The sequence below is a fragment of the Hermetia illucens genome, chromosome 1 (assembly GCF_905115235.1).
Source record: "Hermetia illucens chromosome 1, iHerIll2.2.curated.20191125, whole genome shotgun sequence".
In the NCBI taxonomy this organism is placed as follows: domain Eukaryota; kingdom Metazoa; phylum Arthropoda; class Insecta; order Diptera; family Stratiomyidae; genus Hermetia; species Hermetia illucens.
In genome coordinates this window covers 203,935,150-204,057,550 of record NC_051849.1, presented here as the reverse complement: position 1 = coordinate 204,057,550, position 122,401 = coordinate 203,935,150, and the positions used below count along the sequence as shown (strand labels likewise).

At 42.8% G+C, this 122,401-nt stretch overlaps 2 protein-coding genes across 2 annotated transcripts; one reads left to right on the top strand and one right to left on the bottom strand.

The window, feature by feature from the left end:
* Positions 1-2,747: 2,747 nt before the first annotated feature.
* LOC119646226 lies at positions 2,748-91,414 on the bottom strand. The gene is made up of 3 exons (XM_038046614.1): positions 90,996-91,414; positions 34,308-34,502; positions 2,748-3,349 (listed from the first exon to the last, which is right to left on the bottom strand). The coding sequence occupies exons 1-3, from the start codon at positions 91,051-91,053 to the stop codon at positions 3,135-3,137; spliced, it is 468 nt and encodes a 155-aa protein (XP_037902542.1). The 5' UTR covers positions 91,054-91,414; the 3' UTR covers positions 2,748-3,134.
* A 25,057-nt stretch (positions 91,415-116,471) lies between these two features.
* Positions 116,472-117,972, top strand: LOC119646399 (glyoxylate reductase/hydroxypyruvate reductase-like). The gene is made up of 4 exons (XM_038046844.1): positions 116,472-116,947; positions 117,115-117,446; positions 117,584-117,709; positions 117,774-117,972. Exons 1-4 carry the CDS (start codon positions 116,559-116,561, stop codon positions 117,932-117,934), a joined length of 1,008 nt encoding a protein of 335 aa, XP_037902772.1. The 5' UTR covers positions 116,472-116,558; the 3' UTR covers positions 117,935-117,972.
* Positions 117,973-122,401: the final 4,429 nt, after the last annotated feature.

Here is a 122,401-nt window from a genome sequence, read left to right as displayed (position 1 = left end):
AGCCCATGTTCGATCTGGAGGAAGATTGCCCAGTGGTCGCTGTGAGTATAATGTTCACTGGCAAACCATGCCGTTCTCCTCGCAATGGGGTACTCACATATGTCAGATCGACTATTGAGCCCGACCCTGCCCCACGAACAGTGAAAACATTTCCCGTTTTGGCAAGCACCAAGTCTAGCTCCGCGAAAGCCTCGAGCAGGATACGGCCCCCGATGTTCCTAGTGCGACTGCCTCAATCCACGGCCCACGCGTTGAAATCACCTGCTATGATCTTGGGGTTTCGACTTCTTGCATCCGAGACTAGCATACCTAGCATTCCTTCGAATTCTGCAATCATGCTTGGTGGAGCATAGCAACTATATATGTAGATGCCAGCTATTTTGCCCTAACGAATCCAACTTCTGGAAATTCGATCACTTCTTGAATGGCTTGATTTCCACATGCCTATACTGCCGCCTTGCTAGTTACGGGCTCGACTATTTCAACAAGGAAGAGAGTCTTCTGAAGACGACCTCTGACCAGATCGTCTAGCGACAATAGTGACCGAAGAAAATGTACAAAAGGTCGAAAAATTAATACTGGCCGATCAAAGAATTAAATTGTGACAGATAGTGGAGGAAATTCTAAGTGAAAGGTCGGAATCGAAGATTGTGGGTACCATTTTCTGGAAGAACGAGCAAATTTTACTAATTAATTATATGCTGAAAGGGACCACAATTAAAATTTACTGGGTCGGGCATGTGAAGCAGTCGTACAGAAGAGACGTGGCAAGTTGGCAAGGGGAGTGTTGTTTGTGCAAGACAGCACTCCCAGTCACATTACTCAGGTTGCGAGGGCTACTTTAAAGTCTACGGGATTCACAGAAAATGATCACCCACCCTACAGTCCAGACCTGGTCCCCGGCGACTTTTTAAAGAAGGAGTTACCAGGACGAAAAATTTCTGACGACAACGAAATGAAGGCGGCCGTAGAACACCATTTTGAAATGAAGTCTAAGGAATTTGACAGTGGCATAAAGGCATTACATGTAGGATATGAAAAGTGTATTTCACTAGAAGGGGATAACATACCACGAACTTATCAGAAGGCCCTCGCAGAATGATGTTACTAATTACATGCGTCCGGGTAGTTCCCTTTCCCACCAAATTTCGTAACAACATGAGTAGCCGTTTCCGAGGGAAGTGTGTGTGACAGACATACAATGCGTGTGCAGACATACAATGACCTAAAAGATCTAGACGTCAGCAAGACCCGAAGGACCCAGAAGGGGACAAGGAGGATCTCATGTTTGAGCTAAAAAATTCAGCTTGATCTAAATTGATGGTTTTTGCGACCAAGTTAAGAATTCACTTGGAGAGCATTTCACATTATGGTCCCAAAATTATGAGATTTGTATACAATGCAAGAAGCTCGGAAAAGTCACTTCCAAGGGAGAACTCTGCATTGCCTGGAAAGAATAGTTTAAGCTCGAGAAATTTTGAGAATACTCCATTGGTAGTCGGAGAAAGGTTTAAGGTAGTACCTAAACGGCCGCTATGTTGTCGCTGGAAAAATTGGAACCCAATGGGTTTTTTTTCCATCTAAGAGTTCATTAGAGAGGTGCCCCAAGTGCCTCGTGTTTGGGCCATATTGCCAAGAAGTACAATACGGGCCTAATATGCATGCTATGCGACGGAAATGGAGAACATGGTCTGTCACACAATGCATCGCCAAAGCTTTTGACTCATGCATGCCTAGCAAATGTACATTTTCAATTACCCAATTACTGATGGTAAAATGAGCAGCCCCCGAACAGCTGATCACCGAGTTCAGCGGTTCGAATGGTTTAGAGGGCAGTATGTAGGCCGATCAGTTACAAAAAGAGGAAGTATATATGTAAGGAAGGTTGCAAAAATTTCAAACTCGCAATCCTGCATACCAACAGGGAATGTTTCAAGGAGTTTCGCGGCGGATGTGATCCCATTGGGCACCGTTTATAGAATTTTAATGGTGTGAGTCAAAAGCCGGTCATTCCCACAGATCACGTGCCCTACTCTCTTATTGAAAACAATCCAGGATCTATTCCGCCAGCAGAAAAGGGGCGTTAATAACTGTAAGGGTATATGAAGGTGACGACAATTCTTTCAGTCATTATAGATCAGCTATTGGAGATCTACAGCAGAATAGTCGACGATTCCTGGCATGGACAGAATTTTGGATAGGGCCTTTAAGTTCGCTGTAAAATCTATCTACGCTGAGTTGTTCGGAGTGTGCATATTCGTGAGGATATCTCCTGCATTATGGAAGTGGTAGAAGGTGGTGCTGTTACCTAAAGCTGACAGACCTCCAGGTCTGCCATCCTTCTATGGGTTTATATGTCTTCTAAACCCTATTGAAAAAATGTAAGAGTGGGTAAACAACAATAAATTGCTCCTGGTTATTGAGAGCTAAGGAGATCTTTCTGGTAGGCAGTATGGGTTTCGTAAACCGAGATCAACCGGAAATGCTTCCGGCAATATACAAACCGGAGCTCAGCATTTAACAGCTACGAGTAAATGGCGCTACGGTCACTAGTTTTCAAGAAGGTTGAACCCCTAAAATACCGCCATCCAATCTTTGGATACGGCCTTGGTCTCAAGTTCAGGTGGGCTTTCTCGATTCTCCAGATATTGTATGTCTTCCTTAAGTACGAAAGTTTCCCAAGTTCAGGTATGCCTATATTTTCGTCTGATAATTTTCGCTCTTTCCGAATAATGAAAAACTGGCGATTATCCTATTGTTAAATTATTACTGAATGGTATCTTTATTATTAAAATTAAAAAGGTACATTAATCATTACAATTATGTTGTATTTTCAATATGCATCAAAACTTCAAAGTTGTTATCCTTCGTAAACTTTAACTCTAATTTAAACTTTCTTCTGCATTTTACATTACAGTTACAAACAAAGTTGTTACCAACAAATTCACTTAGAAACTAATATCAAACTTTATAATGTAAAACATCTTTAATTTCCACTTCTATCTTTTGTTTTTCGTGTGGTGTTTCCTCATTCTATTGAATTTCCAAATTATTGACAGACACAAATGTGTTCGAATTGTTGCGGTTGCCTTTCAGGAATTATAAAAATAAATTAAAAGTAACATTAGAATTGTTTATGCGGTAAGTAATCGAGCGATGGCAACAGGGATGAGAATGAGAGCAGCCATTGGTCCATACTGGGCGGCACCGTTGCACTCGTCGGTCAAACATGTTTCGCAGAAGAGAGTTTCAACGTATGATGGATTTGGTGGTGAAGTCATGCATTTCTTTGGGGTGTCATTGGAGTCGATCCATGTGCAGGAGCGCGATACAACGGTCTTGTCGTTTACTGAAATGGAGAAATGAAATTGATGAGTATTGACAAAATTTATTTATATTTCCAAGTTAATTTTTGGTATTTGAACTAAATATAAACCGGATTTTCACCTTTTTGAGATTTTCTGGCAGCTAAATTGTCAGAAAATCGATTTAAGGCAAATTTTCCTGTCTACTTGTCAAACGAATGAATCTTTTACCTCGGCATTTAGTGAAAGTATCTAAATTTGTGAGTTTCACACGTGCAGTCAATTGCGTAATTTTGAATCTAAGGTTTGGGGAAACGCCCCATCTACATATGTGACAGGAAAATATGGTATAGACACGTGGAACATCAAAGCCAAAGTGACAATCAGTATTTTTTGAATATACAATAATCTTGCTGTCAACTTCCAAACATAAGGGTTCAAGGGTTCAGGTTCAAGGGTTCAAGGGTTCAATAAATATCATCGTGCCAAAGAAATTGGAAGGAACGTGATGAGGCCTCTCACGAATCTGGGTCTTAAAAGTCAAACAAAGTCTTTCCTTAAAAAAATTCATTACAAAATGTTATGCCAGTTTAACCCAAATGTAAAATTAATTGGAAAACAATGCTGTAAGCGCTCATCATCCATGCACTGTACCTCTATATTGTGCACCTTATTTCCCACTATTAAAAAAGCCACCGAGAGGATAGTAGGAGGATGAAAGTGGTCTTTTGCTGTGCCTTCGCCTCTCCCGACAAAAAGCTATTGCTCTTGTTCGATTTCTCGTCCGTGATAAAGTGCTGTTGCCAAAGTGCCTGCAACATCAACGAAAACAAGTCGCAGTCTGGGGCGACGCCGCGGAGTATGGCGGGTGGGACAATAGTTCCCAGCCAAGGGTGGAAGTGGTATTTTCGACCAAAAATGGTTGAGTAGTCTGGGGCTATGTCCCGCCCGTTCCGGTTTTTTGCAGTGAGCGCATGCTTCAAGCTGACGGGTTGCTACTGGTGGTGTTAGCCGCAATTTGTCGTGTTGAGTTCCACCAGCTCCTACTGCATCACCACTGCTGGTTTCACCAAATGCACAGCATCGAATTCTGGTCGAAGCAACTGAGTCTTGGCGCCATTGTGGACAGTTCATTAGAAGAACCTACAAATTCTTACGCTCCGAGTTCTTGAAGTGGGTCGATTTTCTTCTTCTGCATTCTTCCAGCGTGCCTTTGTTGGTGTTATATTATGAAACTGTAGAGCTCCATAAGTTAATGTGATACGGACCTTTGCAATTGGAGGGTTAAAGCTTTGCCCACCGTTTTCCTGGAAATTGTCTTTCCCTGTATACATGGTGAAAAATGAGTCTTTTGTTTTGCTTTTGTCAAGCATTAATTGACTATGTCTAGAAAGGTAGATATTCAGTGAGGTGATATGCCTGGCTTTCCCCAATATTCCACTTTCAATGGGTCTTCTGAATTCAACTGTCCGGTAAAGACAAGTTATTCGCTGACCCCCCGGATCTTCGAGGTCAACACCTCAATCGTAGTCTATTTTTTGGTAATATATTATATATATACTCCGGCCGCTTTTTGTAAGGAATTTTCTCGCTGGGTGTATTATCTTGCGCACCCCGGCATTCGGACAACGAACTGACTAGTCCCAAGAAAATATTTCAGGCCGTCCGTGAACAAGGACATTAGCCTTTGGGTCAGAGAGTGTATCGCGTGCCAGAAGTATAAGGTCATTAGGCACGCTAGGAAGAAAGTAGGAGTATTCCCTGGATCGACAGAGCGCTTCCATACCATACATCTCGACATTATAGGTCCTTTGGGAGACTACAAGCATCGCCTCGTGATCATTGATCACTTTATGTGCTGAGAAAATTCCACTGGAGGACATTAAAACCTAGTTATGTGCTGAGGCCCTCTGTCGAAACTTGATTCGGTGCTTTGGTGTCCCAGCCTGTATTATTACAGATCGAGGAATTCAGTTGGAATCTGTTCTACTCCTGGAGTTCGGAAAGCTCCTTAGTATCAACCGTTGCGGACAACGGCATACCAGCACTGAAGAAGGACACAAATCTGTAATAAGATCGGAAATTTTTTCTTTTAATACATAGTTTTACTTAACTGCGCATCGTCCGCAGTCTAAAGAGATGCTGGAACGATAGCATCGGACACTGGAGCCCGTCATTATGACACAAGGTGATTCGTATTGGGCGCAGGTCTTTCCTTTTGTTTTAGTTGCTTTCGTACAACCGCTCACAAAGGGTTTTCTGCTAACCCTGGTGGTTTGGTGTACGGGGGGAACCTACGACTCCCCGGTGACCCGGTCATCGGCAAGATAATTGAATTTAGAGAGACCGACCGTCTTCAAATTGCAACCGCTTTCGTTATCTCGTAAAGCGCAGCGAGTGGTCCGCACCCGTAGAGAGCTCGAAATTTGTAGCCTTGGTGAGGACAGATACCACCCGCAAGTGGTTGCATACGAGGGCCCATATAAGGTTCTTGAACGTGTAAAGCATTCGTTCAGACTGGACGTTGGAGGCTCGCCTTAGACAGGTTGACGCCTTTCTTCCACGCGTACTGGAAGAAGGTATGGCTGTTGCGTCCGTTTCGTCCACCAGCAGCCACTAGGGTCAAGTAACTTCGACACAGGTTCCTTTGTCGAAACTTCTTGGTCTCAGCTGGATGTGGTATTCTGTGGAGCTTCACATCTCTGCGCATCCGGAGGAGATGCCGACAACTAAGACTGCGTACAGCGTGCTCGTTAGACGCGTCGAAGGCTAAAAAAGGGAAGTCGACGGGGAAGTGTGCCCAGTTGAGGAGGATCTTTCATTTTCATCAGACCGCCCGGCACGCAACCATTCAGAATTAATAAAGAAAATGAACAAACATGAACATGAGAGAGAGTTCTGTGCTCGATACTCGTTGTCTTTAAACACTCAACGAAATACAATAAAATGTTTGCGAGACTACAAATATCGAAGGGCATACTTCAGTTGGAATTATTAAAGTGGTCGTAAATATCACACAATCATTGCGGAAATAATGCACCTCGCCCGCTGTATCGGGTTAAAAAATTGGGTGGACTGATTAGTGCGTCGTTCTTGCAACTTCATCCGCAATTGTTTGGTCTGCACACAATTTCTAGCACTGCCTGCTGCACAGCTAGCCCCTGAACCTATTCCACAAAACCTCCAATCTTCTCTCGCTAGCATGCACTTTCAACGAACAACTCTTAGCACCGATTCTCTCTTCGGTAGTGCCAACAATAAACACAATGCCAATAAAAGTAAATAAAGGCTAAAGCTCACTTTCACGACTCTAGTGTGCCAAACTTACAAAGAACAGCAACTCCGTTCGTCCGTTATCTTCATTCAAAATAGCTTCTCCCCACGAATTTGCTTTAATCGCCAATCCTTCTTCCTGGCTGCAACGTGTGTCGATCAGGCCGTACCGGCGGATCTTTTCACGGCGCGTAACCGCAACTAATTCTATCTTGACCTAATCTAATTCTATCTTGAATATTAGGAGTTTAAAAATATTTAATTTGAGTTCCAGAAACCTGGCTTCATGTTAATATATTAAATTCCGAGATCTCCCAAGAGAACTCCGTTTTCCGCTGTGGCAGGGACCGGGCTGCATCACGTAAGTCCACCAGCAGTGTTGTCCTAATTACAATTGAATATCTATTCATGACCCACCCCATTTTATTCTCCTCTGGCTCCCCATACGTTTCTCCCCACCCAAGTCCGTCCCGGTCTTTATTTCTTGTGAGTAATTTTCCTCTGCTTGCCCGTCTCACCTGTTTGGAGAGTTACTTGACAGTTTGTGGGAAGTTTTTGTAGTCACTTTCCCTTTCTTCCTTTGCAGTGGTTTGAACGTCTACACGATCAACTGCTCTAATCACTTTAGCTGGGCAGCCCCTTTTAAAAACCCCGCTAATTCGTTTTTTATTAATACCTGCTCTGTTGTTTCCTCTTGGAATTCAGCATCACCAAAATTTTTTGGACCACACTGCCGATATCTTGTTTCCCCAACCACCCGGAGCGTTACCTCTTGGCATTTTCTTGTACATCAAAGTTGTATATCAAAGTTGACACTCACCACTAAGTTCTTAAATTTAAGGCAAACCTCTGTTGGTGCAACTACACTTTATGCAAAGCCAACTTCGATGCTCTCAACTTTGTTTCATCATTAAGTAACTAGGATCGCATGTTAGCTAACTTGATGTGCAATCAAGAAAATACACACTATGAAAGAAGTTTCTACCTTCAAAAATGTCACGGACCTTGCTCACTTCAAGGCTGAACAGTGATTAAAATAGCATTCAAGATATACTTAATGAGCGTCGAAACAGCCTTAGCTTGGGGTGATTCCAGGCCATCTTATTTTCACACTCGCAATTGCCGCAACCCCACTCAGTGTTTTCCTACTTCTATCAATTTTGCAGGCTCCACTGCCAACTCCTTTGAACAATCCTATGGCCCATTTTGTGGCTATTTCCCTGGTATATTTACTTCTTTGCCATATGCCTCCTCTCTGGCTTTTCTAGGTACAGACTAATTTGAGTCGCTCTACGTTCCTCCTTCAAATCCTTGCTGGGTTGTGTTTCTCATTGATAAACTTGATACCAATGTTAAACCTGGCCTTGGTGGAGTTCATAAAATTTTCCTAGCGAACTGCAAACAATACATTTTGCTCCCATTATGCATACTTTTTTACAAAGATTATGAAGAACGCCACCTTCTTTACCTTTCAAAAGAGGGCCTTATTGTCCTTATTCTCAAAAGTAGAGGCTTTGCTTTAGTTACGAACTACTGCTCTGTCTCACCTGTTCTGCGTAGTTTGTTTGTTGTTTTGAAAATCGTTAAGAGAAGACGAAGACGTCAAAGACTGGTTTACTGAGCACTTCACCTTATAGGGAAAGATGACTTTGCGAATCATCAAACTACTATTTTAAACCTTTTCCAATTTACCAACTTCGTTGTTATGTGGCTTAGTTCATAGCAAGAGGAACTAACTAACGTTAACTATAATATACTCCTTTCTAAGCTCTCTATATTCAGCCTCGCCCCAGCATTCAATTATCACATGGCTGGTATCTTACTTTTTTAAATGTTCCTGGAATCATGGTTTCTCAGAACACTCCTTCTCCCTATCTCCTAGAGTTTCTCAAGGCTCTGTACTAGATCCCGCACTATTCTAATTGTTCGATAATGGCCTTCGTTCTTTGTTTTAGATAGATGACCTTATACTAGTTAACTCTATGTCGTCTCTGTTGAGCAAGCCAATACTAAATCGCCCCTAAGGTCACTAACTTTAATTCTCCCCAACATCCCTGTTTTCCTGGTGAACATCAACCAATCAATAATTGATAAGCTTTCTCCAAGATCTGGGTGCAACCTTCAATTTCTAGTTCGAACTCTCAGATATGCCCCTATGCTGTAGAGTTCAGTTTTCCAACGAAACGTTGTGTTGTCTATCTATTCCTTCTTTCTTGTCACTTTAAATATTTTGGTTCGTCTGAAAAAATGGATCCAATTGTCATCTTCTTCTTGTGTAGTATAGCATTTTTAAGATTCTTTTTTTTTCAAAATGCTTAGTTTTTCTACCTCTTTCTTGTATTGACAGTTATTAAAATCTATTTTCTTTTTAACATTTCCTTTCAAAGTTAATTTAAAAAAAGTCTCCCGCTCAAGCTGTAAATAAAAAAATATTTATTTGCGTTTTGCGGTTGCTATGCTGCATTGTTGTTTTGGCAATTAGATGGTAATTATAGTTGATGAGTTTATTGCCGTACGATTTGCTGCGTTGTGAAGTCAACGACTGCAAATTAATAGGAGTATACAAAAACTGGGATTTATTAAGGAAGTTTAGACAGAAAAATGTGTCTGGAAAAAAAGGAATACATATGAAACCCATACAGGTGAATTTTCCAATTTTCCATAACTTAACTTTCCAAATATGTAGTAGAGCACAAACGATATAAGATAACGAACCCCACTTACATAGGTGAATACACCTTCAAAGCCAAACGAAGCAAGTCATAGCAATTAGCGTTAAAGTAATTTCATAAGACGTGTTCTCTTCAAACACCGAGGTGAGGGCATACCAATCTGCTACACCGGAAATTCATAACGTCCCCGTGTTCACACCCTCATGTAGCCTAAGTGCATACCTCGTTCCCCACATGTGAACTTCTTCAGGTTGTCATAAGTTGTAATCCTTGCGCACTACATAAATTTCAATATAATGACTTGGCTTGTTGCAACTGTCTTCCCACATACTCGTGCCACTCATATGAGGGACTGAGGGAGTGAGTGCATTGCTTCAAAGCCAAACTCAAACGAGTGTGTGTTCTCTGGAATCAACTTAAATTGCTATCTTGCGTGATTGCTTCAAGTTAAAAGCTAACCTTTGAGTTGTTCGCCTGCTTCTGTAGTTTTATGTAGATATGTTTGTGCCATTCCGCGCAAAATGCATCAAGTCATGTTTGTTACTACGTAGTATGTATTGTGGTTCAGTAATCCGAATGGCAAATTCAATTTAGATAAAAGTTCATGAAATAGTTTCCATACGATTACTCCATAAATCAATACATTGGTTGGAAGATGGATCATTCGAGGAAACTCAAGGTGCCTTCCTCCTACACAAGCATTTGAAAAAATATTCCGTATTTTGTAGGTGACTCGTCACTCATCATAGTCCTTGGAATATCAAATGTTTGTAGATTTTTAACTTGGATTTGAACAATTGAGGGAATTAAAAATGGTCTTTTGCTTAAAGTAGTCTAAGGTGGGCACTTCATGCAGGTGATGTACCACTTGACTGCAAATATGAAGATATGACCTTGATAGAAGAGATTAGCTTAAAATAGAGTAGAACCTGCTCCTCCTTAGGTGCTCACTGAAACAACAACAGTCAGATCCGTAGAGAGTAAACTTGGGCCCTGGGTAAAAATTATCAAAAAAACCCGCATTTTGGGTGAAGATTATACCGGCAATTATCCGTTTATTCCAATGAAGTTTCTATTCGATGCCCCTGAGAAAATTTGGCCCCGGGCCCTCTTTCCAACTCATCAGACCTGCCATCAGCACACCATCTTCGAATTTATTTTATGAGAACCAGCGAAAGACTAAGTCTGAATGGGACTGTTACCCATTAATGATGGTAAAATAACCTTGGCATATTTGAGATTTTTGATAGTGTTACTTTGGCAAGAAATAATTCATGGCAAAGGGAACTATGCCAAAGGAAGAACATTACAAATTTTGGGCTGGCTACCACTGTCCAGCCCTCTCCCAGTTCCACCAAGTTCAAATTTGAAATTCCTCCCTTCGTGGTACAACTCTTCTCCCCCATATCTAGTTCAGCGTCCTTCCTAAGACGAGTACCTAGTTGACAACTTTGAAATCAATTGTGACCTCGGTCCCGATGGTCTCCTTTCTGCTAAAAATATATTTCCTTCCTCTGCCCTGAAAATTTATGCTTAGTTTTTGTAGTATATTGATTCTGTCAGATCATTGCCGACTTAATGGACTCAGAAGCTCTTCTTGATTCTTTTGGCAATTTATTTTTCTGTCAGAACTCCGCAAAGTTCTGTAGAGAATGCTGTTTCGATAGTTTGAGCTATCTGATAAGTAAATTGCACTTTCCGCCCTTTTTCTCTCCTTTTTCGACAACTGGGTATACATTCGATAAGTAGCGCAAGTTTCCTTCATCACGGAACTGATCTTGTCCGCCACTACGGTGCTACCTCGCCCTCCCGTTTCGCGGGACTTCATCCACAGCTGCCTTCCGGGTCGGGTTCAATTTTTTCGTCGCTACTATCACTGCGATCTACGAGGTATCCGGCTCTAATAAATTTCTTGCCAAATTTTGCTTGTAAACCTCGGTTGGGTGAAGGGAATATCAAGAGCATCTTTCACCACAGATTCATACGCAGGACCCAGTGATGATTTATCCAAACCAAATTGGCAAAAAATTTGTGAAAAAGTGACAGTCCACCTCACTGAGTGCATATCCCTATGTTCGGGGTAACCTTGTGACTAGATTGTCAGCTCTTCGTCCGCTACTATGTTGTTGGTCGGGCAAGCATTGCCCTCGTTTACATAATTCGGTTTTTGGTGTTCCCCTGTTCGACATGGGTTTCGATGGGTAAAATTGTCACCGGAATCATCCTGGTAATACACGGCCTTTCATACTTAAAATTTTCTGCGGTATTCTACGGTGAAGAAATTCGGACCCCAAATCACCATCATCTATGAAGGAATTCAGCCAACTTAGGCAGCGGAAGTAGTGACGATAAAAGTAATTGGCGACTGTACTTCGGTATACTTAGGTAAAAATACATTTTCTGACTATGCAAGGGAATGGGAACCATTATCCCAGGCCGGTGGCAAAGAAAGACTTTGGCGGTTGAATCTATAATAGTATGTCAAAGATCAAGTGTGGTGTTATAGCATCTTCCCTATGGTCCACTCCATCATGTTAAGGATAATATTGACATTATACTCTTTATAATTTTGGACATCTCTATCTGTAAGAACGTGGTACACTTTCAGGCTGTTTTTCAAGCCAGTGCTCGCATCTGATCAGTACGACGTTATAGGAAGGGATGAATTAGGCGGAGAGGAGAGATTCCGGGTATGCCTTGTCTCGGATTATGCCTAGTATACTGATGTAGTCTCCCGTTCTACTTAATTGGTGCGACACGAGACACAACTTTGTATATGACACTTCATGCCATTTTGGTAGTAAATATAGGACGCAATGGACCACCAGCAAGCTCATCTATTCTCAGCACAGAGCCTGGCAAATCAGGTTGGATTCAACTGTGTGATGACGCGGTAAGGTTTTAAAGAGGCTTCGGTTTTAATAGTAATATTGAAGGGACTACATCGGCTCAGAAAACGCCACTTCAGTAGACTTTATCCTTTTGGGGGCGATAATTAACGTCGCCGACAAGTTAGCAACGCAGTCAATATAGTTTTTAAGGTTTTAAGTAAAATAAAACCGTATTAAAATCGATTCACTTTCTGTTTGTCCGTCTGTCTGTTTGCCTGTGACACGCACTTCTCTCCCAAACGGCTACACCGAACCAAACGACATTTGGTGGACATATGGGAACTATGAAATCCCCCCCCCCTCCTCGCTGTTTTCTTGCTGAACCGATACCAGTATCTCTACTACCAAATTCTATCTCCACCTCCACGTGGTGGGGGTTCTTTCTCAATGAAAAACTGCGGGCGGGACAAAACGGGACAAATTCTAACAACTGGTCCTGGGGGTTGGGTAGGGCTGACAATTCTACGCGGAAAACAATTTGTTACGAAGCCACAAAGGGAGCTTGCGACTGGACTGACAACGCAACGACAAACCCGGTAACGTAAACGAAATAACGATTTGCGCACTTTCTCATGGAACGTGCGCCCCCTGTGCAGAGAAAGGGCTGCCAAGCAGGTAGCCGATGAATGTTTGGCCCCCTACATGGGGATGAACGATTCTGTAGTTTACATAACGACGAAATCTATGAGCGATACTACAACCGTCTGGTTGTGGATAAAATCTGGCTCAACAGTTTGCGGTTGGTGGGTCATCTAATCCGAATGGATAAGGATGATCCAGCCCGAAAAGTCTATAATGGAAATATCTATTGTAGTCCTCGGCGCAAAACTAAGCTGTCTGGAGTTTCTTACTAAGACAGTCCTAGACCGGTTTTTGCGCCGTTGATGAAGATGAGTTACTTCTTCATTTTAAGTGACTTTTGCTATTGTAAAAGAACAGTTTGCTTTATTTCTTGAAGTTCTAGGACTATCACGGACCCAAAGGCATTCTCCTTGCAAAAATATAGGCTGCTTGGTAATTGCAATAGTGACATTCTACCTGAGATGACGTTTGGCTTTTTTTTTAACACGGCAGATTCATCAGGAGGCAGCATTCACTACTATAACATAATTTTACGATCTATGATGGTTGTTGTGGATGTTGATAGTTTGTTTAATTGTTTGTTTCTTCTCTATTAGAAGCGGGCATCTAGGTAAGCTTCATAAAACTTCCAAGGTCCACAAGGCGGACTACCGGTTGTGTATGTGTGGAAGAATCGAATTTTAATATCAAAAACTCCCTTCATTTGCTGGACAAGGAGAAAATGCTTAACCATTGGGGTTGGACAGACGATAGTGTCCTTCGATCACCAGATTAGCTTTGAAAATCATCACCCAAAAAGTGGCCAATGACTAGTAATCCCGCCAAACTTTCTAAGAATCTATTCTTGGGAATTTTGAGGTTTGGATAGGGGCGACAAAATGTTCAGTTATAACAAAAATATTTTCAAACAAGTGTTTGGACTTGCAATGGAGAGCCAACTATCACCTGTGGTAGAGGATATTGTAATAGAGAACCTAATAGAAAAATTCCGCAGAAGATTATACGCTACCCCAAAAGCCTTTACCAAGAACTACGCACAACACACATGTAACTATGTACAAGCCATTTATTGCAGAAAGGTTAAAAAAAAAAATCCTACAAGACAAGAAAATTTGCTGTAGAACTCAACACAATGCGGGAAGATGATTTTCAAAATTAAAAGTCCCAGAGTCAATCATCAACCAAACCAATGTGGTTTATAAGATACCGTACGGAGGAAAAACCAACGCGGAATGGAGGCCATGTATATTGAAACATCAAAACAATTTCTAAAGAGTAGGATCGTTGGGCGCAAATCGAATTTAAAGGACAAAACAGGACATAAAAGAGCGCTGGCTCATCACTGTCTAAATAAGAAGCGAGCAGCGGTATTCTCGTTAAGGATAGGGCTTATTCACCCAATTCCTTAATTTTAAAGAACTTCACAGCAAGAAATCTGGAACGATTAAATATGGTTGCATTGCGATCCCAAAATGCGATTACAAACGGCCTGAAAACACCGGCCTCAGGATGCAGTGTGTGAAATTACAACGTCCTGCTGAAATCACATATTCTCCAATCCTAATTCATCCAAGTGTAGCAGTAGGAACACATTAATCACGGTTATACACTATTCACCATTCACAGTAATCCTTTGGCCTGCGTTGTTCTCAAACAAGAATGGGCCGATACCAAACAATGACTTTAAGTGGATCTAATGGGTGTTCATAGATAATACAGAGTTTCTCAGGAATGAAATGGGCCTCGTCATCCATGATGAGTTTTGGTAAAAAATTAGGTTCCCCGCTTTTGAGATTCAGTATAACACGAGCGTATGTCAAACATATTTCAAGGTCAACTGTCAATAGTTGGGTGCATTTTCAAATATTTATTCAAAAAACACTGAAGAGACAACCATAAAAGGTCCAATTATGTCGCACGTCGTCTAGTTGATGCTTTAGGTTTTTCCACCAGATCTTGATCCATAGAAGTGATATTCTGGGCAGAATGAGCAGTTCGGAGTCGTCCACTGCGAAAAAAATCTCTTGTTGATCCAGTCCCTTGAAGTCGAATGACTAAGCGCAGGAGAGTTCGTTCAGTGGATATTGTACGATTAGGAAAACAACGAGGAAATTCACGTTCTTCTAAAATCGTAGACGAATTATTCTTTTGAAAAGTAGGCACAATTATTCCGTGTTCTTAAGGGGTGTAGGCTTCCATGTATTTTTTCTCATAAATTCTAATTATTTTCACATTACAAATATAGTAAATGAATTGACATTCGACAGAATTGGCAAAAATTAGAAGTTATTCCATCTTTCAATTTTGGCCATCTTTTATAATGTTTACTAGATGAGGCATGCCTACGGTGACACAGTTGGTTAAGGTATTAAAAATTCTAAAAGTTTCGCACGCTTTAGAATCCACTTGAAATTATCTCATGAATTGTTATATTAAAAAAAATTTAAATAACATATTGTTTGTAAACATTTTGCAAATTATCATGAAATAAATGAAGCCGTGATACATATGCCCACATGAACGGTTTACCACAACTGCATAGTTAATTGCACCTTACAATCAGCACTTTGATTGCAGTGGGGAAAACTAGCAATTATTGTATTGAATAATAGATGGAAATACAATTGAATAGAAAAATCACGATTTTCTCGGCTCTGGGCTATGATAAATATGTCCATAATTCATATATGTGAATTTATTTAACATACATATGTAGGTATTCATTGCTTGGTTGCGATAAAATTACTATAATTTTCCATTAGAGAAACTTAACTGGTAACGAACAAAACAGTAGTAAAACTACGGGGGTATGACCGGAAAGAATGATAAAAAAAGTAGAACCATAAAAAGGTTTTTTGTTTGTTATCTGCTGATGAAGTTGCTTCAATTGTTTATAGAAATGTTGTTGTACATATGCATGACTTCTAAAATTAGAGTATCATATTAAATCTGCAATGAAATTGAGTAAACCAGGCCTTACGGGAGGGCTGTGAAAAGGGGGATGCCCATCGGGCCCGCTAAACAAACAAACATTGTCTATTACGAAATACTGTCCTCTATATACATGTATATAAATTGATTATACACCCATTTCCACATCACATATAGGACCAGTTTCGAAAAGTACTAATTGAACCCTTTCATTTGATACCCCACATGATCTGTGAAAAAATTGTGACTCTCTGTGAAAAAATTTTCCACCTTCCATTCACATGTATGGTTAGTCGCCCTCCCCCCTTAAATTTAACACAAAATAGCGCCACTCACTGCATGTAAAGGGAACAACAGACCACATGCTCCCACCAATTTTTCGTGATAATCGGTCGAATCGTCTCCGAATAAATCTGGTGTGACAGACAGACAGACATGTGAGGAGTTGTCAGATTTCCCATCAGGCTCGTCCCTTCGCACGGATAAAGGAATGCTCGGCGGATGCGTATGAATATGTACTTATACGCAGTCGAAGGTGTGGGTTCATGGGCATGTTTACCAAGTCGGGTAAGTGGGAGAAAAACGCCCACCCGTAGATAAAAATGGCTGCAGGAAGGTTACCCAGAATAATAAACCACAGGTGCAGGGGCTCGGAACCCCAGTATCGGCGGCTTTTTGAAATGGGGAAGCAGGCCCCAGTCGTCGATATCCCTCGACTGCAGTGCCTCGGTGGTGGACAGCTTGGCCACCATGGCATCTAATGCTACATGCGGCTTAGACAAAGAGGTGTTTAAACCGAGCACATTGCTCCCTAGAACACCCATAGCAAGCGCGCAGAAGGATGTGCCCAAGGAAGAACGTTGATCATTGAAAGCCGCAGTGACACCATCCGCATCCGAGCTTAAAGGTTTAGGCGAGGCTCCTCAATATCGAGAGCCGCAACCGTTTAGGAGAAACTCAACGATTATGAGATCTCGTCCAATATCTAAGGCGGAAATCTGGCTACAGGAATCCCGTCAACGCCAGAAAATGTGCGGAAAGAAGACTGGAGGCTTTGGAGCAGAAGTCTGACCTGGAAGGGTCATCCTTCATTTTGCTTGGAGCAAAAATTGTTAAGTTATCAGAATTCATCAAAGATAAACGCAACGTGCACCAAGCAATCAACCATATGATGAGAGCAATTAGGTTTCTATACAACAAATCGTGGGAAGATGAGAAAGATTTGAAGGAGACGCAGATGACACCCAACCATATGCTTGCGGATGGGCGGAGGAAAAAGAGGGTTCGGGAAAAGGAACACGAAAATCCAGGACAACAGCAGGTTCCCAAAAAGCAAAAAGTCGTTTCACCCGCTTTGAAGAAGGGGCCTAAAACTTCGATAGGCGGGAAAATAGTGCCTAAAACGCCAAGCAAGCCGATGTCTCAAAATGCACATGACGATTGGACAAACATTGGACCAAAGAAGCCCAAAAAGAAGAAGGAGAGAATGAGGATCCGTCTCGTAGCAATTATCGTTTCAAGCACGGGTAGTATGTTCTATTCAGACATACTAAGAAGAGTGAAAGGTGACCCTGATATCAAAGGCTTGGGGAGGAGAGGATGTAAGCAGGATCCGGAGGAACTAATAGGGAGATCTTATGTTGGAACTGAAAAGGTCCGAAGAGAGTAAAGCCGAAGACTTCCGCAGCCAAGTCAAAAATTTACTTGGGTCCTAGATGAGGTTGCTTCTAAGGCGGAAATCTGCGCTGCCTTAGCGGAGCAATTCAAGCTGCACGGCTTGCAGGAGGCATCCATTGTAAGCCTTAGAAAAGTGTATGGAGGTACACAGACGGCGACCATCCGGTTGCCAGCGGAAGCAGTGCACAAATCTCATTAAAGAGATGCTTCAATGTCTATCGTACGGACATCTAGCGAGAGTGTGCACAAGTGAGGTTGATCGGTCTAACCAATACGACGTTGTGGTGAAACAGGTCACATTGCTCGGGATTATAACAAGGATCCGAAATGCATGTTTGGTTATGGAAAGCAGGGCTTCGACATCGGTCATATTGCCGAAAGCGGCAAGTCCCTAGTTCAACAAGGCGCTAAGTGCAGCGAGAAAATGAGGTTGCTCTCGCAGACCACTCATGAATCGTAGGTGCAAGTGGCAAGCGAACCGTATAGAAACTTTCATAATAATGTTTGGGTGGCCGGTCCAACAGGTAGGCGGCCTTGTGGGCATGCGGGGACCAAGCCATACAGGAACATCTGAGGCAGTCTACTAGTGGATTCGTATGGCCAAAAATAGACGGCATATACGTCTACGTTGGCCGAATTCGAGGACATGCTGGACAGATTGGTTCTGAATGCAAAAGGGTGGAAACCAAAAGTTATCGCTGGTGATTTCAATGCATGGGCCACAGAATGTGGAAGTTCACTGACGAATGCAAGAGGGCGTTGTCTCTTGGTGGCTTTCGCCCAGTTAGATATCATATTGGCTAACTAACGATGGCCAGGTTAATACTTACCGGAAAGGGGAGTTCGGTTCGGTTGTGGATCTGACTTTTGTTAGTCCTTCACTAACTCCCGATATGTCCTGGAATGTCAGTGAATAGTAGACCCATAGTGATCACCAGGCATTAGTTTTTGACCTGAAGAGCAAGTCAAGCGGTTGGAAATCTGCTCGTCCAAAAATATGGAGGACGTCAGGTTGGTCTGCGAAAGCAATTGGCGAGCAAATATTCATAGATGTATGGTTGGACCAGGACACTATACAAGATACACCCTCGGAAAAAGCCCTCCGTTTCACGAAGTGTATCGCAAAGGTATGCGACTTATCGATGCCGAGACGTTATACTTTCCCCAGTAGAAGGCCAAACTGCTGGTGGAATAGTAAATTGTCAGATCTTCGGTCGGCGTGCATCGGATCACACGTGCGGCTCAGAGAATAATGGGGGGACCAGGAGGTGAAACACCGAGCTTACAAGGAAGCCCGAAGAAACCTGAAACTGGCTATACAGCGAAGCAAGAGGGACTGCTTCAAGCAAATCTGCGCAAAGGCGGATATATACCCGTGGGGAAGCGCCTACAGGGTTGTGATGAGGGGATTTAGAGGTCAGGCAGATCCACGAATTATATGTCCCGATCTCCTTCAGAAAATCGTTCAGGGATTGCTCCATTAAGAGAACACACGAGGTTACAGTGAACTGAAATCTTTAGATGTGATTGTAATACCCCCAGTAACGGCGGAAGAAGTATTTGAGATTTGCGGTAGGCTAGGAGACAACAAAGCGCCCGGCCACGACAGCATGCCAAACAAAGCCCCTAAGCTGGCTGTTAATTCTACGCCAGATATGTTCATAGGTTTGTTTGAAGCATGCTTGATGGAAGGGATCTTTCCTGAGACATGGAAAAAACAAACCATTTCCCTACAGGCCTATATATCTAGGGTCACTATGGGGAAAATGTTGGAGCAAATAATCTACAATAGATTGCTCCCGGCTGAGGAAAGTCTGTGAGGCTTATCAGACCGACAATTCGGCTTCCATATGGCCAGGTCAACGGTTGACGCCATCAAATTGGTCACTGGCTTAGCTGAAAATGCGATGCACAGAACGGGTGGCACTCGTATTGTGTATTGTGCTGTGATTACCCTTGAGGTGCAAAATACGTTCAACTCTGCCACTTGGAACCTTATAAGGAGGTCTAAGGCGGTGACTACTGAACCCAGTTACTGCGATAGTCGACAGCTATTTAACAGATAGAAGGCTCTGGTACGACATAGACAATAGAACCAAAGAATACATTTTCGCCGCGGGTGTTCCACAGGGCTCTGTGCTGGGACCGATATTGTGGAACATCATGTATAATGATGTCCTCAATGTCCCAGTTGCTAGCGAAGCCACAATAGTGGGTTACGTCGATGATATAACGGTGATTGTTGTTGCAAAAGACTTGGCGGATGTGGAATTATATTCATCTGAAGCAATCACTGTTATAAAGAAGTGCCTGAAAGATGCAGGTCTTGTACTTGCAAGCAAGCAAGCATGTAAACTGCATTCAAGTTTCAAAAGATGTGCACAGTGTATTTCCATACCGCCCTAAGAGTGTGCTGTGGTTATTAAAACATCTCGCGTCTTATGCAGTAGCCCGCAATGATTCCGATCGACATTTTAGCCAATGAGATGGCACGTATCCATGATGAGCCCGATTCTTCCTCTGATCGACAAATGAAAAACGCTGAAAGGGAGGAATCATTAAGCAGGTGGCAGCAACGGTGACAACAGACCAAAAAGGGTCGATGGACCTACAGATTGATTCCCAGCATCAAGGTGTGGACGCAGAGAAAGCATGGTGATGTAAGCTTTGATCTCACGCAGTTTCTCACGGGACATGGCGGTTACCACACTTCTATAGGTTTAAACTGAATAGCTTACCCAACTGTACCAGCTGCGACGGGATTCCGGAGGACTCGGAGCATGTTTCCTTCCATTGTCCTAGATTCGTTGAGGAAAGGAAGAGTCTAGAGGGGACATTGGAAGGAACGCCAGCACCAGAAAATATAATTGGAAAAATGCATGCATGCCAGGAGAGCTGGAATGCAGTGAACAACATGGTAGGGCAGATTCAGTGCAGATTAACAGAGGCAGAGGAGGCGAGAAAGACGCGGTTGCGAATGCAACCGGAGAGGTTAGAGCCATGTTCACCCCGCGATGAAATACTTTGAGGTGGTTCCGCGGGGAAGAGGACAGGTGTTAGTGGATGGTTTTAGTGGGAAAAAATCCCACATCCTGGGACATGTGTACCAGTGTCTTTGGAAGATTTCCACCTCCGGGAAAAAAAGACAGACAGACAAACATCGACTCGTTATGTTTCATACAAAACCCATAAAAGGAATAATAGGTAGGCCCGGACAATTTTCTCTCCAGATCAGTTTTCCTCACAATTTTCACTCCGGGTCCGGATATTCTCAAACAGCGAAGCTTCAGCTGATTTGTTAAGAACTGGGAACATTTTTTCGAAAATATTGTGAATGTGTGCCCTTGAATCCCTAGGAGGATTAGGGAATGATTTCGACAATAGCTACTTCAATAGATGGAAAATTAAGTGCAGAGAGTATCAACAGAAGATACTGATGAAATCTCTTCCAAATTTGAACTATCATAGTTGTTATCTTGCCATAGTTTAGAAAAATGGACTTCTAAAGTTGACATGACAAACCCATAAAAACATATTACCAAAATAATTTTAAATGTTCAAATGATATATGTCCGTTTTTCTTATCACTGCTTTCCCATCTCTCCACATATAAGTCGTAAATTATAGAACAAATTGATAACCGAAATTCCATTTAATCTTTAGTTTGTCCATCTCAAAACAAAACAAACCACAACAGTTTCCTCAAATATTTTTCAAATCTATTACTTCATCATTAATAAAAATTGTGCCGCATAATCAAGTGTAAATAAGCTGAATAATAAGCCTAATTTATACTTGAGCGTCGGAATTGATTAACATAATTAATTAAAAATCGGGAAGCCAGGAGTGGAGCAAAGGTGTGGTAATGACGATGCTATAATTGAAGCATTATTGTTCTATCAACATCATACCGGCATTGGAGGCTGAGTAAGCAATAGTTTCCCTAAAGATCGCGAATACAATTTACTAAATAGTTTTCGCTGATTTTCAATCTATCTGACTCATTTTCCGATTAGTAATCTGGGTGCGTTTTGGATGGATGAGATAAATGTAGCGTAATGGTCTGTAGGGGATACTAAGGTCATATTGGGTAATGTTGGAAGCACAACTTTCAAGCGAGTTTCTTCAATTTTCAGTTCTTGCAATAGTAAATCAATAATGAAGAAATAAACCGTTTCAACGAATAGTTTAGACGGTGGGAAGAACTATAGTTTTCATCCATCAAAAAGTCCTAACTCGGCCCCCTGTTGTGGAACAGAAAGTTTCGATAACCTCATTCGGGAATGGCATTTACTGGATAGGGCTGCCGATATCACAAGATGAAAACGATGGGTTGACATCTACTCTGCGCAACACACGGCAGTATAGGCGTTAGCACCGCAATTCGAAATTTACCATACAATAGAAAAATATGGGCAATACAATACCTCTCCACGATTACCTACCTTGGTGTTTTGAGGGAGCTCAATAGAGAAGAAACTCCAGGGAACCAGAGGTGAAACCCAAGGTGTGACTACCATGTCGAGACATAAATACTTAGAGGGGTTTAGATGTGGCCATGAACGGTGAACTCTAGCTACCAAGCAACCCTCAGTTTTAACTAGCCCTGATTCAGCAAAAAATAGCTAAGTCGAGATTGACTTACCTTCAACGGTACGACAGAAGTCACGGCAGCCAATTATGATGAAGCTCAAAATAGAAGAAAAATCAAAACTATATTTTGATCCTTACGAACCAACTTTGAGATCGTCGATGGAGTACATGTATCTGTACTGAATTCTCCAATTATTTATCAGTCCTTGACGGACGAGCCGAAGCAAGCCGCCTCTACCAGCACTCCAGGTAAGACTAAAGTCTTATCCACGGGTAAGTATTTTCCCTTGGGGTAAACCTCCGAGCAAATCGTCGCCGATGACAACGTTTTTGGGCAAATCGCCTTCGGACAAATCACAGCCCCGCGTTGTGCTAAGATTAAGGGGAAATGATTTTCCGAAGCTCCTGCAATATCGGTTCTGTGACGATTCCAAACCCTCAGCTCAAAGTTTTCATTTACAACCAAGCCTACCAAAATCGATGGAGGGGTCTTGTACGACGACACGAATCCATTCCGTTTCGGTAGGGAGCGGTGAGAACAGCTTAGGAGAAAACCCCTTCTACCTGTAAAGACTGCATCATCACAAGGCATCAGGCTGGCTTTGAGTCAGTATCTTACGACTTGCCGAGGAAAGCACGCACGATTGGCTTGAGAAACACTGTTTCTTGCATAACGATACGTGGAAAGTTGCGCGACTAACCCTGAAAAGCGTCCTCAGACTGCCATCGTTCAAAATGCCTCCTCCTCCTTCTAGATAAGGAGGGTAATGGCGCTGAGACCCTGGAACAACTTAATGTTCAGAATAACATCAACGCCTTCACCTGGATGCTACCAGTCAGCAAAGCAGGGGGAGAGCCAATAAGCTTGGAACTTTCCTTGGTATTGGCATTCCTTAACCGGATATTGCGAAGGTTCTGGAACAATCCGGCTGCCACTTTTACTCCGGGTCTTGGACTGTCATCTTACAAGTGACGACTCACTAGGCCAGTGAAAGCTACATGCAGCTCATTAGGTACGACATTTGCCGAATAAATTTGTAGTACGTTTAAGCAGGTCCTGCTTTAATCAGTCGTCAGATCAACAGCCACAAGACATTTATATACCTTATATACGAATCATGGGTTATTGGTGGGTGAATTAGAAGCTCAAACTAAAGAAATGCTAACTAGGTTAGCATGCCTTCAATTATGGATCATTCGCAGTGATTCGCGACACGGGAAGACTACACGCAATCGATCTGCTGTTAATTAGTTGGATTATTCATATGCTGGAATGCAGGAAGATCTTCATATTGGTCCGAGGGAAGTCTATTAGAGGCTGGTCCCTGGGGTTTGTCCAAGCATTTGCGGACAATCTAGTCATAATAACTATAGGCAACTTTGTGGGTACAGCATGTGACCGCTCGAATGCAACGGCTTCAAGGTGAAAGTTAGGAAGAATGGACTAGTTAGGTTTACTAACGTCCGGAGCCGCTGATGAGAAGTCAATGGTTAAAACGCTTGCCATCTGTATTTCAACCGATTAGTGTGACGATGAATGGTCAGCGACTACCAACTGCAATCGACATAGCTGATAAGGTCCACCCCGCACTTACGTCAAGTATCGCGGAAACAACATCTTCGTCTTCAGCAGCGGAAACTAGTTTAACGGAGCTAGTCCAGCAATTATCAAGTTAGTTTGTAGAGCTGGGAACAGAGCTACAAACGGTCAAACAGGAATCTCAACCCGAGAATTCGTCCGGACGTAAACGTCCACACTCTCATTCTCGATGGCATTCACAGCCCAGATCCGTTTTATCGTCTTCATGCCGCCTATTTATGTTCGACAAAAAGACCCGAGCAAGGTTACTCGTAGACGCAGGTGCCGACATAGGCGTTTATTCGCAAATCATGTAGAAAGCCACGGTTCGAGCGACGGAACACCAATTACCACATATGGAGTCGCTAACCTCACACTCAACCTCGGCTTTTAACGGGATTTTCCATGGAGATTTGTAATAGCGGACGCTTCCAAACCCATACTGGGAGTAGTACATTACGGACTCCTTCCAGATCTTCAGTATGGCTGTCTTCGCGATTCAACAACTCACCTTACCTGCCAAGGAGAAATGGCAGAATGAACAATCCCGACCATCACAACAATTACTGGAGGAAGCCCTTATTGTGATATTCTATATGAGTTTCCGGAAATAACTCGTCCGGATGGAACTGGAAAATGGCGTGTTACCGAACTAAGCATCATATAGTCATAACGCCAGGACCACCAGAAGATTACTGCCGGGCAATGAACATCGCGAAAAAGGAATTCATTCCATGATCCGGCTAGGATTGGCGCGTCCAGTAAATAGTCCGTGGGCTGCACCTTTGCATATGGTGCCTAAAAAGAATATCGGGTGGAGACCGTGCGGAGATAATCGCACAATCGACATGTGGACTTCCCCCGACAAGTACCCAGTTTGGAACATCGAAGATTTCGGAAAAACTGTCTTTTAAACAATAGAACTGGTAAGAGCATTTAACCAGATACCAGTAGCTGAAAAAGATATACCAAAGACATCATAGCACCCGTTCGACCTTTACGAGCTTCTATTAATGACATTCCTATGGAATGCGGTGCAAACGTTCTGACGATTCATCGATGAGGCTTTGAAATGTTTGGACTTACCTACTTGCCTATATCGATGACATATTAGTCGCTTCATCTTCACGGGAAGAACACCCAGCCACCTAAGAACCCTGTTCCAAAATAATCTGGAGTAGTCATGAATCCAAGCAAATGCGTTTTTGATTACCGCGAGGTCAGTTTTTTAGGATACCTTGTCTAAAAGGAGGAGACATGTCCCTCACCAATCAGCTGGCCCAGTGAATCTACCGAAGTTTGAAGTTTCAAAAACCACACTGGAACAGGCGACGCTGCTTGCACTTCCAAAATCTAACCCACATTTGGCCATTTTCTGCGATGCATTTGACTTCGCGACTGGAGCAGTTCTCCAAAAGCGGATTAATTGCTGGCAACCATTGGCTTTTTTTTTAAGAAAGCTCAGACCAGCGGAACATAAATACGAAACGCACGACCGGGAACTACTGGATATGTACCTAGTGATAAAATACTTTCGTCATATGGTTGAGGCAAGAGAGTTCTCCATCTTTACGGATCACAAGCCGCTAACCTTTGCCTTCCATAAAAAGAACGAGTGGTTTCCACGTCAATTTCGCCATCTAGATTATATTGGGTAGTTTACCACCGACATCCAAGACGTATCCGGTTGCGACAACGTTTTCGCGGACCCATTATCGCGCATTAACGATTTGCAGTCCATTATCGATTACGCAAAGCTTGCAACGTCTCAGTCCGCGGACGAAGAGCTCTAAATGGTCCAACAAAGAAACACAGGGCTTCTACTAAAGCAATTCCAGGTTTTTATCTCACGCAGGAATATGTTCGGCCATCTATCAAAACCGCTTGCAGGAATTGGACGCGTGATTGCAATAATTATTAGCGACCAAAAGTGACTCATCATGTGACTGCACCAGTCGCGACCTTTGCGCCACCATCATCTAGATTCGAGCTCCTTCATCTGGATCTTATCGTTACACCTTATTGCGAGGGACAAAGCTACTGCCATGGCAGACCGTTTCTCAAAGTAGGAAGTAGGACCAATTTCCAATCAAGAAACCATCACAGTTGTCAGGATGTTCCTTGACACACGGATCTCCAGGTTCGGCATACCACTTCGGATCACTACAGATCAAGGAAGATAGTTTGACTCGAGGTTGTTTCAAGAACTTAGCAAACTGAAAGATGTCATAATAGCCGCATGCATGGAAGCATTGCCTATCGTGCTACTAGGCATTCGCACAGCTTGAAAGAAAGACCTCGGCACAACTGTAGCAGAATTGGTGTATGGACAGCCATTACGTCTGCTAAGCGAATTTTTCGCCTTACAGTCCAACAACGCGCAGGTATACCTATATGTGGAATTTAGTCAACGAGTTGAGACAGCGTTTCCAAATGTTACGTGCAGTCAATAGGAGACAAAGTCATATTCAAAGACCTTGCAACAACAAGCCATGTCTTCATCCGTAACGATGGTCCAAAGCGGGTGATCGATAGAACGGATAAGTTTTTTAAAGTTGAAGTGGCCGGACGTATCATTAAGGTATCCATTGATTGGCTCAAGCCAGCTTACGCGATGGCCTACGATATTGAAGAGAACCCGATCTCGGACCAACAACAGGAAGCCCCCGTGCCAATGCTCATTTCCCGGAGAGACACCCGAAAAATCGTTAAAGTTCCCATTGAACAACCTGACGTGGCAAACTCAACGAAATTTGGCAAACGGGTTAGATTTCCTGATCTTTACCAGGCAAGCCTTCAATAATTTAACAATAAGAAGACCACAGATTCACGACACGGCCAGTTGAGCCAATTACTTCCAAACACGTCTGGAATCAGAACTTTTAGTTACCTTTTTTTCTACCGAAGTGCTTCAGACAGCTGACTCCCTAAAAGTTAGCTAATTGCTAGAGGGAGCAGTCATTCGGTAGAAGGGACAGTCAACTCTGTGAACACCGCAATGAGAAGCAAGATCGATATTGGATTTGAATAAACATATCACATATGTATATAAACACAGCTTTCATTTAACTTCTGCTATCTCTACCTAACCTGACAACTCCCGAAGTTTCAATATGTTTCGATTCACTTCTCTGGATGATGTTTAGGTTGCATTGAGTGTTTAAGCTACTTGCGCTCCATTCCTTCCTCCTCAGTTGCTAATGTACTTATGGAACAATGGAACCCACAACTGAAAGCCTCTTCAAAACATTCCACTTGTAACGCAGACTTCCTCTACACTAATCCCCGCAACAATGATAGGCATTCTTTTCAACACATCACTCCAATGTAGGTCGTGGCTTATGACATCATTCTAATTTGACTTGACCAACTAAACTCCATGCAACTGGACTAGACACCATGGCAGTCATGTAAAAGTAATGGCGATAGCGCTAATCGGAATTCTTCTCCCTACAAGATGGTAATAAAGATGTCTAATCATGGCAGGCTCCAGTTAGAGACCAGGCTACAGTGTACAGTGTTGGATTGAATAATAACTTTCAGATTGCAACATGTGGGGAATAGAATTTGAAACTGTTAATAATGCAATAAATTATTCGTATTTGGCCACATGATTGTCCGTATTGGGCCTCATATGAAATCACGGTGGCATTATTCATGCGGTCAAAGTCAGTCCAACTATCTGTGATTTACATCGACTTGGTTGTTGGCTGCGGGCAAATGGGGGCTTCTTAGGGAGATTATACACATGTTCCTCAGAGGTCTGTAAAATGTCAACTGAATCAACCAAGTTAATCATTGGGTAAACACCATTCAACAAAGAATCGCCGCTACTCAATCACTGGAAGGTTGTATCTGAGATTATCGAAAAAGTTCGCCTGTTTCTGCTATCTACTCGTATATCTTTGATTCCACGAAAAGAACGCTCCGCTAATCCTTGAATCTAACGATTTCCATCTTATTCACACTAGAAGCAGCCAAATTTGCCAATATCAATATTTAGTTAAAAATAGCACATCAATAGGCCTTCTGTTTAGCAAATCTGCCAGCCTGAAAAAGACAGACCCTTACTGTAATGTCTATAATGGCCATAACATCTAGATAGTTTCTAATTTGATACCAACTAAATTAGCCAATAAATTTCAGAAAAACGCACAGCAACCAGCGGAGTAGTGCGAAGAACGTTACGCAATCATTTTGGGCAGATTCTGAATTGGTGAGCTTCGATAGGAATTTTAATTGGATTCCATGATTTTTCGTTTTGAAAACGAAAGATTGAAATGTACAATATTTCATACTTGAAATAGATATAAGTATCATTGGCAGATGTTTTGATTGAAAGAAGTATTTTTCAGATTAGTGAGTTAGAGATGAGTTTGAATCGTTATATTTGTGAGATAACTTTTAGAGAAAGTATTAATAAATATCTTCTTTGGAAATTAGCTTGGGGTTCAGATAAGAACAGACTGGATTAAGTTAACATAATATACTTTGGTTTTCATCGCGTTTACTCTAGCTTTTCTGTAGTTTTATAACTTTCTCTGAATATATGTATTTATCGAGCACATGATACTCATTTAGATCTTCATCTTGAGTGTATTATTTTGCTTCCGCATCTTTTTTCTCAAAATTAAAGGCTTCATTTTCAAAAATTGTTAGTACATTTATGATTGAAAGTATGGTCCATCATTGGCCACTACTTTTTCCCAGCAGCAAATCAAACTAATTTTTCACTTCACCGTAAGAACTGATCGACCAGGTCGTGCGGCATTGATCGGAAAAGCAAATGAAGCAATGTCAGGAGGTGGGTGGGGTAGAACTTCTCATTCCAGCGTTTCCAAGTACGTTTTCATCGGTAGTGCCATATGAGAGCGAGCATTGTCATGCAGGAAAATTACTTTGTCGTGCATTTTCTCGAATTCAGGCCGTTTTTCCTTCAGTTCCCGTCTCAAACGTACTATTTGAGTTCGCCTGTACTGGTCTCACTCGGTATTAACAGCTCGTAGTAAACTACACTGTGCTGGTCTCACCAAATGCAAAGCATAACTTGGAAGCAATGAATATTGGGTCTGGCTGTCGATATGATGGCAGGGCCGGGCAAACTCCATGATTTTCTGCGTTTGAGATTAACGTAGTGAACCCATTTTTCATCTCGAGTCACGACACGGTGCTGAAATCCCTTCTGCCCGCAAGCAAACAAAAGCCGTTCAATGTCCCTCGAGTTCAACTCGTACGGCACCCAGTGTTCATGCTTATGAACCATTCCCAGGGATATGAGGTGTTTGGAAATGGCTGTCTGAGTCACATGAATAATGATTCCGACAACTCTTCTTAGGTTTGGCACGAGTCTTCGTCGAGTAAAGCCGCCAGCTCGTCATCTTCAAACACCTTTCCTATTCCACCGCCATGCCAATCTTCGACGTTGAAATCACCGTTCTTGAAGCGCCATACGTATGCGAGAGCATGCGATGAGCCCCAGCCTCAGATATCTTTAAATTGAATTCTTCGTACCTCTAACACCATCTGTCGAAAAACGGCGGATGCAATCTCGGCTGAAACAAAGTCATCATTGACCCTTTTTTCTCCTAACTAGCAATGTAATGCTATGTACATTTCAGATTATAGCACAATTGAGTGCAATTCGCTTAGTTGGTTGACGCAGGGATACGAAGGGAAAATATTGATATATGTAATGAAGTGAAATGTGCACTATTCACATGCCGGCGATTTCGGTCTAGGTTTGAGGTTTGAGGGAAAGAATATATTTTTATTATTTGTCCAAACAGCCAACCGATCGGGAGGATCGAAACGGGTACTAAGTTTTGGGTATTATTGGTTGCATTACGCTATTGTGTCGTTGCTTCGTTCTGGGAATACTCCTCCGGGTTTAAGCTTTTCTTCCGGGTTTAAGCTTTTCTTCTAACAATTCAAGTGATTAGGTTTCGTTTCCATAAACTCGGTAAAGACTCTCAGTAAAAATCGAAAGAAGCTGCTGAGCTTGCAGCGAAATCGTTTGCTTTCGGGGTACAAGTCGCACTAGCCCATTGCCCGCTTGTAGCATGGATAGTTTCTTAGACAAAAGTTTGGAATGCATCGAATGGTCCGAGGCAGACAGACGCTATTTTCTGGGACTACTTTGATTTTGAACGTGGTTTTGAAAGTGGTTCTACGTGCGTTCCGTCCTGTATTAATTTTAATGAAAGGTTCTGGATACGTTTCTGTGTCCTGATGCCGTCAGCTGTAGCTGGGCGATTTCTGTAGACCATTTGTAGAGAAACATTTCTTAGGGCAGATTACCAAGATTTCGGGTACCAGCAAAAAGTCAGCATTGGTGTAAGTGTAAGTGGATTAAGTACAAACGAAGAATTTTGTAAATATGGGACCGATGTTAAGATCTATCGACCATCAACAAAACATTCTTCATGCGAAGATTGCCACCACGTACGGTGATAATCCGTTTTGGAAACACGCTGCTGTGGGAATAGCTATAATAGGAGCACCTCATTCTTTGTTGAACTGCCAAAGTCCAACGGGGCACCTAATCAAAGCAGATGTCAGAAGTTCTTTCGGATAATCGGTGAATGAGGATCTTAAAACTTTTGGGGAGGATATCATCATTGGAGACCGTTTGTCAAAACTTGCATACTAGCACGGAATTGTATTTTCGTGCAAGTACAGACGAAATAAAAACGAAAAGTGAGTTAATAGTGATAAATGTAAACGTTATAAATTACGATTTATGAGAACATTTTGAGGGCATGATGGGCATTTTAGGCATGATGGAGAGGGATGCTATCTATGAGAGCAATTACATGCAGTGCAGGTAAGGGTTCGTAAAGGTGATAACGTGGTGGTAAAAGCTGATCTGAATGTCGACTGACTGAACATCTATTCATCTGATAGATCATACCGCGATCAGTAGTAAATTCAGTAATTATCTGCTAAATGTGCGTAGTAAAAGAAGTAGTGATATCAGCCTCGACAGGAACCATCATCCGATGGTCGTTTACATTCGCATGTTAACCACTGCCAAAGTCAATACGAGCCTTATACGCGATCCGATTGTCTTCCAGGACTGGGAAAACTTTCTTGCCCTGTAAGTAATACAAACTTCAGCAGTCCACCCGAATATATCAATCAGCACTGGGCCGTCATTGAAAGTGCCTTTATGAAGTCATCAGCCCCATCCCAAAAGGACCCCATAAAACACGGCTGACTGCAAAAAATGGAGAGGCCAGTCGATAAACGATAACGAGTTGATGGCTGCGAGCGGGTGGTAAGTGCAACGCGTTGAAGCTCCGCTACGAAAAGGGCAGCATAGTGCGCCGGGGAAAAGGGGATTCCGCCCTTGCGTTGCTCGGGCTGGAGGCGTTTCGTGGGTAAGCATAGCGATGACTCTTAGGGAAAAGTCTACTAGATATACAAAGGGAAACGAAGGCACGAGACAACCTATGCTGCGCTTGATGGGTGAACTATTATATTTTCCAGATCCGAATCGTCGGTGGCTCCTGTCAATCGCGTGGAAGGGGAGGGGGAAGAAATCATGGCGGGGCTCAGGCCTTCGAAGTAACCTGGCTGGGATGGCATGACTGGCGAGTGTGCAAAGTCGATCGTCATGTATTGGGAGGGCTATTTCACTGCCTTCTGGAAGATTGATAGTGTTGTTGTGCTTTTGAAGTCGCCAGGGAAAGATAGAAGTAATTCTCAGTTTCACAGGGTCATATTTCTTCTCTCGGGCTTCGGCAAGGTCCTGGAAAAGATTATGGTCTAGGGCTGACAACATCCCATCTGCCGTCGGAAAAACAGCACGCCTTTCAAACCGCCAAATTTACCGACGTCGCTTTGATGCATGCCAAAAATTTTGTTGTCCTTTGTGTTAGTAAATACGTCCTGGCAATCCTTTTAGATTTTAAAGGGGCATTAGATTACTTAAATTGGTCGTTTGTGTTCGTTCTTGTTGTCGAAAGTTCGTAAGTAGGGCTGTCAGGAATCGACTTTTTGCAAGAGATACTTGGATGATAGGAAAGCACTTGTCTAAGGTGGTAATGAACGCGTGTGTGGCTTAATGTAGAGGGCAACTACTCACACAGATCTATCTCAGGGCTATTTATAGGAACCCAATGATGGGTGAATTATTCTGCAAACTTTGTTTGGTGGTTAAATGTGTTACTTACGCGGACAATCTCCTCATTCTTGTTAAGGGGAACAGGCTACTTGAGTTCTATCAGGGGTAAAGCGGGTGCATGCCCATGGTTATTGCATGGTCTATTAAAGTCAGCATCGCGGTCTCAACGTTGCGATGTTGCTGTAAGGCAACCCACGTCTTGGGTCTCTGATTAAGTTGAACGGAAGGGGACTCTTTATTGCGTGACGATGCAGGAAATTAAAGTGTTCTACGCCTACCAGCGAGTGACGTTGCAGGCGTGTCTTCCTGTATGTCGCCCGATATCAACCAACCACATAGCCAGTGATACGCTTCAATGGAGGAAATTCCTCGAGCGCTGCTTCATATGTGGTGTGATGGGCGATTGACCTTAGTGGCCGTGATGTACGGAAACCAGTTCCATGTATTTTGCGTTAGTACTGCCCTGTGAAGTCTTATGTCCCACGATGTACGCAGAGCGGCAGTTCACTAACAAAAAGACTTCATTGCGGTTCTGTGTACTAGGGTGATTCCAGTCAATCCATTAGGGAATGGTTCTTCACGTATTCGAAGAGGACGATCAGATACGAATCTGAAAGTAACTCAGCTGAAATAGCTGTTGCCACGAAGGCCCACTGGAGGTTGCCCGGTACAATGGGAACAGAGATGGTCCACTGAAAGCATCTTCAGTGTTCCACAAGAAATGGAGGAGTTCTCGGCCGATCATTTTCAATTGCCCCCCTTGTAGGAGTTTTATGGTGATTCTATCCATATCGCGGGCATGGCTCCTTGTAGACTCAATGCGTAGAGTTGCCCTGTAAAACTCGGGGATCCGTACTGTTCAACTGCGACAGCGGTGTTTGAAAGTCCTCGCATCAACTGGTATGAATACTGAGCTGGCAGTCCTAAATCAGTATCGTGGTTTCAGTAACGGCAGAGCTCTGATTATGGTCTCCAAATCCCCTGGTGGGATTACATATATCCACACGGCAGGTACTCACGCTTAACCCCCAGGATCTTCTTTATGTTCGAGATAATCTTCATTCGAAAAAAAAACTGAGTTTCACGGCTGGTGGCCCCGGATGATAGTGGGTTCTTTCAACTAACAAATTCCCTTCCGGCTCTTCACTTTTGTTAATGAGAAGAATTCCCCGATTTGAAGGCTCGTTAAAGTGAAAGAGAGTAAGGAGGTCTAGATTTTTCAATGAAGAAAAGTTTAATTGGTTATATACTGCTGAAGCCATAAAGGTCATTCTTTTGATTCGATTTAATTTAATCACGGGCTATATCGGCGGACACCGGGAATAACCAGTTAAGTTCACTTTCTCTCAAATGGCGTTAGGTTGATTTATGGCTAACTACGGCATTCCTTCCATGGGCAATGCTGTAACTTAAATTTAACAAATCTAACTGTTGAACGTTCGGTACGGCAGGCTTTACAGGATTGCAGTGCTGTTCATACCATAAGTAAACTTTACTAATTATGAATGAAAGCTCTCCCAATTAATTGCTCCTTGACACCGAACAGTGTACATTTTATACGTATTTTCTTACAAGACCCCATGGGAAAGAATTTTAACTACTTTGTAGAAAGTTTCTATTGGCCATTAGGATCTCTAAGCTCTGCTACTCTGAATTTTACTTATCCTTTTCGCTTACTTTACACCACCTTTTCAGAATAAGGTAACAAACTTAAAGACCGAAACCAATTAGGAGCAGGCATTCACTCATCTACCATAAGCGTTGAAGTTCAATAAAAATATTATTGCGCCAATTTGAATGGAACTTCGTACGAATTCTGTATGCGAAATGGAAATATTTTTGTTAAGTGGTGTCATATGGTCTTCCATTATATAATGAGTAAACTATGCGTTGAATTATGTATCGTAAGAGATCTTATATAGTAGCTATCTATACTTGCATCTATTGCAAAGCTTCCAGTTCTATCATAATATATCTAACCTTAAGATAAAACTTCAAATATTTTTCAACGACCTTGAAATATTGCATGAAAACTATTAGCTAAACTAGATCTCACCACCTCGCACAATATAGACCCAAATGAAAGAGGATCATTTAATATTAAAGTAATGGAGACGAAATATAAAACGCAATTGACCGTCGTAATCTGCTTTGAACAATTAGTGCAATGAAGTTAAGAATGCAGCGTAAAGTGCTCCATGGAGTTAGCTGCTGTTACGAATTGAATAATTGAATGAGTTTACATAATATATCTAGTTAAAAAGATACCCTGCCTTGTGCGGTCTGTGTGAGCTGTTTTAGCGCAAAGTGTTTAATGGATTTTAAATTTTTTATGATTGCCATTTGAAATTTACTAAATATTTCGTGATTTTCTGAGAAAATTGTTGAAAATTTTGTTTTGATTAATAAATCACGATTGGGATTTAATGATTTTTGTTGTAATTATTAGAGATATTTTGTTTCGGCCATTATATTACATGTACAGTACCAACAACATGACTAGGCCCATGAAATTCCTACGAACTATAAATAAAAATTACTAAGAATTGCCTGCTCTTAATAAATAGCAATATGGTCACAATCAATCAGTAGGAGAGCCCTACTAAACCCTTCAATTTTTTTATTGCAGTTTCGAATCATATCTCTCGGAAATAATGATAATGACTTCACAAAACTTACCTTTTTGAATTGTCTTTTTGCAAGCAGGTTGTGCATTTGGTCCAAAGGCACTTGGTCCACCAACTGGGTACGAGCATTCAACGAGGGCACTCTGGTACGATGGGTTCTGGGTGTAGTCTCGTCCTTGGAAAGGATCGTTACAGAAGTTGCCTCCAGTTGCGTCACTGGAACATCTCCAGCATCTTAAAGCATCAACTGCAAAAAAGAAGATAAGAATTAGTCTTTTCGTTACCCTAGCTAGAATCCTTGTTATTTACCGCATTAAAATTAAAGTAAGTGATTTGAATTTTCGAAACTAGAAAGGTGGGGGAGAAACTATACTTCTTAAAGTCAACTTCAGACTCAATTTCTCAGTTTGGAATACAATCGAGTTGGAAGAAACTTATGAATCATTACGCCAACTTTAAAGATGGAGATAATATTCCATTTGCTATTCTAAGGCTGGGACAGAAAGACCTGCTTCAACCTCCTGATCAGGTGGATCATGTGCGGATTCCTGACGTTTTTGGGAAATAGTAGAAATTAAGGTGAAAGAATGGAGTGGCCACATTATTGAACAAAAGTAAGTTCATCAACTGACTGCGAGTTCTAGAACGAGAGTATTCAACACGGGTCTTCCTATCTATCTCTAAATCTGAAATAAATATCTTCTTGGACAGTGGAACATAACATGTTCCGGGTCCTCGAGTGTAGCGGAAAATGCGAGACATGAATGGATGAGTCCCCACATCCAATCCGACGCGATCCAAGTACTTCCTGTATCCACCGAGTCCCGTAAGGAATTGCGATAGGTAATTCAATTCTCCATGTTTGCGCTCGACTCATCTTTCAATACACGGGATCAGTGCATGGGTCGGAAGTATCCCACCGTTGCTTCCATCTCTTCTACAGCTCCTTCCTAGTGGCCTTTCGGAAGCCCGCAGTCACTTCGGATGAATTCACCCTCCTCCGATAGAGACGGTATGTCTCATTCGCTAGCAGATCCAAGGGAATCATCCCCGCGAAGACATACACTGCCCTACCAGATGCCGTCCTATACCCACTGCACAACCTCAATACGATTGGCGGCTATGCCGAACTTAACCTTCCCTAGCTCAATGTGTTATCCAGTTCGCACGCTCAGACAGGAGCCGCGTGTAGTAGGATGGATTTCACCACCCCTGCAATCAGCCGGTGACTAGATGTTGGCCCTCCAATATTGGGCACCATCCTTGCTAGAGATGAGCTAGCCTTTGCTGCCCTTTCGCGCGCATAGTACAGGTGCCCATTGAAGCTCAACTTGGCATCGATTATTATCCCCAAGTATCTAATGATCGATTTTGAAACGACCTCGTAATTACCAACCCGGATTTTGACGGTGTTGCAGCGGCCAGCAGCCGATGCCTCACAGCCTATGACCATTGTAATGACATCGACTGTGGACCGCGCTCTGTAAAACCCGTACTACCACTCCGATAGACCACCCGCTAGATCGACAAACGAACGCAGCCTGTTGTAAACCACCCTCTCCATCATCTCCCCATAATGTCTAAATGAGAGGTAGGGCAATATGAAGAGAGCGCGCCAGGTGGTTTTTGGGGTTTAAGGAACAAGACCAACCTCTGCCTTTTTCACTGTTCGGGAAACACTCCTTCCACACACACTTTGAATGTTCTTATGAACCATGCCAACTTCAGGGCTTTGTTCGGAATCGCATCCAATCCCGGAGCCTTACTATCCCCAATTTGTCCACAGACCTCCCTTAGTTCCTCCTCGGTAACCCCGGGTATTGTGAAGACGCTCTGTTGCACCGTTGGTTGAGGTCCACTTTTTTCCTGTTGTGGGAAAAGAAGTGCGATTATTTTGAACAAGAATCGTAGGCACGTCACTCGGGGTGATTTTTCTCCACGAATCTTGTTGATTACAACCTTATAAACAGCGCCCCACGGGTTTGTATTTACTTGAAGGCACATCTGGCTTTCCTTTGGTCCTTTGGCAAAGCTTCCTCGGTCGCAGACATGATGCCCTCAATAGCGCGATTTCTTGGTTCAACCAGTAGTTTGGTTTCCTATTGTGGTAAAACTTCCGTGGTAGCATTGTACAGTCAAAGGCCTTATTTACCCATTGAAATAACTGAGTCACTTTTTCCAGCGACATACTGTTCGGTTTGTAATCTCTTTCTAAGACCACCCAGCTATCTTAGTTTTTCCGCTTCTTTTGCTCACTCGACAGTCGCCATCCCCGGTCCTGACGTCGAGAAGGATGGCCTGGTGGTCACTGTGGGTGTAGTGTTCACTCACCCGCCAGATCATCCCTCTCGCCAATGAGGGACTGAGGTAGGTCGGATCGAAGATTAAGCCTAGCTCTCTGCTTTGGAAGGTGGGCACGTATCCAACATTGGCTTGTAGGATGTCCAGCTCCGCGAAGGTTTCATCTTCGGCGAAGATACCCACCAAGGGATTCAGTTATTCCATCCTACTCCGTTTGCCCGGATTCTAACTTATCTCACCTGCGTCACCCGCGTGACTTTGCCACATGACGCTTGGGCATGTCTGCTCTCCATCGCCGTAATATAGGACAACTTAATGCCACGTATCAGAAGTCTGATATTTTGGTAGATATTCCGCCTCTCCTTAATGAACTTACAGAGTTGATTTACGCGTCAGTCCGGAGACTCTCCAAATTCTGTTCCGAGTTCCGAGGCGAATCTCGACTGCCTAGGATGTTGCACTCAGTGGTGACCTCCCAAGTTTTGAACTTTTGGATCCGTTGTAGATCTCGTTTCCACTCCACTAAGATCTCTTGTAGCGTTTGATGCCAAAGCAGTTAAGTTTACGGTCGCTGGATATCGACGGCCGGGAGCCCGCTTGCCCATTCCCAAAAACTGCCGGCACTGGGTCTCCGAAGCCCTTTCTCGACTTCCATATTTGGTTTGATTTCTGGGTGTCATGCCCATAGTCAATTTTGATCCACGGTTGAAAGTTTACTTCCCAACTACCAGGCCTGCTCATACACGTACTCTCCTTGTCGGGGCATGTGCATGCCTATAACGTATCCACACAGCATTCCCTTATCCGCACGAAGGACGCGCCTGATGGGAGATTTGGCAACTCCCCACAGGCCAAAAGTGATACCTAAGCTCAATGAACTTTAACGTAACTATCTTCCATACGCCCAACCAAATTCCAAACGTCATTCTTTAAGGCCTTAGAGGGCTTTGTGATATTTTTGCAGCTTCTTTATTAAATACGGTATTTCTTGCCAATTAATCTATCCTTTGAAACCACAAGAAACATTTTTTTTTTAATTCTCATTGTTTAGCTATTTTGTTGAGGGCGCCAAAGTTGACACCTCAAAAGGTACATTCTCGCATCAAAATTCACAAGTCTGCAAAAAACAATTCAAAGTGTAAGGTCCCTTACGTGACTTATCTCCGTTTATAAAAAATCAATATGTGAATGAGCAGAACTGCTGGGGATCATGTACCACAACACATAGGGTTTTGAAACCGCATAACAGCCCAAAATAAAGGCTGCCGTACATGGCTGTAAAGAGCATTTAGAAGAAAAGCGGAGGGCAAAGAAAAATTGTTAACCACAGCCATGGATGACCGTCTGAATAGTAGAAGCCTCATCAACTACAGATCTGGTAATATTGCAGTATTGGTGTACAACGCGCAATCCAAAATAGTTAAGTAAAACTATTAAAAGGAAAAGCTTCCAGTTTAGCTATAGATTTTATTCAAGGATAGCAGACACGTCTAGTGCGAAGGTTAATGTCCACCATATAAAAAGCTGCATATGCAGAAATTGCAGGGTCGTTGGTCTGCCAGGAAGAAGGATGCAGATAATTTGGAACACATCTCGCAAAAAAACAAAAAAATGCGTCGTATTCAAATCTAATCTGAAATATCTGGCCTTTTTCAAAGTCGGATATCTTGTAGTTTTCCAGGCTTTATTGGGAACCTGCTGAAGCATTACCGAAGTAGAGTTGTAGCTTTGGGCTACCATCCAGGAGACGACCCCCGGAACAAGTCGATAGACTGTGGAATTATTACGAGAGGAAATCGTTGTTTCCATCTTAAAGCCATCAGCCGTTAAATCGAGTTCACCTGCTTCCGTCTCTGAGAGTTTACAAGCGTCTGTGCCCAGACAGGTCCCGAGTAAAGCAGGATATAACGCACCACTCCGGCTAGAAGCAATCTGTGACAGTGTTTCGGACCACCAATATTCGGTAACATTTTTCCAAGTGCCGCGGTCGTACTGGCTGCCTTTTGGTATGCATACTCTAGGTGTTCCCTAAAGCTCAATTTAGTGTCAGTTATCACCCCCAGGTATTTGATAGCCGGCTTCGATACCACCGACTTCCACAGTGTTATTTTTCCTGCGATTGGTTATTAAGACCACTTTCGTTTGCGCGTCCGCCAAGGTCAGCGCGGTTCTTTCTAGCCAGGAGTTTACCGTTCTTACTGTTTCCGTCGCGTAGACCTCAACATTTTCTCCGTGTTTTGCTGTAACAGCCACAACAAGGTCATCAGCAAAGCCGACAATCGTAGTTCCCTCTGGCACAGGAAGAGCGAGCACCCCATTATACATTCCACAATAGAGGACCAAGTACCGATCCCTGTGGTACCCCGGCTGTGACGATGTACTCTTTGGGGCCCTCATCCGTCCCGTACCACAGAGTCCACTCTGAGAGGCAGTTTTCCAATAAATTCGCTAAACTCTCTCCATCATCTTTCCTATTGTATCCAGCAGGCAGATAGGATGATATGATGCTGGGTTTCCAGGTGGCTTGCCAGGTTGCGGAAGTAACACTAACTTTTGCTTTTTCTACTGGACATGGAATACTCCTTCTTTTAGGCACGCCTTGAAGGTGTTGGCGAAAAGGTCGGGCCTAGTCTTCGCTGCCAGTTTCAAAGCTTGGTTGGGGATGCCATCCAAACTTGGGGCCTACCACATACAAAGAAATACACAAGATCTTTGATACCTGAAGCGCCTAGCTTCTGGTTGACCGACTTGTTTTCTAATTTTTGGGGCTGGTACTATATAATCCTAGTAGAAATTGCTTCACACGCTTCTGTGTCAACAATTCCCGTGCATAGCTTTACTCTAGAGTTCCTATTCTCCCGAAATACCTTTTAATTCAAAATATTATCCAAAAATCAATGACTTTATAGCCTTGTCGACATCATCGCCGTGTTTTAAGTTAACAAATTGGTGTTTGCGTTTCAGTTACGTCATATTTAACCTAGAACTAGGCTAACGTGGTCATCATTGTAGTACGTTATTTCGGTCCCATAGAATACATCTGGTGTGTCACGACACTATGGGAATGACTGGGAGCTGGCAGGGTGCTTTACAGTGAATCATTTTTCACAAATTTCCGCACAAGATGAATATCTTTTTACTTGTTCGTATGTATCATAGTACATGGGGAAGCAAAGATTCCATCTAAATTGTGATAAATCTCCGAATAATAGAAGATTGCAAAACTTTTGAGCAAACGATGCTACATAGCTACTTATTCCATGTACGATTTTTCCGGAAAAGGTATTTATTTAGTATTTATTCAGTATCTTCTCATTCTAACTTTTCTGGACCTAACAATGATCATATTTTATGCACGAAAGACATGGAAAACTTTTTGCTAATGATTCTCACCCACCACCCTATGAAGTAAAACTATTTTTAGTCCGTTACACCCAAGAGGATTTGCGGCAGACTGATATATATATATACGCACTTTTCACAGTTCCCGATTTCTCAAAAGTATATTTTCAATTTTCGCCAGGAAAACTAAAACTTATTTTAAGCAGCACAAATTAAACGATGTCGGCAGTGAAAATTTTAATAGATTTTATATTTTTATTCAATGTTTGGGTTTCGATTGTTGATTGCCAGTTTGGTAATGAAAACCAATGTAAATCTGGAATATTACAGAGAAGCCTTGGATGCTGGCATGTGTAGTGATTTATCAAATAAATGTTTATAGTTCGGAGGTATGAAAACTTACATTCTTGTAAATGGAGGGAAAATACAAAAATAGCTTTTGTAAAAATCAGATGGGTGGAAATTGGTTATATAAACAATGCCTGATTGATCGTAGTACGTAGTAAGACTAGATTTGACTTCATCCCTTCACTATTCATTCGGGTCTCTGTCAAACAGCTAGATTTGAAAATGAAGTTGATTTTTAGAAGCAAAGCTTTTTGAAAAAAAACCACAAGTTCAGCGGTTTTTTGACTTGGTGCGGGACATCGTAAAGCACCAAAAAAATTAAGTTAGTTTTCCTTTCAAAATTGTCAATCATAGAACCCCCCACCTTTTAAATTGCCGAAAACTCTTAAACCCATTCAAATAAATATAATAATAAAGAAATTTCCGAATTTTTAAAAACGATCATTAATCCTTTCTTTTTGTTATTGTTTTCTTTACACTTTGCAAGCATTGGCGATGCACATGGCATGTCGTGTATGAACAAATGCATTTTTAGTGTTTATCTCGGGTTAAAAGCGCAACGTATGCGAGTAGGCCGGTTCAGCTAAGACCTTTTGCATTCTGATCGAGGATAATCCTGAAAAGGGCTTTATTCAAATTTTTTTCGGTTAACGCGAAATTTTCAGTTTCGAAACTCTTATTATCTGGATTAGAAGTTGACGTTCTAGGCATAAGCGATATGTTACTTATTCCAAATTTTGAAAAGTAATAATGATCGTTGGTGCGACAATCCGATTGGATTGGGCCTCGAAGAGTGTTAGAAAATTTCATTCAAGGTCGTAACGGTACAGTGCAGGACCCCGCGAGAAATCATCATCGCCCTCGCCCGTGATTATTACCCTGATTTATCTCTGTTACTCATTTGTAGTCGAAAGGTGTCCGACGACTTCGATGCTATCGTATAATCTTTCTTTTGGCCACAGGGGGTCTTCGTCAGGCCTTATTAGAGGACTAAACTTCGTGAAAATTTCGGGCCCGCCCGCCTGCCTCGCCGAACTTGAATGATTCTGACAGCTATACACTCTGTTATCAAAATGTAAGGGGTCTAAGGACCAAGCTGTCGGATTTCAAACTGTCTGCCTTAGCATTCCTACATCATGTCATCTGCATTTCTGAAACATGGCTGGATGACAGAATTTTAGATTCTGAGCTTCTCGAAGGTTACTTTGTCTTTCGTTGTGACAGAGACTGCGCTGGGCTTGGCAAAACAACTGGCGGAGCTGTTCCCTTCTCCGTGCCGAAATCATCCTTTATTCCTCCTCCTCCTCCTACGATTCTGTCACCATACCTATCTTTCCGCTAAACGTATGTCCCTTTATCATATCGTGTGTATATTTTCCCTGCCTAAGCCTGCCCTCTCTGTACGAGGATTTCTTCGACAGATTCTGTGGCGACTTTAATCTTCCTATGCTCTCCTGCCCCATTACTCCTGCCTTTCCCTCTCTCCCTGATAACTCGGCCCACCCTTCCCTTCCCCTATCCACTTTCATGTACACCTGTGGCGCCCTCCAGTTTAACCTTTCTAGAAAATACTTAGATCGCACTCTTGAGCTTGTCCTCTTTAATTTTCATGTGCGTTGTTTTTCCCAATCCCTTCATGCTCCGTCTTACGTTACCCTGATGCACATCATCCTGCTCTCGAGTTCGATGTTCAGATATCCCGACTTCACTCTCCTGTCGCTCGCAACCCTACCAGCCCTGGCGTCAATCAACTGGGTCGCCCTCCTCTGTCCATTTACGTGTGACCAAGCACTCAACACTTTCTATACCATTTTATCTGATCTTCTTCTTGTTAAGTTCCCTTCTCTTCTAAGTGCTTACGGTCTTACCCGGTCTGGTTCACCACTGAAGTTCACAAAAAACTACGTCAAAAACAGTGAGGAAGAAGTTCCTGTCTTCTAGAAACGATGCTGACTTAGTTTTTTTTTCAAATCTCTACGTCCCTCGGTCAAATCCTTAATACGTAAGTTCAGAAACGAATATTTGACCAGTGTGGAAGACTCACTAAATCGCGAAAACCTGAATTTAGTCCCACATTCGCTACTCCCGCTGCCCTGCCCAGTTATCCCCTCCGTCCATTAAATTCTCTGGCTTCTCAGCTAACTCCCCCCAACTATCTTGTGATTTACTCTGCCGCTACTTTTCGTCAGTCTATGTCCCCCCTCCTTCCTCCGAATCCCTCCCGATAGTGGATGTAGCCTGCCCCGCATCGCCTACCATTCCTCTTCTTACTCCTATCCTTGTCGAGTACCCCATTGGCAATCTTGATGCCAATGTCGGAACTGGCTACGATGATCTTCCAGACCTCTTTTCGCTCAAAACTGGTAAGCCCATCTCCGTTCGCCTATTCCTTATTTTCAACAAAAGCCTCGAAGAGAATCATTTTCCCGGCTTGGGGAAAGAGGCTCTCATCATCCCCATACACAAAAGTGGCGATCGTACAGTTGCCAAGAATTACCGTTCCATTTCCCTACTCTCCTACTGTTCCAAAATCCTGGAAAGATATGTCAGACTGGTTGTTCACCCACTTTGGCCAACATATAGTGAAAGAACAACACGGCTTTGTTAAACGTTGGTCCACTGCCTCCAACCTGCTTGACTTTACCGACTTTGTCGTCAAATGTCTAAATTCACGGCAAGAAGTGCATACCATTTACACTGACTTTGCTAAAGCCTTCGGCACTGTACTTGGTCAGTGAGCAATCAGCCGCGAAGAGTTTACTGCAAGCCCCGCGGAACTTGTATACGGAGCGAACCTGAGGCTCCCCAGCAGCCCAGTTCTCGACGTGTGGTCGACTGTAAACCCAATCGGCCTCCTCCGCCGTATCAAACCACCGGCATCTACCAATCATGTGAAAAGCGTCGACAGCGTGTCCAGCCATCTTGAGTCGTGCACTCCCCTCTTGACAAGGACCGACGTCTCCCGGAGGCCTTTGCAACCACCATATGACGGACCTTACAAAGTCCTGGAGCGAGGTCGTTAGACGTCAGAGCCGGGCCAAAGAAGGTCTCGATATTTCGCCTGAAAGTTTTCGTCAGGGAGGCAAACATTCCCAGAAGAAAGGGCGAGCGGAGGGAATTACGCTTCAGTGCGCCCAGTGACATAACATCCCAATGCGTTGAGTCAACTCGGTGATCGATTTGATCAAATCCTGAAAACTAATTAGGCAACAGCTAGAAACTAGCCACAGTATTGAAAAAGGAGCAAAATAAGGATTTAAAGTGATTCCTTGAAAACCTAATCCCTCTGCCAGCCTCGAATTATCCTCTTTTGAGGGCGTTGAAGAAATTTAATTCTATGATCGAGCCAGCAATCCGATCGTCAGATAACAGCTGGACACATTACACTGCCGCTTTCGTTACCAAAGCTATTCGAAAAACTGCTAGTGTCTAAGCTCCTGAAATAATTAGGTGAAAACAAAATTATTTCTCCTGATCGGTTGGGATTCACGAAAAACATGGAACTATTGAACAGTGCAGTCTAAGCTACTGGGAGCAATTATATTATCTATATCAGCATTCACCAATTGGAAGGGATATATTCTGATAAACTTGTCACACATCCAAATAATTTGGCTAGGAACCTTTCACACAAAAGTCAGTAGCATTGCTTCAACCTCTTGAATCCCTAATATACTCCCAATTGTTTGTACTCCGTTTCCAAGAGTATGTCTCTCCCTTATTTTTCCTCATTTTATATTTGAATGATGCTGCTTGAGTATAATATACTTCAGAAAGTAAGCCTACTGCAACTGGACAAACACAAAGATAAGTACAAACATTCATGAAGCGAGCGGAATTCGAATCCGGGACAAAGAGATTGATCCGGCTTACTGCCAACGACCTGGACCAACGCATGTCTAAAGTTAATCCCAGAAACATTCAAAAAAGCCAGAGCGACATAAATTCACTGATCAGCCACACCACGCTACGAGAAAGGAAGGTTAAAAGGGAAACATATTGCGTTCTCATCACATCTTTACTTCCGCAAGTTTTATTTTAATCTCCCAAATTGATAATTTGTTGCACGTACCATGATTGCAAGAGTAATTAACATTTTATGCCCCTCACATATAGGTATGTCGAGTGCAACAGGTACAATCTATGAATAAAAAATAAATCCGTAAAATAGAATTACGTTTGAATGAATAAATAGATGCGGAAACATGCACGCATGTACTACATTATGTCGTTGAAAGTAACATTTAAATCTGAACAATGAGTGTGTGACCTACACGGGAGAAAGTCTCAGTAACAATGAGCAACTAGGAATCTATGATATTATAAATAGTTACTAGATAATACGAGTAGAATATGAACCGGTATTTTGTAATTGAATTTCATAATAGATTTTGGAGGTCCATAGAATTTACTCGCGTACCATTGTGATAATGTATGCCGGCCAAAAATGTACCCAATAAACTTTTTTTAGTAAAGCACATACTCTCCAGAAGAATTGGGAACAAAAGCGCACAGTAAGTTCTGTACGGGGTTACAAATTCGGGGATTATAGATATTCAGATATTGCATTATCCATCAAACGATCCCTATGAATCCCCACTCCCATCATAGTATAGAGTGCATTGCCGTATGAACTTCTCTTCTCTACTACCTTGACCTTTGGCCCAATGGATGGAATGAAGGCTCCTTATCCACAAATCCTAGTTAGGTCCATCACAAACATTGTAACCAGAAGGGATAAACTCTTCCATAACGTGAACCCAACTGTCCAACTATCTTTTAAGTCCCAATCGGGATTTCTCATTGCCACATTTGAGTTTACTCAGGAGCTTCAAAAATTTAGGAAGTAAATACTTCACAAGGAAGTTACTTTTGGCCATCTCAAAAGTGTGTTTAGACTAAATCTAGTATGGTTGTGGTTTGAGCCAAGAGATCAAAATTTCGAGCAACCTCCAGTTAACTACTGATCATAATTGGCGGAGCTTTGATTAAAGGTGTATTTCCTGTGGCGACACAACCACCATCCAGAATGGGAATGCCCTTTATAATTAGCTCAATAAGACTTGTCCACTACCTAGCCTTGGCATACTACTCCCCTATTCACCTACTAGGCCATGTAATCAGTCAACACTTGACCACTTCATGGTGTCCGATAAAATCAAGCAGATGTTTCCAAAAAACTCTTTCAGGCCTGTCAAACAATTTCGCGGTTAAAAGAAACTTTCTACGTCTGATCAACTTAAAAGGCTACAGCTTACCACATTCAGATGATTCGCTCATACTAACTAGGGAACAAATGTGGTCTTGCAACATCCATTAGCCAACAAACAATCAATCTTGTCACTGAAACTACACGCAGAAATACTAAATTGAGTAAAACCGATGAATCTAGACATAACTCTCTTCCTCACGATACCCTGATTCACTGAAAAGACAAACCTGACGCCGAAATATTAGTTCATAGACATAGGAACGAAATGTCGAATCTAGAGCATTACTATCCCGGATTAACCGCGTGAGTACTGTATTCCTAGAGATGGTGACTAGATTCCATAACCAGGGCAGGTCCATCTTCAAGCAATCGTTCTATTTCTTTTGTTGTGCACACCATAATCAGAGACTTTGTTGCCTGAAGTAGTCCCAGAATCACTTTTTGCACTCTAATTCTCCTCTTCCAGCGAGACTGATATACAAGCTTTCGTAAGCTTGAAGCAGTCTTCAATGGTTAAACCTTGCAATGGCAAAAGTTCCGTAGACCCAGGTGAAATTCTTTTTCTTCTTCAGCCTTTGTCCCCTTCAGAAGTGGGGTCGGCAAGTCTTGATCGGTTGCGCCATTTTACTCTATCAAAAGCCTCATCTGAATGCAGGCGCGATGTTTTCAAATCACCATCCAGCGTATCAAGCTTTCATTGTTTCGACCTGCCTATTTCACTGGCCCAACGTAACTTCTTCGTCTCAATTACGGCGAAACGGCATTCATTGTCTTTCAAAGTCAGCCAACACTCAGAACCATAGAGGACAGTAGGAAGGACGACACGCGCTTTCTAATAAAATAAAAAAAGTTAAATTTCGGATTCGAAATAGTCAGAAGACAGAGTTCCTAAAGGTGAATTATTATATCTCATATGCCCCGAGCACGTGCGTACGTGCGCAGTACTGCAGTCTTAACCTAATCCTGGCCTTAACTTACCATTGAAGATCCTTTTTAGAAAATGATATGCTCTTTCGACCGAAAACTAAGATACTGAGATGGGCTAATACCTCCATATTTAGGGTTTGTTGCTGTTTGTGTGAACGATTTGTTTAGATAGAGTAAATGGTAATTGGAGTCATTCTATACTCCGTTCTTCCAAATTATCCCGAATGTAGACATGGTGATAATTTGTGAACCATACCAAAATTACAGTAGCGCAATTTGGGTAAAGAATACGTCTGGTAACACTGTGATTTGGGCATGAAGGCAAGCCATACAAGCTTTGTATTTATAGAAACCTGTTTTATAGGGGAAATAATGCACAGCGTCCATATCGATAGCTACTAAGTTCCTTCTAATGCCAAAGTACTGCAATATAGGAAAAAGTTTCCAGTTGGACGCTAAAGTTCATAAGCCTTGGAGTGGTGAACCCGAGTGACGTACACCGGGGGCATTACACTAGCCAAGATTCGATGCGCTCTGATCTTCCAGACTAAAGGGTTAGTTTAATTGTCAATCTAACATATTTCAGTCCCTGGCTGTTGAGAGAAATCGTCTGGGGGATGAATGAGCACTACACCGGTAGCGACAACTAAGCCATCTTTATCGACACTGGAAACGGATGAAGTGACTCGCGAAAAACCTGGCGAAAGAATACCAGGGTCTGCAAAGTAACCTTTAGAATGTTATCTGCTTCGATGCTAAAAGGAGCGCAAAGGGCGCTACCTTCTTCGTCAATGCCGTTAAAGCCCAGATCGAGCCTTGGTTTCCCGGATGCATCGCTTCCAATAATCTCGATCCAAAAACCACATCCAGATAGAAAATTTTAGAATTGATCTGCCATCTGTGACCACTGAGTCCGCCCAATGTTTCCTTTCCTTCTCTTTTGGTCGGGTACCATTGGCTCTACCTTTCAGTACTGGTTTTGGAATCCTTCTTGTGCAATCGTTCGATGTGGCCAGTCCATTGCGATTTCCGGATTTTGACAAGTGTCGATGCTGGTGAGTCGTCAAATAATTCATACATGCTTTTCCGAAATTTGCGTCAAGGTCCACGTCTCGCATCCATACCTGAGCGCGGGACAAATTATTATCTTGTAGATGCATAGTTTATGGCATCTTCGTACTTTTCCCAATCTCACTATGGGGAGGACCGCATAAAATGCGTTATGGGCAGTAGCAATTCGCCTTTGGATTTCGTGGGAGGGGGGCTCCTAGGTAGACGAATTGGTCCACTGTTCGAAAATATGTTTGCCCATTACAATTTGTTGCATTCCAGCAGCCGCCTTTCGAGTTTTGGTCATGCATTTCGTTTTGGATTCATTGACTCTGAGCCCCACTTCATTCGCTGCTGACTCGAGTTGCTCAGCACTTCCTTCGCAGGAAGCATCGATCAAGCAAAAATATCCACGTTATCTGCGTACACCACCAGTTATGCGGATTCTACCAGTGACCCTCTGGTATCAACTGAAGCCACCTTCCTGACGACGTATCTGGGCATGAAGGTAAAGAGGGTGGGGGCAATACCATCCGCTTGCTTTAGTCCTGACACTATAGGAATGCTTTGTGTCAGTTCATTTTGGATTTTTAGGACGCTGCTTATATAGTTTATATAGCATAATTCGATGCAAGAAAATGCCCACGACTCCTATTGCAACTCTTTTTTCTTAACAGAAGGAGAATGGGCCTCATTCAATGATGAGGCGACTTCTCAATATCTACTAAGGAAGAACTGCGGAAGATTTATCGAGGCATTGAAAGTAAGAATTTTTCGGGATCTGACGAGATTACAAACGAAGCTCTCAACTTTGCAAGAGCATATTTGATTCGTGCATGATGAAAGGAGTGTTTCCTGCCTAGTGTAAGAGACAGAAATTAGTTCTGCTACCGACACCCTAAATATAACCTGAAATCCCTGTCTGAGTCTGGTTTATGCTGCTTATGGGGGGTCTACCAAAGCGACAATATGAATTTACGCGAGCGCGTTCTACTGTCAATGCGATAGTAATGGTCGTGGACCTGACTCGAACAGTGATGTCAGTTGATAAGTACTTGTGCTTGATGTCAAAAATGCCTTTGATTCGGCCGACCAGAGGGTGGGATGAAGGGCACTTTGGCCAGTTGGGTGTCTTTGGCTACTTAGCCCGGTTAAGGGGTTAACCCACTTGTAACTTTGAAAAGCAGGAAAAGGTTTCTTATTGATTTTCAAGTATAACTAACTGAGAATATGTCCTTAAAATTACAAATCGAGCCGAATGAAATTGACTGAGACATGATCGTTGAAAGAGAAAAATCCGTTCCGTAAACTGCCAGAAGTTCAAACTTTAAATGTGTTTTTCTACAAATGACATACTTTTAGCTGGTGACCAAAATTACTGGAAAACTAGTAAACCAATTTTTTCGAAACTTAGTGGGCTTATTCAAAACACAAAAATATAGTGTTTAATCCTTCGATTTTTTTTCGATCAAAAATGACCGTTTTATAGCTGAGAAACGACCTTTTTTTAAATGAAAAATCGAACCCTTACTTTTGACTGTCCGGCCTTTTGGGAAAAATGCATATTTTTTAAAATCCTCTGATCAAACACTAGTTTTCACAGTTGTTTAACAAAATCCATCACCATTTCGGTAGGGGGGTCAAAGGGAAGTATAGTATAGGTGCCAGGGCGGGGAGTTCTTTCGTAATGAAAAACTGCAGACGGAGAAGGATGAAGGCGAGTCTCCCGCGTCTAAAAACGGGACAAATTGAACCAACTGGTCCTCTAGGTTGGGGGTTGGGTAGGGCGGACAACCGTTCGTGGAAAACCGATGTAACGCAGCCACAGAAGGAGCCTCGGACAGGATGGAATTTAAAACGACGAATCCGGCAAGGACAACGGATTAATCATTTGCGCATTTGCTCATAGAACGTGCGCTACCTGTGCAGACCGAATGCTGCCCAGCTACTAGCCGATACCCTGGCCCAATATAAGGCCGATGTAACAGCGTTGCAAGAGATGCGCTAGACAGGGACCGGTTTCCTGGAGAAGAGCCTCTACACCATATATTATAGTGGCCATCCAGTAAACCATTTGCTCGGAGTGGGTTTGGCTTTAGAAATATAAGCAAAAGGTTATGCACTCTGTGTTTGCGAAGCAAATTTAGAAATACAAGCCTCATAAACGTTCACGCCCCTACAGAGGAGACTGTAGAGTCGGAGAAGGATACCTTCTACGAGGCTGTTGAGCGGACTCTCGAAGCCTGTCCCAAGTATGATATCAAAATCATATTTGGAGATTTCAAACAGTCAAATAGGGATGGAACACGTATTCAGGCAATACGTCGGCTCCCGTAGCTTACACAAGGATACCAATGATAACGGATTGCGCATTATCCAGTTAGCAGTATCGCTCGAAATGGTTGTTGGAAGTACCTGGTTTGCGCGGAAAGCGTTCCACAAACATACATGGGCCTCTTCAGACCGGACGGCTTTCAACCAAATTGACCACGTATTGATTGAACGCCACCACCTCTCAGCCTCGATGAATGTCAGAACATATAGAGGGTCCGATATAAACTCAGATCACTATCTCTTTGGCATAGTGTTTCGGACCCCGAATTACAACACCACCAACAATCCCCTCTGACAATCAAGTGAGAGTGAATACTGAAACCATTCACAACACACCCTTCCGTAACACCCATAAAGGAGAAATGGACGCCGCAATAACCGCAGCTAACAGATGTGGTGTTGGCAGCCAAAAGAACCTATTTCAGCTTACAAAAACTTACAAAAACGCTCGAAACGTCTCACCATAGCTCTTACTGAACAAGATAATGATCTTGCCAGTCCTCATATATTCCTCGGAGACTTGGGATCTCACAAAGAAAAATTGCGAACTCTTGGCCGCATTCGAGGGAAGAAACCTCCGAAGAATTTTTGGCCCCCTACATGAGGATGGACGATTCCGTAGTCTACACAACGACGAAATCTATGAGCGATACAACGATGGTCTGGTTGTGGATAAAATCCGGCCCAATAGATTGCGGCGGGCGGGTCACTTAATCCGTATAGATGAGGATGATCCAGCCCGGAAAGTCTATAAGGGCAATATCTATGGTAGAAAAAGAAGACGAGGCAGACCCTGCCTAAGATGGAGCGATGACGTAGGTGACGACGCCAGACCGCTTTTAGGGATATCAAATTGGTGAAGCTCTTCGCAAAACCGGGATGTCTGGAGTTCCTTATTAAGGTAGGTCTAAACCGGATACCGGTTGTTGCACCGTTGATAATGATGATGCAATTTAGGGTCCACACTCCAAATAGACTCCTTCACACGCGCTTTCAAAATTTCTCATCAAAAAATCTTTTTCTTCTGCCATTCATCAAACTTTGATAAAATCCCATGTCTTGGTAGAAACCCATGTTTTATAATTACAAAAGAGCCTGAATGAGTCGAATAGCGACTAGAACTGCATTTTGGTAAACGTGATCATACACTCATCTACATTCTCTAGTATTCTTCCCAGAATCTATGTAGTAGCTAATGATAATGGCTAGCTGAAAAAGTAAAGAGACAAGCGGATTGCTTCTGGTTCCCCAGCTCGGAAAACGTGCAAAAATACTCATTACATGACGTGAATCAAGAAGACCTTGTGTGACCTTGCGTCAATCAGATAAGACTTAAGTATGATGTCATACGTACGTAAATTAATGCAGGTTCTTTTGAATGAACCTTATTTTTACCACCTCACATCAGTTACTCATGAACTAAAAATTCATTTTATGATAAATTCCTTTGAACCATGCAAAATGTAAATCAGTGGGTCAATCGAGCCCCTCTTCTATAGCGAAATCTAGACAAACTTTGATAATTTTATCCACCCATCTTCCAACATTCAATCCGTTCTGAATTTGTTTAAGATACTTTCTTGTTTATTTTTCTACATCTTCTCGGTGTTGTCTACATTCGATTACATAAGAAATGTGGGTGCATAAAGACACGATGGGAATACACGCGACTCTACAGATGGTGACTGTGCCAAAGAAACAGAAAATAAAAAAAAAAGATAAAAATTGACGTCACCATATGGTGACCTTTGAAAAACTATTTATTTTCATCTCCCGAATTTTCGGCGATCTCAAAGTGTTAATAGATTTGCTAAAATTTCTGGTGACTTTGCTAAATTGTTTACGAGTATTCTAATTGCTTGGTTTGGAGATGCCTCATAGAATACTTCGTGAGTAATTTCTTGTTATTTCTAGTAATTGATATGCATCGTTAAGTGATCAATCTATTTTCATGCACTTTTATTGTGCTTACTGACCAGTTCGCAAGTATCTGCTTTCAAAGCAAACGGTTGCCAATTTTCAATATTTAGTAAGAGTTTCGCGGAGTAGAAAGAAGTCCAAATAGACCACATATAAAAAGATACAGATGATCAGGGGTCATTGGATTTACTTCCAAACAATAGTTAATTAAAGCCTAAGATGAATCTGAACCTCTCATCTCAATCCCCCCAAATAGTACTCTTATTTGAAGCGGAATCCCACTTTCCATTTGGACAACATCTGCAACATCAAATAAAGCAACATCACAGCCGTCCAAAAATTTGCTATTTTCTTGTTAGTTTCCATATAAATTTCGGGGCTATAAATCTCCCAGACAACCTCTTCCTATTTTTCGAAAAGAGAAAAACAGAAATCACAATCGTTTCTTTTTTAATCCACCATTTAATTTATTGGCCAATAATATCAAACAGACATTGATCTGATTATTTTGGAAATTAATGTGGCCCATTCGCAATATTTTTGGCAAATCAGGGTGGATTCTTTGGACCGGTTAGATAATCCTTGTTTCTTATACAGAAGTAGGTGAACTGCCACCTACATGACTAAATACCAAACTATCTTGTTTTTAGATCATCCTGTCCGTTTTTGATTTATCTGACCATGTGGACAAATTTTGGTGGATGGTGACAAAACAATTTATTGGAATCATCAAGCTGGGATGAGTCTTACTTCAAAAAAAAAAATGTTCGTTTTTTATTCTAGACAAAAATTGGAAAGGTGTCCATTATATGGTATATATGTACATATAGAAAATTATATAATTTTCTGTATTGTTTGGACCAACCTGGCGCCGTTTCGGCATTGTCTGATATTCAGTAATAAAAATATTGAAATTGGAAACGAAGTTGGCAACAATTTTTGTAAGAAATTTATATTGAACGGAGATATTAGGTTACAAGTCCAGATACGCCAGGCATCAAGGACATAAGCTTCTGTAAAGTAAGGTTTTCAAGACCAAAGTGCTAAGCCGACCTTAATTTCCGAACTAGGTAGGGCAACGGCGTACAAAAGAGGCGTGAGAGTCTCGCCATACTCATTAAATGGCAATATATTAAGACACCAATTGCCATTTATCTATAAAGCTCTATGTTAAATACCCTTTGAAAGTAGTATTAGCAACCATGTTCCTTATTTTCCGGGACAGTAATTACAGAAGAATGCAATCAAGTTGCCAGCATATAAGGCGCTGGAAATGCATCCTCTTAAACGACCACTTACAGTGCAGTCACCACAAAAGTTACTGCCAAAATTGCCTGAACAGCAGCAATTTCGACATCGAAATTAAAAACCTTATTTAGCTAGGAATCCTTTGTAAAGTATCTTGAGAAACTGAAACTGCTGTGGACTTTCCAACTAGGGCAAAGTGTGTTCCAAGCGGTACTGGCGATACTAGATGCCGGTCGATGGCTGGGCACGATCCAAGCGCCAAACCAGACGATCATTAATTCCTTGTACTCAGCGGCGATGGGGCAGTACAGAAACGTGCTAAACAGTCTGAGTAATACCCTCAAGGTTACCCTTCTTTAGGTTCCCAGTTATAGGAACATGGACGAGAATTAGCGCGACAAGCAGGGAAGACCTTCAGTGCATTATTAAGCCCTAACCCACAGGACGCTCCACAAGGAAATTTCCATTCGGCTTTATTCCCGAATGAAGGGTCGGTCATGCACACCCTGAAATGGACATCTAGCCTGCAACTAACTGATCCTGAGATCAATTTCAAACCAGGAATCGACTTGATCCTCGAAACGGAGGTTTTCGAGAAGGCAATCAGAAGTTGATGGAGGAACTCAGTTCAGGAAATGAAATAGCCTTCAGGAGACGTAATAAACCTGGTATCTGCAGGGCTTCGGAACGCCGAAGTCAGCATAGTCATATCCACCAACACCATAGCAGATTTTCAAAGACGCTTTAACGTTTTGCAATTCTCAATGTGAGGCTAGTTATCAGAGTTGGGTAAACTACGACACTAACAGTAGATATCCAACAATGAATTTGAGGACAACCTCGTACAGCCCTACCATAGTGCGTTTTAAGAAACTGATTGCATACACTTGAAAAGATTGAAAGGTGTCCCATATACCTGACCATTCGATGGACAGGTTGGAAAGCTCTTTGACAAAAGTGGGGCCAGCATTTAACCGGAATAATTCAGACCGATAAACTCTATACCGGATTTTAGCTGGAGGATAACTCAGGTAAATCTTATTTAGGTATAGAAAACACGAATTTGTGGTCTCGTCTGAAATAGAAAAGATGGTCTGAATGATTGCTGCCACCAGGATGTTTTAAGTGCACTGAACAGGGCATTTACGGATATAGGCGGTCAAAGGGTAATATAGGTACTAGGGCGAAACGTGTATTCGTACCCACGATAGAACATAAAACCTGGGAAACGCCTGCTGAACCAACACCAATAGCTCTACTGCCAAACCCTATCTCCACCTCCACGTGGTAACCGCTGGGAGCGCTGCCTTAACGAGAAGCTGCAGACGAAGAAAGATGCCTCCCGCGCCTAAAAACGGGACAAATTGTACCTACTGGGCCTCCAGGTTGGGGGTTGGTTCGGGCTGATAACCTTACACGAAAAACCGATGTTACGAAGCCACAACAGAAGCCTCGGAATGGACGGATAACACAACGACGAACTCGGCAACGGCAAAGGGATAACGATTTGCGCATTTTCTCATGGAACGGGCGCTCCTTATACTGAGATGAGCAGCTAGCCGATACCCTGTCCCAATATAGGGCTGATGTAACAGTGTTGCAGGACATGCGTTTGACAGGGACCGGTTTCCTGGGGAAGAGTCGATACACCATATATTATAGCGGCCATCCAGTAAACAATGTGCTCAGAGTAGGTTTCTTAGTCCCCAAAAAAAGGAAACCTGCTGTTATCGGCTTTGGAAACATATGGGAACAGCTATGCACTCCGCACTTGCGAGGCAAATTTGGAAATATTATATAAGCCTCATTAACGTCCACGACCCTACAGAGGAGACTGCAGAGTCGGAGAAGTATACCTTCTACGAAGCAGTAGAACGAACCCTCGAACCCTGTCCCAGATATGATATCAAAATCATACTTGGGGACTTTAACAGCCAAGTAAGGACGGAACTTGTATTCAGGCGATACATTGGCTCCCACAGCTTACATCAGAATACAAATGATAACGGACTGCGGATTATTCAATTAGCAGTGTCACACGAAATGACTGTTGAAAGTACCTGGTTTGCGCGAAAAGTGGTCCATAAACATACGTGGGCCTCTCCAGATGGGATGACTTTCAACCAAATTGACCACGTGTTGATCGAAAGCCGCCATCTCTCAGCCTTGATGAATATCAGAACATATAGGGGGGTCAATATAGACTCGGATCACTCTCTCATTGGCATGGTACTCCGAGCTCGAATAGCAACACCACCCAGAATCCACTCTGACAATTAAGTGAGAGTTAACACTGAAGCCATGCACAACATAGCCCTCAGCAATACATATAAGAGGGAAATGGATGCCGCAATAACCGCAGTCAACAGAGATCCTGCAGAAAAAGCATCAACAAATGATCTTCACAATCACCTGAAGAACGTTATCACAAATATGGCCACAAACATACATGGCCCCAACCGCAAAAAGAGTCGGAACGACTGGTTTGACGATGAATGTAAGCTAGAAACGGAACGGAAGAATGCTGCATACCGAGTAATGCTGCATTCTCAAAGGACACGGGCACGCGCAGAGACTTATCACGAACTCCGGCCAGCGGAAAAACGACTTCACAGACGGAAAAAGGAAGCTTGAGAGAACCAGTAAGTCTGTGAACTCGAAAAGTACAGGAAGCAACCGCACCGGACACAAAAGACGAAAGTTTTACCAACAAGTCAGCAGGATGAAGCCTTACGCACCTCGATATTCATCCTGCCGAGACAAAGAGGGAAATCTGATTTTCGACAGAATGAGCCTATTGGAGCGGAGCGGAGGATTAACTACTTTAATGAACTACTAAACAATTAGAAAATCGGCGAGTTGGAGGTTCCGCCAACTGAAGACGACGAACAAAGGCTGCCACCACCAGGCATGGCAGAAACAGTCCGTAGAATCCACCGGCTTAAAGATCATAAGTCGCCAGGAGCCGATGGATTTATAACCGAATTAGTTAAATATGGAGGCGCCCAATTACACCAAGTGGTTCATCAACTTGTGCTCCAGGTGTGGGAGAGCGAATCAATGCCTGACGACTGGCAAAGAGGGATTATCTGCCTCATACATCAAAAGGGGGATATCACACAGTGCAGCAATTATAGAGATATCACGTTGCTGAGTACCATCTATAAGATATTCTCCGCTATCTTGCTAGGCCGGATACCCCCTACGCCCTGAACTTCACTGGCTCATACCAAAAAGGCTTCACTCCAGGCAAATCAGCAACAGATCAGATTTTCTCTCTGCGGCAAACGATAGAAAAACAGTTGGAATATGGACATCATTTGAACCATCTTTTCATCGACTTTAAACCCGCCTTTGATAGCATAGCCAGGGTAAAACTGTACACGGCCTTTGATAGAATTCGGTATCCCGACGAAATTGATAAGACTTACTAGGCCGACCCTGACCAATGTACGAGGCCAGATAAAAACAGCAGGATCACTCTCAAGACCATTCGATATCAACAACGGTCTACGACAAGAGGATGCTCTATCATGCGTCCTCTTTAACCTGGCCCTCGAGAAACTGATCCGTGATGCTGATGTAAATGCAAGAGGTACGATCCTCTTTAAGTGTACCCAACTACTGGCCTATGCTGACGATATCGACATCATGGGAAGAACGACCCGAGACATACAAACTGCCTTCATGCATCTTGGGCTCCACATCAATGCAGACAAGACAAAATATATGGTGGCAACGTCAGCACCAACTCAGACGCTGCCTCATTTCTGCCTTGGGAACAGCTTGACCGAAAGTGGCAATAGGTGGATAACGCTCCTTTATGTAACCGCAAAAGCACGGGGGTACGAATTATATATATAGTTAAACAGGCAATAGTTTGCGCCTAAGCTAGGCTAAGGCAAGATTATTGTTTGGAATATGGCCACATCCACATAATATTGAACCAGACCAAAAAGCGGCAACTTACTCTTAACGTTTTTTTTTTGTCGACGGACTCTACTATCGGTCACGCTGCTTTCAGGGCAGGTCTGATGAGTTGCCTCCACCCTGGACGAAACCGTTAGTCCTTGTTTTTGAATGCTTAGGTACTATGTCCCAAACGAAGACCAAAAAAAGTGGGAGTAAGTCGCTCTCCTTTTGGTCCGCTCCAACATCATGTGGATGTAGCCTTGCGATCCCTCATTTCCCAAACAGTCCTGGTGGCTCTAAGTCTCATTGAGCGCCAGGGGAAAAACTTGAAAAGCAGCCGTTTGATCGGACCATTTCCTAGGAGACGGCATCTGGATTACAGCGAAGCTAGTAGCTAGACTGGTAAAATTTCGTGAGAGGAGGGCGCTACCATTTCTCTTCGGCTGCGATGCCAAGCTCCATCACGAAGACTGGGGAAGCAGCGACACCAACCGAAGAGGTGAGTACCTGCTTGAATTTATTCTTAGCAAACAGGAAACGCTACAGCATTCGTGATCTAACCAGGTGAAATCCAAACTGTCAAATGCCTTGAGAGACTAAACACGTTTGGCTTGTATAATAAGGTCTGGATTCCAGGTCATGTTGGGTTGGAAGGCAATGAAGCAACGGATGAACTGACCAGGAAGGAAATAGGGACGCCTTTACATGGACCAGGACTCTTCTGTGGAATCGGAAAAAAAATGAATAGGAACGGCTCAGACGAACCTACCAGGAATTAAGCGGTCCTCGATTCTTATGGTAGAGGACACGAACCCAAGCACACAAAGGACTTTTTAACCTCCATATTATCATGTGAATACTCACTAGTCACTGCCGACTAAACTATCAGCTGGGGAAGCTAGCGATATCTACGGACACTGCCTGCAGATTCTTTGCGGAGTGTGACGAAACCTCCACACATGTTCTGGGACACTGTCCGACACTCGTTCAAAGTAGGTCGAGGCACGCGGGAGAAACTTCCCTTAACAGAATAATAATAATATTACCATGAGCTCTCCTAACTAAAGACGCTCTAACAAAAGCAATCGATGGTCCAAATGTAGAAACGTCTAAGTCGACCGTTTCCACCTGACTTGATAACCACAATTGCGCCTTCAAAAGTACATTCATTATCTTAAGATCAAATAACAGTATTTTATCTCTAACATTTGTTAATGAATTAGAAACAATTTATACTTTCCTTCAAACAATTGCGTTGCTGATGACGTTATAGGATAGATAATTTATGAATGCATGTCATCATAATGGTTCCAATCCACTCTATCAACTGACAGGCATTAATTCTACTTCACTGACAACATTATAGAAACTCAGGGTACCTACAATATTCGTAATCTATTCTCCCTATTTCAATAATAGAAAAAACATTACGCAGTTCCGCTTCCTGAAAGCCACCCCATATAACAAGGACATCAAACACCCCAGCGTCTAATCATGAACAGCTTTTTGGCGCCAACCAGCCAGTTCCTCCAGTATAGCATAGGGTCGAGATTCATCTCTTCGCTCTCTGACGGCGTCCACATATTTCCATCTATTCTCTATTTTCAGGAAAAAAAGGACTCCTACCATGCACACACATAGGTACATGAGCATAGCTACACATCATGCTATAATACACATTATTCTGCCAAGAACAAAGTGGAGCAAATAGGTCACCGTGGCTAGATGACATCACCTCGATGCTCGTTCGATAGGAAGTGAAGGAATTTCGAAAAAAAAGCTACAGGACAAAAACGTACAATAATACCAGACCACCGTCGGAAGTCCTTCAAAGGCAAACATAAAAGAATTATGTGTAGTAACTTTCCATACGTGGCGTCATGTGGCGTCTACTGGTGTGCTAAGGAATGGAAAGGATCAAAAATGTTTTCAGCGCTATAACGACTGCGATGATAAAGCAATTAAGGACGAAAGAAATATGGCGTGTAACAGGGTCATTTGATATACACTTTTTATTACAAAGTTTTTAGTAGGTTGGCAAAATGGTTTGATATGCGTATCCCTACTGGATATTATCAGATGACAAGTTACATTGTACGAATCTTTTTTTTAAAGGCAAAAAGATTTAGTGGCGCTTAGAGTTTTTAGTCCTTTTTTAAACTTGTAGTTTGCCTGATTTTGATTTAATTTGATTTGATGTAAAGATATTTCAGGAGACAGCCCCTTCATTCTTCTGACCGTCTTCCAATACTTCTTCTTTGCATTGCAATCGCACTGAAGAAGGAAGTCCTTGATACCCCAATTGTCTACAATCCTTTTCTTTCAACCTAGGGTATTTTTCCACCTGGATATTGGATTATAATTCATGGAGAAACAGAATAGAACCATGTGCAAGTATAGCTACCCATACCCAGCACCCTCCCTTAAACGAGCGACAAAAGTGATCGAAAATGTCCTTCGGGCCATAGCCACCGTAAACATATCCCCATCGTACAAGTAGTATGTAAATGCTCGTATCCGTCCACAAGATTGAAGAGATAGATAATGACCCTCGTTCACTCCTGATAGCACAGTTCGTTAGAACACTGTTGCTATTGTTGTCTCAACAAGGATATGACACTTTATCAGAAAAACGCTATGTTAATTTTTGTAATAATTGTGGACTTGCTGTCTGAAGGACAACGTGGTTAAGTGTAATATTGAATGTCGGGTTAGGTCTGTTGTGAGTACGTATTTTTGATGGATTTCGATATGAATTTGATAGATTTTCATGTCTAGTCGGGATCCAAATATTGACGGTTGACTTATATGCATGAATGAACGATAATTTAATGCATTTTCATTTATTTGATTGTGATAAATTGAGGCCTTACTCGAGGTAGTATTTACATGGGACGGTCATTTGTAAAAGTACTATAGTCATTATTCATGATTAATTAATTGTTTATGATTAATCAACCCTACTACGCATAAACAAAAAATTAATGAATTACTTCTTCGCAATTGTCTAGGAACTAAACGACTCCTTGATGTTTCGACCTTGTTTGATGGACTTTTACTGCATAGGTGATTTACTAAGCGTATACTAAGCAAGTACTCCTTTAAAGTTGGGTGCTTAGTCCAAAAAGAAGGGTGTCAATAAACCAAAAATCCTGGGAAGTAGGTTCTCTCAAAAGTCTGTCATCAAATGGGTGCGGACTCACGACTCTCTCGATTCTCAACCAAATAATTTGCCTAAAAACCCACTCCAAATAATTCGCCTTGATTATAAGTCGCGTCAACTTCCTGTTTATAAATATACATTTATATATATAAGGGAGCAATTAAAACTTCCGGTCACGCTGCTTCGAGGGTAGAAGTGAGACAGTGTTGGAATATAGGCCTCTACACAGGACTTATAAGGTTGGGTGCTCAGCCCAAAAAAAGGGTTCTCTGGACCAAAAAAGATGAGGAAAATTTCTTCTCCAAGAAAATCTAGAAAGCGCCAGTTTAACCAAAACTAACCACCCTGAGACCAAACTCTATCCCCACCTCCACTTGTGGATCGGTGGCAATTCTTTCTTAAGAAGAAACTTTAGACGGAGAACAGCGAAGGCGAGCCTCTCCGATCTAAAAATTAGAAAAGCTGTGCCAACTCGTCCTCCGAATCGGAGGCTAATGGAAAGCTTATATTCCTATTCTAATCTCAAGAAATGCGGGCCGCTATGGAGAGAAGGAGACGCTTAGAAAACAGCTTATTAGCCTTGGCAAATGTCACCGCAGAAATGTGCTGGACAATAAGCGAGTTTCTACAGGAGAACAACTGCGCCACATATTCTACCTGCCATCCAGTAACCAGTATGCCAGCTGAAAAACGACATCTGACTTAAAAAAATATAAGCAAACAATTATGCACTCTGAACTTGCTGGACAAATACTATCAATATCATTATCCATCATGTCCCTACGGAGAATGTAGAATCGAAAAAGGATACATTCTTAGGAAGCCATGGAATGGCCCGATACAGCAAAACAGGAAGTATCGGGAGTAGGAAGATATAAGGGGTGCCTGTGAGGAGCATAATTAAGGCTATGGTGCGACGCTGTGATACCTTTGGGAAGGGCAAAAGGATCAGAATATAGCCAAAACAGATCTTCAAAGATCCCCAATATTACAGAACTCCCTTTGCGGTCACGAATAATTGTTTACCTAGGGTCCGTAGCCTAGCTCTAACTAGAGTTGAGCAATCGCAATGGAAGTGACTAAGGATCTCCACTCTCCTTTCTACACCTTCGACACTCCGAATTATAGGGTATCCCGGATCTGGCGACAAGGTCCTTTGTAAGCATAAAAGCTCTCGTGATCGAATTTTGTTATAGGCCAGACATACCTTCACATCATGTTATATGAAGTTTGACTAGATTCCACTTTTGATAGTCGTAAGCGGGACGCAGATTAGGCTGGGCGGTCTTTCGACCTGCTCATTCTCCTCTATGCTCCTATGACCTTGGACTCAGAGGGGTAAACGATAAGCCTGCAATTGAGGCTTTTTACCGCATCTCCGCACTGCTTCACCAGTGGGACCCTACTGAGCCTAGAAGATAACCTGGCTATTAATTTGAAATTTCTGGGGAAGGAGGTGTGGGATGGCATTAACGGCAAGACGCATATTGCGAAGAATATTGAACTCGACCGGCGGAAGGACCCGATAACAAAAGGTTCTCTGAACTAACAACCGTCTTCCTCCCCTCTCCTTCAGTTGGTGAAAGCGATTCCCTGATTTGAAGGTTCCCAAAGCTGGGAGAGCGGAAAGGCCAGCCCGAAGTAATGTAACAAATGGTTCCGGGCTAGTTCTCTAATGACAAGGAGGTGTTTAGTTGATAGTCCGATAGAGTACTGCTGCGGGAGTCCAACACTCTGTGCGTAAACGCATTCACTTACCCTACTCCAAAAGAAGCCGCAAGACAGCAGTGCTTTAGGAGTACCAGTGCATGTCATTCTTTACATCCTGTTAACTCTGTTCTAAAGTATATGGAATCTACACAGTCTCCGTTGTCATTGAGACTGTGTTTCAGTTTCATTATCATTAAATTTAATACTGTGTAAGTCTACGATAGCGAAACGGTACAAAAACTAACACAAATATCCATGTCGACCGAAATTTGAATCAGTGACAACGAGATCAGAAGATTGTTATTCCACCATCTCGACTACTGCTCCCTTTAACCCCTGAACGTGATCCTAATGTATTTTCAGACGGTCAGCACATACTAGAACTATACTTTAGAATGGAAGCGATCACGGCTACTATCATGCAAAAAAACATCCTCGGCCGGGAACCACATTTTTTCGCGAAAATCTCCCTGTATGCGTATAAGGCTACATAGACCTTCTTCACCCTTAGCTCTCTGGTCTCCATTTTAAGTAAGGATCCAAGATCACCCCTGGATGGTTTACATCGGAGAAAAATGGCAATCTTTGACAGTGTGGTTGTGGGAGGTGGAATTCGGGTATTCATGTCTTGGAGGTAAGAATCATTTAGCCTTTTGGTATGGCTCCGTGAACCCCCTAGCTGAAAATGTGGTCTTTTCTCTTGAAAAGGCATTGACATTTGTAACCGTGTTTGAACTCGGATGTCTCATTTTGCAAACTTGGTATCCATTGGACAAACGATTCATGGAATGATTTGATACACAGAAGTACGACTGACACCCAGAAAATACGCTTCCTCATGAGAATAAGTCACCAATCCGCCAAAAATGGTACTCACAGTACACTTCCAAACTTCTTGACACAGCATTGCTCTGGTCCAGTGCTAAAAGTCTGTGACATTATTGTTCCCATAACCCCTGACTTTCAACACAAACGGCACGGGAGTATTGGGCCGTCGTCAAAAGAACCTTTACCTCTGGTGCATGATGAACAACTGAAGATTCAAGAAGTGCTTGGCATGATTATCAATTTCATAGCCTTCAGTTAAGTTCCGCCTGTGGATGATATCATAACCCTGCGTAACATGAGGGTATGAACTGCTCCTCCAAATGCAAATGAAATAATTTTTACCATCAACGCGCTCGAACAGAGTGCTACCAACGGCCTTAATGGTCTCCCATGGAACTGTCTAATGAAGACCATGCGATTTCTTCAGAGTTGCTAATTCCACTAATTCATAAATGTTTAAAATCTCAGATCTTTGGCAGTGAGAGGAAGAAGGGGACGATCGTTAAGATCTCGAAAAAAAGCGTTGGTCTTGAATGTAGTAAGTGGAGGATTATTTAGGCGTTTCCTGCTGTAGCATCAAAAAGCGCCATGAATACATGATCAATAGAAAGTGGCTTTGCCCCGGATCCCAATCACATTGACTTCCTGCGGGTTATTGTGGAACAGTGTGCGGAGTTTTGACTACCAATTCACCTGCTCTTCATCAATTTTGAGAAGCTTTTCAGTATATCTGGAATACTTTACGCATTCGGGGTATTCGGTGAAGCTAATTGCTGTTATCGGCCTCGGTTATGATGGCACAAAACGTTAGCTGTTCCCAGGGACTAAAAAAGAAGGTGAAGACGAATAAAAAGAAACAACTGACTACGCCACTAAAAACTCGTCTGTCCAAAAACAAGGAAGCTGCAAACCAAAAGCCATTAGCAGAAAAGACGAGGTAAAGAAGAAGACTAGACCATCGGCTCTGCACATTAAGCCGACGGAAGGCAAGTCATTGGCAGAAGTCCTTAGTGAAATCTGCTACAGGATGAAACCCGAAGACAACAGAACAGATGTGGCTTCAATACGGAAAACGAGGGGTGGCGGAGTCCTCGTCGAACTGGGCCCAAAGACGACTAGCAAGAGTACGTTCTGCGAAGCAATCAAGGGGTTATTTGGGGAGAAGGCTCTTGTTTCTAGTCTAGAGACTATGTGCTCTCTAAAAATCTGGGATTTTCACTGCCTCACAGAAAAGGTTGAAGTGGAGGAGGCCGGATAGGTATCACTTCTGTAAATGCTCGAGGTTAAAAACTCATTGTGGTGGAAGTCCCCGAGCAATATGCGAGAAAACTACTTAGCAGCGAAAAAATCAAAATTAGATAGGTAGTATGCAGGGTACGAATGCGGATAGTCCTCGATAGGGCTCGTAGTTTTAAACATCGGATCCATGGCAACGTTTTGGCGCCTAGGTTGTGAAGAAAGCATCCCTAACATCACTTTTGCGTCAGAATCTCTGGTACCATCGGTGGACGGGTGGCGAGTCCTAGAAGACTTCTTGGCAAGTGATCATCAGTACATTGCGCTCGAAGTGGTTGACGCTACTTGCCGTAGAGCACCAACCCAGCGCTCTCCCTGCCTTCGGAATGTCGCGATGGCGAACAGGCAGAGCTGCGCTGAAAGGCGCTCCGGGGGGTGGTACCATCGCAGCTGACACCACCATAAATTCAGTGATGAAACTGATAACAACGGTGTCTGAGCCTTCCATTCCCCATTGCATTGCCTCAGCCGCGACAAGCCTTCTATGTACTGGTAGACGGCAGAAATTACCGACCTACGGAAGGAGTGTCATAAACTCCGCCGTTCGACACAACTTTTACGCGCCATCGAGATGGCATGCATCATAAAGGCAAAATATAGATAAGCAAAAAGAAGACTCCGTAGCACGATAATAAAAGCAAAACTCGCAGTCGGCAGAACCTGGTCAACGAAGTGAATGAGGACCCGTAGGGACTTGGCTATAAGTTGCCGCCCGGAAAATCGGGGCTCTAAGGAAATCCTGCATACTAAGTACCAACCAGATGGACCGCATTGTACGTACATTATACCCCAGATATCCTGAACGGGTTGATGTCAATAGCGCGGAAATGGTCGAGGATTGCCTCCTCTTCATAATGAGAGAGTTCGAAGAAGCAGTTCTAACTATGAAAAAAAGGCGCTAGGTCCTGATGGCATCCCGGCGGAAGTTTATAAATTAGTGTTCCGCCAACGGCCAGACTTGCTGGTTGTTGCGTTCAACACTTACTTGAAGAAGGGCGTCTTTCTGGCCCGGAGCTCCCGTTTGCATACCAACCTCTGCGTATGCTTAACATGGCCGGGAAAGTGCTCGAGAATCCCATCAGGAGTAGACTCGCTGAAGCGATCCACGCTGCCGGGGACTTATCCCCAAGCCAGTTTGGGTTCAGACCACACCCACAGTGGATGCTGTTATGAAGGTCGTGGATGCGGTTTATCGAGCCGAAGCACACAGCCATCGATCTCAACGGATAGTACACCTCATAACACTTGATATCAGAAATGCCTTCAATTCCATAAGATGGACAGATATGCTAGGCACATTAGAAAACTCGTTCCACTTGCCAAGCTATCTCTTTTGGATATTGAGGGATTATCTGAAAAACCACTCCCTGTTTTATGAAACGATAGAGAGGCAAAGGAGGATGGAAATCACGTCGGGAGTAGCACAGGGATCCATCTTGGGGCCAGGCCTCTGGAATGCTTCCTATGATAGTCTGCTGAAACTCGATTTGCCCGAAGAGTCGCGTCTGGTCGGTTATGCAAACGATGTTCCGGCGCTTGTTGCTGGACGCACTGTTGAACAGGCGCAAAGCGGACTTGGCATATTGATACGATGGGTAAGCGAATGGATGACTGCTCACGGTTTCAGCCGAAAAAACCGAAGTAGTCATCTTGACCAGAAAGAGAATCATGACCCTGCGTCCTATATCGATCGGCGAGTTGACTATAGAGTCAAAACCAGCGGTTTGGTTTAATCTCGAGTCGAAGGCGAGCTTCTTCGAGCAAATCAAAACAGCAGAATCGGCTAATGGCGAATGTTGGCGGCCCTATATCTACTAGGAGACGTCTCCTTATGGAAGCAACGCAGTCGGTTCTGCTCTATAGTGCGGAGGTATGGGCTGATGCCCTTGACAAAGAGATGCACCTTGTTCAAGTGCAGAGACGGGGAGCTTTGCGAATGGCGTCTACTTATTGTACTGTCTCAGAATCGGCCGTGATGGTGATCGCGGGAGTGATCCCGGTTGCCCTCCTTGTCAAAGAGCGTAAAGCTATCTACCGCCGTAAGGGTGAAAACTTAAGAAAGGTGAAGAATATCAACGCACCCTTATCAAATGGCAACTCCCTTGGCAAAATGAGCCAAGGACCAGATGGACTTTGCGCCTCATTTACCCGTGGCTGAACCGAACACACGTTGAAATTGATTACTTTCTTACTCAACTTCTAAGAGGGCATCAAGTTTTTCAATCTTACTTGCACAGGATTGGGAAGGCGCGATCTCCTGATTCTGTGTTTTGCAATGGAGTGGCGGACGACGCTGAAAACACCTTTTTCTGTTGCGAAAGGACGGCTTTGGTCAGCAGCTTTATGCAGACACAGGAGAGCTCTTTCTAGACAACATTGTCAGAAAGATACTGAAGAGCGCTGGTAGCTGGAGTCGTGTTTCGTGTTATGTTCAGGCTCTTCTTATTGGGAAGGAGATTGAATTCGACCGGCGGAAGGACCCCTGCCGTTGGTGAAAAGGATTCCCTGACTTGAAGGCTCCCAAAGCCGGGAGAGTGGGAGGGCTAGCCCGAAATAATGTGTCAAACGGTTCCAGGCTAGTTCTCTGATGACAGAGAAGTGTTTAGTTGGTAGTCCGATGGTGTGCTTTTGCGGGAATCCAACACTCTGGATATCTTTTTGACTTTTCAGATGGTCTTTCTTCAGTTTGCATCTGCATGAAAATGAAAAGCTAGTAAACCAAAACTGAAGTCATTTTATGGTAGGAACAAAAGTTTGAGAATCTTCGCTGTTCAAAATAATCTTACATGGGAAACCTGTCCAAATTTACAAAATTATTTGTCTAAGCTATTGACTAATTCCTAAGCACGGTCTCTTACTCATTCCTCCCAAATCGCTGAAATTATCTCAGCGATATCTATAGCACCGTCAACCAGTGCTCACCTGAGCCCACGCGCTAATTCCACATACCAAGTGACGCCACATATCACAAACAAAAAACCACAATTTTCTGACCATTCATAATTTATCGTGTCAATCACATTCTTCTTTGTTTGTAATCAACAAGAATTACGAATGGAAACTCGTTAGACCTTCAAATTTTTTCAATCTTCTCAGACATTTTCTTGAAATCTTTTTCATCGGAAGGGTTGGGTAACAACAATCTCAGAAGAACTGGAATGTTCCCCGCAGCGCCAGCTGTTGCCAATGGACATAGCATAAAGTAATGAATTATCTTCGCCTTTTGTTTACTTGATTGTCTTCTAGGTCTTGGCGCTAATCCAATTACAAAGGGTGCCAAAAAGAATCCAGACAAATAGATAATTCCTGCATTTAGATCGAAGGCGAATAATTAGGTCAAATTTCCTGATTTCTAATTTCCTGAGAGTTAGCTTTGTCTAATTGAAACTTAGTAGTTTGCAGAAGGAAATAGATTGCCAGGAGGGCGTGGGAGAGGCAGTAAATTAAAAGGACTTGACCTAATTTACCTTGTCACTCCTTAAAGCTGTAAAATATTGTCCTAGGACATAACGTCTTCCGTGACCATAATCTATCAGGAGAAATCGCTCTTGTGTTGTGCAATTTGAAACACACCCATTTATTCTCATTCAGGTTTTACGACCATTTCAGGTAACCTTGGAGGAATGACCGGTTTTCATGCGCCACTTTGTGTTATGGTTTTAAAATGGTACCAACCGTGATTAAGCGAGGAAATGGAGTCAGTGGGGGAAACATGAATGTACAATGGGTTTTGTATGTAGATGAAGTGTGCTGTTAAAGAAAGAGGAAGAGGTGGTTAATGATTCCTTGGACAAATTGCAAGATAGATAAACGTTACAAATTTCAATATCTTTCGAGGAAATTAACTGGGATGATGATAATCCGTAAGACTAAATAACCAAGTGTCCTTCAAGACGACAAAAAAGCCCAGGAAAATCCCAATCGCCTCCACAGAAAATTACAAACATTAGTATTACTTATGCAAATATCTCACCATCTTGTATCTTCAATACTAACTAAAGTTACGTAAACCCATCGTAAACACCATACGTCGTCTTAGTGTAGTAAACAAACGGTCTTAGTTGTATCTACATGTGGCAGTTTGATCATGCTATATGCATACCATAATTTTTGCATAAAATGCGCACCACGAACATACTTCTTCCATTCAAAACTCACAGCTATGTATCTGGGATCAATTGAAACAATTACAGATAAACACCAACGCTACATTTCCCATATAGTTTTCATATTTATCTGAAAAGTATCTGCAATTTCAACAGAAAACCTGTTAGAAATAACCAACTGGTTTTGCTCGGACTTTATTCGAAAAAGACAACCGAAAGCTAAGACCATTCGAAGTTCTAAAAGTTAGGCATATGTGAATTTTAGCACCATCCATCTTGGATCAACAACAGACCCACCTGCTTCCCAACAGATATAAGCAAATTAGATAGTAGAGTTAGCGTTAGCTGGTGGACTCTATAGTTAGTGACGCAACATTTCGTGGCTGTGTAATGCTGGGCGCAATGTGGGTATTATGGTATAATTGCATTCGCTTTCAATTTAATTTTCCAATGGATGAAGTAATAGAGAGGGCCCTCACGAATTATTGTTTCTCAAGATACAAGATACACTAGTACTCGAGGTATTCCTACATATGTTTTTATGTTGCTATTAAAGTTTGGGTGTATTGGGAGAACAAGTTCAGATAACATAAGCCGATAATGAGGGAGTTTTTGCATTGCTATCCGTAGTTATTCTAACCAGTCTTGGGTTGAGAAATAAAAGGTAAAGTCGATGTAATTAAAATATCATTATGAGCCCATTTTTTGCCATTCAAATTTTCAATATGTAGCCTAGGAAGTTTCTAGAAATACATTCTGTCTTGGAGCGAAACACATAAGCATCCAACCCGAATCCACATGGGGTATCTTTGTCAAGCTGCGCAGCTAAGAAAATCATCTACTATCAATCTTGCCTTAATAAAAATCTAAACTTTTGAATAGAGATACACGAAATATCACCTATACAGTGGGTGATGTGATATCACCTCACTTTTTGGAAAGAGATGCCATGCTACAATGTAATATCACAAATATCATTTTTCATTATCCTAACCGTAAATGTAATGTTCTATCACAAATATCCCATATTACACTCGGCCGTTGAAATTACCAAATATTACATATTACTAGATTTGCCCTGCGACTATCGTATTCGTAGTGCGATGTAATGTATTCAACGTATTTCAATATTATTCGGTGATGCCTAGTGATGTGATATTACTTTGACGTCGATGTTACTAAACATTACTTATCACAAGAGGAATATCATAATATCATTGTAGCAGCACAGTGAAGACAAGGACCACCGACTGTTTTGCCAGCAGTAAGAACGCCTCCGCCGACACAATAAACTGCCGCCGATGTACCTGGCTGCGGAGCACCAGATGGGGCGTTAAATTTCTTTTTTCTTGTTCCTACCGCCGACCAGAGCTCCCAAAAAATTTTTCTTGTTACCTTTTTCCATCTTCTGTGTGTTTTACTTTTTCTATATCTTCTTCCTGAAATTTTGGAAGGGTGAGCGGTAGACATCGCACCAGTGACCCAGACAATTTTGCATTTGACAGTTCGGCAGTGTTACCATTTTTAAACACATGGATTTAATTTTAGTGACTCTTAACAGCGGGCATCAACGGCAGCAAGCAATTCAACGTTCAGTTTCGGATCATCAGGTGTTTCCCTGAAAAGTCGCCGCGGTTTCCCAGTGATTTATAAGTGCATCTGGCCGTGTTTACCATTATTTAGTTGCATCAGCAAGGAGCCCGTCTGAAGCTTGCATAAAAACGAAGGAGAAATCAAATTTGGATCTCGAATGTCCTTGCCAGTTGACATGGAGTGCATTCCGCACTCGCAGCGAGAAGTCAGAGGTCGCAATTCGAAATTGCAAGTTGGAAGCTGCTCGTGGGCGAGCGAAGTGGAGTATTTCGTTGTTGGTTGTCACCGAGGGTTTTGCACGTGCGCTCAAGTTTGTTGCTCTAAGTGTGACAAAGAATTGTGCCTTGGCAACGTCGAGTACCTCCAGAAATTCCCTCCGTTGGGTCATTTCGCCGTTCGGGAGAGGAGGCAGACAGTCGCCGTGGAAATAATAAAGAATACACTTGCTACAAGAGTCTGCGTCAGGTTTTCTGGATGATTAAAGTTCTGCTCCGGTCTCCACTCGGATCGTTATTTTTGTTTGGCTGCGAGTTCATTGATTCGACCGTGGGGGTAAAAAATCTTTCCTTCCGCTCCGGTTGACCGTTCCGGTGTTCAGTCAGAGTGCCCCCTTTTAGTGGCGCAATCCGGCGGCGTGGTTCCGCTTCCCAAAAAGAGCGTTCTGGTAGTCACACTCCAAGACCCTCATCGGCCCTGACAATTTGCTCGTACCACCGTAAATTCGAAGCTCAAGCTAATAAATTTATCACCGGATGCGATTTCAATACAACAAAAAAACTAGGCTCGCTTGGTGCCTCGGCGACGGCACCTGAAGCGTAGTACCACGTCGCCTTACAATTTTCGACCATCTAAGCAGGTTTCGATTCTCTCCGTACCCCATCCAAACGCCTTAATGCCGCAAAACTTGCGACTGGCGGCCGTGAACTCCTCTCCCATCTGCATTTACGGCTACAGGCAGATGGACGTCAGTCTTGGATTGCACTGAATGTTTTCGTGGCGATTCGTTTTGGCTGATATTAGCACCCCCCATTTTAGGCGTCGACCTGCACTATAGGCTGCTAGTGAACCGGCAGAATAAAACCTTAGCAGACACCGCGATCTCTTTAAAGTCGTCAGCCGGTTAAGCATAATCTTCAGCATCACATCAACACTACCGGCTCCCGATCTTCTGAAAGGTGCGTCCCCTAACACCCCAGAAGCTAGCCGCTGCAAGGAAAGATTTTGATGATATCATGAAACAGGGTATTTGTAGACCTTCCAATAGCTGTGGGTCATCTGCAATCCATTCCTAAGCCAAACGGCGAATGGACATCTTATGGAGATTACTGGCACCCGAATGCTCGGAAAATCCCCGACAGATACCCTATTCTATTCGTCTATGACTTTGCACATTGACTGACAAACTGCCGTACATTCACGACCTTGGATTTGGCCAAGATATATCATCAAATCCCTGGAGCTGCGTGACGCTGAGGGCCCCGTAAGGGCTCACAATGGCCCGTCGTGGTCGCTATCCGTCAATCATCCAAGTTGTCGCTCTTAGGAAAGGGGAAAGCCCACTTCTCTTTTTTATTCCATAGATAGACTCCTGCTCCAGAATTTCTTCTGATTTTGAGCCATCGGTGTAGAAGACATTCTTTTGGTTCTTCGCAGTTTTCTCTACATTTCAAGATAACTTCTTATTTTCTACCAAAGAGATGTGTGGGATCCAGTTCTGTCAACAACTATTCCAATGCTCTGTGGTCCCCACATCCATTTTTTTTTGCTCCGGTAGTAGTACCCAGGTACACAGATCTTTTGTTTCACCTTAACCCACCACACTACCGATGCATAAGCGAACATCGGTCTAATGACAGCAACATATTTCCACATTTCTACCCGGGGCCTAAGCCCCCATGTCGATGCAAAAGTCCGCCTACACAGCTTATAAGCTTAACCTCTACATAATTGCTCCAAAGAAGCTACTTGTCTAGAATAACTCCCACAAATTTCATTTCTTCGGAAAGTTGAAGGTTTCTTACTCCTAATCTCTGGAAAGCAAAGACCATTCAGTTTCATCCTATTTGTTAATAATATTTTAGTCAAACTGCCCTTGGGTACTGGTAGACCGGTAAGGCAAAGCTTCCGCACTCCAAATACCTAAGGCAGGCTCTGACAACCCGGATGGTTATAGGCTATAGGGTTCAAATGTTTATTTCTTTACGTAGTCTGTAGAAACAATTGGCTCGCTGAAAAATATTTGGTTCCAGGGAATTTTCACTTCCCCTTGGGGGATTTCTTATCTGACGATTACCAGAAATCATTTTTTTTTAAATGTGTTTTGAAAGTATCCTGAAGAGCACGGGTCAGGCTGACGTGCATACAAAACGAAAACTGTAAACGTATTTTTCTCAAAACCACATTCTTTCAACTATCAGGAAGCATAACTCAAATTCTGTTCAACCGATCGAGATTAAATTTTTACACATTCCTAATTCCTGATCCGAAACCTGCATTTTCGTTAATAATTTCTTATTTTTATGCTGGATTTTCAATGAAAAAATTAAAACGTTCTCGCGACCCCGCCCTTCATATAAGTTCAGTTTATCTGATGATGACGTCATACAAGTCATGGGTGCCATAAATTTACCTGAAATGCGAAACTTTGACCTCTTATAACTTTGTTAATAATAGTCGGATTACCTTCAAACTTTTCAGGATTATATATATCATGCTGACGTCAAATTTTATACTGGGATGAACTGAGCTTTCCGGAAAATTTACAAAACATGATAATATACTACTATTAACTTTATTTGAGGAGATATCGGAATGGGATGTATTGTACGGTCTAGATTTCGTATAGTTGCATCACTGCGATTTTTTTCAGACTTTTCGGTTGGGTAGGTTCTGAGAACGAGACCTGTTTCACTTTTGGGGCACATATTTATCTCCCCTATGTTTCACTCAATATCCGAAAAAAAGTTCAGCTAATTGAGCCCTTTCATTTGCTACCCCACATAAACATGTTACACCCTCCAATCGCATGTAAAGGGACACACAGACCACATGTTCTCACCAAATTTCGTAACAACCGGTTCAGCCATTCCTGAGTAAATTGAGTGTGGCGGACAGACGGACAGATGGACATTGAACAGATTTTAATAAGGTTTTATGTTTACACAAAACCTTAAAAATATCGAAAAGATTACTTTCACTTTTATTGCCGAAAAAAATTATCATAAATTAGGTCAAACATTCCCAACGTCAGTTGCTGACTCCTCCATCTGAATTTATGATTTCCTTCTGCTACCAACCTTAAACTGCCAATAGATTATCAGATTAAACCCAATAAATCTCAGCAAACATAGAAAAAAAATATTTTAAAAATAATGCTTCTAATTGCTGCCCCTCCATGGCAATGCCAGAGAAAAAATTTAATTAATGTCTGTATTTTTCTATTTTCAACCAAGAATCTTTCGTCATTGAGTCCCAATGTAACAGAAAAACAAAATCTAAATTGCTCATGCGTAAAATGCACAAACAGACAAATGAAGATCCATTACGCATTCATTTTTATTACAAAAATTACTTTTGGGGCCGGACCCTCTTACTTTTATTTGCATCAAAAAAAGCCTCGTTATTCCCACATTGTTCAGTTCAACGTACCGTGAAGATTCAGATATGATTCAAATTTATAGTAGTAGATACAGTTACTAAAAAGAATTCCATGTTAACGAAAAGAATTTCGAAAAGATTCATCAATCTCTACGCATGTGATGTGTAGAATTTTTTTTTCAAATGCATGGTAACTGTAACGTGGATAGTATGGAGAATGGGAGATGCATTTATCTGACCGAGACTGCGTAGATACTTGCATATTGTACTTTTGAAATATCATTACCCGGAAATAAACTTTGAAGTTATTGAATTTTTTTTTATTATACACGGAGGTGTTAAAAAATCTTAGAAAGACACATTTATTTCAGCTCTGCCTTGTGAGCGTCAAAGCTGGTATGGATGTAGTGTGGGATTCGCACCCACTAAAAAACAACCCCCACCTCTCTCCTGCCCTTACCCCATGGGACTACTATTTAGACATTACTTCGCGGGGCGGGCTCGCCTTCCGTAGGCCTTCATGGTTTCCAACTCTGCAGTCTTCCGCTTCTTTGCTTCCTTTACCAGGTCTATTTTGTCTTTAGGGTACAGCCTCTCCATTTCTTTGCGCTCTTCTTGCGCGTGCTTCTCTCAGGAGCTGGGTTTGTATCCGCACAATTGTGTGGATGACCAAAGTCCAGTTTGCCTCCGACCTTAGCATTAACCGAATTAAGTTTTGGGGGCTCACTCCGACTCACAGGGACTCGCTCAAGCTTCTTCTCTTCCCGGAATCCAGGGCACCCAAACAGCATATGCTCCGGGTCTGGGATCCCACAACATCTGTAACGATGCAGATACGTTCGGTAGCAACCACCGTGACCAGTGAGAAACTGCGTGAGGTGATAATTCACCTCCCCGTGTTGTCGGGCAAGCCATTGTAATGAGTATTGCCTCCGTTTTTTCCTCCGCTAGGCTCAGTCCGGCCCCCTTAAGCCAGGACCTCACCGCCATGACCGACTCGGTGGTGTAAACCTCCACATCTCCCGACAGTTTTGCAACGATCACTATGGCCAGGTCATCTGCAAAACCGGCCAACATGGCCTCTGCTAGGAAGCCAGAGCACCCTGTTATACATCACGTTCCAGAGCGGAGGACCCATCACTTACGGTGCAACCGCTCTAATGATGTATTCATTGGGCCCATCGTCCGTCCCGTACCAGAGAGCTCGGTCCGACAGGTAACTCTCGATTAGCTTAGCCAAGTAACCAGGTGCTTTAATTCTGCCAAATGATTCCTTAATGCGGCCCCAGTTGGCGAAGTTGAATGCATTTTTTCCACACGGCACAGCACTTGCCAGAAACAATGCTTCTCGAGCCAAATCTACTACTCTTCTCACCGCGCCAACAGTAGAGCGACCTTTCCGGAACCCATATTGTTCATCCGCAAGACCATTTCCGTCTTCCACGATTGAGAGTAATTTATTGTAGATGATGCGCTCGAACATCTTCCCCATAGTATCCAACAAACAGATAGGCCGCTAGGATGCTGGGTCCCCCGGTGGCTTGCCGGGTTTGGGCAACAACACCGGTTTTTACCTTTTCCATTGTGGAGGAAATACACCTTCCGCCATTCACGCCTCGTAGGTATTTATGAACAAATCAGGTCTGGTCCACACCGCCAACTTCAGCGCTTTATTGGGGATGCTATCCAAACCCGGAGCCTTGGCATTGCCGATCCTTCCGCAGACCTCCCAAAGTTCCTCCTCGGTAACGCGAGGTATTATATCCACCTGGGCCTCCATTTGACACCTGCTCCCCGTATGGTGAGGAAAGAGCGTGGTTACAATTTTTTGTAGAAGCCGTGGACAAGTTACCTGAGGCGGCCTTTGCCCCAGCAACTTCTTCATAATGCGCCTGTAGGCCATGCCTCAGGGGTTTATGTTGGCATCCACACACGGTCGCCTAAAGCAATCTCTTTTGCTCCTACGAATGGCCACCTTTATTCTGCTACGCAACGTCCTATAATCTCGTTCGCATTTCTCGTGATCGGGCCTTCCCCTGGATTTCAGGAACTGCCTTCTCCGCGATTTCGCTATTCCACCAATAGTTTAGCTGTTTGCTTGCAAACTCTCGCCTCCAGGGCCCCCGGGACATAGCAGCGTCGTGTGCATCGGTCACCCATCGCGTGATTCTCGATGTCATTTCGGTTGCCGTACCATTTAGGTTATCATCACTCACCAAAATTTCAGAGAATGTATCCTGCTCGAACCCCTTGTCCTCCAGCCCGGCATCCCTACTCGCTTTCTGTGAGCATTCAACCTGCCACTTAGCCCACCAGCGGCTTTAATAAAGATGGTGGTCGCTGTGGGTGTAATGCTCACTGACATACCAGATAATTCCCCTTTCCAATGCGGTGCTCACGTATGTGAAGTCGACGATCTCCCTCTGAACGTAAATGAGTTCCTAACATTGGCAAGTACGTCCTCTCTCGTTTGTCCTTCGGCGACCCTACTCACAGGCCTAGGCACTGAAGTCACCCGCTATGATTTTCGTGGTATCACTCCTTGCATCCAGCACCAAATGAGGGGCGTAACAGCTGTAAATATGAAACCTGCCCATGTTTGCTCTCACGAAACCAGCTTCCGGACGTTGCATAACTTCTTGAATGGCCTACCCGCCGCACGTCCATATCGCTACCTTACCGGTCTGGCCCCTGGTCCAAACACCATCACAGTAGTTGCGATAGGGTTCACACATAATGGCAACGTCAATTCTCTTCTCTTGGAAGGTCTGTGAGAGAAGGTCTTGCGCCGCCTCACAGTTGTTGAGATTGATTTGAATCAATCTCATTTGAGTCTTGTATTTAGCGCTCTCCTGAACACTGGACACCTCCTACTGCCAGCAATATGTCGGTTGTCGATGTCCTCCTTTCCTTCCATGCATTTCGGGTCAGCTGTGCACTCCCCGGTACTCCCTGTCCCTTTCCTTCGCATTTCCAGCACCGCTTTGATCTATCATGGGTGCTGGTGCATGCGGCGGCTATATGCCCAAAGTCGAGGCACCTGAAGCATCTTTTCATGTCCACTTGCTCTCTGAGTCGACAGTTGACCCACTCTATCTTCGCATTTTGGACTCTGTCTCTGCTGCCAGGTTGATAACTGCAGTCTGCGTCCCCCCATAAACCTTCCGCATCGATCTGACTGCCGATTCCTGTAGTCCCGGAAGCTCGAACACCTTTTCCAGTGCTGCGCGGACATCCTCCTTCATGGTGACCTCATCGATGTCCTTCTGCCGTCTGGCCCTATACTACTTCAGCCTGCTGGCCAAGGGATTTTTCCACCTGACCGAGGAATTTCTCCGCAGTTTTATCATTCGACTTCTTTAGCACCAGCATGAGGTCTCCCTTCTGCGACCGCCTAATTCGGTTGACGTTGTTTCCTAGGTCCCTAAACTCCGGGTCCGACTTAACTTTTTTAAGAATGTTGGCATAAGTTGCTTCTCTCTTTTCCAAAATGACGATCAGTTCCGGCCTTCCTTTTCTTGGTGACAACCTTGCTCCATGCCTCCATTCCTTGCACTTCATGCTCTGTCTTATTTCCAGACATCACAGCTACCGCCTTTCCTTTTGACATCTTTGTCTGTTTTCCATGTCTGCTCCGGTTTCTTTGGAGAAGGGCGTATCATCTTTTTCGGGATCTGCTGATCTGTTGGGGTTCAGGTATTTCACCCATCCCCTCGCGGTTTCTTTTTTCAGTGTTCTCGCCGAGTAACCCTTGCAGAGGAGGTGTCACCTGTACCTGGGTGACTTTCTTGCCTGGTTTGCACGCTTCTTTGTCCTCATGTGCTCTGCCGAACGCCATTCTGATACCTCTGATCATAACCCTAATATTTTGGTCAATGTTCCTCCTATCCTTTATGAACGCATAGAGCTCCATTATCTTCTCATCCAGTGTGGCAAATGCCGTTCCCGGGTGGTCGTCCGCTCGCTGAGCTTGGTCTGACCCATCATCTGGTACCAAAGTCACATCGCTGGACTTGGCTTCCTTAAATTTCTCTGTCATTGTCTAACAAACTCCTCGTCCCTCTAGCGATCTCGCTCGATGAGGTGGAGATCAAAGGAGCACTGAATTCTTTCTGAAAGGATCCGGTATCGAGTTAGGTGTCCCCTTCTGGACACCTGCAACCGAAGCAGAACGGTCACCGGTCATCGTCGGTCGGGAGCCGGTTCGTTTGTTCCCAAAAACCGCCTTGGTTGGGCTTTTCGAGCACTCTATTGTTTGTGCTGGTATTTTGTTGTTCGCATCCATTTGCTTGTTTGGGTATTTGCCCCAAATTCAGGCACGGGCTCGCGTTCACGGACCACAGCCGTGGCAATTGCCGCTACCCCAGTGCTCCATAGGAAGTCCTCTCCCTCCAGCTGTCCTTCCCCTCTTTAAACTGCCGGCCTACCATCAGCAGGCAGCTGCCGAAGGTTCCGTAGACCTTCAGGAGTAGTCCAACCTGCGCGCCTCCTGAGTTAGCTTAAACTAATTTCCATCCGTCTGTCTGTCTGTCCGTCCTTTTAGTTGTACTAACTCAGGTGTTTCCCCTACTTTAAGCCCCGCTACCTCCCTAAAGAGCGGTTCACCCGGCTCAGGAATGCAGCGAAAGGGCTCGTTGGATTCCGGATCCCGCAGGAACCGTTCACCTCAATCGACGAGCTACAACCTTACACCATGGACGTCCCTCTGACACGTATGGCTGGGAAGGCCGTTTACAAGATGATACTGCTGGCTGCCGTACCATCTTGCGTCGTAACGTTATTGAATATAAATAACCTCGCAACGATTATCCAATGGGCCTTGAAGTTCACCCACATTTTCGCTGAAAAGCAAACGTTTTATCTCACACGAAAGTTTTGTCACAAATCCCAAGTTTCAACAGGTGTTCCGTGTTTGTTTGAATATCTGTTTCTGAAACAAATTTTATCGAATTTCTCCCCGCAAATACCGTGGAAATTTTAATATTTCCCTGATCTGTTTCGCAGAAGAAGCAAAAGGAGATAATAAACGTGCATTGAATAATTGTTATGTAAGCATTGGTACTGCGAAAAGCTACCCATGCGTGTCAATTATGACAAACATCACTTGAAATCTGAAAATAGATTCCACTTGCCGAAATCTTGTTTTGAAATTGATTCAATTCCAAATCATCACGGGGTCAATTCTGGACCAGATAATGCATGAGAAACCAGGAAGAGCCCAATAAAGCTTTTTGTGTATCTTTATGTAAATAGGTGAGTGATTTTAGTAAGTAAACAAATATAAAAATAACTTTTCGCTTTCAGGTGATTATCCAGATTGTTTACAGGAGTGCATGTAAGGGTGTTTTTGCAAGTAATGCGTCACGAACGATTATTGCACGTTCATCAAGCACAGCCATTCCCATATAATTTTATCTTTATATAACGCAATTATATTATATATTACCGCTACCGCCTAACCATCGGAATAATAATAATAAAAATAGTTTAATTTGCAATTACAATAAAAATCTTTAACCTTTTCACTGAAGATTGTTAACGAATGACTCACTCAATTATAGCGAATTGAAAAACATATTTAGAAAAATACTCTCCTCCGTACTCCAAGGTTACATATGTACACGAGTATCATGTTTTGTTGTTGACTCAATGATTTAGAAACTGTGGCGACACTAGTAAACCTCAAACACCTCAACTATTCTTAAGTATTTTATTGGAAGAAGTATCTTAGATAGATGATTCTGACTTCTAAGAATTTTCCAATTCATGTTTGCTCAAAGCATAAATCCCATAACTCGGGGGTTGAAAAAAAGGTAGATTATAGCATATTTTGTTGGAAATGTTGGACATGTTTGCTGATGTGATAATTAGTACTGTTTTCTTGGAGAAATGCATATCTCAGATGACTGATATTAGAGAAGATATGTTGATGCTCTGCGCGGATATGACGTTTGTGAATAGATAGACGGCATGAGGAACAAGCTAATCTCCTCATTTCGTAAACCTAAATGTTAAAAGAGCTCATCGTAAATATAAGATGTTGTAACATGTTTACAATATTGAAATAAGAACTTGAGCCAACAAACATTTGCTTATGGAGTGGTTTTACTGTTTCGAATAATTTAAGACGAGCTAATTCTAAACAAACAATTAAAACTCTCCTCTCGGGCACTGTTCAAAAGCGGTACTGATTTGAAGAATGCTTTGACTAATTTTTTCTTCGGTATAGTTTCTTCCTTAAACTCCTTTATCGATTAACCAGAAATTTTGGCTTTATTCCAATCGTTGAGAGCTGTTGAAACCTGAGAAGCATCGACATTCGCTTAGGGTACCATTATCTGGGTTCCTAGTTACAAGGACATAGTCGGAATTGAGAGAACCGACGAGCTTAACCACACAATATTGAGTGGGTCAAAATCTAACTAAAGCGTAGTATTCCATAAAGACTAGAATTTCACTTCCGTACTAGAACCAAAGGCAGGTGAGATGGGCTAACTACCAGTGATTAATCGAGAAAGATGTTGCCATAATTGGTTGCCCGTCACCTTTTAGGCACTACCACGCCTCCGATGTGCCGCCACATCACTCCGTCCCCAGTTGGAACGGCGCGGTTTCAGCGAAGCAAATCGTGCGCGTGATCCCACCAATGGGGGTCGAAGGCCTTCAGCCTGCACAAGGACACCCACTTGTTCTAGAACTTTAAAGGGGTCCTCGTATGGTGGTTCTAGAACTTTAAAGGGGCCTTCGTTTCCGAGGGGCATCCACCCTGCTGAGGATCTAATCACACGTCTCGAAACCCCTGGGGGTGTTGACCTCCAATGTTGCGTATCTGGACGGTGGAGTCGACCGCATTTTCGAAATCGCGTCCCTAAGCAGACGCAGCATTCCCGAGTCTTTTAACCCTTCCACGCGGGAAGGCATAGATTCTCCCCGTAAACCATCTCCGCTGGGCTGGCCGCGAACTCCTCTCGCTAGACCATTAGAGCGGCCTTCAGTGTCCGGTGCTAACGTTCCAGCATGCCATTGGATTGTGGATGGTATGCAGTAGTCCTACGCCGTTTAAAGCCAAGGGGCTTTCCTTATTCCGCCGAAAAAGAGTAGATTCGAATTGCATTCCCTGGTCCATGATTATGACGGCTGGAACGCCACAGCGCGGAATCCATTCTCGACAGAGTAATGGCAGACAGAGGTATTGCCTCAGGCTACCGCGTAATCCTGCCGATGATTGCGAGGCAATACTTGAATCCGTGCGAATCTCGCAAAGGGCCGATGATGCCGAGATGGATGGTGTGAAAACGCTTGGTTAATCGAGGGAACACACCTCTTTCTTTTCAAATGTGCTTGGTGATCTTGCACTTTTGGCACGCGGTGCATTGTCTAATCCAAGAATTTAGGTCCTTGTTCATGGACGGCGAGAAATATATTTTGGTGACTAACCGGTTTGTCGTCCTGATGCCTGGGCGCGCAAGATCGTGAATCGCGTGGAATACTTCCCTGTGAAAATCGGCCGGAATGAATGGCCTGGGTCCCTTATTTGAGGTCTCGTAGAGTAAGTAAAAGTTGGTGCCGAAAATAGGAAACTCCTTGAATTTGTGTTTGGAGTTTCCATTCGAGCTCTGAAGCACTACATTGCCTTTTTGTTCCTCGGCGATTGCCGCATAATCGACCGCGGCGGGGATTGTGACCGTCTACAACAAGATTGTCTTTACCAGACACATGTTAGATATCAGAAATAAACTGGTTGAGATTACTCAAGTGCCTAAGTTTGCGAGGGGATACTTTGTCGGACTTTTATCTAAGCGCGAATGTAAGTGGCTTGTGGTCCGTAAACATAGTGGGCGGCCTGCCCTCAAAGGAGAAGCGAAAGTACTCTATAGCGAGGTACCCGGTGAGTAGCTCGCGATCGTAGGCGCTGTAGTCTGAGGCATCGACAAACAAAGAGTCGCGCCTGGTCGGTTATGCAGATAATGTCGCGGCGTTCGTTGTTGTTGACTTGGCATATTGATGTGGATAAATGGCTGCTGATGGTTTCAATCTCGTAGTAGAAACATCCGATGTAGTCATCCTAACTAAAAAGAGAATCTTTACGTCCCATATTTAAAATTTGAACGAACGCGAGAAGGTAGCACCCGATGAGTGACACGTGTTTCTGGTAAAGATAATCACTACCAAAGATTTTTTCCTATTCTTATCTAGCAATACTATGTATTCATGAATCATAACTTCATCATCATTAGCTTATATTTTTGACGAAGAATAAAGCGGGGCCAGCCTACTCTTCAATTACTGGCGATTGGCTTGAGAAAGATTGAGAAAGAATATATGCGGTAAAAGAGAGGTACTTCTGAACACCGAGGATAGTTAGCTTAGTCACTAAATAATAATCAATAACGATACCACTTACAGTTTATTTAACTGGCGCCCAATGTGGGACACAACTTGCGAAGCTCACATAGATCTTAGACATCTTTTGGAAAGCAAGCTATAATTTTGTTAATAATAAGTGCATTTAGCCGAACTCAATCAACGAACGAATTAACAAGAGAAACCGACGCAAGGAAGAAGGACCTGGCCTATATACGACGACACAACTAACACCAGCGCGAATTCAATTATCATGGATGAGTTTACGACGCTAGGCTCGTAATTATACAGCTGATAGAATACATCAGCGAAAGGAATAATGCGGACTACGCCATCAAAAACAAGGTACCTGCCATCAGAGCTTTTTATAATAAAGCCCGTGAGAAAATTGGTAAGATTTCCCTAACACTTCCAAAGGAAACGATGGCGGAGCGACCAACTGAAACATACCCTAATAGGCTGCTCCACATACGGGATCTGGCCGAGAACCGCCTTTGGAAAGTCGCATCACAGCCAAGACAAGAAACACAAGCTCGGAAATAACGAGAACCCATTAATGGTCCAGCCCTACATCAACAGGCACAAAGGAAATCAGATCGGAATGCAGGAAACTGGGCGCTTCGGGCTGAGTCTTGACTCAAGGATGAGCTTTTTTGAGCAAGGCTGTAGCTGGAGTTTCGGCGTTGAATAGGCTAATGGCAAATATTAGGGGTCCTAAGTTTAGCAGGCGACGTCTCCTGATGTGTTCAACGCAGTCTCTTCTGCTTTACGATGCGAAGTTATGGGCTGACGCTCTTAGTAAAGAGGTACATCGTAAGTGTTTCACGCAAGTATAGAGACGGGTAGCTTTGCAGGTGCCGTCTGCGTACCACACTATCTCTGCACCGGCCATGATGGTCATTGTGGGAAGGATCTTCATTGCCCTTCTTGCTAAGGAGTGTCAAGCCATATACAAGCAGGAGGAAGAAGAGCCACTGGAGGTGGTTGCGCGTGAAGAACGATAACACACCCTAAATAAGTGGCAATTCTCTTGGCAAAATGAAACTGGAAGCAGATGGATTGCGTGGCTCATCGGTTACTTATGTCCATGGCTGAATCGGAAGCATGGTGAGACTGACTGTTGCCTTACCTAGTTCTTAAGTGAGCGTGGAGGTTTCTTGTCTTATCTACACAAGGTTGGAAATGCACGACCTCCGCATTGTGCGTTTTGCAAAGGAGTTGTGGACGACGTCCTGTTTTTCTTCTGGAAGGTGGGATAGGATTCGTCCCCAGCTCTATTTAAACACGGGGGATCTCTCTGCAGACAATATTGTTGAGGAGATGCTGAGGAGCGCTGACAGATGGAGCTTGCATATTACATTCGGATCCATTTTGTAATAAGGAAGATAGAGCTCGCCGGTGAAGGAACCGGATGGTAGGGGGTTCCTTTGGACCGACAGTTCTCTTCCTCCTCTCCCCTCCCATTGTTGAAAGGAATTGCCTGATTTAAAGGCTGAGTTTGGAGGCTGGAGCGAAGTCATGTGACAAACGGCTCTTGGCGGGCTTTATGACAATGGGGAGATGTTTAGTTGATAGTCCGACTACGTATCGTTGTGGGAGTTCAACACTCTGTGAGTAAACGTATTCACCTACCGTACCCCAAAAAAAAAGATCAACCCCACCAATTGGACTGGCTGCAGTATTCGAAAATGATACTTTCAAAAACTTGGAACAGGCTTTCCATAAGGACAAGTAGGAGAGCCTAAACACCGTTAGATATTCTAAACTTTTCTCATCAAAACCAAGAAAACGTACCTTCGAAAAGACATGCAGACATCTAAATGTTCAGAATATGCGTATTAGAAGATAATATGTGATTATCCTGTAACGAAGGGGAAAATGCATGGAACAGTTGCGGAGAGCAGCATCACATCCAATAACGAAGATCTTGCGGCACTTAAACGAATCCAGGATTTTTAGCTAGACGGAGGTACCTGACTACTAGCATACACAGATTTCTCCCAAACTCGTTTACCAGCATCGCGGATTTACCTTGGGGTTATTTTGAAATGTGGCTCACGATAGTTACAGTCGTTTTGAATGGGCAAGAGTTTACATCATAGAATAAATAGGTTAACATGGCCAATTTACCCTTAAACTGTCAATGGCCCCTCACCTGGTGTTAAACCTGTGAGACCACATTTAGTGATTACAATTCTTTAAGGTTTTCTTTGGAATGCTCAAGGTGCTAGTCACGTTTCACACATTGTCCCATCTCCAGCGAATGTGTTAAAACAGTTCACTCATGGAGTAATGCACGACAGAAATATGTATGATAGTATAAACAACAATTAGCACTTATTGTCTCTTCATACTATAGGCAACAACTGTAATTTATGCAATAAGATATTTTTATTTATTTTGAGAAGAAACATCATCTGTTACGTAGTTTGTTTCCTTCAGAAAGAAAGCACTCTCCTTACGCTATGTTTTACTACCTAAAAATAGCATAAATGGTCATATGAGTTGCCACATTCCACATGTCTGCCTAAACAATGATCACATATTTCTCGACATCTATTCACTTCCATACGAACCATAAAGATTTTCAAGTTTCCAAACATCCTAACAAATAAATTCACTCAAAGTGCAAACATCTTCATGTCAAGCAAATACAAAATTTTGAAATTCAAAAATTTCGAGATTTGCTTCTTCGATCATTCAAGAAAAAGAAAAAAACACAAAACACAAATGGATTGTTTCTTCTTCGACACGAGCCGTGTATGTAATAAAAGAAAAATACTACAATAATGTTAGAAAGCTTCTCTCAAAGGCAACGTATCTTAATACGAAATTTGGATTTAAGTACGCTTCATCAAAGCGAAAAGATACTGAAATCGACAGAATAGATTCCGAGGCAACACATTGATAATCTGAAATAAACATGACATCAGATAGTGACGCCAAATGCACTCTTATTAAATTTTACTGCAATGAACTTTTGGAAGCTTTTGATGGACCACTGAGATCAGCATTAAGATTAACATTTCAGAGCAGATTATTATAATACGCCCATAATTTATTGAACATTTTCGGATGCTGTTGGTTTGGTGATAACGTTTCCCGTATGTGTAATTTCATTTTCAGAATTTATTATCATCGACATCACGATGGCATCTCCTGGCATCGCGGCTGAGATCACACTCTCGGATCACAGACCCATTGATGTTGTAATGGGCATGGATCCACCATAACCCACTCCATTTCGGAATCCGCGGAAGATAGGTTGGGTGATGTATAAAATAGAATTGAGCGCTCGAGGCACGATCCCTGGGAAGCACATCAAATCCATTGCTGGAATTGAGAAGACAACAAAGATGATCACAACTAGCATGAGAGAACCTTTCGAAGAAAGCTGTCCACTCAAGATGCCAAAGAAGGGTAAAAGACAATGATGGAACTCGGATTTGGCAAAACAAAGAAGAACGACAAGGGTGCTCTTCAATCGTGCTCTGAAGTGTGATTCAGCCGCTAGCTGGATTCGTTATAAAGAGGCACAGAAGGCTCTAAAGAAGAGCATAAGATCGGCTAAACGATCATCATGGAAACGCTTTTGCGAAGAGACTAACTCTCTTGAGGCAACCTCAAAACTGAAACGGATTCTGGTTAATGAACGTAGCCAGAAACTGGGTTATTTACGTTTACAGAATGGGAATTACACAGAAAGCGATGAAGAAACGGCAAACCATTTGCTTGAAGTGCACTTCCCAATCAGCATCCAAAATCTAATCTCGAGGCCAAAAGGTGCATACAACCCTCAACTGAGAGACTGGAATCTGGCATGCAAAGTAGTATCATTGGAGCGAGTAAAATGGGCACTTAACTCGTTCCAGAGATATAAGCCTGCAGGTCCAGATGGCATCATTCCTGCGCTAGTAATAAAGGGAATGGATGCCCTGGGTCTACATATTCGGAATATATATCGACTAGTAGATCGGTTCATAAGGGATACACACATTCCTAAGTGGCCATTTCACCACAGGGAACACGCCTACCCGAAAGGCAAATCCACGGAGACAGCACTCCATGAACTTACGGCAAAAATTGAAACTGAATTGATGTTCGAAAAAGAATACGCCTTAGGTGCATTCATGGACATCGAACGTGCCTTCAATTATGCCTCATTCGCGGCAGTTTGTGATGCGGCAAGACATCATGGAATCAAACCGCTGCTAATCAGTTGGATCCTTCACATGCTAGAGTGGGGAAAAATCCACATATCGATCGGCCGGAAGTCTATTGAAGCAGGATACCTTAGGGGCTGCCCACAGGGAGGAGTTCTCTCTCCACTGTTATGGTTCGTGGTAATGGATACCCTGCTGTGGCTCCTGGAGGACAAAAAAGTCTTCGCGGAAGCATTTGCGGACGACCTAGCCGTAATAATTACCGACAAGTTTGCGAACACAGTATGTGATCGCTTGAATGCAACTCTGCATGAAATCCACAGTTGGTGCCTCCGGTGAACGCTAGGAAGACTGGACTAGTTATGTTCACTAGGAGCGTCAGGTGGGGCAGCTATACGCTACCCACCTTAGCACGAGCGGAAATCCAGCTAGCGCAAACAATCAAGTACTTAGGAGTTCATTTCAACTCCAAGTTAACGTGGAAGCATCATATCCAGGAACAATATCCGAAATCCTGCAGATTGCCCTGGTGTTGTAGGAATGCAATAGATGAAACCTGGGGACTTTCACCAAAACGGATAAACTGGATGTATACATCCATAATAAAACCCATTTTGATGTATGCATGCATTGTCTGGTGGCCAAGACTGAACTTTGCTAACAGCAGGAAGCTGCTAACGCAGATTCAGAGGCTAGATTGCCTGAGTATTACTGAAGCAATGAGTACTACGCCGACTGCGGCACTTAAAGCTATCCTAAATCTAGCCCCCATTCACTTCGAGGTGAAACGGAAAGCAGCCAATGACGCATATAGACCCGATACCATTGGGGCGTGGAAAGGCGGCAAATCACACGGTCATGCGTTTATCTGGGAATTCATTGACAAACATCCGGTAGTCCTGATGCCGACCGATCATATGGTTTCCAGATTCATCTTTGAAAAATCATACACTGTCGTAATCACCGAAAAAGAAAAATGGTCGACAAATGGCCATGAGTCTTTTCAGATTACAGACTTAATAATCTTCACTGACGGGAGGGTGGATTGGACGCAGGGGTGTTCTCGGAGAATCCGATTATAGAACTGGCTCGACCCCTCGGAAAAATGACGACCATATTTCAGGCGGAGATATATGCCATTTCATTGGTAGCAGAAGAATGTCTGCGACAAAAGTAGAGGGGTCGCATCATTCGAATCTGTTCCGACAGTCGGCATTATTAGCACTAAACAACAATGTCATATCAAGCCAGTTGGTGTGGAGTTGTTATCAGGTGTTGCTGAAACTTGGCCGATTGAACGAAACATTACTGATGTGGGTGCCGGGGCACCCTAACATCGCCGGTAACAAGGAGGCTGACAGACTGGCTCGTCGAGGGTCTGGATACACAATGGCGGGGCCAGAACCAGCTCTTGGAATTCGAGCATCTACTGTCAAGTCTACTCTGAATGGTGAAATTGCAAGGATTCACGCAACCGAGTGAAGAAATTTGGGCTCTTGTCGGCAGGCGAAAATCCTTGTGAAAGAGCCTAGGGTCACTAGAGCGGTATTTTTATTGTCCTTTAAGAAGCGGGACATGAAAACCCTAGTATGGCTTTTAACGGGACACTGATGCTTAAACTACCATATGGAAGAACATCGAAAGCGCAAGTGAATCCGCGAGGCTCAGGACGGAAACTTCTAGCGAAACCATGAAGCTGCTGGTTCAAACGCACTTTCCCTCGAGCGAGGAGGTCTGTGAGTCAGAACCTTGCTTGGAGGGTTTGCGGCAACCCCAGCTGTGCGCGACTATCAAATCGGTAATGACCGAGGATAGGATCGGCTGGGCTATAAACAGCTTCTCCGCATACAAATCTCCAAGCCCAGATGGCATAATGCCAGTCATGCTACAGAAGCATCAGGAAAGGGATGTGCCGTGGCTTGTTGGGATTTACCGGAGCTCCATTTCTTTAGGATACGTACCGCAGTCCTGGAGGCGCAAACGAGTGGTTTTCATACCGAAAGCGGGCAGGCGCGGTCATGAGTCCGGGAAGGACTTTCGACCAATCAACCTGACCTCTTTCGTGCTGAAGACACTAGAATGCGTCCTGGACATTCAATTAAAGACACCTTTCTCTAAGTCCCAGCATGACTACCTCAAAGGAAAATCCACAGAAATCGCCCTCCACGAGGCAATTGGCACGGTTGAACAGTCGCTGCAGTACAAGCAGTATACCCTAGCTGCCTTCTTGGATATAGAGGGAGCTTTTAACAACATCAGTACCAACGCCATCAAGGAAGCCTTGACCGGTATTGGATTCGAGGGGTATCTCACACATTGGATTATATCCATGCCAAGTACCAGGATAATCCAGTCGGATCAGGGAGGCAACCACTTGACCAGAGCTGTGAACAGAGGCACGCCACAGGGTGGCGCCATCTCACTGGTGCTCTGGTTAATAGTAATGGACAAAATTTTACGTACATTGGACAGCAGCGGGGTGAAGGTGATGGCGTATGCCGACGACTTAGTGATATTAATATCAGGGATGTTTCTGTCCATTATGAGCGACATCATGGAAGGAGCAACAGCAGCAAGCATGGAAAACAACAAAACGCAACTGATGCTATTCACCACCAAGACAAGGATACCTGAATTCCATCTACCACGGCTGAATGAACAAAGATTGGTTCTCTCCGCCAATGTAAAGTATTTGGGTGTAATCCTGGATTCTAAGCTAAATTGGAGATTGAACATAAAACTGAGGGTTAAGGAACCTTTGCAAAGAAATGGGGTCTCCGGCCGAAGATGGTTTTCTGGATGTACACCGCTGTAGTGCGTCCGATCCTAACGTACGGCTCTATTGTATGGTGGCAGGCTTTGAAGAAAAAATACAATAGGACGAAGCTTAATAGGATTCAAAGAACCACGTGTGCAGGTGCTGCTGGGGCTCTGCAGTCCTGCCCGGTAGATGCTTTCAATGTACTCCTACATCTCCTCCCCCTAGACCTCCACACCGCCTTGTACTCAGCGACGATATCTTCCAAGCTGGTGGGGCAGTGCAGAGACGCGCTGAACCGTCTGGGCGGCACGCTCAAGGTCACTCTCCTCTGGGTTCCCGAGCATAGGAACATAGAGGGGAATGAACGTGCTGACGGATTGACCAGGCTCTGCTCTGCTCTTGGCAGTCCTTCGGCGAATACAGTCGGTGTTACGCTGGCGGCTGTCGCGGGCCGAGTCTACTCGCACTACCTAGCAACCGCGGGCCTAAGATGGCGAAGGCTTACAAGCTGTGCCAAATCAAGGAGAATTTGGCCCGCTTATAACATAGCCCGATCACGAGAGCTCCTGTGCCAAACGTGTGTAAATGCATTCAAGATTACGGCGGTCAGCACGGGGCACTGACCCATATGGGACCATACCCCTAGGCTCAACATACCCTACAATTCGCATTACCGAACCTGCGGAGAAGGAAACGAAACCCTCATGCACTTTCTCTGCGATTGCCCAGCTCTGGCTAGAGTCAGGGTGCGGACACTGGGTAAACCATTCTTTGGGGCATCAGAGAGATTTCTAGCTGCAGGGTCGGAGAGCTGCTTTCCTTCGTGAATGCTACGGGCAGGCTCTGGAGATCCAAGCCGGCTGGACTCTGCTTCCCTGCTCCCATAACAACAGTCACGGTCTTAGGAGTTTGTGGCATCAAAACGGCGCACCAAAGCGCACGGAGCGGCCACTGATACCTACCTACCTAACCCTACCATATGGAAAAGATTGGGGTGGTGGTTTCGGCTATTTAGAGCCAATGTGAGGAGGAGGAGGAGACGGCCCTGCACTTTTCATGCAGCTGCCCGGCATCCTCAGATCTCAGAAGAAAACACCTTAGCAAGATTTTCTTCAATGAAGGATCAGCACACTCTCTGTCTCTGGAGAATATTCTCAGATTCGCTAAAGCCTGCGAACATCGTAGGCGGGAAACCATTGAATAGTCGATTTATGGGGATATGGCCTGAGTGCTTGGAGTGCGGTTCTCCCAAGTAAACTAAACTAACTAACTAATCTTGGCTACTATTTAGAAGTTAAACCATTCAAATTGAAAGTATCTCAATTGTTCCACACTTCCAAATGGTCAATATAAACAACACAACCACAAATTTAAATTCTGAAATAAATTCTCAACGAAATTCTCGAAAAACAGAAACTGTTGATCATTTCTCCCACAATTAAATATTTGTGTTATTATTTTTAGTTTTTGGGTGATATTAAAAGTGACTTTTCACCTTGATAAATAGCACCAAAATAGGATAGAGTGATATTTATTGTCATTACTATTGTTACCTCAAATGCGGTGAATAAGATGGCATTGAAACTAAGTTGTTTTGCAAAATGATGATAAACATCTACTAATTTAGTAATTTCATCCTCTCCAAATACACACGCTTCAAAAAATTAGTGATATTTGCTTGTTTTGATGAACAAAAACCATTTGCACTACCTCCCAAAGTAACTTCTAAATAGAAGCACTTGCTCATCAAATTTAATATTTTCGCAGTAAATATTTTGTGATTTTAGTATTTTTCAGAATACTAAAATAGATTATGAGATGTTTTGTATGTAGACAGGAAAATTTCACTTTTTTGTGCAGCATTTCGCATGAAAATAGATGAATTTCGTATACAATTACAATGTAATCAAATTACTACTTCCATTTATATAGAAAGATTCATCGTTGGAGTCATTGTTATATCACCAAATCTTTATGCTAATTTACATGCGTATATCATATGATGTTTGTTGAAAGATTTAACATTTTTAGACTAACAACTATTGAAATTAGGGAGCTTTTTTGGAGTCAGTGCCATAAAACTTAATCATGAATATTTAAAATGCAATAGAAAACCGGAGATACAAAAGTTATTGAAGGCTTCCAAGTATTAGATAAAAGAGAATATTGTAATATGTTGCCTTATTCGATGCGATGAGATAGTCTCATTTGGTGAGAGCGATTCCTTCTGGTTGCTTTTAATGACTTCACCACTTCACCACCATTAGACTTTTTACTTCTTCAACTTGATCCCCTCAAATCTCAAATATAATCAATACATTGGGTCCTAAGTATTAGCACTAATCGCAACTCTAAAACTGAATTTTAACGGATTTTTCAAACCACCAATACCAATAGTAAGGCACAATTCCACTACTAATTCGAAAAATGCTATTTCTTATTGTTAAGTGAGAATTTATGGTCCCTCTAACAAGTTTGGGTTCCTTCTTTCGCTTTTAGAAACCATTTAATTTGATTTCATATCTTTCATGATACTATTATACCTAAACTACTTCAAACCCTTACCTTCATGCATTGAAACAACTGCCAAAACAGCGAGTAAAACCAATCCGTATTTGACCATTTTGAAAGTGTTCAGATTTCCCTTGTTCCAAAATCCACTGAGTCGAAATAAAATTCGTAGAGCGAAAACTGATTTTCACCAAAAACTATTCCGAAAACTATCGCCCAAAAAAAATCTAACGCACTAGATTTCACTTGAAAGTTTCACGTATCTAAAATGCGTTTAGACAATTTTAAAACGCAAAAGGCACCGATATTTGAATTTATATTCAAATCAGCTGGCAGTAGTACGCCTTTCGTCAGTTCGAATTTCTTATAAATATATTTTCAAATTTTCCGTTGAATGTGAAAAACGAGAACGAGATTAATAGTACACGTTTTTAATCAACAACGTCCCAACAGAAACTGATGTTGGGTGCCTATGAAATGTAGGAAGCTAAATTGGGCGCCAAACATTACAGAGCCCCACAGTGATATCCCCCAAGACGATTTTCGAAAGTTACTTAGCAACAATTCACAATGAAAATAGTAAAGCTTGAGCATGTTATGTACATATATTAGTATCTTTCTCGAAAGATACTTGTTCATGTTTACATCTAAAGCACATGCGCTAGAAACACGTGGAAATTCATCAAGCTTTTTCGAAAATAAAAGCTTTTCTCACCCAGTGGGGGGTGGTAGTATGCTAACATCTTATATATAATTTTTACAAGAACTTACTTGAAGCTGAATTTACATATTTATCATTTCAAATGCATGCTAACCATAGTGGGACGGTAGAACCCGACGAGTTGCCCGTGTTTCTGATAAAGACCATCAGCCTCCAAAAAGTATTTTTTATTCCTATCTAGGAATAACGTATCCATGAATCATAACTCCATCATCATTAGCTCATTGCTTTTGCGAAAACAAAGCAGGTTTACTTTTTGTCAATCCCCCAATTACTGCCAATTGACTTGGGAATAGATTTTACTGCTTCTGCTACTGGCTTATGGGAATAATATGCAATGAAGCACCAGAGTTTATGTATGCGGTAAAAGGGAAACTTTAAATGCAACTCTTAACGTTGAAGATAGTTAGTTTAGCAATTTAAAAGTTTTGAATAATAAATTATATCTTTTTAAACAAAGCTTCTTCCACTTTGTCTAACTGGCGCCCAATGTGGGATACAACTTATATAGCTTCAATTATATATTTCTATATATATTTCTTGGAGAATAAACCATAATTCTGTAAATTTAATGCTAAAGTGAGCGAGTATTCCAGTTCATTAATAACTGAAGTGAAAGGTAATAAGCAAACAACATGAACAACATGAAAGTTGTATAATGTAATCACATCACCACGAAAGTGACAGTGCATCCAAGGGTGGGCGCCCTAGCAGCTTAGTGAAGCAGACAAACGAGGTTCTGAGAAATCTATTACCAGAAACCACCCTGACCGTAGTAGTTCAGCTTAACTCGTTTGTATAATAAGTCATATTCATATTTCCTTATATTCTTCTCCTTACAACTGTATTGTCTTGCGCATTTATCCACCCCACACAAACCATTTGTCATTTCTTATGTACATTTCCCGTCTTAGCCTCTCTCATCTGTTCGGATACCATAACCGTGATTTTCTCCTCTCACCCCTTCATCGTCCGTGATGACTTTAACCTTGATCATAGCATCTGACCTAAAGATCCCGGCCGCGGGTAACTCCTGTAATGGACCTGTAATGATAAGGATGGTCGTCCTGAGTGGCCGGAGACGACTTGAAGGAAGAGCTATCCCAAGAAAAATTTCGAAATTAACCGTGAAGGTCCGTTTGCAAATAGTGAAGCTACACCGGAGCGCTCTGTTGACATGTTGCCTCTATGCTCGCCAGGTTTGGAAATGTGGGGGGGGGGAGTCCTTTGAACGCTTTCATCCCTCAGTGTCATTCAATAAAATACACGTTTCTATACCGATGCGTGGGTCCGAACCAGATCTTGAAAATATTCACACCCACGGGAGGGTTCACGCAAGCTTAACGGGACAAAATAATACGCGAGCTACAACGACGGTTCGACCGCGCGTGGAGCCGTAAATCTCTGGAACCGAGTGCCGCGATCTAGGACGGGAGAACTACGATCGATCACAGTCTCGATCCCTGTTCCCTCTGCCTCAGATGGTTATTGTGGGGCGGCCCTTGAAGTTCCCTCTCATCGTTGACGTCCACCGACCATTTTTGGAGCGTGTCCCTTGATTGATTAAGTTTTGCAGGGTTAAGGAGGAACTGAGAAGAAGGAAGTCATCAAATCAAAGAGATTCAACTATAATTCATCGTTCTAGATATTTTCCAAACCCATAAACAAAGTCAAAACAAAATTAAATATAAAAACAAAAAGAAAAAGGAAGAAAATAAAGGAATTAATTCCTTAAGAAAAGCAAATAATTAAAATTAGTAAATTAAAAATAAAAAAATAATATAATAAATAAATAATAAATAAATACGTGGAAAAGAAGGTGAACTATGAGCCACTGGCTCCCATAATATTGTCAGCTACAGGTATTGAACCTAAATCCTTCACGGCTTCCCTTGATGTCCTGGCACTTTCCCACAGTCTGATTCAAACCATGCAGAAGTACATCATTCTGCATACGTGCTCTATGTTGCGGGGAGTTCTCGGCGGATTCTCCCATTGAATTACCACCGGTCACTACCACCAGCGCCCCTTTAGTTTTTAAGTACGTAGGATCGTCCGAGCCTAAATGCTTGGTACTTAGTGCTAGTATTAGGTAATATCCGGCATCTGCGAGATTGTGACAACTCGGAATAATAGCATGTAAAAATAATAAAAAAAAAACCAAAAAAGGAAAACTTCCAATTCTTCACCCCGAGTTCTGTGTGGTGCGTGGATATCAGCTATTTCATGTTCAAGCTTTTCTGATAAATTACTGTTTTTAATTCATTACTGTATAAACCAATACCCTAACTATCAGCCACCTCGGCAGAATCTGTCTTATAGAAATAGTCAGCACTCTACTTACAAATTCTTCAAGGTGACCCAAAACACGATTCGATCTTCAATTTAAAATCAATTCGGCCAGCCGCCTCCCCCGGCGAATCTGCGCTTCAGAAATGTCAAATGCAATATGTCTCCCTGAGCCTTCCAATGACTCTCTCCATTCACTGCCCCAAAACATCCCTTACATGGCACTTAATCGAGCAACGACAAACCAGGACCGATCCGCGAAAACACATTAGCTGAAAACGAGAGATCATACGTACCCGGACCCCTCGTACGGACCCTCAAGGAAATCACAGCTGCAGTTCAACGTTCCCTGAACATTACAGTCAAAACGCCAAAGCAAAATTCGCTAATGTTCTTGAAATTCGGTTCATGCACGCACTATTCGCGAGCAATTCAATTACCGGACCGAGCGATAAAATTTCGAAGATATCGAGTGAGCATGGAGTCGCCTAAATACTAAATACATTAACTAAAACTGGCTAATGATATAGTCCAGCCAACACTCCGTCGAAATTTTTTATTTTCACTACGCTCGGTAGCTTACTTTCCAAGTTTTCAGGCTATCACATCCACAAAAATTCAGAGAAAACTGCACGAAATAACTAACTACGGAAAATCTTACAAGCTACAATTTTCTTCGATAAATTTTCCTTGATTGAAAAAGGAGAGGAAGTCAGCCGTGGCCATCATCAATTAAGATCTCATCCTCACTGCTTTCCAGCGCAACTACTGAGTAATTAACTTTTCGTCAGTATATAATCACTTCTTTTTTCCTCCTCCGACTTAATGCAGCTTGCCTTGCATGTCCTGCAATACATCTCCTTATCCTTTCTTTAGTTGACAACCTCATTGGTGACCTTAAAACTAATGTTAGTCCCAGTCCTGCAGCTTTCCTAACCTCTACCTAACCAAGCAATTTGCTTCCCTCCCTCTTTATACAATTTTTCATAAAAACCTCGAAGATTGTAATTTTCCTAACTTGAGGAGATTCGCCCCTCTCTTCCTATTCTGAAATTCGTCAATGATAAGTCATTGCTGGTTAACTGCGCACTTTGCCCACTTTATAACAAAAGTGTAAAACGGTTTTGTAAAACTTCGATCTTCAGCTAATAATTTAATAGACTTCACCAGCTTTCAAATTTCTAAATTTTTTTGAAGAAAGTACACGTCGTCTATTAAGTTTACTAAAGCGTTTGACTCTTTTATCCACATGATACACACTTTCTCTCTTGACATTCTCGTCTCACTCATTACATGACTTGAACCTTGCCTCTCAAACCGTTCCTGCTAAATTGCTTTTAATGCTTTCATATCCAGTTCCTTTTTCACCTGCTCTGATGTACTATAAGGCTCCATTTTGGGTCCACTACTATTTCTACTTTACAGCAATTACCTTCCCAATCTCTTCATCAATTCCCTCATACGAGGTATTCTTGAGAATTGCTTCGCCATCTAGTCCCCCTTACGCAGGAGGGATTGTCTTGCCATAGAAAAGTCCAACGGAATTTCTTCCGATCCCCCTTTTTATCGACTCCCTTACTACACTTCATCTTTATTTTCACTCCCCGATTCCCACCATCTGGGATCACGCAGTTCTAGGGCGTGAAGCTCGTCGGCCATTTTGGAGTAGTAGGATTCATTTAATGGCATATCCTGTATTGACATTTGGCATATCTTGCATTATCTTTTCCAAAATGTGACCTAAGCACTACCACTTTCCGCTTTTTAATCAACACGTCCACAGGTTTGCCTCGTACACCAGTGAACTCGATTTTATTGCTAAGGTTTTTCCTTGGTCTTTTGGTCAAAACAACGAAGATGGATGTACTGCCATTAATACGTCGAGCGACATCAAGTTCAATTTCGCCGTTGCATCAGCAGAAACGAAGGTTCCTAAATATAATAATTGTCGAACACTCTTGATATTCCATCCATCAGTACAAATAGCTTTCGTTGGTATTTCCCTTCAATTCGACATTAGTTGTCTCTTTCCCTAAATTCAGAGCCATTTATTTAGCCATGGCACATGACCCTTCCAGAAGTAATGGGCATTAGAAATTCACCGGAAAGTTTCCCATACATGCAAAAGGGGTGTGTAATTTTTTTTCACCAAATATTGTCATGTGGGGTATCAAATGAAAGGTCTCAATCGATACTTTTCAATGCCATTCTTAGTTTTGACGTTTGTTGGAAAGCTGGGGAGTGCGGAGAGTCGATAGCGGTAATTTCTCTCATGGACCCATTCTTAGAAACAACCCAATCGAAAAATCTGAAAAAAATCATCATTCCACTATATGTTGCCTAGGCTCCGAAATATCCTCCATACTCATATCCATTCAAATAAAGTTAATAATAGTATATTACTATAATTTGTAGTAATCGGCTGCAAAACCCCCCTTAAGTTCATCCTAGCATCACGGAATTTTGCGACAATATAGGCTGTAGCATAGAGCATGATCCTACCCATCCCACGTTCAGTGGAAATCGCACTATTACTAACAAAGTTATAATAGGCCGAAGTTGAACAACCAAGTAACGGGACATTTTGCTACACGCCTTGCAATCGAATCTTTGATGGGATAACCTCTCGTAGAGTTAGCAAGGAGTGTGAATAAACCATCTACATCTCAGCAATAATAATCGTTATTCCAACAATCCGATTGGATCACAGCTGAGTCGACTGCTATTCGACGTCAAATCACGATAAAAATCCCACTGCCACCAGTTAGATTTGAACCGCGACCTTCCATACGACAACCTCGTGTTCTAACCACTCAGCCATCCGGACACTATAATTTCACCAAGCCCAGGGTAAATCTAAATTTACAACCTCCTTTTACATTCACTTTTCATTTGATACCCCACACGACTATATCCATTGAAAAAAAGTTGTAAACCCCCTCCCCCCCCCCTCCTTTGCATGTATGGGAAACCCTCTTCAAACTCCACCTAAATTTATGTCACTCGCTGTATGTGTGGGATTTCAGAGTTCCCATCTGCCCACCATATTTCTTTCGGATCGGTTTAGCCGTTTTGGAGAAAAGTGCGTATGACAGACAGATAGACAGACAGTGAATCGATTTTAATAAGGTTTTGTTTTACACAAAACTTTTAAAAAGCAAAACAGGAAAATTTAAACGTGCCCATTGACCCCGCCTTTCATATAAGTTCACTTCATGTCATCATGCAGGTCTTAACCTGATATGCAAAATTTGAACTTCAATAATTTTGTTAATAATAGTTAGATCGAGTTGTGTCCTACATTATCGTCGATGCTGCTATTATATATTTCTGGGATGGACTTAAAGGGGGTTTTCGGGTAAATTTCTAAAACTTGGTAATATAAAATTATTAACTTTATTTGTGCACATATCGGAACGGGATGTATTTTGAAACCTAGACCCCTACAGATGCATCACTGCGATTTTTTTCAAATTTTTCGATTGGATAGCTTCTGAGAACGAGACCTACTTCACTTTGTGGGGCACACATATTGAGCCCTATCTCCCCTATATTTCACTTAATGTAAGAAGCAAGATCAGTTTCGAAAAGAACTAATCGAGCCCTTTCATTTGATACCCCACTAACTATATTCTGTGAAAAGAATTACACGCCCCTTTCGCATGTATGGGGAACCCCCGTCAAAATGGTGCCACTCGCTGTATGTAAAATGAACACACAGATCACATGTTCTCACTAAATTTTGTGGCAATCGATTCAGCCGTTTCCGAATAAATCGGGTCTGACAGACAGACGGACCTATGAGCAGTTGCCAGATCTCCCCTCCCCCAGCGACCCTAGCTAGCGGAAAGGGGCATACCTATTGATGTGGAAATATGTGTTCATGCACTTTTCTTTTCTGACTGTGCTTGGGCTAGTCTTTGTTCATCTCTGGTGCGTGGACCAAAATGGCTATGGGAATATTACAGTATTACAAAATAAGCACTGAAGAAGGACACATGTTGTGTCCGAAACACGTGTTTACTACCTCAAAATATATAAAATTCTGTAGTTAAATTGAAAGCTTCTCCTTTTAATAATTATCAAGCTCGTCATCCAGCGGAGTAAGAGGGAATGCTTTAAGAAGCTCTGTTTGGAAGCGGACATAAATCCCTGGGGTAGTGCCTATAAAATCGTGACAGGACAATTCAGAGACCGATCATCTCCGCAGATCACGTACCCAATGCTCTTGTTGAAAATAATCTAGGCATTATTTCCCCAGCAAGCAATGGAAACGGAAACGATAACTAATCAATACGAAGCTTGGTGTCAAAATTAGTCAACTTCAACAGATTCACGCGGTGAATTCAACGAATGAAATTCCCCACGTTGGGCGCCATTTTTGTAATTTATAAAAAATAAAAATTTTGCAATGTTTAGAAGGTGAACCTCAATCTACTTGGTTGCCGGTGAACGAAAACGGCAGAGGTAAATTATCTACGGTGATTGACGAATATTGATCGTATAGATCCGCCGCTAGCTGAAATCTCCCGGCAAACCAGGCTTGCATATATATTTGCTTGCATGGCTGGGGAATATGGGGAGGTATGTCCAATCATTTCAGCCCCTCTCGCGCGACTACAAAAAGAAATTGTATGTCACAAGCACAACAGAATTCACGCCAAACGAAAACTTTGCCCGACGGAGGATTCTCATTGAAAATACTCACCTAGCCTCAAATGACATTGAATCGCAACTTTTTGGGACCCCAACTGTACCTTGGCATTTCAAGGCCAAATTGATTCGAAATTCGAATTCCCTTAATCAACTTCGGAGCAGCTTACTTGATACCACGGGAGCAGGAGTCCAAAGTAACGCCACAAGTAAACGGCAATTTCATCCATTACGCTAATATACCTTGAGCGCAGTTTCACAAGACATTATATATTTTGTTTAAGGATTGAGGGATCCTAAGTCCGCATCCACTTGATATCGAACCAGACCAAGGGTTGTGGTAGTACCTAGACCACAGCACGGTTGTTCATAAAGTGAAATAACTAAAAGCAAAAATCCATATTTTTGTTTAGAATATGAAGGATCCTAAGTTCACATTCACATGATGTTGGACCAAACTAAATGGAGAGCAACTTGCTCTGTCGTTTTATGGTCCATGATAAAATCCATCCATCATAACTGCAAGAATGGAAACTTTGAAGACTTCCTCCCAAGGTCTTAACTCGACAACGTTTCACCAATAGGAATCGGAAAAACTAAATAGCGCCACCTCCATGTTGACTATAGACTCTATGACATAATGCTTTCTACACGCCATTTATAGGGATTTTTCAAATACGCAGTATTTTATCCAAGTCCACGCACTTAAGATGCCTCTGTTAATCATTATATGGCTTGTCTTCTATCTCACTACTCATTCCTGCCGCTTTTCCCTTGATGACTGCATATATTGTTCACTTTTTTCCTTCGTCTAATGTACCACAAGGTTCCATTCTGAGTCTACTATTGGGAGACGGAATAAATAACAGGCGTTTTTAGGTATTCGGGTACTGATACTATGCAGCGTTTCCTGAATGTGACGCCGATGCCACCAGTCACCAGGGACGAGCTGCTGGAGATCTGCAGTCGAATCTGGACGGCATACCGAATAAGGCCCTCAAGCTTGCCGTGAAATATAGATCGGATATGGTCGCGAAGCTGTTCGAAACGTGCATGTCCGAGGGTATCTTTCCTGCACCATGGAAGCGGCAGAAGCTGGTAATGCTGCCTATGGCTGGCAAACCTCCAACGGAACCGTCCTCCTGTAGACCCATAAGTCTTCTAGATACTATGGGGAAAATGTTAGAACGAGTTTTTTTACAATAGATTACTCCCAGTCGTTAAGAGCCAAGAGGCCTTTCAAATAGGCATTATGGGTTCCGTAAAGCCAGATCAACCATTGATGCCATCAAAATGGTTACTGGCTTGGCCGAAAATGAAATTCACGGAAGGGGTTGCACCAGCAAATATTGCGTGGTGGTGACCTTTGATATGAGGAATGTATTCAACTCGGCCAATTGGAACCTTATACGAAAGTCTCTGGTGACGATTGGTGTTCCAAATACCTCACTGATATTATCGATAGCTACTTGCAAAAGCGGACACTCTGGTATGATGATGATGGATCCAAGGAGTACATTGTCTCCGCGGGTGTCCTACAGGGCTTTGTACTGCGCCCACTACTGTGGAACATCATATGTAATGATGTACTTAACCTCCTGATTCTGGAGGAGGCCATGGTGGTTGGTTACGCTGGCGATATATTATAGTACTGGTTGTGGTCGCAAAGCATATGGAGGATGCTGAGTTGCACCCAAGCGAAGCAATCAGTGGTGCTAAGGCTTGGTTAGAGAGTGCTGGACTGGCACTCGCGGAGAGAAAAACGGAAACGATTCTCATTACTAAGCGTCGCAAAAAGAATTACGCCAGCATTAGAATCGGGTATCGTATCATCACTTTCAAACCAGCCATCAAATACTTGGGGGTGATGATAGACGGAAAACTCAATTTTAAGCAGCGCGTAAAGCATACTTGCAAAAAAGCATCCACCACAAGTATGGATCTCGCAAGGATGATGCCGAACGTAGGAGGACCGCGGTATATTTGCAGGCTGCTCATAGCCAGGGTGGTGAGTTCTATCATGCTGCATGCAGTCCCAGTTTGAGGGGGGGCGGGAGTGAGGGTGGTTTTAATGGGTAAAAATTTCACAGTCTGCCGTGCCTAGGCCAGTGTCTTTTGAAGATTTCCACCTCCTTCAAAAAAAACAGACAGGCATTGAACCGATATGAATAAGGTTTTGTTTCACACAAAATCTTAAAAAGGTACCAAATAAATAACCATTTATTATATATTATTTGCCTATGACCCTTTATATTATAAGTTAACTTCAGTTCACATACTACGAGCATTATGCCTAACATCGTATCTTCTATCAGCAACTGAGGTTCATTTAACAATTTGGCAATATGTCTACAACACATCAAGTTGTACATCAAAATAGATGCATTAATTGACTTTCAAATGTAATTCCCCACCGAAACATAATCAGCATAAACAAGCAAAACCCAACTTAGACAACCTATCCGCTGTGCATCCTAATGCGTTGCAACCCAGATAGAATTCAATTGCAAATGCCAACGTGAAATATTACAACAAACTAAATGTTAATGAAGAATTAGCTGCTTGTGGGTGTGGTCAGCGCCTATTAAGTTTATTTGTTTATTATCAAAGCCACAATGTCTGCCATTCTTCTTATGTAAAATCAATAGGTAAGGGCTGAATTTGCATGGGTTGGAAGCGGTTTACGACTTGTATTAATATCTCATTGTGCTTTATTTACGTTTAGGTGACTTGAGTCATTCGAGCAATCCTCATTATAATAATGTTACTAACCACGTATTTATCTTTAGAGGACAATTGAAGATTTGTGTGAGTCACTCTCCCAATTAGAGAGGTGAATATACTACAGCCACAGACGTACAGTATCTATCTTTTAACGATTATTTTCTGCTAATTTGGCTAACATTATTAACACCTGGAGTAATAGTTACCGTTTGGTACAATAGAAGTAATTGAGTTATGTAAGAATATTGGAAAGAAGTAAAAATGGTGTTCGAATAGTTCAATAGTATGTTAGTCTCCTGATGGTTGAAATTGTGTGTCGTTCAAGATTCAGGTAATCCTAGAATATTTAACAATGATGCTATCTTTCATAAAATCATCATCATCAATGGCGCAACAACTGGTATCCGGTTGCCTTAATAAGGAAGTCCAGACATCCCGGTTTTGCGCCGAGGTCCATCAATTCGATATCGCTAGAAGCTGTCTGGCGTCCTGACCTGAGCCATCGTTCCATCCCAGGCGGGGTCTGCCTTGCCTCTTTTTTCTACCATAGATATTGCCCTTATAGACTTTCCCGGCTGGATCATCGTCATCCATACAGATTAAGTGACCCGCCCACCGTAACCTATTGAGCCGGATTTTATCCAAAATCTGACGGTCATGGTATCGCTCGTAGATTTCGTCAATATGTAGGCTACGGAATCGTCCACCCTCATGTAGGGGACCAAAGCCTTGGAATACATACCAAGGGCATGGCAGTGGACAAAAGTTTTCACACTTCCTGAAGTTATTTGCACAGAAAATAGTGAAGAAGTTCTTGTAAATGCTAGTTCCAAGCTCACGTAAAGGACTTGAGCATGCATATGGCAATATTGACCGAAATGTATTGGCGTGAGAATTCCAGAAAAACTGGTAGTATATATTATGGTCATTCACCCCTTGGTGGGGTATAGCGTCAACTACACCTACGCGCCATCGCTCGCGGTTACCTGATATGCACATCAGCTTCTCCCACGACTTTCCGAGACGGCCGCACTCCTCCTCTACTGTTCTGCACCAAACGCCTTTCAGACTACCCACTTGTCGGCCATCTTGGGAGAGTGGATTGCTCTGCATGGCGTAGCACGCAATGCAGCTCCTCTTTAAAGTTTGACCTATCCTGCCACTGTCATTTCCGTCTTCCAATCACAGTGCGTACTGTGGCAGCCCTATGTGCCGACCAAGTTCTTCATTTGAGGTAGCGTCAGAGCACAATCCGATGACATGACGCAAACAAATATTAGGGAAAGCTTGGAGCTTTTGCATAACAGTGGAATTCACTTTCCATGTGCTATTCCCATATAGCAGCACAGAAAAGATACTAGCACAGAACACTAAACTTGATCTTGGTGTTGATGTTGTTAATGCTGGAGGTTTCGGAGCAGAAAACTGCCTGCTTTCTATCGATCAAACTTTCGATATGTTCTTTGACACGTTCAAGAATTATTTTAGTTTTGGTCGTTGCAACGGCAAGGAGATACCTCTCCAATTCTCACACTCATAGCGCTGTGGCGCACCAGGGTTTACAACATTCGAAATTTATTTGGAATGTTGTTAATTCGATTGACAGTTGACACCACCGGTGTTCTTCATGGAGGAGTAGGCCTGGATTAGGTAACAAAAAATAGTGAAAGCTAGAAAATTAGATTTGGCATAAGATTTTTCAATGAAAAGGTTCTAATTTTGATGCAATGTTAAAAATAAAAGTGTGTTTCTAGAGCGATGCATTTTTGTTTTCTTCTAACATTCTCGCGGTACTTCAGTATTCGAAAATACATTCATTAATTACCGCGTAAAGTGAATCTAGACCAAAACGGGTGCCATCCTTTGGAATATTTACGATCATCCCCCTCTTCCACTCTCTGGGAAAGGTCTCGTATTCCTTAGATTTCTGTACGACTGCGAACAACAGATCAGAAGTAACTGCAGGTGCTACCATAAATGCACAAAACCGTCAAGCCCAGCAGCTTTATTCCATTTGAATGTATTGATGGCCGAAATGATTTCCCTTCTGCTTGAAGAAACAATCCGTATTTACATGTTTTGGTGACTAGCCTTATTCTCCAAAAAGAAGGAACTTCACCGTATATGATAGGATTCAGAACCGTGGCGAAGTGTTCTTTTCACTTCAGCGATTGTTCAACATGTGGATGAGAAGTCGAACGTTGACGTCCTTAACAGGACCATCGAACGATTTGTGACCACATGCAAGCTGTTTCATGATGCGATATACATGCCTGGAGCTATTGGGATGTGCAGCATCTTCCGCTTGCCTGACCAGCGCAAAAGCAAATTCTCTCTTGCCACGCGTACGTTACACTGAACTTCTCGGGGTTTCCCTCAGTATCGGAGATCGAGCGGCCGCCACTGTTCATGGTGGTTAGAAGAACCTTCAACCACTTCCGTTCATCGATGCCCTTCCACGATTCTGCAGATGTTATGACGTTCCTTTGGGGCGTGGTCGATGACCTGCGTAGTACCCGAGAAAAGTGCACTTTTGATGGTGGCCCATCGATATTCTCAGGTGGGTTACTCAGTATATCTTCCGCTCGATCAGTAAGATAGCTCTGCCACTGTCGAGCAACAACTGGGTCATTCAAGCGGTCGATGTTGAACTTGGGGGTCGCAGCTCTTCAACCCTGCCAGAAGTACCGCCCGTCTTGTTATGCACATCCAGAAGACAACTCCTAAGTCTACTGCTGATCGCGAAATCCAAATGATCTTATGGCAGGTTCTGTGCTCGAACAATGTGCCACCAATGAGTAGTCGGGGGAAGTTGCAGATATCTACGAACCTCCAACCATACCGTTGCAGTCGACAAGATCATGTTTCCCCATGACATGTCTGAGCAAGGTGTTGTCAGACTCCACCTTGGCATTCAGATCACACACCACAATCACAGTGTCACTATTAGGAAACTTCCCCTGAACTGAGTTTGATTGCTCGTAGAAAGCATCTTTCTCCACTATTCCGGAACCCTACGTTGGTACATAGCACAGTAGAATTGTGATGCTCCTTAACCTGGAGCAAAATAATAATAATCGTTGGCGCAACAATCCATACTGAATCAGGACCTTAAAGTGTGTTAGAGCGCAAGTCAAGTAATGGTACACTACAGTACACTGTAGAAGGCAATGTGGTCAGCACCACGCTTGCCCGAGATTATTACCCTGATTACGACTAGCACTGAGGATTTTTAGTGTATTCTTAAGTCTCTACTTACAGGGCAAATAAAACGTGCAAGCCTTATCAAAATGACAGTACCCCACACATCAGCACAAGTCAGAGTCAATAATAGCCTGACAAATGCTTTTGAAAGAAACGTCGGATTAAAGCAAGGGAATTGGCTGGTCCCTGTACTGTTCAATCAGGTGCAGGAGCAGGTTTTACGAAAGTTATCTATGGATACTAAACTAGGACGCCGCAGAAAATTGTAGTGACCGCGGCTGCGCTACGAGAGCGGAATCTCATTCGACTCTTTCTTAATTAATTTGCTTAAATAATGCATTTAATAATATGCAATTACCCTAATGTTCGCCACAGATTGCACATTATTGAATGCATTCGGGCGAATTGATCTTGACAGAGGGAAATGATTTGCCGCATCCGCCAGCGGATGCGCATGTTGCCGCAACATTGACTAGAGAGAGTTCAAGGAACGTAGCGGGAGGTGAAGCGGTGCTGGGCGAAAGAAAAGGCGAGAGGCCGAAGACCAGGAAGGCTGTTTTTGGGTGAACTGTTGGCGGGTGAAAGAAGTTTTTGTGAACTGTTGGCGGGTAATTAAGAGCGTTTGGAACTGTGGAGGAATTAAAGGGAATTTTTTTGAAGGGACGCGAACGGCACGAACCCTTTGTCGTCTCTGTTCCAGACAAAGGAAGCCTCCGAGAATGCTTCGAAGACTAACCGTAACGCGGTTTAAATTAATATTAACAATCAAAAATTATAACATTCGTGGAAATAAAGTGTTACATCGGAAAACAGCAGAAGAAAGGAGAAGAGGCGGCTCCAGTGAATGTGAAATTTTCGAGGAAGCTTGCTCGCAACAACACCTTTACCTAGCGGATTTTGCAGGGTTGTTTTCCCAGCATGTGCAGAAACCAGCAAACACGAAAAGGTTTTCGTTTTTAGTTGAACAAATGAAAAATAAGAACAGAAGAAAAGCAACAAATAAACTAATCAATTAAAAATTATATTTTAGAATTTTCATATTGTACTGTCATGAACTTCATTATACCACAGAATCATCCTTCGAGCTCGAAGTGACGGCCTGCATTCTCATTCTCATGCTCATTCTCAAAACGAATATTTCAGGCCTGCATAAGTTTTTTTTAAATTTTCTTTGATTTGCAGTAAATTTTTTTCCTTTTTCATTTCTTTAATTTAATTTTATTCTTTTTATTATATATTTATATATTTGTTTTTTTTTAATACTTAATACATATGAATTGTGAATAATTCTGGCGTAATTTGAGAACTTCCTCCCTCTCTTTTCCTCCTTGCTCCGCAGAACCTGTACAAAGGGACATCCTCGAAAAAGACAAATTGCCCTGAGGATGTCCGGATAGCTGAGTGGTTTAGAGCACAAGGCTGTCGTGCGGAAGGTCACGGTTCAAATCTCACTGGTGACAGTGGAATTTGTATCGTGATTTGACGTCGGATACCAGTCGACTCAGCTGTGAATGAGTACCTGAGTCAAATCAGGGTAATAATCTCGGGCGAGCGCAATGCTGACCACATTGCCTCCTACAGTCTACTGTAGTGTACCGTTACGGTCTTGAATGAAGTGCTCTAACACACTTCAAGGCCTAGATCCAATATGGATTGTTGCGCCAACGATTATTATTATTATTATTATTATGTCAAGGAAGGGTGGGAGCCTCAGGGGCCGCGCCTCATTCAAGATCTGAGGCGGAAGAGGCAATAATCGGGGCTGTGATCCGTCGTGGATCTTCCCTCCTTGATCGCGGCACTCGGGTCCGGAAACTTACGGCTCCACGCGCACTGTCGAGCCTTTTTTTTTATTTTTCAAATTTTAGTTGGCGTTCTGGTTGCTATTCAATAGCCTGTCGCGAATTCCCTAGTATTGTCTATTTTGAAATCCGGTGCGGACCCACGCATCGGAAAAGACACGTTGATTTTGCAGTAATGAAGCGTGGGGGATCAAAGTGCTCAAAGGACCCCCCCCCCCCCCCACATTCCCGAGCCTGGCTAGCACAGAGGCGTGCAAAGAACGTGTCGACCGAGCACTTTGATGGAGCTTCAATCTTTGCGGGCGGCCCTTTACGGTCAACTTACCCATTTTTTTAGGTTTCTGGGATAGCTCCGCCTCTAGGTCGCTGTCGGCCACTTAGTCTAGAAATATTTAAGCAAGGTAATGCCAGGTTGTTGAACACGGATATGGGCAATTGTTCATCTAGTTTATTCCATGTAATTAGGGTAAGTAATTCCGGGGGTATTACAATCTCAGACAAATTAGTTAATTAAATAATAGTTATCATGTTAATTGGTCTAATTGAGGGTATATAAGGCACAGAGTTAAGTAAAACAAATCATTACAAAATAAGCACTGAAGAAGGACACATGTTGTGTCCGAAACACGGATTGCTACCTCAACATAAATAAAATTCTATAGTTTAATCGGAAACCTTTCCTTCTAATACATACCAATGTTTTGAAAATTGGTTGGAAACCTCCCTTTTATTATATAGCTATATCCCATTAAATTCACACCAGAAGTGCAATATTTTTCAATAATGTAAATATAATATAAAAGACGATTCTGAAAAGTTTGATGGTATTACTAACAAAGTTATAAAACGGCAAAGTTTGACTCTTTCGCCTTAAATCTACCCAGTTTAAGGCATTTTAAAATGCTAGTATCATGCTGAAATGAATAACTAGCATATTTAAATCATTTATGCTACGACCTTGGAGCTTTGTACGTATGTACTACAGTCGTACACCGAATTATTCGTAGAGAAGAATACATAAAACTTGAAGCGCCAAGTTTACGATTTCGGACTTTGTTGATACTTGGACCCAAGGTCAATTCCATTTGCATAATTAATGAAAATAGGACCCTAATAGAACCTTCACCAAACGACAATTAATGATGTTAAATTTCAGCTTCTCAATTTTAAAATCTCAGTTAATAATCCGAGTATCTTTATCTCCGCCTCCATCAATGGAAACTTACTGTATGAATGGATTTTACATGGACACAAGTATAGATATTGCGTAAGACTTACTGGGCCACTGAGAAAGCTCCACATTGTCATCTTAGCTATGGGGAGCGCTTTCACTCTATAGTAAATGACCGGCAAGTGATAGTATGCTGGAAGGGAGTGTTGTGGGAGCCTCGCTCGACAGTTCGAGATAATTTTTTGTTATTTTTTAATTAATTGCGATTTGCATTTAAGTTATGATTAGTATCACCAATAGAAGTGTGCTCGGCCGATTGTTTAAACGTGAGTAAAAGTGTGATTTTGTGTACATGCATTTGGTGTTGATAATTCTAAATCAGCTGGGCTATGGCCAAAGTAACAATTTGTGTGCGCATGGATACGTACACCTATGTCGCTATAATATTTGGATTGCTATGGATTCTGTCCTTCGCTAAAGCTTTCTTCACTTTATTTTCCTATATTTTGTTAAAGTGAGTGGCGAAAGTATTGGTCCTCTGTTTATATCATTCAGTCTTGAATTCCTTCGGGGCTGAAATCTAATTTCTAACTAATCTTCTAGCTAAAAGAGTCTTACGAAAACCAATTGGTCCGTTCCAGCATTAAGTGGATGCGGACTTAGGACCCCATCATTCTCAAAACGAACAATTTATAAATATTATAATATGTTACAAAACCCTTAATTTGGCGGGGGAGCCTAGCCCAAATCGACGAAAATTGAAAATTTCTACGACCTCCGTCGGATTTGTGTGGGTGATACCTCGATCGAACGGGGAGGCGGCCCAGATTCAGGAAATGCAAGATTTTTCGTGTTACTCCCACCGGCAACGCGAGATATCGTGGAAAATGTGTGGCTGGGGAGGCTGACCGAAATCGACGAAAATTGAAAATTTCGACGGCCCCCGGGTCATAAAAATTTCCAAAAACGCAAAATCGTCGGATTTGTGTGGGCGATACCTCGTTCGAACGGGGGAGGCGGCCCAGATCCAGGAAATGCAAAATTTTTCATGCGACTCCACCGGGAGCGCGACATATCGTAGAAATGGGCGGCTGGGAGCGTGGCCGAATTCGACGAAAATTGAAAATCTCCACAACCCTCGGGTCGTAAAAATTCGCAAAAATGCAAAATCGTCGGATTTGGGTGGGCAATACCTCGTTCGAACGGGGAGAAGTCTGAGACTCAGGAATTCAAGATTTTTTCATCCTGCTCGATCGGGAACGCTAGATATGATGGGCTTGGAAGGCTGATCGAAATCGACGAAAATTGGAAATTTCCACGCAAAAATGTGCAAAAATGCTAAATCGTCGGATAGATGTGAGCGATACTTTGTTCGACCGGGAAGATCCAGATTTAGGAAATATTAGATTTTCCATGGGTGCGAGATATAGGGGAAACCTGAACACAATGAAAATTGAAAAGTTCCTCGGCCCCAAGTAGTAAAAGTTTTCAAAAATGGACCAAAGACGTTGGATTTCTGCGTTTAATACATTATTCAAACGGGGGAAGCGGCCCAGGTTCAGGAAATGTGAGACTTTTCATGGTACTGCAGAGGGACCACGAGCTGAAATTTTAATCAAATGTAGTTCGGGGATGCAGAACTAATTTGTTAGTAAAAAAATTCAGTCATTTGAATAGTTCCTGGACATATTCTTTGTTTTCTGTATCACCGTTTCCATCACGGGTCACGGCGAAGGGTCTCGAATTATTACTATAAATTTTTGCAGAAAATATTTACCAGTCACATTATACATACGTCTCTATTTTTCTAGTAAACTCTGCAATATTACCTCAATTCAACCCATCAAAGACAATGGCTTCACAGAGTGATAAAAGATTCAAAGTACTCGTCACTAGTCCCGAAGTACCAAAAGCCGCCATTGATTTACTCAAGAAAAGTTGTGATGTAACTATTGTGAAACACTGCCCCCAGAACGTAGTGAAATGTTGAAGAAAGTCCAGGAGTCGATGGAGTATTATGGGGACACTTATGATAAACTTAATGATGAAGTACTCGATACAGCTGGAGAAACACGCAAAGTATTTCAACTATGTCATCTGGAATTGATTATGTGGATCAAACTGCACTGAAAAGGAGAAAAGTTCAGTTAGGACATACTCCAGTTGTGGTGAATGAACCTGTTGCAGAGTTAACTATTGCATTGATGGTGGCAGCTGCAAGAAGATTCACGAGGGACGTCCTGCATATTGAAAAGTGAGTAGATCGGTAAATTTGATTCCTTCCATTTGAAGTATCACTTGACCAACTCTCCACCTCACGAAAAGAAAATTTCGATCCTGAAACAGTTCAACATTATAAAATTATAATTTACCAACCAAACCACTCTTTCAGTGAGACATGGATCACATGGAGCCATAAATGGATGCTCGGTTACGATATAAAAGGGTCCACCGTTGGAATTGTAGGTTTTGGAGGCATTGCCAATCTATAGCGCAACGTCTACAAGGCTACGAAATCAAAGAACTCCTTTACACTGGGCGCAATGAAAAGCCGGAGGCTAAAAAATATAACGCGAAATATGTCTCCTTGATGAGCTCTTAAAAACCAGTGATTTTGTCATCGCCGCTTGCCCTCTAACGCCGGAAACAAAAGAAATGTTCAACGAAGCCGCGTTCACAAAATGAAACCACAAGTATTTTCGTAAATGTCGCCAGAGGACGTAAGTTCGTTTTGTCATATTCAAAATAGAGTTTACTTATGAATATCTTTGCAGAAATTGCCGATCAAAAGGCTCTTTACAATGCTCTGACAAATCATACAATTTTTTGCAGCAGGATTAGATGTAATGACACCGAGCCCCTTCCTAAAGATGATCCTCTAATGACTTTGCCCAATTGTGGTAATTGAAAAACTTAGGAGACCTCTAAATACTGTTTGTAACGATTATCTATCTTTTAGTGATTATTCCACATCTTGGAACAGCTACAGAAAAAGCTACTGAAAATATGGCCCTTGTTGCAGCCCATAATGTGCTCCGTGGTTTGGCTGGCGAACCAATGATATCACCAGCGTACCAACTGTAGATGGTAAACGCAGTTTGTCACTATTTACTGTGTGTGTTTTTTAAATATCACGTAATTGAATATAAATAAATGATCCAGATTGTGGTCTTATTCTTGTGTTGTGTTTTTGACTTGCCGGACAGAGCCTCTCAATTTCGTCCCCGGTTAGGCTTGACGTATACCTCTGAAACACATGTTCCTTTGGTTCATTCCTGACATAAAACTTACTATTTCTTTGTATACCTTAGGGAGACATGCCCCATATAGACATTTCGAATGCCTGTCTAACATAGAGTACTGACAGCGTGCGTCATCCTGTATATTCAACTTTCCCCTATTTTTTTACGGCACCGTTGCCATCGCAATTGAACCTAGTTAACCCGTGTTGCCTATCTTCAGCACATTGCACCGAGTGATGAGGGAAGAAAACAATGGAAATCATCCAATGGGTTGCTCGTCTTGAAGATTAAGGGATTGGTTAGAGAATAATCGACTCAGCTCCAAACGTCAAATTCAAGGAATTTCCTATTTTCGACTCAAACTCCTACTTACTCTGTGAGACCTCAGACAAGGGACCTGGGCCATTCATTCCGGCCGATTTTCGCAGGGAAGAATTTAACCGAACACACGATCTTGCGCACCCAGGCATCAGGACGACGAACTAGTTAGTTATTGAAAAATACTTCTGGTAGTCCATGAAAAAGGACGTAATCTCTTGGGTCAGACAGTGCATCGCGTATCAGAAGTGCTAAGTCACCAAGCACGTAAGAAAGGAAACAGACGTTTTATATCCATCTGGACATAATTAGCGCTTTGCGAGACTCGCACGAATACAGATATTGCCTCACAATCATTGACAAGTTTACGCGGTGACCTGAAGCAATACCTCTGACTGATATTATGACACAATCGTGTGCCGAGGCCCTCTGTTGAGAGTGGACTCCACGCTTTAATGTACCAGTCGTAATCATCATGGCCCAGAGAATCCAGTTCGAGTCTACTCTTTTCTTCAAACGGCATAGGGTTACTGCATACCATTCACAGTCCAATGGGATACTGGAACGTAAGCACCGGACACTAAAAGCCGCCTAAATGGCTCCTCGTCCTCCTCGGCCTTCGAACAGCCCACCGAGAGGAGTTCACGGCCAACCCCGCGGAGATGGTGTACGTAGAGGAACTGCGCCTCCCCGAGGGCCCTTTAGAGTTCTGGAGCGAGGCGAGGACTCCTTCAAGCTCGACGTTCGAAGCGAGCCCAAGTGGGTCTCCTTGTCGAGATTGAAGACATTCAATGATCCGGCGGACGCTTCAAAGAAACGCCAGAGAAACGTCAGGTTTGCCCGCCAATAGGATATTGACGGGATCACGCACGGTTTCAGCTGGGGGCGGAGTGATGTGGCGGCACATCAGAAGCACGAACCACGAGCTTGTTGCCATTGTGAATTTGCCTCTGCCGACGCATTGAACGGCCGCGGGCACAGCTGACGGCCTGAAAGAAGTCTGAGGCTAGAAAATGTCAACTGATTGACACTCTCTTGGTTGACCCGTTGGCATGCACTCCAGAAAGTGGAAAATGAAAATTATTATTAGCTTCGTCTGAATTGTATAATTTTTCTATTTATTTAACTTAAGATAGCCTTTTAAAAAAATGCGATTATATAGTTGACGTAACTATTGTACTTTAAGAAAATAAAGTATTCATTCATAAAAAACAGAACAAAAGGTCAAAACAACAATGATTTCACGGCAAACATGACCTGCATTGTCGACTAATATGAAGATCAGAGTACTGGTGATCATTTTCCACTAGGAAACATTCAATTAATGACAAGGATTCTACGTTCTAGGAGCTGATGGTTGATAGCACTTCGACATTTCTATCTATCAACTAGCTCCGCTTCTTGGTGAACATCAAGTAACAGAATAATAACCATTGTTAGCGCAAGAATCCATATTGGATCAGAGCGACTTCATTTAAGACCGTCAGCCTAGCGCTCGCTTGAGATTATTCATCATCATCATCAACGGCGCAACAACCGGTTTCCGGTTTGCCTTAATAAGAAACTCCAGGCATCCCGGTTTTACAAAGAGGTCCGCCAAATCGATATCCCTAAAAGCTGTCTGGCGTCCTGACCTAAACCACCGCTCAATCTCAGGCAGGGTCTGACTCGTCTTCTTTTTCTACCATAGATATTGCCCTTATAGACTTTTCGAGTGGGATCATCCTCATCCATGCGGATTAAGTGACCCGCCCACCATAACCTATTGAGCCGGATTTTATCCACAACCGGACGGTCATGGTATCGCTCATAGAGTTCGTAGTTATCTAGGCTATGGAATCGTCCATCCTCATGTAGGGGGCCAAAAATTCTTCGGAGGATTCTTCCCTCGAACGCGACTAAGAGTTCGCAATTCTTCTTGCTAAGAACCCAAGCCTCCAAGGAATACATGAGGACTGGCAAGATCATTGTCTTGTACAGTAAGAGCTTTGACCCTATGGTGAGTCGTTTCGAGCGGAACACCCTAGATAGGAGAAATTATCAACGGTCTCAAAGTTGTAGTCTCCTATCTTTATTCTTCCCGTCTGATCAGTGCGGTTTCATGTTATTGGTTGGTTGGTTTTCGGTGTTGACGTGGCCACCATATATTTTTTTCCCCTTCATTGATGTGCAGCCCAAGATCTCGCCGCCTGCTCGATCTGGATGAAGGCAGTTTGTACGTCTCGGGTCATTCCTTCCATCATGTCGATATCATCATCATGAGTCAGTAGTTGGGTGGGCTTAAAGAGGATGGTAACTCTTGCATTTACCGCGGCATCACGGATCACTTTTCCAGGGCCAGGTTAAAGAGGACGCATGATAGGGCATCCTCTTGTCTTAGACCGTTGTTGATGTCGAATGGTCTTGAGAGTGATCCTGCTGCTTTTATCTGGCCTCGCACATTGGTCAGGGTCAGCCTAGTCAGTCTTATTAATTTCGTCGGGATACCGAATTCTCTCATGGCCGTGTACAGTTTTACCCTGGCTATTCTATCATACGCGGCTTTAAAGTTGATGAATAGATGGTGCAACTGATATCCATATTCCAACAGTTTCTCCATCGCTTGATTTGCCTGGAGTGAAGTCTCTTTGGTATGGACCAATGATCTTCTGGGCGTATGGGGGTATCCGGCCTAGCAAGATAGTGGAGAATATCTTATAGATGGTACTCAGCAACGTAATACCTCTATAATTGCTGCACTGTGTGATATCTCCCTTTTTAATTATGAGACAGATAATGCCTCGTTATCAGTCGTCAGGCATTGACTCGCTGTCCAACACCTTTAGCACAAGTTGATGAACCACTTGGAGTAATTGGTTGCCTCCATATTTAACCAATTCGGCTGTAATTCCATCGGCTCCTGGCGACTTATGGTTTTTAAGCCGATGAATTGCACGGACTGTTTCTTCTATGCTTGGTGGGTGGCAGTATTTGTCCGTTGTCTTCACTTGGCGGGACCTCCAACTCGCCAATGTTCTGGTTGTTCAGTAGTTCATCAAAGTACTCAACCCATCGCTCCAATATGCCCATTCTGTCAGAAATCAGATTTCCCTCTTTGTCTCGGCAGGATGAACATCGAGGTGTGAAAGGCTTCATCCTGCTGATTTGTTCGTAAAACTTTCGCCTTTTGTGTCTGGTGCGTTCGCTCCCTGCACTTTTCAAGTTCATATACCTGTTGGTTCTCCCAGGCTTCTTTTTTCCGTCTGTGATAAGTCTCCGCGCATGCCCGTGTTCTTTGAGAATGCAACGTTACTCGGTATGCAGCATTCTTCCGTTCCGTTGCTGGCTTACATTCATCGTTAAACCAGCCGTTCCGATTCTTTTTGCGACTAGAGCCAAGTATGTTTGTGGCCGTATTTATGACAACTTTCTTCAGGTGATTGTGAAGATCATTTATTGATGATTGATTGGTTTACTGGATGGCCACTACAACTCTTCTCCAGGAAACCGGTCCTTGTCCAATGTATCTCCTGCAACACTGTTACATCAGCCCTGTATTGGGGCAGGGTATCGGCTAGTTGCTTGGCAGCTCCATCTCTGTACAGGGAGCACACGTTCCACGAGAAAATGCACTAATCGTTATTCCGTTGTCGTTGCTGGATTCGTCGTAGTGTTATCAGTCCGGTCCGTTGTGGCTTCGTAACAAGTTGTTTCCAGTGTAGGATTGTCAGCCCTACCCAACCCCCAACCTGGAAGACCAGTTGGTTTCCCAGGTTTGGTACTCCATCGTGTGCACCAATCCACATTTTGCCCTCGGACCTATTCTACCCTTTGACCACCTTCGACCTGATTTATGCTGTATGCCAATCGACCATGTGTACTAGTGAAATTTTTGTACCACAGGTTGTGCAACCGATCCACGCCTGGGCCCCTCCAGTTTTTTGAGCTGCTTATGGCTCGTTAAACTTCCTCCCCTCTCGCTTCCGTTACCGAAAACTGTACGGCCTGGACGCTCTGTTGGGATTCGTTGAGTGATCTGAAAAAATCCGCTGTTTCCTCGCGTAAGTTATTATTCTAAAGGAGAATAATACCAGATTCCTTACTCCGGGTGGAATTTTAAAATCATAACGGGGAATATTTTGGGAACAACATGTGTATATCACGGACGTGGACCACCATAATTTTTTCTGGATTCTTCTGTTGGGTAGTTCTTAAAGTAATTGACCACGTTCAGGCCCCTGCACTCCTTCTTTTTGCAAACAATGTTAATGCTTCGAAAAGTACTAATTGAGACCTTTCATTTGACACCCCACATGGCTTTATTCCAACTTAGTGTCATCGGTTCGAGAAAAGTCAGGATCTGCTATTCACCAGGTAGAAAGCCTCTTATTAGTTATGATAAACGATAAACACGCTGTCATTAAACCCCGTTGGATTCCTATGGAGGTGAAATCTAGGTACCTTTTTACACTCCTGAAGCAAAAAGTTATACAGTGGACACCTCACTTTCGGGCAAATGATGACCACTAACTTTTGGGACAGAAAAGTGGAGACAATTATTACCGCACGATAGCGTGAGACCCTCAAAAGGCCCAAGAGAGCAATTCAAAACAAATGAAGGTGAATATTGACAAAAACAGTGCAACAATGCCTGTCCTAACTTGGCCAACGCCACGAAGGAGTCATTCGATTGGAACATTTTGAATTATCCTGCTTGCTTCCCTAGCTTGGGGCCTTGACATTTGACCCCCATGAAAATTCAAGTGGGAGCGGGGGACTCCAACCGAAAAGCAGATGAAGCAATGATTCCTGAAATGGAAAAAGTAAATGTTGGGAAAATCCTTGGAGTTTGTTTCATGGGTAGCCGCACAGATATACATGTTCGCCAACAAAATCCTGTAATTTTGTTTTAAAAACATTTTCTTTCTCAGCAGAAAAATAGAGTGCACCTACGTGCCTCGTTGAAGAAAAGTTGTAGATATCAAATAAAGTTCGAGAAATATGTCATCGAATAATGATTTGTAATATCCTCTTGGTGATTGTGATTATTATTTTCTCCATGAAATCGATTGCACAAGATATGAATCACTTAATTCACATATTAAGAACAATCAAAATTAAAAATTTTGATTCATTCCGCTTGAAGTCGGTCTTTGTACTTCCGATTAATCTTGAATACATAATAATCGAAGTGAATAACAATAAGTTGACGACTTAGTACAAATTCAAGTTCAAAAGTCATCTAATGGTTCATAGATAACTGCTGGCTTAAATTATCGAAACCTTTGATATGACTGAATACCAGCTTCTCCCTCATCATTAGCCACTGAATAACAAAACCGCGCTATCTTTCCAAACATTAGATAGCACCGTATCGGAACCGCAATGATAACAACAGCCTTTGCCTAGTATATAAATCGATTGTCAGCACAATCAATCACAGTTCTGTGATTTCAATCCAATAAGTCTTCCAAGTATTCAAAAGATAAATTCATCTCCTTAAAAACGTTCAAAATGGCGAATCTTACAATCTTAGTAACGCACCTCGAAGTACCACAAGTTGGTCTTGATATTCTAAGTCGTTCATGTAATTTAGTGTTCTGTGAAAGTTTACCCCCAAATCGTTCGGAAATTCTCGAAAAGGCAAAAGGAGTCGATGGAATATTATGGGCTACCCATGAACCTCTCAATGGGGAGGTCCTTGATGCCGCGGGTCCAAATCTGAAGTCCATTTCAACTATGAGTGCTGACCTCGACTTTGTGGATATTCCAACTTTGAAAAATCGCCGTATGCCACTAGGATATACCCCCGATTTGGAATATTCTGCCATCGCAACACTTGCCGTGGGACTGATGATATCAGCCGCTCGGAGGTTCGATGAAGGGAGGGTCAAAATCGAAACGTGAGTTTTAATGGATAAGATTTTTTTTGGCCGTTCAGATACGAAAACCATGAGTTGATTTGATGCAATGCGTATCATTAAAAGTTCAATTTGCATTCAAGACCTTCCACTCAATTTAGTAGTTCAAGGAAAAAGTATCCTTTATAATATTGATTTTGTTTAACTAGTGGCCATTGGGAAACACACCATTTACAATGGATGCTAGGACAGGAAGTCAAAGGTGGAATTGTCGGTTTTCTTGGATTCAGCGAGTTAGGTCAAACTATTGCGAAACGTCTTCAAGGATTCGACACTCAAAAATTTATATATACCAGTGACAAGGATGAACCTGATGCAAGTGACTACAAAGCCCAGAAAGTCTCTTTCGAGGATCTTTTGAAACAATCAGATTTTATTTTCATCACTTGCCCGCTCACAAAAGAAACAAAAGGAAAATTTAATGCCACTGCCTTCAACCAGATGAAACCAACTAGTGTCCTGATAAATGTTTCCAATGGGGGTAAGTGGCAAACTTCTAGTTCCAGTAGAAACCATAAAATATTTTCTTAATGCGAGCAAGTTCTACTTAAGGATTTTTAGCAACTTAGGTAGCAACCTTAGAATGGCGTTTTAACAATCAATATCCCTTCATTGCAGGAATCGTAGATCAGGATGCCTTATACGATGCTTTGAAAACACAAAAAATCTTTGCTGCTGGTATTGATGAAACCACCCCTGAACCTTTACCAAAGACCAGTAAGCTCCTGCAACTTTCAAACTTGAGTAAGTACATGAAGAGTCCTTTTAGAAATCATTTAATTAAGCTTCTTCTTTTCTTCGCTCCTAGTTGTCACACCACACCTTGGTTCCTCAACAAAACGAACAGTTGATGACATGGCTGTGATAGCCGCTCACAACGTCATTCGAGGAATTGCTGGTGAACCAATGTTCGCACCAGCTTACATTTTACCCCCTGAGAAGACGCCAGAAGTGATATCCAAAGATTAATTTTGTATGATAAGCTCCTAATTAATTAAAATTATTATATAACAGATTAATAGATATAATACAATAAAATACAATTAAAATTGAAAAATTTAAATTTAAAAAAAATCGTCAAACACATGTCATACTTCTGAGTCGCGATGGACACCAACATCGTCCCATATCCCGTAACTACAACCCCGATTATCGTGTATTCTGGTAGCCGGTGTTTAATAGCATGCATCAAACAGTTCCTTTTCCTTAGGAAAAGTTTGACCATTCCACTCTTACAAGGAGACCACAGTTACTAGAAAACTGTGCGTCATTTAGCCTAGAACATTCCATAACAAAAGAAAAATTGGATGAAGTTCTCTATAACTCAGCATTTCTGCTGAAACTACAAAGCAAGTGAATATGTACGAGGTTAGACAATTAGGTAATGAGACTGATTTTATTACCGCGCTTGTGATAAACCTGCAACCTTCAAGTTCCCTTCCCTTTCCCCGGCATCCTTCCCCTCTCCATTGATGTATTCATCATCGCCCTTGCTTGTTTAGTTCGCCTGCTGTGTCGTGTGGAGTAGACGTGTCTTGGTGGGGCTCGTCACGAAAATGGAGAAACGAAATCTAGAGCAATGCGTCGCGATAAAATTTTGCGCCAGATTGGGCGAAACAGCTTTGGAAACGTACGCTAAAATTGAAAAGTGCTGTGAGGATAGTGCTCTTAGTCGTGCCCAGGTGTTTCGATGGCATAAAGAGTTTAAGGAGGGGCGTGAAAGCGTGAAAGACGAGGCGGGTAATGGGAAACCAGTCGAGGTGCGAACTGACGCAAATGCGCGCCATCCGTGAAGGTCGGCCTTTAGCAATTCGAATGTTGGCTTCGGAACTGGGTATGAACCCTGAGACAATCAGACAAATTTTAACAGGCGATTTCGGGATGAAAAAGTTGTGCGCGAAGATGGTCCCAAAGAACCTTTCTCAGGAGAGAAAGCAGCATCGAGTGACCGTCGCAAAAGACTGTTTGGAACAAGTAGAAACCCAATCCCATGCTGCTTGATCAAGTTATCTATTATAGGCGATGAGAGCTGGTTTTTCCAATACAACCCGGAAAACAAACGCCAAAGCTCTCAATGATTGTCTCCGCACGCCGCCCGCCCGAAAAAAGCTCCCATGAGCAAGTGGAACAAAATCTGTGGTCAAAAGAACCTATTTTAAGTCAATAACGGACTTCCAAGCGGCGAGGGTACACGCGGACATCCCAGTCGAAGCGTTCCAGAAATGTTACGAAGAGTGGAAAACGCACTGGAATTGCTGTATAGCTGCCCAAGGAGACTAGTTTGAAGGGGATGGCAGAGTTGTAGAATAATTTTTAAATATACGGTTTTTATGGAATCAGTCTCATTACTTAATTGTCTAACCTCGTAGTGTAATTGGGGAAGGGGAAGTTTCAATTGTAAAGTGATGTGCTGAAATCACTGGTATTTGAGCCTTCATTATAAAGACTGTTTGGGTAACTCCGCCATGCTATTAACATAGTATGCTGGTCCCAAGCCCAGGTAAAGGAGGAGGGTTTGAGGCAACGTACTCTGTACTATCCTCAGTAAAACAAAAATAAAATGCTGAGATCAGGGAAAGAGATAAATAGAGTATAGTTGAAGTTATTCTACTATGCTAAATCCTACCTGATCTCTCTTGGTGACAGGCCCCGCGACAGGTCGACCAAGAAAATGCATAGAATGTCGCTACAAACATGATGATCGGATTAAGTCAGAGGCCTCGGAGAAATGCTAGGGCGTCCACCTCAGTCGACGTGGCAGGACGGGCCCCGGTCCTGTCGAGAAATGGGCAAGGGTTCTTGACGCATGGACGGCGTCAGGACGTAAGCAAGTTAGTCCGCACACAACGAACAAAACAAATACGTGTCTGCACGCTAAATGTTGGTACCCTAACTGGAAAGACCGAGGAACTCGCAAGAGCCCTTCGGAAAAGGTGCATTGACATCTGCGCTCTGCAAGAAACCCGATGGTCTGGTGCCAAAAGCTGCGACATTGAACGCGAACGCGGTAAAAATGGCTACAAACTTCTCTATTTTGGTAACCCACACACTCAATATGGTGTTGGCATTGCCATCTCAGAGGGTTTCCGTGATGCCATTAAAGAAGTCGAACGATTTGATGATCGGCTGATGAAGCTCACCATTATATCAGCTGATCGCACTATTCACTTCTTCACCGCGTATGCACCACAGACAGGTCGACCTGATGCCGAGAAAGATGCCTTCTGGCAACTTCTCGATGAAAAGACTTGTCACGTGCCTGCTGATGATTACATAATCATTGCCGGCGACCTTAATGGTCATGTGGGTCAAAAGGCAGACGGTAACAGGTGCCATGGGGGAAAGGGGTTCGGAGCGCGCAATGAAGGTGGCGAGCGTATAATCGATTTTACGGACACCCATGACCTTGTACTTATGAATACATGGTTCATCAAACGATTGTCTCATCTTCCCACATTTTATAGTGGGAGCAATAAAACGCAAATTGATTATATTCTCATAAGACGCCAACATTTTACCACTGTCACTGATTGCAAAGTCGTTCCCTATGAGACCATCGCACCTCAACATCGGCCGTTGATTGCTGTCCTGCGAATTAAGCCACCGATAAAACAGCGTGAGGAACGCACTGGCCCGCCGCGCATTAAATGGTGGCGATTTGGTGAGAAGAAAGAAGAAACGGTCTCACTCATACGATTGCCAACCATTACGAATGTGGAAGAATCATGGAACCAAATGAAAGACACGATCCACAAAGCGGCCTCTGCAACCCTCGGGGTCACCAAGCCGGGTAAGCGGTACATCAACCGAGATACTTGGCTTTGGAATGATGATGTTGAAATGAAGGTCCGTGAAAAGAAACGCCTCTACCACCAATTTCTCGACGATAAAACGCCTGCTAATTGGCAAATTTATAAGAATGCCAACCGGGAAGCAAAGAAAGCGGTCGCTGTCACCCGAGCGAACCATTTCAAAAATCTTTACGATAAACTGGACACTCGGGATGGCGAGAGAGATCTGTACCGACTTGCTAAAAGCCGTGATGAACGCACACAGGATATCGAACACTTCTGTTGTGTTAATGACAAGAACGGTACTTTGCTTACTGATCGTCGAGCCGCGACGGATAGATGGCGAGAATACTTCGAGCAGATTTCAACTGAAGAATTTGCTCATCCTCCACTTCCACAATCATTGCCGACATTTGGAGCCAGTTCCACCAGTCAGCGCAACTGAAGTCGAGGAGGCAATAAAACAAATGAAATCGGGGAAAGCAACAGGACCTGACGACATCGCATCTGAGCTCTGGAAAGCGAAGAGCTGGGACCCAACACTGTGGCTCAGTGAATTCTTTAACCGGGTTATTCAGGAAGGAAGAACACCATCTGACTGGCAAGAAAGTACCACTGTTCCAATATGGAAAAAGAAAGGTAGCCCAGCAGAATGTTCAAATTACCGTCCGATCCGGTTACTTTCCCATACCATGAAGATTTTTGAACGCATTCTTGACAACCGTATTCGCGAAATCGTTGAAATAACCGTGAATCAAGCCGGATTTGTCAAGAACTGCGGAACTACTGACGCAATACACGCTGCGCGGTTACTCATGGAGAAACACCGTGAGAAGCATCGCCCTCTTTACATTGCCTTTCTGGATCTAGAGAAAGCGTTTGACCGTGTACCACACGAACTCATCTGGTATGCTTTACGACAACACTTCGTGCCAGAAGAACTCGTGCGCTGGGTTCAATTGCTCTACCACGATCCGAAAAGTAAAGTTCGAAGTATGGCGGGTGTATCAAAACCGCTTCGTGTCTCTGTTGGAGTTCATCAAGGAAGTGCCCTCTCACCACTCCTCTTTGTCCTTGTTATGGACACCGTCACACGGGATATCCAACGTCCAGCGCCCTACACACTGCTTTATGCAGATGATGTTTTCCTAGCATCTGATAGCAAAAATGATCTCGAGCAACTTGTTCAAAAATGGAATGATCGCCTCATGCAACACGGTCTCAGATTGAATTTAAACAAAACTGAATTTTTGACGACCGATCCCCATAAAACAGGCACAATCACTGTCAGCGGCAGTGATCTGCCCAGAACTGAGCGATTTAAATACCTCGGGTCAACGCTATCAGCCAATGGAGAACTGCGTTATGAAATTGCTTCACGCATTAACGCAACCTGGATGAAGTGGCGTTCCACAACTGGTGTCCTTTGTGATCGACGTATCAACGAACGTCTCAAATCTAAAATTTACCGCAATGTTGTCCGTCCAGTCGCTCTCTATGGTTCTGAGTGTTGGCCGACCATAAAAGACAATGAACGGCGTCTTGCGGTAATGGAGACGAAGATGCTAGGTTGGACTAGTGGCGTCACACGTTTAGATCACATCCGAAATGAGGATATCCGCGATCGTTATGGGGTTACACCGAT

Excerpts from the sequence above, each read along its gene's own strand:
- LOC119646399 (XM_038046844.1), top strand. The coding sequence starts at position 116,559 with ATGGCGAATCTTACAATCTTAGTAACGCACCTCGAAGTACCACAAGTT. Across the intron at positions 116,948-117,114 it reads GGGAGGGTCAAAATCGAAAC|TGGCCATTGGGAAACACACC; the intron begins GTGAGTTTTAAT and ends TTGTTTAACTAG. Across the intron at positions 117,447-117,583 it reads GATAAATGTTTCCAATGGGG|GAATCGTAGATCAGGATGCC; the intron begins GTAAGTGGCAAA and ends CCTTCATTGCAG.
- LOC119646226 (XM_038046614.1), bottom strand. The coding sequence starts at position 91,053 with ATGGTCAAATACGGATTGGTTTTACTCGCTGTTTTGGCAGTTGTTTCA. Across the intron at positions 34,503-90,995 it reads AGTTGTTTCAATGCATGAAG|TTGATGCTTTAAGATGCTGG; the intron begins GTAAGGGTTTGA and ends TCTTTTTTGCAG. Across the intron at positions 3,350-34,307 it reads CAAAAAGACAATTCAAAAAG|TAAACGACAAGACCGTTGTA; the intron begins GTAAGTTTTGTG and ends TCTCCATTTCAG.